At 47.0% G+C, this 144,179-nt stretch overlaps 4 protein-coding genes across 10 annotated transcripts in view; 2 read left to right on the top strand and 2 right to left on the bottom strand.

Moving 5' to 3' along the window:
• The first annotated feature begins 47,783 nt into the window (after window positions 1-47,783).
• Window positions 47,784-108,009, top strand: LOC126528033 (serine/threonine-protein kinase ICK). Of its 2 annotated transcripts, XM_050175882.2 has the most exons (7): window positions 47,784-48,075; window positions 74,738-74,792; window positions 87,038-87,372; window positions 88,765-89,104; window positions 92,456-92,563; window positions 98,677-98,817; window positions 107,921-108,009. In XM_050175882.2, exons 1-6 carry the CDS (start codon window positions 47,933-47,935, stop codon window positions 98,794-98,796), a joined length of 1,101 nt encoding a protein of 366 aa, XP_050031839.2. In that variant the 5' UTR covers window positions 47,784-47,932; the 3' UTR covers window positions 98,797-98,817; window positions 107,921-108,009. The 2 variants fall into 2 exon arrangements, with proteins under 2 accessions (XP_050031839.2, XP_050031840.2); XM_050175883.2 differs by lacking the exon at window positions 98,677-98,817 and having other exon boundaries at window positions 107,921-108,008.
• Window positions 107,839-115,529, bottom strand: eIF2Bbeta (eukaryotic translation initiation factor 2B subunit beta). Its single transcript, XM_050175891.3, has 4 exons — window positions 114,857-115,529; window positions 112,797-113,063; window positions 109,354-109,527; window positions 107,839-108,231 (listed from the first exon to the last, which is right to left on the bottom strand). The coding sequence occupies exons 1-4, from the start codon at window positions 115,061-115,063 to the stop codon at window positions 107,917-107,919; spliced, it is 963 nt and encodes a 320-aa protein (XP_050031848.1). The 5' UTR covers window positions 115,064-115,529; the 3' UTR covers window positions 107,839-107,916.
• Window positions 115,530-115,580: 51 nt separating this feature from the next.
• Window positions 115,581-138,069, top strand: LOC126528034 (protein-L-isoaspartate O-methyltransferase domain-containing protein 1-like). Of its 6 annotated transcripts, none has more exons than XM_050175887.3 (7): window positions 115,581-116,034; window positions 122,262-122,477; window positions 125,818-125,976; window positions 126,887-127,096; window positions 128,192-128,303; window positions 128,579-128,880; window positions 135,641-138,069. In XM_050175887.3, exons 2-7 carry the CDS (start codon window positions 122,265-122,267, stop codon window positions 135,734-135,736), a joined length of 1,092 nt encoding a protein of 363 aa, XP_050031844.1. In that variant the 5' UTR covers window positions 115,581-116,034; window positions 122,262-122,264; the 3' UTR covers window positions 135,737-138,069. The 6 variants fall into 6 exon arrangements, with proteins under 6 accessions (XP_050031844.1, XP_054925068.1, XP_054925067.1 ...); XM_055069093.2 differs by lacking the exon at window positions 115,581-116,034 and adding an exon at window positions 116,173-116,275; XM_055069092.2 differs by lacking the exon at window positions 115,581-116,034 and adding an exon at window positions 116,361-116,564 and having other exon boundaries at window positions 135,647-138,069.
• Window positions 138,070-141,581: 3,512 nt separating this feature from the next.
• LOC126528037 (inositol monophosphatase 3) overlaps window positions 141,582-144,179 on the bottom strand; it is an 11,065-nt gene continuing 8,467 nt past the window's right edge. The window contains exon 5 of the mRNA XM_050175890.3: window positions 141,582-144,179. This exon is cut by the window's right edge and continues 1,787 nt beyond it. The gene's annotated coding sequence lies outside the window, so the exon portion shown is untranslated.

Raw genomic sequence — 144,179 nt, 5'->3', positions numbered from 1 at the left:
TTTTTGACAACTCTGCACTCGTTATACTTTCCTGTCAATTATGCTAGGCCAAGTTGATAACGCGCATGCCGTTCGTGACCGGGAAGTATACCGCGTGAGGCAGCGTTAAAGAATGGAGAAACCAGTAAGGTAGATGAGGATTATTTGTTTGGGAACCACTGATAAGCCCCAAAGGGCGCGTACTTCTTCTTAGAGTGCTTGCGCAACTAGCATGCTACACCATACGACAAGGGCGAAGCCACGACACGTCCCACTCATACATGTACACGTGCGCACAAATTACGCAAGCGCGCACATTAACAGCCACCTAGAGCACCTTGCCAAGACAAGAGTCCTACAGAATACGAAGAGAATGTTTGTGGCGAGAAAAGCGCTACCAGGCGCATCTCCGAGGTCCAAGGGCATTTAAAACGAGGTGCAGACGTAAATTTAAAGCGCCTCTGTGAATAGATCTTGCCACAAAGCGCGTGCAGGCGCATAAGAGATGGCGTAATTCAGCGCGCACGATTGCACACATTACACTATGCCGATCGCCTCGAGCGTCCAAAACATGGCGCTCATGAAGTGTTTTCGGCTCCTGCGATCGCTTACGGCACTTGCAGTACGAAGAGGCATGGCCTCCGAGATTGGCTTTTGTTACTCTGAGAGTGCCTGCGCCGTAGGCCTGATTCGGAAGTCACCTATTATTTGTACAAGTAGCAGCTCATGCAGGCGACGTTTAGCCGAACAGGTTGAAAATATCCACAAGTTCGCCTTTCAAAGCCACTGGGTATGTGAAAATCACATCATCAGCATCATCATCATCAGCAGCAGCAGCAAGCAGCAAGCAGCAAGCAGCAAGCAGCAAATTTTTATCTCCACTGCAGTACGAAGGCCACTCCCAGCGATCTCCACTTACCCCTGCCTTGCGCTGATTAGAACTTGCACCTGGAAATTTCATAATTTAACCTCCCCAAATAATATTCTGCCGTCACCTGCCGCGGTGACTTAGCGGCTATGGTGTTGCCTTGCTATAGCACGAGGTCGCAGGATCAAGTCACGGCTGCGGCGTCCGCATTTCGATGGGGATGAGATGCAAAAGCGCCCGTGTCCGGTGCATTGGGTTTGCCCTTCTTGTCCCGTCTCGCGCAATTCGCCTAACCGTTAAAAATTCCGCCCCCCCACTACGGCGTGCCTCAGAATCAAATCGTGGTTTTGGCACGTAAAACCCCAGAGTTCAATTCAACTCAATTTTCTGCCGTCCTCAACAGCGCTTCCCTTTCCTTCCATGGGACCCATTCTGTAACTCTAATGACCTACCGGTTAACTACTCTACGCATATCATGGCCTGCCCAGCTCTATTTTCTTCTCACACATCAGGTCAACGTTGCGAATGGGCCCGTAAGGGTTACCGGGTGTCCTCATTAAGAGTGAACACTTGTGCGAGAGAAAATGGGGGGAAGCAACAACCCGCCACAATTAACCAGTGGCCACGTTGACGATCGCGAGATTCCCAGTCAAGGAGGCCACTTTTCGATGCGGCACGAAATGCTTAAACCCTCGCCCACTTAGACTGATGTACACGCTAAGGAAGTCACCGCGCGGTCAAAATTACCCCGGAGCGAGCGGTTACGGTGTCTCTCATGGCAACATCCGGGACGTTAAACCTCGTGAACCGATCAATCAACCACTTAAAAGCTCCTGCGCTCTCAAAGTGCTTCGTCATCGACCCTCATGAGGCCGTTGCGAAGGGGGAGCTTCTTGATCCGTCAGCGGAGGGGGCAGTTGCGTGCAGAACGTGCTCTCCATATATATATATATATATAGTTTCGCTTATCAGCGTTCTCGTATACACAGCCAAGCCGTACATGGAACTCCTACCCACAGCATTACCCTTTTGGAAAGCAACCTTGCTGCACCTCTTGCGGATGGGCCACCCTTATCCATTTTCATCGACACGGTGGACAGCATCCATTGCAAGCCCTGTAGTTGCAAGCTCTCTCTCTGAAACGTGCGATGAGTTTATCCCACTGAGAGCGAGAGACTGAAGCAACGTTGATAGAAGGAGGAAAGAAGTTGTGCAACGCCGTGCGCAGAATGAAACGCAATAGACAAGAGGTGGAGAGAGGAGGGGGGAGGGGGTGGCAGCCGGGCGTCTCTTGACGGGCGGCGCGTCGCGCCGATATTCGCGCGAATCGAAGGTTGCGCGTCGCGCCGAGATCGCCGACGCAATGCTTTCGCTGACAGAGCACTTAGCGTTGGGAGCCTGCAGGCGAGCGCTGTCATTGTGCGCGGATGCGCTTAGGAGAGAGGTACTCGCGTCACAAGACAACTCTAATGCATACAGTGTTGTGTATATATGTATAGTTGTGGCGACGAAAAAAGCGCACTGGCTGTGTTGGTATAGCAGAAAAGAATAAACATGACGCACGTGAAAACACGTTATTTTTTACTGTCAAACGTTTCGGCTAGTTAGCCAGCCTTCGGGTGTGTGTATATATATATATATATATATATATATATATATATATATATATATATATATATATATATATATATATATATATATATATATATATATATATATATATATATATATATATATACATACATACAACGAGGAGAAAGGAAACCGAGAGGTAGCCTGATCTTTATTAGTCATATGATAAGAAGCCAACAAAGACACCAAGCACAGCATAGGGGGAGTTACTTGAACTTATTAGTTGAATTAATAAATTAATGGAAATGAAAGTTCATGAAAAAGCAACTGGCTGCTGGTGGGATACGAAACCACGTGGATACGAATCCAACTTCACAGAGTGGAATGGATCACGTATCTTTTTTTTATTATTAATAAGAAAAGTAGCGAGTGGCTGACACTATTACTGGCGCCAGTTACTCATTTTCGCAGGGCAAGAAAACAAAAGGACAGCAAAGTGATATGCACTGGCGACAGTGAAAGAACACAAACATTTGCGATGTTCTACCCACAGAAAAAATCTAGAAGGACGCTAAGCCACGTACACAGTGCCGCAAACGAGTGAAAGTGTACGAAAGAGCCTGAAAACAAGCACGCAAGTTCAGTTCGTATACCTAAATAGCAAAAACACATAACAACATATAACAACTCCGGAGGTGAGCTACATACGTACAACATAGTATACGTCCTGTGTTATTCAAAGAAAATGTGATAGTTGGGTCAACCACGATACATTTAGTAAGAACCTAATATATGTATTTGTAAAAAATATTTTAAAAGCCACGAGTGCTCTTTCTGTAACTCTACTGTTGGCCATGGACCAAGCATTTTTTTTTTCAGACAGAAAGGTTTCCAGTCCGCCAACAATAAATCGGTCTGTAGTCTTCGCATCCCTGTATCGTGTTGCGGGCACTGTAGAAGGTGTTGTACGTCTTCGTCAGGCGTGGCCACAATGCCACTCCAAGCTAGCAACGCGTTGAATCCTGTGCAAACACGTGACGGGCGAATGCTGTGCCAAGCCGCAGATGGTGCATGAAAGTTTCAAAATTTCTGCATGCTGTCACCCTAGCTTCTGGCGTAGTTGACAATTTATTGTTAGGATCTATAAAGAATAACTGTGTATACTTTGATTTCTGAACAAACCGGGTGGTTGTGCTAAGTCGACAGGATATCTGCCTCAGTACCAGGTGGATTTCACTATGGTTAAGAGGGAGATTTACTGTAGTTTCGTTTTCGTGTGCCTGTTTTGCAGTGCTCAGCGTCTGCTGCAGCTGTTACAGGAATATTGAAGAGCCCTGGAACCCACTGATACGCTAAAATGTGATTTGCACTGAATTTCATGTATTCCTCGACGATTTTACATAACAAGTACGTACTCAATGCATTTATGTCTGCGCTCTTTATTGACGTGAGGGCGGCTTAGGAATCGCTAAAAAAAGTAACCCATTTCGGTACGATCTGCACTGACGCTATGAAGCGCAAGGCAGAAAGGATTGCAAATAGTTAAGCGGCTGTAGAAAATGTCATTCGAGATAATCTAAACTTTTGTTCGAGCTTCTGGTCCGGTAGGATGAATTCACATGCAGACGAATTATTTTGGCGCGATCCGTCCGTATACAAACGAATATGCTGCGCATAGAAGGAGTAAATTTGGAATAGTGCGAGTTGTTGCTCAGTTATTATGAAGACACCTCTCTTGCATATGATGCCTTCGACTGATGATTCTATGTAGGGCGTTGTCAGCATCCAAGGGGGATAACTGAAGACCATTCTGCACATTTCAGAACTCGGCAATAACGTTTTATGGTTCTGAATAACCTTATGGATTTCGCTGTTCTTTCTTTCGCGAAGACACTTCTTGGGTGAATGCCCTTCACGTTGCGTTAGTATGTGGTACGCGTGCCTACAAGTTTCAACTTTCGCATAACTGGAAAAAAGCAGATCACGAGCCTCAGCGATAACCAGAGGACCGAGGTTGCTTGAGGGACGCCAAGACACACGCTAAGCACTCTTGTTAAATAGCGTTGAAGTCTCTCCTCCAAAGTTCGCAATAGACCATAATGACTGCCGAAAAAACATTTTTTTGTCTTTTTTTCATATCAGTGCATTGTGGACTCACAGTATAGTGATGAGACTGATCCTCCCCATGTTGATCGGGCTTCTCCGTAAAGCACGTTTATTATAGAACTTACGTGCTTCTCGAATGTAGCGGTGTCTGAAGGCCATGACAATTGGCGATCGAGAAAAGTGCCACAAATTTGTGCTGCTTCACAGTCATGGAGGTTTGTCCTTCGAGACGAAGCTCAAAATTATTTAGCTCCCGTTTAGTTAAAGACATACAGCAGTGTTATACGTGCAGCTATATGTTATCATAAATTAGGCTTGTGAATGTGTAGTCCATCAACACGGGTTTTCGAGGTTGTGGGCCGTACACCTGAAGTTAAGTACTGTTTGTTAATTTTAAACGCCTGTACGCTTAACTACACGGGGCGTGCAAAGTTAAACTAATAAAAACACTATGTTCGCTATGCAAAATCTGCTTGCACAGACGATTTTTGCGCTTTGACGGAAGCAATTTTCGTGAACAATTGTTGTTTCGAAAAAGTTTATTTCAACTAAAGACCATACGAACACCTTCAGTCACAATGACAGCACAATCACACCAGGACGATAACGTCTTCAAAGTACGGAATACTGTATGCACGGCACGTTTTCAAAATTATCCATAAAAGACTTTGCCGAAGCTTTCTTTCGCGTCAATCTTACCCGCATCCCATTGTAGGGCTTTTTAATTTCAACGTCAACAGTGGAACAAAGTACAGTTGAAAGTCCAGCGTCCGTCCGTGTCTAACGCCTTTTCCTTGTGTGCGCGTCCTTTGTGTTTCGCTGGTACTCCCTTTTTCAAGTTCATCATGCACCAACCGGCCCAAGAGCTTGCGCTAACACAACCAACAAGATGAAAGACACCATGCCGCCGCCGCCCGACAACGACGTTCCAGGGAAGGCCGCAACGCAGAACAAGCGCGGGAAATGCGAGCGCGCAATACCCAGCGTCACCGAGAACACCGCGCCGAGGCTCGATGCTTCGCTAAATTACCCCTATTTCACCCTAACACCAAATGTCGAGGGTTCGAGTGCCATAATTAACTCTACACGAATTAGCTGTTGCCAGTTAGCTCCCCCTTAATTAACACCAGTGGTCGTGGGTTCGAGTGCCGTAATGAACTCTATCTTAATTAAACCTGCCTTATCATGTTCGCTATCGAACATGGCAAGTGAACGATCGATGAGCGTTGATAAGGGTTAATACTGATCGGATCAAGTTCCATAAGATTGATAATGACACCGGGCTGCGCGGAGATGACCAAGTGACCCAATGCTTACGCATGCTGGACAGCTCTCAGAGAAGTTTCTGCGTAAATATTCTATGTTTCTTTTTTTTTTTTTCATTTAAGTCCTTCAAGGGGACTCCCGCCTGAACAAGTGGCTTCGTAGGAAACGTTTAACTTTAGACCGATAACAATAGGCAGTTTTAGTTGGCCGTCCGTTACCCACGGGTGCAGGGCGCGAGGCTGTACGTGTGTAACCTAGCGCGCGCGCACGATACGGCAATAGTTGGCCGCACGCAAAAGCTGACAAGGGCTGACGTGCACGCGTATACGAACCAGTAGTGTGCTACTCAGCGCCGCCATATGCCATCTTCTGAAACACTGTAGCCAATAGCAGCCGCCACGAAGGCAAACCACAAGCCGGAGTCATATCTTCGGCAAGAGCGATATCGAAAAAATGCGCTCTCGTGGACACGCGAGAACACGCGAGAACACGCGGGAACGTCCCGCAAGGGCCGCTGAGCCCGCTGCGGGCGCACGCGAGATACCGTGCTTGCTGCTGCGTACCGCGCATGCGCACTGACGCCTCCGCGGGTTTGCTGCGTACGCAGAGCTGCTGCGGACGCCCAACTAAACCTGTCTAATCATGCGGGCACGTGACGCGCGTTCGCGTAGCCGTAGCCCTCGTGCTGGCTCGCTATCAACGGTGCGTGTACAGTCTGTGTCTCTGTATGCTATAGCATACAGACATTTGCATACAGGCATACATCCAGAGACGCGCAATGCGTTCGCCGGCGAAAGATACACAAAGCCAAGCGAACCCACCGTGTCACGCTCAGCTCGACTGACCCTACTGGCGCCAGGGTGGCGTGCTCAGGCTTCCCGCTGCAGCCTAAACACATCAGTGTGTCTGCCTTGCAGCTGTTTGCATAGCGTATCGCGGTGCACACACTGGTCTGAGCAGAACGCAAAGTAGACGTCGAGCCAACAACACGCGGCATCCATTCTCTGCGTCGCTGACAAACGCCGAGAATAATCCATTCGGTCGCACCTCGTGCACCATTGAGGTGCGACGCCCGCAACACCCTTGGTGGCACTCCTTATCGCGCCGGCGTTTCTCGAACGCCTCCCGCGCTGCGCTCGAACTTTGATTATGCCTTACGGTGCTTCGCCTTCGAGGGAAACGGGGAATTATGCAATGCGTAAAGCATTTCTATGCCTACCCAACGAGGAAGCCCGTCCGTCTGTTATGCAAGACGAATCACTATAAGGCTATAATACATGAAACGATATAAATTCGAACGGGGAAAAAAAAAAGCGGTAGTGGTGAATTTCGCACCTACACGCTCAGAAGCCGATTGTCTTGTCCACTGGACTAAACACCCACGCGTGCAGAAAGGGAATACATATGAACCATATGAACGTGTTGTGCCGGCGGCAAAAAACAAATGTCAAACGATAACAGTTTCTATGAAGGCTTTGTTTTAAAGATTTTACAGCGAAGCTGGGTCAGTTCCCCCAGGATCGTGTCCATGTGTAGACACACAGCTATCACCATCAGGATTGGCTCCAGCGTCGTCGCCAAGAATTAATTAATTCATGACATTAGGGCGTAACCAATTTTGCACCGAAGCTTTTCAGGGCTAGTTCCCCCAGCATCGTGTCCGTGTGTAGACACGAAACTCCCCATAAGTGGGCCGATTCCGAAGATAGTGCAATGCCGGGCCGACCCGGCATAATGTTCGGCATAATGGAGCCCGCTGGTCATCCTTCTTCACAGAGTGGAAGGGCAAGGAGTTTTTTTAATGGTGGAGTGAAAACCATCTCTCAGAAGTCATGTGGGGCTGACCTGTTGTAGCTTTGTAGAGGTAAGGAAAATTTTGCGAAAATGTAATCTTTAATGCAAACACACCACATCCCCGATGCGTGTCGGTGGTCGCAGTATGCGTTCCTTCACCGCCCTCACGGTTTAACCGAACTAAATGTCACCGATCCGTGAGGGCTCGTGCGCTTCACATCGAGCAATACACACAGATAAGCAGTCAATGAGTTGATAAGGAGTGGTGAGAGGTTATATAGGTTTCATCACGGTTGATACTGGTTCGACGCGGACGGATAACGTGCTAAAGAGCGATAAAGACTTACAATGGTCGAAGCAATTCTGACAAGGTTAATACGTTCCGATAAGGGTTGATCATGGTCTGATCAAGTCCGATAAGGTTGATAAGGGCCGATAAGAGTTGATAAGGGACGGATCATGTCTGAAAAGGTAGATAAGTATAGGACTGATTGCGATAAGGTTGATACCTAACGATAAGGGTTGATAAAGCTCGGATCTACGTCAACACATCGCTTCTTAACGCTGCTTGAGTCCGACTGTAAGTGGCGCGAGTCATTGAACAACAACAACACATGTTTTATTTACAGCGCATTTCTGATATACAAGGTGTATTTAGAATTAGGTGCACGTCGAAGAACCCGAGGTGTTTCAAATTTTCGGTGTCCCTGACTAAGCGTGCCTCATAATCAGATCGTAATTTCGGCACGTAAAACTCTATAATTTAAGTCTAATAGCTTGAATACATCTACGCATGCAGGGAATAGCCTTGGAGAGGTTGTGTCGCCTTGCCTGGCTCCTCTCTTGATAGGTAGTATATATATATATATATATATATATATATATATATATATATATATATATATATATATATATATTGGTTCCAACAGGGTAGCCTTGTTCAAAAGATTGTGAACAAGGCCCCCGTTTGGGAGCCGAAATGTCTTTTTTCTTCATGTTATTGGTCGGCGTCCGTTTTACCTTTGACTATGGCCAATCCCGACCAGATGAGTTTTCGTCGTACTATTGATTTGATTAACCCTCGTACTTTGATGTCGCGATGTATCACGTATATTTACCTGAAAGGCGTTCGAGACCCAAACCTATTTACCGCCCAACGAGCGGAGTAACACGTTTCGGCGACCAGTGGCGCCACAGCGCATTCACTCGCGCTCGCGACCAATACAGAGTGCGTCGCCTACTCGAAGCGCAAATATGCACAAGTGATGCCTCATCTGACCCAAACTCGCGTCCACAAGTTGTAATTGCAATGTGTCAAGCAGTTATGTCCTAGAACACGTTGCGGAGGGATTGATACTCCTAAGGCCGAACTACTTGCGCAGATTCCGCAGCGTTGCCTGCCGTACGTACGAAACGGAGACGTGCCGGATGCGTCCTCCACGCATGTGCGCACGCTAAGCACGATGAGCGTGCTCAGTCCAAGGAGGTTTCTTTTTTTTTTTGCTCAGTCTCGCTCACACCTGTCGCGAACGTGGCACTGAGCTTCCTGCGGCGAGGGCGCGGGCTGATGACGTAGACGTTATGCTCCCTCCTCTCTCTCTCACGTCTCGCGCCAACGCTAACCGCGTAATCTTTTACCACACGCGGCCTTTTAAACGAACGCGTTACGAGCAGGTGTCTGGTCGAAGGCCGATTCGCGGGCTCATCGCAAAGGCATAAACGCGACGCGTCGCGCAGTCGTTAAGGGCGATGAGACGGTCATAATAACGGCGGCAGTGTTATGGCACGAGGCTGGCGAGAAAATCCTTCGCTTTTTTTTTTTAACACGTGACGCGTGCTTGCAGTGGTGAGGGACGACGGGAGTGAGCTTTGGTTTTGCATAACGATCGTGACCTTGCCCATATACGACCTCGTAAGCCGCGCGTCGTGCGATGTATCGACACCTCATTGTTCTTGATCGCACGGGATGAATGAATAGAATTTATTGACAGGAAAGACAGAGAGGTCGACCTGAGCCAGTGCGCTCTAGTCTGCTACTCTGCACTGGGGAAGAGGGAAGGGGAGTGAAAGTATTGGCATGGATGATGATGATAAGAGAAGTGGTGAGTGCTTATGTACATGAGACAGTTGTCTCGCTAGAGCCGCTCGTCGAGCTTGGTGTCCTGCAGAAACTTCAACAATACTTTTGTTGCACGCATTGAAATTGCAGTGTCAGGCCATGGGCCGAGGATAGCTTCCTCCGACAGTGGTTGTCTGCCAACGCTGGCTAGGAAACTGTCTAACGTCCTTCGCTCCAGCTTATATGCTGGGCAGTCGCACAGTACGTGTTGCAGTGTTTCGGGCATCTGGCAGTGTTCACAATCAGGGCTGTTCGATTGGCCGATGAGGTGTGCGTAGCGATCGACAGAAGCAAAATGCCAAGCTTTCGTCAACGCGTGCTTTCACAGAGTAATATACGGAACGGCGCACTGCTCCCGACACACTCAATGGGAGCCTGTAGAACAACGCCTCCACGACGGCAGTGATAACTTCCGCATGGCATTAAAATATACCGATGCTATCCGGACCCATGTTAGCCAAGAGTACAGGCTACGCAAGGCCTTGCTTCCTAAACGCGAACACGCACGCTGTGAATAAAATTATGTGCATCCAACGCGCAGCTTAGAATGTGCGTCAAAGGAAGTTTTCGTGACGCGGTTAATGAAATGCTATAAATTTGTCCATTTAATTCCTGGTCTTTGGCGCAAAGGAAAACTGCGCGCGGGTGAATGCCCTCTCTCGTGCCTGTGCTGTGCAATGTTACACATCTCAAAGAGCTGTAGGTGGTATTGGCACGAGAGCAGTATACGTGCGATTGTTTCATATGTGCTTCAAACATGAGTTCCATGAAAGAAAAAGAAAAGATTGACATCTAGGTGTCAGCGCATCGGGTTGCTTTGCCGAGGGACCGAGGTTCGATCGCACCATCGGGATATCTTTTTTTTATTATTATTCAAATATATATGAGCTATTCGATAAGGCAGCAGTAGCAACCAACAGAACCCAGCAGCGGCGGTCAGGAAAGTCTGGGGAGGTTACGCGAATAAAGCTTCGCTTTAAAAGAGTGGCGCCTATCGGTCGGATCGGAACCGGTATTGGTTTCTTAAACTCAATAAGTCTGACAGGAGCCTTTTAGTGGACATGTAATGGGAATAGTGAAATATCCTCAGTGTTGCCATTCTTCCGAAAGTTCTCGATTCTGCGTTCATCGTCTTAGTTAGGGACCAGCCGTCCTTGTGCTTGGTTATCGTCATACTTGGCCAGATGAAGCTTTGTGAACACATTGCTTAGCTCTGCTTGAGTCCGACGATAAGTGGCGCGAGTCATTGAACGACAACAACAACACATATTTTATTTACAGCGCATTCCAGATTTACAAGGATTGTTGTGTTAACTGTGGACACAACCACGAGCGTTTGCAAGACTGGCAAAAATTTCCGCGCGCTGTCTTGCGATCTGTGCTCCCGTCTCGTCGGTCGGTTTTCGTGTCAAAACCGTCAGCGTCATGCAGCTTATTAGGTACACATAATCGATATGATCAAATTACTACGTAGGGTCAGTTTGTTCTATTTTCTTTACCTGTGTCCGTATCCACATAGGCATTTCTGAAAGCGATCAAGGACCACTATCGCATGCATGCTTTCCTCACAATGCGCACTTATCAGTGGAAATATTGACTCAGGAAGCATGACGTCATGGAACTGAATGCTCAGGCACTGTGTCATATACAAGGCAAAGCTGTAGTACTCTGTTTGGTGGGGTCAGTGCTGCTTGGACATGTACGTTTACATCGTCAAGCGCTGAGTTACGAAATCGCAAGAATGGTAGTCATAAAAGGAATCTTTGATGGAAGCCGGCGAAATCTGCCTGGCCGCTCCGGAGGAATGCAATGACATGCAGAAACGATGCTTGCACTAAGCGCTTACCATACGTGCAGAAAACGCCCAAGCGCGTACTGCCAAAACTAATCGCATATCTGGTTGAGGCCATGTGTCCCGGAGAAAAAGCTAACAGCGCCTTTATAGTGCCCGTTATTTGCGTTCGGACGCGATAATCGTCGCCCGTCACTCGCGGGTGTTCTTCGCTGGTCGTATCGGCGTCGATACGCGACCAGCGCTGCGTCGTGGCACCAAGTGCGGAAGCCTTGCGATAGCTGTAGGAGGCGTTGGCTGAGGCCGACCTTTGCCTTTACTGTAAATAAACTCTCTCTCTTTCTCTAACTTTCGGCCTCCGCACGCACGCGCGCGTGTAAGAGTGAGGTCCGGCGGTCCAGACCGGTCCGAACCAGCCACGGCCGCCTTGCGGCGAGATTTGCCGTGACATTGCGGAGACGCCGCCTCGGCACGGTACGACGGCTTCAATGCTAGGGAGCGCAGAGCGACAGCCAGTGCGCGCGACCGCATCGCATGCAGCGAGTGCTAGAGAGTGTGGTACAGGAAGAACGGAAAGCGCGAAAGCGGCGGCGGCGGGACTACCTCGTCGTGGAACCGCCGAGATGCCGCCGGTCATCGAGATGGAAGTGCTTTCGCCCAGCGAGCAATTGCCGTGGGACGCGGCAGCGGTGACCCTTTATACTGCGTCACGAACGTCCTCTGCGTAAGATAAAAAATTCACGTAGCTGCTGGTTACAAAAAAAAAAAAAAGAAAGCTTTCGCGGGGCGTCTTTACAAACAACGTGGCCGCGGATTCGCGGAGGTGTTCCTACTCTAGAAACTGCTCGTAAGACACCGGACCGGCCAATTGTGATCGTGAACTGAGTGGTACGAAAAGGACGTACAGGTTGAAGGAACGGAAAGCTTCCCGGAAGCCGGTACAGCAGGGCTCCTACGTACGACAGCTCCCTACGTCTTCGATATTTATAGCACTATTCCGTGACGACCACGTCATGGTTATCAGTGGTTATCACGGCAACTGGTGGCCTAGTTGACGCGCGAACGTGTTATTATAGTGTTGGCCGCCGGAAGCGAACTTTTGTAACTAGAACGATGGAGGGAGCCGGTTGTAAAACGCCAGCGCCTTTGTCGTCCTGTAGTCGAGAAGGGCGACCACAGTGAGGACATCCTCATAAATGTTATCACAATCATTGCTTAACGCAAGGTGACGTTGTCCTTAACGATTAAGACCAGTATTCGATTATCACTCGGTAATGTTCCATTCGTCTTAAGCTTATGACACGCTTCTTGCAACATTAATCTGCTTGTGTGGTTGTTTGGAACAAATGTTCATTTTGTTTTTGGCTTACTTGTGTACGAGACGTGCCATTTACGCGTACTTGAGCCAGCTGTGGAATTGTTGGTCCCGCTTCTTCCGGACGCTTTGTGTGCCGATTAGGCTTGTCGTATGTAAACAAACCGAGACATCAATCCCGATAAGTTTGCGAACCTCTGATTTTTTTTTTTTTTTTTACACGCATTCGAGTTCTTACGATATCGCGACCTTCAAGTGCAAGCGAAAAAGCTCACGCCTGTAAGGCAACCTTCGCAATTTTAACCCCATAAAGGCCAACGTATAGGTTATGTTCAATTTTGGAGTTTGACGTGCCACAACCACAATACTGACACGAGTAGTTTATATCCTTTTCTCCGGGGACCTCATTTCACCCGCCGGGAACTTAAAGGTTACCGAAGCCGCACCTGCATGCATCGGAACTTTCTAGAACGTTACCGCTGATTCCATCTGTTTATCCATCTGCTTATATCAGATCTTTTGCGTGACGCAATTAGCGTCGTACTTTCTCGAACGTGTGCGAACACCAGCTATAACGCCGGAACCTTCGATGAATCACGTACAAACAGCCGTCGGTTGTGACCCGTATGTAATATTTCGTCATTCAACGAGTATGCCCGCCGCCTTAGTTGTGCCGAGTGTTGCTTGTTTTGCTGGGCACCGGTTCGCCTAATAAACAGTTAGTTTCGTGACTTGCGTTATGTCACTGGGGTCATGTTCAACGTGGCAATATGATTATGTGAAACCACGCCGTAGTGTGATTAATTTTGACGTCCCCGGGGTACAGCGGGCAGTAGTGGGTTAACGGGCACCTATATCTAAGCAACGTATAATTTTTACAACGCAGAGTTTCATACTTTTCTATTCAAGTGCGGGAGACCTAACGTAAAGCCTATAGTGACGTTTTCGATACGCTGGAGCGGAGTTTCAGTTGTGTATATGCTTCAGAAAAGCAATTACTAATTGATCAATACAGCACTAATTACTTCATAACTGAAATTTTAACTTTTTTGCGCAAGTGTACGATGGGCAGAAATAAAGGGGAATAATTTGTGCTGATTTTCCTTGATGTGAAATGTTGTTTGGGCATTGTGGGGTTAACGCATCGAGCATCCGCACCATCATGTTTATAAAATATCCAGCTTTATTTCGTGTCCCGCCTGTAACTGCTCGTTTATGCTTCTCGATGCGTGTCGTAGTGAGAAGGACCGGTCGGCGCCACTTTCAGGGCTTCCACCATGCAAGAGAGAGCGATAAGTAAACAATATTGCTAAACTACACGAAGGTTACTCCACAGCGTAAGATTCCTACTTACCAACTACTGGTCGCGTACCAAAAAAAAAAAAAAGAGAAAATAGGTTTAAGCATTGCCGACAACACGCACAGAGGAGGAAGAGGAGGAGACAAAAAGTAGGAAAGACAGGGAGGTTAGCCAGTGTAAGTACCGGCTGGCTACCCTGTGCTGGGGAAAGGGGTAAATGGAATAAAAGGAGAAAGAAGAAGAAGAGGAAACAAAAATGTAAACCAGAAAATTCACACAGTAACGCGATACTACGCGCTACAACATTCAAAGGCGGTCGCACAATTCACATGTCCTCGAAAACTCCTGCAAAGCCCTTAAGGCCTTGAGTGCCGAAGTCCGTCTGGACCAGTGTCCTAGAGCTTTTTCCTCTGTAAAGGGGCGATCGTCCAGCTTTTCGAGCGCGGTCACGAGCACTTTTTCTTGGCACTTTGTAGCTGCGACAGTCACAAAGGAGGTGCTCAATCGTCTCCTCGCAGCCGCAGGTGTCACAAGTAGGGCTGTGACGCACAGAAGAGTTTTACATGTGCGCAGTTTGTGACGAGCATGCCCACAGTTCCTTAGACGAAAGTATCCGCACGTCACTCAAGATCGAATCGTTTACCTGGAAAAACTGACGGGTCGGTCGCAATTAGCATCACTTGCCTTCTCTGCAACACTGACCTTATTGGAAACCGATTTGTATCGATACTGCTAAATTCGTGCCCGCCGCACCGTGCCTTTTCAGAGGATCGATCGTAGCCTGCAAGGAAGCTTCAAACCTTGTTCGTACACTGAGACACTTGTTTGCTGAACGCGGTGCTCACATGTGGACAAGCGACACTGCAAGAGATGTGCTCAGGGCGCATCGGCAATTGCTGGCCTAGATTTTTCCATCCATTTCGATGTACTTTATTTACCAGATACTTCTGACTGGCTACCTCAGCTGCAGAAAGCTGTAAGGACAGCTTGACGGAGGGCCCGGGTGTCCTCTGCAAGGTGGAAACGGCAGAAAGGCATGCCAGATATTGAAATTACCGGGGCAAAACAAAGACAATTCCTGTACAAAAGAAACTCACAGTATTTACACTATAGAAAGGAAGTCAGATGAACAGGAGTAACCCTTTTAAAAACCCGCACAGCAGTTATAGCCGAGGTAAACCCATCTGTATAGAGCTCCAATTAGCACCACCACCACCGTCCTTTGCAATGCTCAGTACATATTATTTCGCGTAAATAAAACCAAACCTTAAAAATATGCGAATGCTACGTAGCTGGACAGAAGCAAGCTAATGTTGTTTGCTGCCGCCTGGAGATACTGAGGTTATTTTTTTTTTTTGCATTCCGCCAAAGTGGACGTGGGGGGATCGCATGACTACTTTCAGAGCCATCACGCCACACTACAGATTGAACCGATGTAAATACCCACCACCGCATGCCAAACTAAACGAGAAACAGGCCGTTGCGCGGAGGCAATTGCAGACACACACATATCCGAACCCGACGATCCTTCACCTCTGCTACCCCGACATTTATTCATCCGACCAGTGTAAAGCGTGCGGAGCCAGAGCCATGCTGCATGCAACACATGCTGTGGGAATGCACCGGTAGCGTGCACCAGGAGTCCACAATGAACGGGGTAGACATGGCAGTCTCGAACAGAGGGGCACGTCGGGAGGCGGCCCTGCTCAGTCATGACCTCGCCGATTAACTGTGGGCCGTCCGGCACGCCGAGGAAGCCGCCCGTGTCCAAGGACTCGAGGACGTCACCTATAGGCTGGCGTGCTTGCGGCCCCACCCCGCCCAAATCACCGGAGATTTCGAATAACGTTTTCACTGACTCTGCCAAATTGGATAATTAGTCGTAATTAATTAATGAACTTCTCGGCTACTATAGTTGGATGAATAGTGCCAATGAGAAAATTGTAGAGCAACATGAAAAACTCCCGCTACAGCTTTCTGTTGATCAATGCGTGCTACATAAAAGTGTTTTTCCATGCGAGGAAAGATGGACACGAATACATGCAAAATTGCCGCGTGACTGGCCGTTCGAGACGCTTTGCGTGTATTGGCGGGCTTCTTTCACGCTCGTGAGAAACACTTTTTGCGCAGCATGTATTGAGCAACAAAAAACTGTATCGGGAGTTTCTCTTCTTGCTCTACAATTTCCTCATTGGCACTTTTCATTCAATTGTAGTAACTGAGAAGTTCATTAATTAATTAAGACTAATTATCTGATTCGGTGGAATGCAAAAAAAAAATAATCTTAGTATCTCCAAGCGATGGCAAACGACATTACCTTGCTTCTGTCCAGCTACGTGCATTTGAATATTTTTAATGCTTGGCTCAAATTAAGGGAACCACCCTATATAGCGCTTAATATTAATCGCGCACGTTTGTGTGACATCACATATACGCGGATATACGTATACGTATAATAAACGTATATACGTATACGTAGAATGTACGTATAGCGAACACAAGTTGTCGTGGCCAGTGTCTCGGCTATTTTCTTCTTTTCGAAGGAACCTGCATGAATGCATGCTCGCATACGCAGTCGGGCAAAGGGACAAGTGGTCCGCGGGAAGCCAAGTTGCTGATAAATTCACTGTCGCAATGCTGCCCCCCTCTTGCGGAGCCACGTATTATAACTAGCATACGAGGAGCAGAATGGTCGCACGCCGTTAACTAGCCGTAACGCGGCGATGGTCGGTCGTGTGAATCAGATTAGGATAGTTTTCGCGCCCAACGGTGGTTAGGCGAAGCCGGCGGAGAGAAAGTCATACGAGTAGCGAGACCGTATTAGAGATGCAAGAATAAAAACAGCTTTTAAAAAAGGAAATGAAAATTCGAACACCCCGTTCCGATGCAGTGGTCAGCTCGCTCACAATGCGGGTGGCTCGCTGGGAGGGCAAAGGCCTTGTATCGAGCCATCCATATCACACGGACCGGATGGTGGTGTATTGCCGTTGAGTAATGAGGACGCGACGAGCTGGCGGTCACGAACTTGCCCCGCGAGGTTGTGCAGTGTAGGAGCATACGTTGCGCGGTTGCATGTACGCGAACCAAGAGCTACGGCTGTCAGTAGTCCCAAGAGACTCGTTCGTTTCAATTAGGCAGACGATGACGATCGGCCGACGAGAGAAGAAGCCCTGCGCGTTGCCTAACCGCGGGGTGTGGCAGCGGTGCAAAGACCGGATGTCGAAGTGCCTGGGCTCAGCGGCACTCATGGTGTTTCGCAATCATTGCCCTGTGAGACTCCTTCTGGACAATGGTGCCTGCGTAGCTGATGTATGGCGTGAACATTCGCCAAGGAGAAGAGAAAAAGAATGGCACTGGACGCTTAAAGAGCCCGTTGTGCTTAGTTTTGTGTGTGTGTGTTTGAGACAGAGAGAGAGAGAGAGAGGAGCAAGAGGGAAGGCAAAAATGTTAACCAGGAAAGTGTCTAGTTGGCTGCTCTACAATAAGGGAAGGACAAAGGGGAAGGAAAAGATTGGTGAGAGATCTACTATCCCGTTGGAGAATAGTTGGAGACTGAGCTGGTCAGCAGAAGCGAAAATAATAAAGGCGGAAGCGAGGGCTTAATTTGTTTTTATGGCGATAGCAGTGTATGGACGCGCCAGGTGAATTTTCGCTGTCGCTATGATGTTCCGTAGAGGGCGAAGGGGACATCCAGCACAATGATAGCATTACAAGGGAAGTGGCAGAAGCATTTCACATAAAGAGAAAAGGTAGTGGGTGTGTTAGTCAGCCTTCCGTAACCTTATTTTTGAAGGAAATGGGCTTGCTGAACCAGAGTGAACAACGGCGTTAACCTCACCCGCGACCACGAGGCGATGTGTTGGGAGTGACAAGTGTTTTTATTCACATCGAGTATGCGTGCACGCTTGATGTAAGGCTTTAAAAAGCCATCGTGTTGTTTTTTTTTTTTTCCAATAAACGCAGTTGTAAGTGAGCGCCGCATTTGTCGCATCCTCTATTCTGTTGTCCGGTGTACGTTTTTAGCGCTGTTCTTTTAAACATTATGGAAAATCCAGGTGTGATAAGGTGATCCAATCACGCCCAGAATGTTGACTGCCATTTGTAAGGCCGTCAAAATTACGAATCTTATGCTTCGCGTAGTTGTTCTATACTTTGTTATATTGCTACCAATGCTTCGCCAATTTCGGGCGAAACTGCGAGTTTTGTTCGAGACAGCTGCATGAAGCTAGCTCGTTCGTACAAATAGAGGCAGGGAAAGCATAAAGAATATTAACTGTTCTTATTACTTGAAATGTAGAGATAGTAAGGAAAAGGCGAATGAAAATGGACTAGAACTTAGACGACATGCTGCAGGCGGAAGATGAACCCACCTGCATCTTCCGCGTCACACGTGCGATGCCCTACCATTGAGCTACTGCGGCGACGTCCTTTCAATAAAATGTTCTGTATTTGAGTCTACTGCTCGTAGATCTAACCCTTCTCGGTACGTGTGTTGGCACGCTCTAGTTGGCGCTCATGTTGCTTTTTATCGTTCCGCATTTCCCCCCCCCCCCCCGCCCCCCCACTCTTTCTAACTATTCGCTATCTTGGCCTATTTCAGGTCTATATATCAGGCCCTGGTTACGAAGGCAGCTTTCTGCTGTGGTCTTGCCATCTACTCCAGTAGAATGGTATGTATACTCGGTTGAACAATGACCATGTAGACTGGTACAAATTGCCTCACGCGTTGAGTAGCCAATTCTTGTTATCAACACCATGTGTTGCAGCAGAACGCCGAATCGGGGCCATACCTCTAGCCTTTTCTTAAATTGCTTGCACAGTTGATTACTTTGAACCGTGAATGACACCGAAGCTGTAACGAAAAACGATGTCCGCGTGTCGAGAGCAGTCTATTCGACTAAGTGGCGTCGCTTCTCCGTGTAACGTTAGCACGGACTACGCGGTCAGCTTAGCTTGGCTCAAAAGAATGAAGTCACTTATTTTGAGTCGCAGAACCAGATGACACACTTTCTTTCCCGATGTGACGACAGAGAGAGGCTTTTCAATTAATAGAGAGCTGTACAGGCTTAGAACTCCAGATGACAACGATTAGAAGTAAAATTATACGCGCAGTGCAGGTCACATACACAACGTGCACAAAATACATCACAACGCGCAAGATACAACTCTTATTGAAATATTTTCCTTGAGACCAGTGCCTCTCGCAAAGGTGAAAAGTAACTCCTCGCGCATGACGCCCAGGGGGCGCTAGCGCATGCAACAAGTGCGTGTCGTACATCTCAAGGCTTGTCTTCGTCGTCGTCGTCGTCGTCGTGGTTGTTGTTGCCGAAAAGTGGCAGATATAAGCTGTCAACATTCCTCGTTGTAACAAGTTGTAATACCATCAGGCAAAAATCGTTCAAGTCAAAGGCGCAAAGACAAAGTCCTGTACACTCCACCGCACGGTGTGCGTTCGACCCGCTTACACCGCGCAGGGTGGAGGGGCCCGCCGGTATACATGCGTTGACGTACAGTGACGCAATGGAAGCCGCCAGTTCAAAGAGCACTGCACACCTACGCGGACTTCGATCAGCTCGCGAGTCTCACTGGCGGCCGACTGCGCAAGCCACCCCACGAGGTCGCCCGAATGCGCCGACCAGAGTGCGATACCCATCTGGGCACACGATTGTCTAACGTTGCCGCGGCGTATAGTCGAGGCGCACGTCTTCTCCAAATGATTCGGGCGCAGAAACAACAACAGAGGCGGGAGCGGCGGCTCGATTCCCCGAACGTCGCAGCCGCGACGAAGCTCGTTTGGTAGTCTGTGTGCTCAACGGCGCCCGCCACGTTGTATATAACGAAACACTGTACACGCGATGCACGTAAGACCTGCGTGCACCGCGGTGGAAAGAGGCAGTGTGTTTGCACTCGCGCCGCCTGTATCTCGATCGGTACGTATACGGGCGATAACTCCGCTCCTGTACAGACCGTTCGGGAAAATGCCGTCCAATCGGTTTTCCCGGGGCGGGGGAGCGAAATTTCTCGTATAACGTACGGCAACCTTGACTTGTAGAATCGTCGTTATGTACAGAGGAAAAGTGTTGAAAATCTGCGGGCTAAAATTTTAACGTGCTCCTACTACTCGATGTAGCCGTCAGTGCTGTTCTTGCTCGCTAGATTTAGCGGACTACGTCAGCGAGCAAAACCGGAAGCCGTCCAGGGCATATGTTTCTAAACAGCGAAAGGGTCTATACGCAACGAGCGTCACTGAGCCATCTTGATCGAAACTGCGGCAGTGCTCGAATGGCGAGAGAGAGAGAGAGAGAGAGAGAGAGAGGGAGAGAGAGAGAGGAATATAGGAAGGCAGGGTTGTTAACCAGTCAAGGGTCCTGCTGGCTACCCTACGCTGGGGGAAGGGAGAAGAAAAGAGAGAGAAAGTGTAGAGACGTGTACGGACAGCACACAATTGAGTTAAAGCCGCTCGCACAAACCAGACGTTTTGAGAAAGCACAAAAGTGCTTTCACTGCCTTCTGAGCCGATGATCGATGGGGACGGTGCTCTAGTACTGTCTGTTCATTCAGAGGACGATCATCGAATTTCCTCAATGTGTTGGACAAAGATTGTCTTTGTCCTTAAAATTGAGGACAATGGCACAGTAAGTGGTCAATGTTCTCCTCGCATCCGCAAACATCACATGCAGGACTATCAGCCATTCCAATTAGTGCTGAGTAGGCATTCGTTAAGGCAACTCCAAGCCACAACCGACCAGCCGCTCTAAATGTTAAACCAGTGACATAGAAACGTTTCATTTGTATATTCTCTCTCTATTTTCTTTTTCTATCTCGCGGGTTTAACATCTGCATGGAGCTTAATCAGAAAAAAAGTTTGATTCCCTATGCGTGTGCGAGGGAAAAGAGGGGAAAATTAAAATTAAATGAAGGGAGAAAAATTGGAGGACGCTTAAGCTTCGCCTTCAAGAGTGGAACGCGACAGCGTTCCCTTCGACCCGCCAAGGGGTGTAAGACAATGGGGCTACCGTGCAGCGACTACGTGCCCCGCATCGGACGCGGTGAGCGTCGAGCAACGCAGCGTTCGGCGCGACAACGAAATGTGCGCTTGAGCAAGCGACGCACGCCTGAGCCTTAGAAACAGCTCGTTTCTAAGGCAACACCGCATTCACTAGAGGCGCTTTTGTACCGCTTTGAAGCATCGAACTCGTGGCTCAGTTCAATAAAGAAAAATGGCTGTGGCTTAGCTAAGGTTAAGCCCAGGATGCGAAGCATACTAGCCTTTATTTTAGTTGTTGAACCACTGTTTAGCCTGGTGAACTGCTGTTGCTTGGCTATATTTGGTTCGGCTAGACGAAGAAACAACTCATGCGTTACTCTGCTTCGCCTTCAAGAGTGGAACGCGACAGCGTTCCCATCGACCCGCCAAGGGGTGTAAGACAATGGGCTACGGCGCAGCGACTACGCGCCGCGCATTGGACGCGGTGAGCGTCGAGCAACGCAGCGTTCGGCGCGGCAACGAAATGTGCGCCTGAGCAAGCGACGCACGCCTTAGCCTTAGAAACAGCTCGTTTCTAAGGCAACACCGCATTCACTAGAGGCGCTTTTGTACCGCTTTGAAGCATCGTACTCGTGGCTCAGTGGAAATAAAGAAAAAAAAAAATACTCGTGGCTCAGTGGTAGCATCTCCGTCTCACACTCCGGAGACCCTGGTTCGATTCCTGGTCCGGAGACCCTGGTTCGCAAGAGTTGAGCCAAAGCCACCTAGAAACAAGCGCAGCTGCTTATATACCGCCGCGAAGCCGCGAGCGACGGCGCGAGTTGGAGCCCCGTTTCTCCTCTGTCGTGACGTCACGGTGTCACGTGGTCAGCCTTGAAGGCGACGCCGCGAGCGACGGCGCGAGTTGGAGCCCCGTTTCTCCTCTGTCGTGACGTCACGGTGTCACGTGGTATGGCATGGGGTCAAAGGTCATTGAAGGCGACACCGCCGCGCCTGAGGAGGTGGGTTGAGCTCTAGTAATATGCTTCGCATAAAAAAAACTCGTGGCTCAGTGGTAATGTCTCCGTCTCACACTCCGGAGGCCCTGGTTCGATTCCCACCCAGCCCATCTTGCAAGTTGTTTTTTATTCATGAAGTGCCTGCTGGAATTTATCGCTCACGGCCAACGCCGCCGATGCCGACGACACCGGCTTTTCTGCGACACGAGCTCCTTAACGCTGTCGCGTTAAAAGTGAGCGACGAAACAGAGGGCGACGCACGAACTTCCGAGACGACGCGCATCACCGTCGCATGCAGCTATATATGTGCATTGCAAACGCGAAGACCGAAGGAAACGTTGCAGAGCGTTCGCGGGCTGCCATTGGCGCCACTGTCCAGACACGTCTCTTTTGCTCTGACAGTGGCCGGATGTGCAGTGCCCTTAACGCGGCGCGCATTTGCCTACTTTGCGCTATCAAGTGGAAAGACGCACGTAACACATACGCTTGTTTCCTCACAACCGAACGCGTCGCAGGTAAAGCTGTTTGACCTGATTATTATAAACGAGTATTTTATTTATTTGTTTATTTATTTTATACATACTGCTACCCTCCATTTGGAGGCTGTTGCAGCACATGGGAAAATACGTTGCATCAAAATATGAATGACAAACTTATACACTTGTTAATGTTGCAGTTCACAAGAAGACGTCGTTGAGCAATACAATAAGAGGGGGTGACCTTCCTGAGTCGGCCCTTAAAGGTTAATGAACAGAATTACACATGCATAAGATAAACAACAAAAAAATACATCAAAACCAATTAGAGCCAAAATGCGGTGTTTGTAGGCGATACTTATAAATCAAGATGCGTACTCATAGACATATTTTTCCAGCATAGGAAGGAAATCGTCAGGTGAGCAAGTTATAATATCACTCGGCAATGAATTCCAGTCTCTCATTTTCTGAGGAAAGAAAGAATACCTGAATGTGTCTGTGTGGAACCTGTATTCAATTGAATGTTTAAGATCTTTAGTTCTAGTGTTTCGCTGTTCAGAGAGATACATATGCACCACTGTTTCAAATGTAGCCCCCGTTAAGGAGGTGGAATAGAAACTTCAGACGTAAGAATTTAGCACGATTGCAAATAGTCGGGAGGCAAGCTTTATCAAGAAGTTCTGTTGGAGAATCATTACGGTTGTACCTATTATAAATAAATCTGGCGGCTTTTCTCTGAATTGTTTCTGGTCGTTTTATGCACTGTTTGGTGTGGGGGAACCGGCAGGTAATACCATATTCTAGTATAGGACGAGCGAATGGGGTGTAGGCTAGCATCTTAGTGTCTGGTGAGACAGATATTAAAGAGCGTTTAAGTGAACAAAGTGTTGTGAATGCCTTAGAAGATATGTATGACACATGTTTGTCCCATTTCATATCAGATGATAGGACAATGCCCAAATCTTTATAATCATCGACTATCTTTAATTTTTGCTGTTCGATAGTGTAGGTGAATTCCAGTGGGTTTTTTTTTTTTCCGGCTTACTCTCATAAAAACAGACTTGTCTAAATTAATCTTCATTTACCATGCCTGACCCCAATTTGCTACTTGCGCAAGCTCGTGATTTAGTGTTACTTGATCATTATGGTTCCTAATCTCCCTATATATAATGCAAACATGCGCATCGTTGATTTCATGCTATCTGCCATGTCATTCATGTATAGTAAAAAGAGAATTGGCGCTAAGACTGTTCCTTGTGGTACTCCGGATGAAACTTCTACGCAATCGGATTGCTGACTTTCGATTTATACGTACTGTTGTCGACCTGCAAGATAGGCTTTTATCCAGTTTATTATGCTGCCAGATCCGAGAATGTGTTGTAGTTTGCCCAAGAGTTTAGGATGGGATACCCGGTCGAAGGCCTTTGATAGATCTAAAAATATTATGTCAGTCTGCCCGCGGTTATCAATTGTTAGAGCGAGACCATGCACTGTTTGTGTCAATTGCGTAACAGTAGACAGTTCTTTTTCTGAAACCATGTTGGTTGTTGCTAATCAAGTTATCTTCCGCAAAGGTTACGATGTGTTTTAGTATGATGTGTTCGAGAATCTCGCAAGATGTGCAAGTTAGCGAGATCGGTCTATAATTTGATGGGCTTGTAATTTGATGACTTGGTAAACGCGACGACGAGCCACGGCCGGCACTAGGGAGTTTCTTCACACTTTGGCATATACTCCAGGCGGTAGGCGAATCTTTAGGTCAGGAGCCAGTGAACGTAGGCGATTTTTCGTTAAACTCAAGATTAATCGATGCTGCAAGTGTCCCTCCATACGGCCCATTACTGACAGGTATACTTATCCTCGACTCCGGGACTGCATTTCGCCCACTAACAAATTAAAGTTATCGTTCAGCGCAAGACGCGCTAGCACGATTGGAACTTATTGGAATGTTATCGATGAATCTATGCGTTGCCTATTGTCACCGATGTGTAATCTGATGGCATGCGCGACACGAATTGTGTAGTACTTTCTGGAAGACACGCTGGCACCAGCGATTATTCTGGAAACTTCGATGACTCATATGTATAAAAACCTACGCGCTCGACCGGCAGATCAGATTCCGACGATCGCCGACCGTGTTCGCCGCTATCGTTGTGCTTTGAGTGTGCCTTGCTTTTGTGGGCACAAGCTCGCCCGATAAAAGTCAGTTTCTTTATTCACGGTTTCATAAATTTCACATTTCGTTATTCGTATAGTTCCTGTAGGTGAAGTGTGACCGAATGCGGTGTCGACGTGGCCGGCCACGCTGCGTTTTAGACGCCGCTTGTCTTGTTGAAGATGACCCAATTTGCAAAGTCACAAAGCCGCTGGAATCCAAAGGAACAAAGTCTAGGCAAATCCATGTAACTAACCGTCATTTCCATTGCGACCGAACAGCCATGCTTGCAGGAGTCCGTTGACGCAAGCGTTGGCAACTTTGATTGGAAACTCTGTGGTGTGCGCTCTTCGCAGTGTAACCACACGGAAATATATTTCGGCCGGCTGGGAAGCGCAGTTGTCGCGCAGCAATAAATTACGCGTCGAGAGTATGTTAGAAGTGCAGTTTCGCCCGAAGGCGAAGCAGTGAAAGCGATTGCGAGGTCTAGCGCTGAGCCGAAGGTGTTTTAGAAAGCTGCCACGATGAGGAGGTCTTGCAGGCGTCGCATCGCTCTACAGCGCAGGAGATGAGATCGAAGGAAACTCATCGGCGTTTGATAGCGCTCGAAGAAAGGATTAGATAGATTTACCTTGACGTTTACTGTCGGTTCCGCTCAGATCACTGTGCGCACTACTGTGTGGTTTTCGCACCAATTCTGATAAGGAACGCTAATGTGGGTTGTGTACAGCACTCGTGCCAGCAGCAGGCAGAAGCCAGAACGTCGCCCAGGCTCCGGCAAACCGACTGAGGTCAGTGGGACGGTGCGTCCGTTTGGGTTCGTCGCTTTTGCAGTCAAACGCACCGTGCCGTCTCTGAAGGCCTTAAAATCCCCCACACATGGCCCGCACATGCATGTACGTACACGTGACAGTAAGACAAGGCTTACGGTGGCACCAACCGCGACGACGCAAACGTACCTCGAGCGTCAGTAGAGTTTCTATCGCAATAAAACTTTTTATATAAGCTTCCAAGGCTGGGCAATAGGGGGTGCTACGTTTATCAGCGCCGCTCGCGGGAGCAAATGAAGAAGTCGCAAGGCAGCGCGTTCGCGTAGGCGTGTTGTGTACGGTAGTACGGACTGTGAGACTATAGAGAGCTTTAGATCACGCAGGGACGACGGTACTGCGCATGCGCAGACCCCTACGTCAGCGTCTGCATGTGGGCAGTACCGTCGCCCCTAGTTCTTGGGCACGCAAGCTGCTTGCGTCCCCTAAACTACACCTCTCTTACATCTCCGTTCCATTTGTCCAAGTACGAAGAGAGGCGATTTTAGCATAGCACCAAGCGCCACGACTGTGACGTTCCTGAGGTGTCTGATCGAACCCACGATGAGTTCGCTTTTGGAGTTCTGTCGAGTTCAATGCGGATCAAATGCTTCTACACGGACACCTTTTTTTTTTCTTGGAAATGTGAGTCAGCAGTTTTTTACAACAGTGTGCACTAGTGCAATCGTATGTTCACAGGCCCTCCTGCGATTTCTTTTTTCTGTGTAGCATAATATTTTTATTCTTAGGATGATAAAGTGATTGGTTTCCGGTAGTCTGAAAGTTCGTTGAACAGAAATATCATTATGCTAACCGAAACAAACAAACATTTTGTATTAAAACGTGGTAGTGAGATTTAGTTGCACGAAAATAGCGTAAAACATGCTTGACGACTGCGACACATTATAGAGCGTGGTGCAGCTAATGTTCAAGATAAACCGCTTGCCAGGAAAATAATTAAAGTTTTCTTTTCAGAAAAAATATTGTTTGTGCAACGCTAAATGACTAGAATTATGATCCAAGTGTAAAATTTGCATGTAGCTACAATGCCCCTTAGTGGACCCCTAATTTTGCGAATGAGCCCTGCGATCACGCTTCATTTTCAAAACTACGTAGAGTCTCATTTACTTGCTCGCAGCGATGTTTTATAACTGAGCCACGAAATAGTGTCCCATGCCCGCGAATGCTGTGGCGGCATATAAAGAATAATTTTTTTTTCTGAAGAAACTAAATGCGGCGATCTTACGTGCCAGAACCATCATAGGATTAGTAGGCATGCCGTAGTGGAGGACTCCGGATTAATTTTGACCACGTGGGGCTATTTAACGTGCAAATAAACCGCCACGACCGCGAATCGAATCAGCGACCTCCAGCTTATCAGTGCTATCAATCGTCATTTACAGCGCATACGTAGACGAGGCACAAAAAGGACGACGAAGACGAGCGCTGACTTCCAACTGATTTTTATTCAGTGCAACGCCATAGCCAATAGGCTACTACGTTGCGTGTCTAAATCAATGATACTTTAAGTGCGTTACGTATGTTGTCCTGTTGCTCGTATTTATAAAGCTGACACTAGAAAAACACATGGATCACAATTGAAGAGCGCCGTGTTTCGCCAGTACTCAGTCAGAGCACGGGCAAGCGCATGAAAATGAAGCTATTTATCCGGAACGTAGCAGACGACAAAAGCGAGCACGTGAGATGACGTCACCCGAGAGGCGTTCGCAGCGCCGCCATCGGTCACCCACGAGGCTAATAGGAGTCGGAACGTACTGCTAAGAACGGGTTAATGCAAGAGTTGACCTATAATATCGCGTTGTCGCTTTCTTTAAATATGTACTGGAGGCGCATTGAACTAAAAGGCTTTTATCGTTGGCGGAGAGATTGAAAAATTTTTAAGGTGTGGTTTTGGCTGACATCATTGTAAGAAATATTTGTAACAAACCTCCATGGTTTCCTAGAGTGATTCTAGCGGCTGAGTTCAAGAAAAGGCACCCTTTCGCATGTATAATTTGGCTCCATCAGAATGACTGCTGTCACCGTGAATTGCGAATCCCTTCCTCATCCAAACGTCTCAGGGATGGTACCATGTGCAACACGAGCGAACATAAAGTTGCGCACAAACTCCGTCTACAAAAACCGCCATGTATCTGGTCTTTTCTCCAACAGAACTAGCCAGTCCCCTTTGCTCATCAGAACATCTCAGCGATGGATACCGTGTGCAACACTACTGACGAAGCAACATAACAATTGCGTACAAGCTCCATCCATGAAAACCGCAATGGACCTGGCCTTTTTTCCAACAGAACTAAGCAGGCCCCTTCTTCACCCATCCGAGCGTCTCAGCGTTGATACCGTGTGCCAATCTATTGACGGTGACAACATAACTATTGCGCACTAGCTCCATCCCCGAAAACCACAATGGACCCGGCCTTTTCTCCAAGAGAACTAGGTAGGCCCCTTCTTTGCTCATCAGAGCGTCTCAGCAATGATACCGTGTGCAACACAATTGACGGTGGCAACATAATTGAGTACAAGCTCCATCCACAAATACTGCAATAGACCTGGTATTTTCTCCAACTAGCCAGGCCACTTTGCTCATCCGAGCGTCTCAGCGATGATACCGTATGCAACTCTATTGACGGTGTCAACATAATAATTGCGCAAAAGCTCCATCCACAGAAACCGCTACTGACCTGGCCTTTTCTCCAAAATAACTAGGCAGGCACCTTCCTTGCTCATCCGAGCGTCTCAGCGATGATACGGTGTGCAACACTATTGATGGTGACAAAACAATTGCGCACAAGCTCCATCCACAGAAACAGCTATGGACCTGGCCTTTTCTCCAAAATAACTAGGCAGGTCCCTTTCTTGCTCATCCGAGCGTCTCAGCGATGATACCGTGTGCAACACTATTGATGGTGAGAACATCACACTTGCGCACAAGCTCCATCCATCCACAGAAAGCACAATGGACTTGGCCTTTTCACCTGCGAGGGAGAGCCGAGCCTTTTGGAGAGTCCAGTCGCTGCTTAAGAGGAAGCTTTAGCTCGGGCCTTCTCCAATGTCTTCTATTCAAGCACCTGTAAAACGCCGGAACACCTTTCTAAAATAACGACTTCACCGATTTTGATGAAATTTGTTGCATTTGAGAAAGTTAACTTCTAGTGACTGTTGCAAGCGGAATTTCGATTTATGGCCCGAATGTCTCAAACGAGCTTTCAGAAATTGGTTAGTTTGAAAAGAATGGCACCATCATGTTTCCAAATACGTAACTCTGCACTAAAAACAGATATCGCAGTTTTATAAACTGCATCTGCAAAAGCATGCAAAGCGGACAAATTTAATGCATTCATTTACATCTTGCGTGAATTTTTTACGTTGTTTACGAGGGTATTGCAATAGTCCTACTCAGATATTAGGTGGCAATTTGAGAGCCACGTGTACTATATCAATTTTGTCCGCTTTATATTTGCTATTGGATTCAACGGTCAATGCGCTCAAATTGGGATAATCACGTCTGCATATATCTATATATATATAAATATATTGGTCATATCATAAGAAGCCAACAAACACTGACACCAAGGACAACACAGGGGAAATTACTTGTGCTTAATAAATCAAACAAAGAAACGACAAATTAATGGAAATTAAAGTGAATGAAAAAACAACTTGCTGCAGTTGGGGAACGAACCGACAACCTTCGCATTTCGCGTGCGATGCTCTACCAATTGAGCTATCGCGGCGCAGTCTCCCCATCCACTTTTTGGGGTATTTATGTGTCCTAGTAGAACCCTGAGATTGTTCGCCAGCGCCACCACTCACAGACCTTGACGGCGGACGTGGAACGTCCTTTTTGCCGCAGGCGTAACGAGAGCGTGATCTTTTTTGGGTGAGGGCAACCGGTCAATAAACTCACACATGCTACCTGAAGGCATCATTGTTGCCGGATTCGGGACCCTCGTATACTTTCTTCTCGTTTATTACAATACGAGGGTCTTGAATCCGGCAACATTGATGCCTTCAGGTAGCACGTGTGGGTTTATTCACCGGTTGCCTTCGTTGCGCGAAAGACGTAGCCGTCTTTCGCGCAATTTCTGATGCTGCTGTAGCGACGTTATCCAAGATTCGCCTGCGTCTCCCAGCAACGACTCCCATCAATCGCAAAAGCGACAAGCAAAAACCGCTAACAGCGCAGCGTATAAAGAGCTTTCATGTTAAGCAGCTAAAGCAACTCTAACAAATTGATTCGGAATGAAAATATTATGCTTTAAGCAAGAAAGAAAAAAAAAATGAGATATTAAGAGACATTTCATTCAAATGAAACAAGATTGGTCGGAGCTAAGAAATTTCCAATCAAGCATTTAGGTCCATACGCGTTTGCTGCTATGTTATGTAGGCTTATAGTAAGAGATATGCGTATGTATCGAAGTGTCTTGAGATGTAAATGGAAAGTATCGCATCGCATACAACATTTGCGGCAGTACCTTTGTATCTGCACCGCGAGTATTTTGTGTAGTACCATGATACAATTGCAAGGTATCTTTGCCCAGCGTGTTGCAGTGGCAGCTTTGAAACTAGATATGTCGATGATGAAGGTGATGTTAGAAGGAAGGGTATTCCATTTTCGGGCTGCGTGCATAAAGAAAAAAAAAGACAGAACGTTGATATGTAGTCTAATCGGAGCGTGGTGGACACACTGCAATAGAGTGCGTTAGGCGAGAAGGAAGATGTGCTGGATGAATATCTTGTATGCCTAGTAGCGGGGAGGCGAGTAGTGAATCAAGAGAACTTGAAAAAATTAAATTGGGCTGCTTTGCGGCGAGAGGCGAGCTTTTGGAGTGCGTTAAGTATGCCTGATGGTGCTTTCCAGAGAGCATCGATAATTTTTTTTTATATCACATGAGTGCCTACGCGGTTGTATGTGGCTGCATATTTGTTTACCTACATGGAAGCTCTGGCAACCTTGCCCGAAAGGTGAAACATATGCGGCAGCGGCAAGGTATAGCGCTGTGCTTGAATTCCTAAGACGGTGTATCTAGCTAACCCTGACTGCGGAAGAAAACCCGCCAGATTTATACAATGAAGCACAATCTTTGCTAGAATAGAGAACGCAGGTCTCTGCGCACAGAAGCCGCGGCGATCTGTGCTGCGAAATGGCCAGCGCGGTCGCCGGCAAACCACCCGCCGAGTCGCTGCAGCCGGCTTGCCGCTAATAATAATTGCCGCGCGGCCACCTCACATGGCGCGAGCGAGCGCGAGCGGCCACAAAGAAGTGGGTCCCTTCAATTTTCCATCCCTGACACGCTGACCTTTTGTTCTGTCAGGAAGAGCGCAGTGCCCCCCCCCCCCCCCTCCCAAGGGAAGGCGCATATAATGGACGCGTTGCATTCCCCGCAGTTCAAGAACGACGCCTACAGCGCATACACACGCGGCATCTGCAGGTTTGCACTGCGGTGGCGGTGGTGGTGGTTGTTTGCCGCTTTTAAACGGCACGTCCAACGGGCGAAAACGAAGTGGCCATGGGCTGTTATCAGCTACAAATACGCCCCCCGTGGTAGGGTTGCACCATTTCATTATGACCAAGCAGCCGACTGGAAAGCCGTGAGGCAGGTGCGGTCGCAGTAAGATGTCCACTTCAGAGGCGCGTGTGCAAACGCGGATGTCACAAGCGCCGCTTGCGAGCTGCCACACGCGTGTCTGAAATTAACGGTTTTGGCGCTCATTTCCCGAGAGCATGCGCAGAGGGGCTTTGCGTCTTCCTGCTTTTTATGGCGATAGCAATCATGTGGACACTGCAGGCGTATTTCTGCCCTCGGCGTCGCCGTGAGGTTCATTGTAAAGTCCAAGAGCGATAAAAACGTGCGAGTGAAAGCGTGAGGGGGTGTGCCGGCAATTGCGGCTCATATCTCGCGCACGCAACGGAGAAAAGCGGGGAGAAAGCGCGCCGCCTTCCGTCGCGAGCAAGGATTCGGGGGGAGGACAGAGAGAGGGAGGGAGGAGTTATACTCCGGGCGGCCCGGGCGTCCGGGCTGATGTATCTTGAAGGCCATCTGCGATGGTTACGGTATTCCCGCTAGGAGGCCAGCGTGTGCGGACGTGTTTTTACATGGGCTTCTCTTTCGTATCTCTATTTTGGACGATCATCGGCTCCGGCGCCCGATTCATCCGCACTATACGACCCACCTAGTGTACCGGAGCTACCCGATACCGCTAGGGTCACAGAGTCCATTTTCCATCAACTCACGAGCCTTAAAGACTTCGACGCGGCAAACGCCGATTAAGCCTAACGGAACCGGCGTCTGCCCAGTCTGGGCACGGCACCATCGATGCATGTCGCTCACGGCGGGCAGCGTTCCACCTCGCGTTCTTAATGAGAACAGGACCCTGCAGCAAGGAAGCACCTAGCGTCATTACCGCTATCGCTAACCAGCAAATGGCGCCGAGGAGGCTTAGCGACATCGAAGAAACGCTCATAACAACCGACAAGCCAGCAACTGTCGGGGCATGAAGTGACCATGACGCTGTCAGCGTTCCCGTCGCAGAACATACGAATGACTCGCAACCTGGGGAGCACATGGACGAGGATTCCACACATTTCGCCATCGACAGGGACGCAACAGAGGGCGAAGCGTACAACGCTGCCTGCTGGAAGGCGGTTCGCAACAAGCCACGCGCACGCAACGCTGCTGCCCACGAAACAGCGTCGCTCCCTCAGAATGCTTCTGAGCACCTTTGCACCGAGCCCAGGCAGATTGGGCCAAAACTCCTGTTTTAACGCGACAGCGTTAAGGAGCTCTCTCTCAGGAGCATCTCTCAGGCACCCTGGGCACTGCGAAAACATGGTCGATACTCAGCGCACTAATAAATTAATCCACTAGAAAGACACAGACAATTCATCGCCCACACAGCTTAATACATGCCGAGACGATCCGACTGCTCTTCTCAAAGAGCTACAGTAATTCTTCATTCCTACCGGCCCACCTCCCACCTCCACAGTACGTCGAATACCCGTATGCAGACGGATCTAACGAGGAACTCGACGCGGACATCATAGTCGATGAGGTTCGCGTGGTACTTCGATATCTTCGTTGAAACACAGCCCCAGGGACAGGTGGTATTAGATTTTCCACCCTTCGAAAACTCAGTGATACAGATCTCTATCATCTAACAAACCTATTCAATGATTATTGACATCAGGGCACTCTCCCAAAGGCACGGCGTCGTGATGCCATTTATCTAGGACCCAAACTAGGCAAGCCCATATCCACAGCAAATTTAGGGCCGATATCCCTTACTTCATGCATCGGAAAGTTAATGGAACACGTCCTTCTTCCACTCACAGTTCGGATTCCGGGCACATCTCTCCACGCAGGACGTGCGTCTACAGCTCAAGGAACAGGTTATCGGCCCCCCGCTCCGTGCCCAGACTAGGGCCATTCTCGTTCTTGATCTAAAAGGAGCATTTGATAACGTGGCACACGATTTGATTCTTTGGAATCTTGCACAATCACATTGCGGTGGCCGCATGTGTAACTACATTCGTTCGTTTCTCGGCGACAGAACAGCCAACATTAGGATAGGGCCTCATCGGTCAGACGCGATTCGCCTGACAGGTCACGGCGCCCCACAGGGATCAGTTCTGTCCTCCGCTTCATTTAATATCGCCCTCGCACGACTACCTCAGCGGCTCAACCAGATCCCCGATGTTGCACATGCAATTTACGCAGACGACATCACGATCTGGACGACGCGATCTTCAGACGTGGCATGCAGGACCGGCTGCAGTAGGCGGTCGACATTCTAACCGCTTACGCACGACAGGGCAGCTTGTCCTGTGCCCCACAAAACTCCAAGCTTGTTCTCATCCGCGCGCGTAGCGTCACCCCTCCACCCGAGATCACGGTGCACGTGGATGGCGTTCCTGTACACCAGATGGACCGTGCTCGCATTCTTGAACTACACAGTTCAAGCGAACGGGAAGGCGAACTGTGCTGTCTCTCTTATGGCCCGACAGACCGAACAGACTCTGACCATGGTTCCGTGGGTCTCTAGCAGGTGCTAAGGTCTACGAGAACGGAACCCACTGCGCCTGGTGGAGGCCTGCATGATCAGTCGTATTACTTACCACCTTCCCTTCCACAGACTTACGCAGTCGGTGCAGGTGCGCGTCGACGCCATGCTGCGAAAGGCCAGCAATCTCGCCTAGGGCCTCCCACACTTCACCGCCGCGAAACGCCTGCTAGCCCCAGGGACGCATAACACTATCGGCCAATTATTGAAAGCTCAGAGGGCCAGTCAGAGACAACGCCTTTTGCTCCCACCTACTGGGTGGCACCTGCTCTCGAGATTGGGATACCAGTTTCTTTCATAATGACGATGAGAACATCGCCATCACTGTTCCAACTTGGGTCCGTACAGCCTTAAAGGCGCACCGACCACCACGAAACATGTATCCTGAGCAAGGCGCGTGACGCCGGCGCGCCCGTGTACACCACCTGGTGCGCATGCTCGGTGATATCCCTGAGACAAATACCCTAGACGTGTACTGGTTTGGGCTAGTTGGTTACCATTCATGATCAATGTTATTTGCGCACCACTTGGAATGGGGACTGGGGAATGACAGACACCAGCTCAAACTTTCAACTGGTTTTAATGGTAGGTAGCCAAGTGGTTTATGTTACGTCACATTCATCTGTGTATATAAACCGCTTGACTTCTATACCGGTTGAACCAGTGAAACCAGTTGAAAGTTTGCGCTTGTGTCTGTCATTCCCTAGTCCTCGTTCCAAGTGGTGCGCAAATAACATTGATCATAAACACCCTATGCACGTTTGCCGCTCGGTGCCGCAATGGATATTGCGGCAGTGTCGCTGGCGCTGAAACATTTCTTACGGCCGCCTCCTCGCGGACCTCTACACCTACACACGGGGAATTCCTTGGAGTAGCGTCTGCTGTGCGACCCGCTCTCCAGATTCCTGGGGAAGTGTATATCCTAACCGATTCCCAGCAAACATGCCGCGTCTTTTTGATGGGACGCGGCTTCTCCAAGGCGGCTCTCCACATCCTACACCAGTCACCAAACACAGACACACCTGCCCCGCAAAGCATCCACTTGCTCTGGACTGTTGCCCACGCCTCACTGTGAGGTAATGACGGCGCACACGCGGTCACTCGAGAAATTACCCTCCGAGCTGCCCAACATGGCCAGGATCGGAGTCATGATCAGATGGGCCCTCCAATCACATGCAGAGACATATTCAAATACTACAAACGAGCTAGGCACACCATGGGCCCGCCGCCGCTGTCGTTCTCGTGAGAGGAAGAGGCGGCACTCCGCCAACTTCAAACACACACATTCCTCAACCTCATCTCCTTACATAAATTTTACCCTGACCGCTACGCAGACTCTTTTCCGGGCTGTGGCACCTCCTCCACGGCGTTCCATGTCACTCTGGAGTGCGCCGCAAAATTATTCCGTCCCTTGCCCGTCATTCTGCACCCCTTCCGCACCAAAGAGCGGTGGGTAGATACTCTCTGCGACGGGCCTTCCGAAGCCCACCAGGCTTTAGTAAAACGAGCCTGTGCTGTTGCTGAGGTCGTTCTATGGACCACGGACTAGGGGTCCCTCCCACACTCTATCATTTTTCTTTTGTATAAAACGTTTTCTCTCTCGCTCTCTGCGACGGGTACAGAGTCCGCGCTGCGCTGTGTTTTCGCGGATTACTTCGCTTTGATGGGAGCGGCAGCACGAAGGTCAATTGGCTCGCTGCTGCTGCCGCGTTTCCTCACTGCGGCGTTTTGACAGCGAGTTTCCGCAGTCATAGAGTGAAATGTGTTCATGTTTGCTTGTGCTCGCGTGACACACATGTTTGTTAATTTATTCAGTATGCCTATGTTTACAAGTTTATACGGCCGATAAGACTACTATTCCTACATCCTATAGCCGTAGACTAATTTTCTATCGGAATCGATGCTTCGCCTTTCGCGCGAGACTGCGACCTTCTTTACTATACACACACATATACGAGAGACGTTCCGTAAGTTCCGTCGTTTTTTTTTTAAAAAAAAAAAAATTAATATAGATGGTACACCAGGTAAAACAAATAATCGCCATAAGAATTCACGCCCCTTGCTGGTTCAACGACGGAAGGAGCGTCAGCAGAGGAGGAATGACGCATGCGCAGAGCGCCGAAGAGAGTAGCAGCAGACCGGCGTGACCGCGCTTATTCGAGTACAAATCACGATGGCAGACAGACGTGTGCTGACAACGTCGTCGCCATCGGAAGAGCGTGCTGGTATCCGGTGTGAGTGGCACTTGTTCGCTGCATTAAAAGCCGCACTCTCGGGTCGTCACTTCCGAAAATATGCTGAGGTGGAGCAGGTGGTGCGACAATTGCTTGCATCGCAGGGCACCGAGTTTTACCAGAGTGGTTTCTTCAAACTGATTGCACGCTGCGACAAATGTCTCAGTGTCGGTGTTGTCTATGTGGAAAAATATTCCAAGGTGTATAGTTCACGATGCCATGTGTTTTCATTTCTTTGACAGTAAAGTTTCCATGTGAAAATGGATGAAGTAAGGTTTCCGTGTGAAAATGGATGAATGAATGATTATTTCATCTTGAGTACAATTTCAAGAAAGGTGCAGGGGCAAAAGGCGCACAGCGCCTGACAGGGGCCCCTGTACCCGCAAAGTACGCATGTATTATACATTATTTAGTGGCAGTTCATTGGCAGTGAGCAAACACACATAACGTTACATACTTTTACGCATTGTACACAAGTTTACACAGAAAACTGAGAACAACGAAAAACGAAATGACGAACCTTACTTTCGGAACGTCCCTCGTACATAAACATAAAGAAGCGCAAGTCTTCGGTTGCATACGACCTTATCACACGCTTCATCTAACTATAGAAAGGTGCACCCCTACTTACAAACGGAACTTTCATTTGTTTTTTTTATCCCAAGACACACTGACCAGGTAACCTTACAGTTTATAGTCTCGCTCTATCAGTGCAGAATATTCGTATATATAGCTTCCGAAAGCACGACAAACGCTACTGCTTACATATTGTGAGATGCTATGTGCGATATACTACAACACGAGTCGCAAGGCGGAGTTGCCTGCGAAGGTCGAAAACAGTCATGTATCGTACCTGTAGCAGTGAAACAGCGCCGCGAACAAGTTCCTGCACCTTTCGGAGGCCGGCTACGCACAAACACTTTCCTTTTTTTTTTTTAACATCCGGCTCGCTTGGAAGGCTCTTTGTCTTTAAAAGAAATCCGATGCGGTCGCTGGGCAGGTCGGACATTTGCACTCACAGTGCAACCATTTCAGTGGTTTCGTCGCTGAAATCCTTGAGACCGATCTAAATAAGGTGGTCGGCAGCAAGGACCCTTTCGTCTTCGACAGTGTTGCCAGCACAAGTAATGTATTGTAGAGCGGCCAATAGTAGTTTTGTAATGGTTGTCTTTGGTAATGCTTATTTGTATCTTGTGCATTAACCAGCATACACTATTTACGACTTGTACTTGTGATGCATATGCCTTTTCGTTTGCATTGCTTTTTAACATATGTTTATATAATAGATCCATTACTAGCCTACACTCTATAAACAGTTGCACCCTTTGGGGTGTATATTTGCCACACAACTATAATCTTCATCTGCCTTGCCCGCATTTCCTTTCTTTAACGCTGCGAGCCCGGTACTTCCAAGTCACGAACGGCATGCACGTTATCAGCGTGACAGAGCATTCTCCACAGGAGAGCAACGATCGCAGTGTTTTCAAGAAAGGAAGCGCAGGCAAGACAGATGACGATTATTGTTGCGTGGCAAATATACACCCCAAAAGGTGCAACTGTTTGTAGGGTGTAATTGGCTAAGTATTCAGGTGCGTGATTCACAATATTAGTGTTCTATTCTTCTTCGTCGAGAAAGGCTTTATTTTAACCTCATAATGTAAATTTTTAAAGATCTTATATTTGAATTATCTTAGTACCAATACCACCAACGCGTGAACAGTGATCCTTCAGTAGGCAGTGCGCGATGGCAGCATCGTGGCACCACTGCTTGCGGCATTCAAAGATTGCTCTATACTCCCTTACTCTAAGCGCATGAGCTCGGTGCTTCCACACGTGGTAGCGGCCACCGGCCACACGACATGTCGACACAGCGCGACAAACCGTCCAGCCACGCTTCGTCTGATATCATACCAAGTTGCCGGAATGCTAGCAACAGACCCAACCAAATTCGCGCGCCTTCTCAGACAACTGTGGCGCAACAAAGTTGAAACAGGCCGCATGCTTTTCGTTGCCTTCGCCTCGTTGCACACTGGCGTGAAATCAAACGACGAGGCATTCGCGAAACGGAGAAATCTGCGAGAGCGCAATAAACGGCTCCTAGATATGTTCAGGGAGACGTCGTAAAAACGTCTCGGATAAGTTCAACATTGGACTGTTGCGAAATCGCTGAAAGCGCGCTCTTTATCCTGGCGCGACAACATAGCGATGCATAGAAGTAGCTTCGAAGGTCTTCGAATGAATAGCGCAGATGCAATGAAATTAAGAAAAAATAATAATCCCTGTCGCCATAACAAAGAAGAAAAGAGCGATTGCCGAGTGCTGTTTCTTTTCTCGTATCAGACCGACGTGATTGTAATTTATATGACCTGTGAAACCATCGGCGTCCCGATCTTGGCTCCGGTTCCTTTATCATTTCGGTCGCCGTCGAACCATGTTCCAAGGCACTGTTTAGGTTACACGCTTAGTGAAGAATTCCAAGTGCTCCATTACATTGACTTTTATCCCTCTTGGGAATTCCCGCGAAACACACAAACGTTTCTTTCAGTTCTTGTTTTTTTTTACATCAATTTCATGTAAAACATAATTTCAGATCGCCTCATACTGATTTACGTCACTCCTTACGACATCTACAAGCGAAAACAAGTTGAATGACTGAGGCCTTTCTGAGGCACCTTATCCCTGTTTTTATAACCCTTATACCATGAATGGACTAATCTACTAGAACACAAAAAAAGAAAAAAAAAAGCTATAAAACCTAAAATAAAGACTCATAATTGCCCACTCAAGGGTGTTACGTGTCTTCATCTTTTCTTTTTTATCCATTATTGACGCCGGAACCTTTCCTTTAACTAGTGTACAAGCAAGGTTGGCACGTCTTACTCGGAAGGAAGTTGTAAGGCACAACTCCGCAACCTTTCTAATGGCCGCTTATAATTTTCCTTCAATTGCGTTCTGCCGCAGGGCACGAGACCGCAGAATCACATTCCATCCGAGGCTGCCGCACTGTCATCGAGGCGTACACTCTTAGATAAATGTACACCCTTTGGAGTGTATATTTGCCACACAACACTTTAAGAATAGTTTACACCCTTTGAGTCGTATCTTGTCACACAACAATAAACGGCACCTGTCTTGTCCGCATTTCCTTTAACGCTGCGAGCCCGGTACTTCCCAGTAATGAACGGCATACGCGTTATCAGCCTGCCATAGCATTGCCGACAGGAAAGTAGCGGGCGCGGCGTTTTCAAGAAAGGAAACGCAAGCAAGGCAGATGACGATTATCGTTATCTGGCAGATATACACCTCGAAGGGTGTTAACTTTTTTTAGAGCGAACAATAATCGTCATCTGCCTTGCTCGCGTTCCCTTTCTTTAAAACGCTGCGCGCGCTACTTTCCTGTCTAGAACGCTCTGTCATGCTGATAACGCGCATGCCGTTCGTGACTTGGAAGTACCGGGCTTGCAGCGCTAAAGAAAGGAAATGCGGGCGAGACAGATGGCGATTATCGTTGTGCGGCAAGATACGGCCCAAAGGGTGTAATTTTGTTTAAGAGTGTACACTGTTCAAAAATTTACACCCTTTGGGGCTTACCTTGTCCCACAGCGATAATCGTCATCTATCGTGCCCGAATTTCCTTTCTTTAACGCTCTGAGCTTGGTACTTCCAAGTCACGAACCGCATGCGCGTTATCAGCATGACAGAGCGTTCTAGACAGGAAAGTAGCCAGCGGGAAGTTTTCAAGAAAGGAAACGCAAGCAAGGCAGACGATGATTATTGTTGTTGCACTAGTACCAGAGTGTGCAAACTTCTTTAAGAGTGTAGGCGCAAACTGTCGTGTATTGTGCATTCAGCGCATAAGGAAAGAAAATCATATTTATTTATTTATTTATTTATTTATTTATTTATTTATTTATTTATTTATTTGGGTTAAACTCAGGGCCTAAAGCGTTGCTGAAGCAGTTGTGGTGAACAGTCGAGGCGATCGCTCGGCCTGGAATGGTGGCTCCAGTCCTGATATCCGGTTAATAGAAGATTGTGAACACGTGTGTGGCTTGCATAACATTATTCCCACGCTCTTACACACAATCAGTGCTGGGTGAGATGTAGAAAGAAGAAGAAATGGCGTCGTTGTGCAGGCTGGGATTTCAATATATTTTGCAAAATAAACGGATGCGAGCGGATTTACGACGACAGGAAAGGGATGGAAGTAGTAATAAGAAATGCTCCATTGCAGCTATACTTGCGGTAAGGCAGGTACGACGGGTACGGTGAAATACAGTTATGCAGACAACAGTGCCCCATTACGTCTGCGGCGCAGCTATAGGAGCAGGCGTACGTACCGATATCTTTATAAATGAGCGTCCGTGCCTCTACGGTTATACTCTTCTTGCAAGCTAAAACACTGCGAGGGCGGAGCGAAACAGGAACTGGAAGTTTGCCTAGGCTTCGCGCAGTGAAATAATGATGGTAGACACTGGGAATGCTGGGGTGGTGACCCACATAATTTTAGATGACTTAACCAAGGCCGCCTAGGTCGTAGGCGAGCATCCCATTCCGGAACCAGACTGGCTGCCTTCGCGTGCCTTACCGGTTTCTTCTTTATTCTTCCGGAGATCAAATTGACAAAAATGATGCCTCGTATTTTCTACATTTTGCAAGGTTTGTTCTGGGTATTTGTACAATCGAGAGCCCGCCAGCGTTGATGCTCCAGAGCTGTCAGCAGTCGTATTGCACGTACTTAAAAAAATTGCCCGTGGCAGAAGAGACAGCACAATTATCGGCAGAAGGGCAGCAGATTGGGCGAGTTGGTGTTGCATGGTAACTATAAAATTCAAACAGCGCTAAACGACAGGACCAGAATGAGGAGGAGACAAACACGGCGCTTGTGGATTGTGATTGTGGAGAAAAAGCCACGCTAGACCACATGCTCTGGCGGTGTTCCCGGTCACGCTCTATCATCGATAACAGCTAGGCCAGATGGGAGGCGGTTCTCCGCAGCCCTCTTCTGGCTGACCAACTCTGGGCTGTCCAGCAGGCCAACGATGCGGCCGAGAGGCTCGGCCTCCCGGTTCCCACGTGGGAGCGGCCCGCTTCGTGAAGACTCACGATATGTAGTAAGACTTCAATAAAGTTTTAGCATACCATACCATACCCATCAGCATGACATCCGACTTGGAGATCCTGTGGCTTCTGTGCCGTACCTCACCACACTCCGTTCTAATCGGCGTACGTTATAGGCCTCCGCATGCTAACCCAAGACCTTCCCATGAGCTTAGCAACGCGCTAAACCAACTTGCGACATCATTTCCGAATGCACAGATTCTTCTCCTCGGTGATTCTAACTACCCAGGAATAGAATGGCATAACCAACCTCACTCACAACTAATCATCGCAGAATCAAGAGATTATCTCGATGTTTGTTTAAACTTTAACCTTAATCAACTAGTAACCAGCCCAACAGGCATCGTGCGCAACTCCAGCCTCATTTTAGACCTAATACTGAGCCCCCATCCTGGCAGTTTATCATTCATTACGTACTTAGAGCTCATTTGCAATCATAAAGTTAGTCAAGCAGATTTTTCTTTCCGCACCGAGTGCCATGAAACACAAAAGAAAACAATCGCATTGCATGACAAAGATAATTACGACGCCATTGATCACGTACTGAGCAACTTTTTCCCACTCTTCGAAGCCAGTTTTAACCAGAGATCGGTTAACGACAACTGGTTAATATTTGAGAATAAACTACAGGGCCTAACACAAACATTTATCCCCAGAATAACGTTTCGTGAAAATCGTTCTAAAGCTTGGTTTTCCAAGACACTAAAAAAACTCGAAAATAAAGAAGAAGCGGTCTTATGTCGCGCTGCTAAGCTAAAAGGAAACCTCGAGGCGTGGGGAAAATAGTACTCAGCCGAAAAAGAATACTTTACTGCGATCACCGACGCAAAACACTTTTTTCTTTAATAGCGATCGACCTGCCGCGCATGCTATGCCACGACACAAAGAAATTTTGGCGCATCATCAACCCTGCACCAATGCTATCAATCGCTTTCGCTAATGCATCGGGTGAACCAGACTCCTACATAGACTGCGCTAACATTTTCAACACCACAGTTTCAACAGTTTTCACACAAGAGTGCAACCCACCTTCATGGAAGCCACCTACTAATAGCACGCTACCGATGGAATGAATAACGTTTTCTTCAAGCGGCATATCGTCTTTAATTGAGAAATTGAAACTTTCCTTGTCAGCCGGCATAGACGAAATCAGCTCAAAACTACTAAAAAATACGAAGTGTAATACTGCAGTGTATTTGAAATGGTTGTTTCAACAGTCACTTTCCACAGGTATCGTTCCTAAAGACTGGCAAACTGGCAAGGTCGTTTCGGTTTACAAATCAGGTGACAGAAATTCTCCTCTTAACTACCGTCCCATATCTCTAACTAGCGTTCCTTGCAAAATCATGGAACACGTCATGTACTCTCAGACTATGGACTACTTAGACGCTAACAATTTCTTCCATCCATCCCAGCATGGGTTCCGCAAGGGGTATTCATGCGAAACACGAGTAGCCATGTGCCTCAATGATATACATGCTGAATTGGACACTAACCTTCAGATTGACGCTATTTTTTGGATTACGCTAAGACATTTGGTAAAGTTCCACATCAACGGTTAATACAGTGACTGTCTCGGTTGAACTACATTCTTACGTACTAAAGTGAATAAAAGAAAATGTACTTAACAAATCCCTCTCAATAAGTCATCGTAAATAACCAGTCCTCCAATCCTCTTCCTGTAGCATCAGTCGTCCCACAAGGCTCTGTTCTCGCCCCTCTTTTGTTTCTTATATATATCAACGTCCTCCCGCTGCATGTATCTTGCCAAATTCGAATGTTTGCTGACGACTGCGTTATATACCACCGAGTAACTAGCACTACGGATCAAGAAGCCCTCCAACAGGATCCTAATTAACCACATCCAACAATGGTGCGAATATTGGCTCATGATCCTTAACCCTAGCAAATTCAAGCTCCTTTCGTCGACACAAGATTCATGCCTTTCAATACCATATCTCTGAGTCCGTAGAATCCGTATCGTCTTTCAAATACTTCGGCATCACATTATCTAATGATCCAACATGGAATGAACATATCACTAACGTGATATCATCAGCTAACGAAACACTGGGGTTTTTTAAACGTCATCTTCTCCTCGCCCCACATCGCGTGAAATTGCTTGCTTGCAAGTCACTGGTTCGACCTAAACTAGAATATGCATCCGCCATATGGAACCCGCATCATGTTAGTCTGATAAATGGTCTAGAAGCAGTCCGAAATCGTGCTACGAAGTTCATCTATTCTTCTTATTCGTATGACGTCAGTGTTTCAGCTCTGAAAATTAAATCGGCCTTATCGCCTTTCTCAGCTCGCTGTTGCTTAGCCACCCCATTACTGCACCACAAGTTCAATTACTCATCACTCAATCGTGCACCTTACATCTTGCCAGCGTCGTACATTTGTCACCGCACCAACCACAACCCTCAAGTTCTTTGTCCACGTGCCCGAACTGCTACTTTTTCAGCTTCCTTCTTCGCACGTGCAGCTAAAGATTGGAACGGCCTTCCCCAATATATCGTTGATATCTGTGCATCATCATTTGCTCAAATTTTAAATTATGAGGTTCTACGTGCCAAAACCACTTTCGTTTTGTTGAAAATTTAAATAACCTTTTTGATATATAAACACATGTGGCATTGTTTTTTATGTGTTCTCTTTAGCTGATTCCACCCCTTATGTAGTACCCCCTCGTGGGGTCTTTAAGGAAATAAAACAAAATGACAAAATGAAAATGAAACTTCATGGCGGTGCACAGCGATGTGGCCACATTATCGCGTTTCAATGGGTGCCTACAGTCACTATGGTGCGATTGGTAATGAGCTCACAGACAGTGAGGCAAGATCGGCATTCTCCACCTCTGATGAAACTCGGGTTGCCTACTCGCGACCTGGCAGTAACTCACTGATCAAGGCACTCATGCAGGACCTCACTATGATATACAGATCCCATGCTGACAACACCCACAGACGTCTGCATGTGATCGACCCAGATGGGAAATTCCGTATGCACCCGAAGGTTACGCGGAGCCAGGCGCCATTAAGGCAGGATTCGACTGGGCGTTTTTCTTGCACCCGCCGCTACGCGCACCTCGTCGGCCTGTCGAGTAGTCCTGACTGCGAACACTATCAGACGCCTGAAACTCGGGGACGCATATCACGTGATTGCCCAGCATAGGTGCTGGAGTGACGGACGCCGTGCAGTTTCTTAACCAGCGTCGGCTGGCAACCCCTTGTCGGGGGGGGGGGGGGGGGGGGCGCTATTATCGGCCCATTGCCCTGACACTTCAACTGCGATGCAGATAACGACAGCGATGTTAAAGTTGCGGCATGACAAGGGACTAGACGAGTCACTTTAGTAGGACCACTGTCTAACGTACATAAGCATTCCTTTTTTCTCTTCTCCTTCTCGTCACTCACCCCTATACATTAACTTCCCTTTCCCTCTTTCCCACTGCAGAGCAGCAAATTAAGAGCGCACCAGCTCATGTTGACCTCTCTGCCTTTGCTGTAAATAAAATCTCTACTCTACTACATCTATAGCACTCTAGCATATTGCCTCTCTCCTTGACCTTTACTTTCATCACTAAAACTTATATCTCTGTATTGTACAGCTACCTGCGTCTGCAACGACTCCAGCTCTGTCAATCTCTCCCTGCTTTTTTTTCAATATTATCATAAACCTCGCTTGCTTATCTGCACTGCTGACTAATTACTGCTTTGATCCACTTTGAACGCCAGCGCTTCTGGAAGCCGGACGTTTCCTGCGGGCCTTGCTGGGTGAACAACTTGGCATTCCACTGCGACGTGCCGAGTCGTTTTCGGGTATTTACTGCAGCAGACGCATGCCTCATCCTGTTGCGAATAATTGCTCCGATATGTTTCGCTCTGGACACGATGCGCCATCTAGCGGCGGCGGCGCGAACTCTGCGCGTTGCTTCAGAGATGCGTGACGCGCCGGTGCGTGCGATGGCTGAGACTTGTTTCTTCGTTGGCCGCGCGCGTACGTGGCACAGCGCGATACAGTGCCGCGATGCTGTGCTTGAGGAACCCACGTGACGCAGTTTCGATTCCACCCAGCATTGGAGAAACATTAAGAACATTATTTCATTTAAGAGTGGCGCACATACATACAGAGCAAACAGACATAACGGGAAGTGAGTAAAGTTCCCAAGGAATGCTAATCGCGTTAAAACTAATTATTTTCAGGCGCCTTAATTGTGTTTGCGTGCATGGATTTCTTTCCATATGTTCTCTTCTTTAATCCTCGTCTATTCTACCCTTTACCTTTTTGTACTGCACAGTAGTTAACCGGATGGTTATTCTGGTTACGCCCTCTGTTGTTCATCTGTTAGGTTTTCTCGCTCTCTTGGAGAAAGAGACCACGCTCAGACGCTTTATTCCGTTTGTTAAACGTATCACAAACTTAGCCTACAAAATTTAGGAAGAAGTTGCAGCTTTACCCATCTATTGCTTTCTTTTCCTTTTTTTTTTTTTTTTTGCTTTCTTTTGCGACTAGCGAAAACTGAATCGACACTCTAAAAAAAATTTACTCCCTTTACGGCATATCCTGTCTCCAAACAATCGTCAGATGCCCCGCTTGCGTTTCCTTTCTTGAAAACTCTTGAGTTCGCTTTCAACCTACCCCCATCTCTCTCTTTCCCTCCCTTCTTTCTATTGCCCTGCTCCCTTCCCCCAGCGCAGAGTAGCCAACCGGACTCTTGAATAGTTAGCATCCCTGCCTTCCTTTTATCTCTATCTCTCTCTCTCTTGAGTTCGCTACTTTGCTGTCGATGATGCTGTCACGCTGAGAACGCGCATGCTGTTTGTGACCTGAAAGTACCGGGCTCACAGCGTTAAAGAAAGCAAAGGCGCGCAAGATAAATGATGAATGTCTTTCTGGGACAAGCCCCGGAGGGTGCAAGCTATTTCTAAAGTGTACCGTCGCAGATGTGATATCGCTTCACGACCCGAACATGAAAGTGAAGAAGGCCAGCACTGATGTCGAGCGCGATGCAGCGGTCATAAGGGCCAATGAAGGACGTTTGCAATGCAGTTCCTCCGATGCCCGAGTATGTATAACCAACAATCGCACCGCTCTTCTAATAGCAGTAAAGTTACTGAACTACTCTATATCTCTTTCCTTTTTCTTTCTTTTTCTTCCTCTTTTTTTTTTTTTTTTTTTTTTAGAGAGAAGCGAAGACAAGGTATGTCATGCCACGGGAGGTATAAAGTAATAAATAAGGTCATGTCACGAATGATTGCAATGTATTGTACGTATGTTACTCTCCGTTGCCGTTTGGCGTCAGGCGGTAGCTCATTGAAGTTTAACGTTAATAATAATAATAATAATTAATAATTAATAATTATTAAGTTTAACGTGCCATAACTAATGTGGAAGCAATATTGTGCGATCATTTCAACGCACTGTACGCAGGGTGTCCCACGTAACTTGAGCCAAACATCAAAAATATGCACATGCCACGCAGCTGGACAGAACCGATGTAACGTTGTTTGCCGTCGTTTGGGGATACTCAGATTATTTCTTGCAATCCGCCTAATTTGATAATTATTCTTAATTAATTGACCAACTTCTCAAATATTATAGTTAGATGAAAAGTGCCACTGAAAAAATTGCAGAGCAACATGAAAACCTTCCAATTTTCTGTTGCTCGATACGTGCTGCATAAAAGCGCTGAGTCGCGTACCTCAGGACCTTCATTCAAGTTTTGCATCCATCCATCCAGCCGAGCGGGAAAGAAACCCGCGAATGCATGCAAAGTGCCTCGAGCAGCCAGTCGCGCGGCACTTATGCTGGTATTCGCGAGCTTCTTTCAAGCTCGGAAAAACGCTTTTATGCAGCATGTATCGAGCAACAGAAAACTGTATCGGGAGTTTCTCGCGTTGCTCTACGATTTTCTCGTTAACACTTTTACTTTAATTATAATAATTTAGAAGTTGATTCATTAATACATACTAGTGATCTAATTCAGCGGAATAATCTAAAAAATAATCTGAGTATCCCCAAGCGACAGCAAACAACATTACCTTGGTTCTGTCCAGCTACGTCGTATTTGTATACTTTTAATGTTTCGCTCAAATTACGTGGAACGCCGGGTATATAAACGCACAAAATGAGTAATAATTCAAACTCCTTGTAACGAAGACAAAGGGAACGCCATCGGTGAAAATGCCGGACGGAAAGGGGAGGTAGTGGTAGGAATGCATGAATGCTTTCGCAGCAAATGACTCTGGAGTCTCAACAAGCTGCATTCTTTTTTCTTTGCATCGTCCAGAAACGGTGAAGATGCGCCCCAGAGGTGATATAAACTTTCTTTATTATGTTTCCATGGAGATCCTGTGGGAAACCTGAGCACACACACACAAAACAATCAAATTTTTCATACAGTCAAACGTGCGAACAATACAAAGCAATACCAAGGCGTAAAAAAAGGTCGAAGGTCACACGAGGCATGCCGGAACGAGGCACTTCCGCAACCAGAAGTCCATTTTGCTTGCAGTTCGTGAAACCCTAAGCCTGGCTGAAAAAAGCATGTCTCTATTTTTTTTTATTTTTTTTTATTACGCGCTAGCCTTCGCGGTCTGCTGCGCGAAACGTCACGAACGGACAACATTTCTTTGTTAGGCAACAATTTCCGCTTCCACTCCGCAAACGCGCCAGGAGGCGCGACAAAACAAACCCGCTCTTACTGCCAGCCGGCCCGTGCAGTGAGCCTTTCCACACGTGCCGAGAATCCCGCAACGACTGGAGATCGCGTATAGCCTGCGCCACCTTCGCGATGCAGCCGAGCATGCATCGACGACGGCACCCTGACCGCGTGACCGCCAGCCGCGCTCGCCGATCGCGTTGCCACGGCAACGCGTGCTCGTCAACACTGCATGCCTGCTGGCCGTCCTCGCTGGCAACCCGCGGCTTCGGCACAGTGGCCGATGTCCGAGTTTGCATGAGGTCCTCCTACAGCAGCCGTAGCCGAGATGTAGCGGCCATGAACCGCTACATGACACTGGGTCCGCTCGGGGACGGCACCTACGGATCCGTGGTGCTCGGACAGCGGCTGGACACCGGGGAGAAAGTGGCCATCAAGCGGTGAGTGAGTCATCGTGGGTGTGCACCGCGCGCGAGAGCGTCGTTGTACACATTGACGTCCTACGGGCTTGTGCTGTCTTACGCTTCCTTAAGCCGTATCATACCGAGTGCATCGCCGATGTCGCGCTAGATTGTCCAGTTGAAAACAATCTGAAATGCTAACTAAACCTTGTTGCATTAGTTGGGCAGTCATACAGATACCGTGGTGATTCACGGTAATGAAAGGAACTCGGCGCTAGGACTCAAGCGAAACACAATACGAAGCAGCCGGAATATTTCGTCGGAAAGAAAAAAAAAAAACTGGTCTGAGTATGCGGCTGGCTTATATAAGTGCGCTATGCTTTCTTGAAAGTTTTAGGAGGCTAAACTTGGTAAAAAGAAAAATAAGACCCAAGGCCCGATCGTCACTACGCGGCCCCTAACTAAACAATGAGAGTGACCCCTTTAAGGTGTCGTTATCGTTTCAACAGCGCAATATGCAGCCTTATTTCACCGGTGTGATCGCTGTGTACTTCAGTGTCCTATAGGCCTGCTCTGTCCTTGCATTTTCTTTAACCGCATTTTACCGCGTCTATCATGTATATCGCACGTGAATACCAAGTTTAAAACAATCTGAAGCACTAACTGCTGCTCGTAGCATTTGTTAGGCAATGAGACAAATACCGGTGGGATCACTGCGTTTTGGCATTCTATGGGGCTGTTCGGTCGCTACCGTTTCTTCAACCGCGTATTATTCCCATGGCGTTGAACATTCTGGACGCGACTATTAAGTTGAAGATTATCTTAAACACTATAATTGAATCTTGGATCACGAAGTAGCAATGAAACAAATAGTGGGGGAAAGGTTTGAACAGATTTTCCTACATGTCGTTCAATTTCACATACCTCCAACAATATCTGTATTTATACTCAGAAAGCCGCATAACATATGTTCAATTCTTGGCATAGCGTGTTTAAGCTTACGCTGCTTACGCTGCTTACGCTGGCCTTTTCCATCCTCTTCAATTCAACGCACTCGAATACAATGATTCCGGAGCATCGAGCAACTTTTCTGTCCTGTCTCACGCGTTGTTTCTAACAACCGTGTTTCTAGGGGTTCTGCGTTAACGCGGCTGTGTGCTTTTATCGTTTATCGGTGCACTGTTTCGTCGCCACGCAGTTTCGGCGGTGGTTCTGCTCCGTCTTGTGCCGCCCGCTGTGTCGCTGCCGCCGCGCCAAGCGTCACTGTCACAGTTACACGAGACATGTGGCCGGCGGAGTGACGCGTTAACCGTGAAAATCGTGACCGAGGGCGCATGACTTTTTATCTTCCACACATTCCGCGCAGAAGCGCTCGAAGATATCTTCCGGTTTGTTGTGCTACCGCAGATGCACTTGCGCGGTGGCGACAGCGTTGTGCACGTGCTAGCTAAATTGATCGTTTCCTTCCTGAAACTGTCAGTGATTGCTCTCTCTCTCTCTCTCTCTCTGTCTCTTTTTTTCTTTTTTTTTCTTTTTTTTCCCTGGAGCATTCGTTGCTGAGGCCGTTAGGAGTGTTCGTATACGGCCTGTTCGTGTCAACGGAGTCACTCTAATGACTCCACGCTACAAGCGAACATTCGTTGCGGTACTCGCCAGGAAACTTCAGAGATGGAGTTTCTTGAGGCGAAGCGCCACAGCTCGCCAGCAAACTCTAGCGATGTGCTTCTGGCGTTTCCGAAGGCGGAGCGACAGCTTCTGACGCGATAGACGAAATCGTTGCGCGCCAGTTTATGCTGGTACGATCGATGCGCGTCCGTTTTAAACCGGAGCAACGGGGACGCCGGTCTTTCGACCCGCCAACGTTGACTGACCCGACGAGCTCACTCGTAAGGCTGCAGTGCTCTGTGCGGTGATCGATTGCTTGAAATACAGATGCAGTTGGTATGATATTTCGGGCTGCATTTCTTTAAGCCGCATAACCTCTGTACTTTTCACAGCGAAGCAAGAGAAGTAGAATGTAATAACGTGCATATTTTACGCCTTGACTTACTGTTGTGGACGCGTGCAAGTCACGAGCCCTCCGTGTCCTACCGGGCGCTTAATATTATTGGCCAGTAGACACAGCACATTTTGGTGGCCTCTCGTGGCCAAGATGGGTATGAGCCATTGAGTCATTCTCTCTTCATTTGAGAGAGAAGGAGAGAGAAAAGTAAACTTGATTACAGGCGTATTAGTTATTGAGACCCTGTCAGAGAAGCTAGCATGGAGGCCATGTGGTCGCAACGCGGTTAGCCCACTCTGCCAGTATGACTTGGCATTTTGGGTCATCAGTCTTGATCGCACGCTCCCAGGCCTCGAGCGTGAGAGCTTGCCGAAGAATCGTTCTTGTTGGGCGGGGGTTTGATGGGCGCCCCCAAAATATGTGATCTGGGCCTGCAGTTAGGTTTAAACTCTTGCTTAGAAATTTCAGCCAACCTTTTGGAGCTTAGCACGGATCGAGTCTGTACCCGCCGTATAGTCGTGGCCTGCTACCGGAAGAGAATAGTGCTCGAGAACGGATACGCTCTGCGCGAATCATTGTAAACTTGAGTTAATTCGCGATATGTGAGGATGGGTTCAAGCCGGCCATCCGGGTGGAGCGATCTCACCTCCCAGTTATCTGCTGCTCGGGTGGCTAGTTTAGATGCTTCAGCATCAGCTGGCACCCACATTAGACGGATAGTGTCCGCGGAGGCTTGAGAAGTCTGCTTGCAATGGGACCGATTGCCCCAATAGAGTAGCTTCTGAGCCTGACACAACGAATTTAACATCAGGTAGGGACGCGACCACGGCAATCGCGGCCTCTTCCGCCTCCACAATAGAGGACGTGTTGACCGTGACGGAGCTAATGGTCCGACCGCAGCCGTCAACAGCAGTGATTGAGCAACGGTCATTGCCCGCGCAAGCGGCGTCCACGTAGATGGACAGTTTGTTTTTAAGACCTCGATAGAGAGAGTCCACCCTGGCTTTATGTCGATCCGTGTTGTCCTTTCCCGTGTTTACGGGGAGAGGAGTGGCAGTAATTTTCGGCGCGGGTGTTATGAGGAATTCAGCAGCGACGTGGGATGGCCAAAACGAGATTGTACCCTAGGGCGCAGAGTATTTCCCGTCCTGCGGCAGTTCCGGATAGTCTGATCATCTGTGACCATTTCTGGGCTTCAGTAATTTCCTCTGCCGTATTGTGAATACCAAGAGCTAGCAGCCAATCGCTGTTGGTCTATTTTGGCAGTCCAAGGGCCTGTTTATAGACTGTGCGGCTGACGCTGTTGATCTTGTCCAGGTCAGCTTTCCTAAGGTGCAGGTATGGGCACACTTAAGCAATCCTGCTGATTTGACAGGCCTGTATTAGTTGTTGTGCTTCTTTCTTTTTTTTCACCATGCCGCTCATTCGACACCCTCCCGAGGAGGTTATTTAGCTGCCTGGTTGTCGTCTGAACTGTACTAATCACTTCGTGATTGTGCGTGTTCTGTTACACTCATAGTCCAATTATCCGAATTTTGGGCACTGGCAGGACCAGGCTCCCGCCTGCTTGTGCGTGCATGTGAGAAAGCATATCGCAGTCTGAGCTCGTTTTCCTCTCTTCATTTGATGTAGTTTTCGCTGTAACGTTTCTTGTAAGTTCTTTTTTTTATCAAGGCTCCAGCGCAGGCTTTTGGTGTCGCATTTATTCTGGTGTAGGCGATGTTTATTTTTATAACGTTTTCCATGTCTCAATATATGACAATCAGTGCTTTCTTTCTTTATTCACAAGTGCTTTTCTCGGTGCCTTTCTCATACAGTGTTTTTATTTTCTACGGCGCAAACCATTTTGTGGTCGAACCATATTGTTCGTACTAGGTTAAATTACAAGTTGCTCCTCACATCTTTAATCACTAATTTAAAATTCTTTTGTTTTGTCTTCTATCGTGTGATATCTAGTGCTACTAAGTGTTTAATTGTGTATCTTTGTGAGATAAGTTGTACTGATTTCTGTCCCACTTCCCCCGCTATGGTTATATATCCTCTCAAAACCCCTTATCCAGTGTAGTGTGCATTGCCTACAATATATACAGCATATATTTTTCTTAAATTGACTCAGAAGAGATTACTCGAAATACTCATCCTGGATATGAACTCCCGAGCGCCTGGAACTGTAGAGATATGATTTACCCATATTCCTGTTATCCGCTGTCGAGAAATTTTACACTTATTTGATATAGAGCTCCGTGTTGTTACAGACGACGGAAAGCAACCTTGAAGTGTTTTTCGATTTCGTTGAGACTGCATCAAACTCCAGTATGCAGCAGCAAGATGGCGATGTACTGCACGTAGTTCCATCTTCATATCTGTGTTTAGGCAGCGAAATGTAGCTTTTCCCTTAGAAAACATGAGGAGACGGTTATTTCTTCCTTGTACATGGATATTCAGCTTGTGGCATCTAACCCTGGTGCTTTAATTAAAAATAAAAAGTAACTTTCACATTCGTAACATACCAGTCGTCAATAAAAAGAAGCTTTAAACGTGACTCGGTCCCATACCTGTATTCGGGTCCCAGGAGGATATAACACCCTCATCTCAGGGCATTATATAAAAGTGGTGGGGGGGGGGGGGGATATTTATTCTATAATAAACGAAATAATTTAATGAAAGTTCGTGGCGTACGTTGCCTAGGGAATCAAGTTGACCACATGCATTCGTTACATCATGCGGAGAACTGCCACGAAGCAAGTCCGCCATAAATGTCACGGCTTGTCCTACAATATCCAACTGGGAGCGCCGAGAAATATTCCATCGAAAGAATGCAGCTTGTTGAAATGAGTGCGTTACGCTTTCATGCATGTTTCGTGCACCTTCTTAAGGACACCAAGGAGCAAAAAACTGGGACACTATCGTCATGAGTAATTACTCCGGTATACCTTGCTCTAATCAACGATACTGATGAGTAGATTATATCACAGTAGCGCTCAACGCTTCTGACAAGCATTGGGCCTCTATATGGATGCTGCACCGTGACTACTTGGAAACTTAACGACGCGAAAGAACTGGTGAAAGGTGAAATATCCATAAATTACTTCTTCTTTTCTTTTTCAGTTACAATAACGAATTCCGATGTGTACGGAAACTTCCGTTAAGCAGCTAAGGAATCTTTCCCTGATTTTTTTCCTCTCACGCTGCTTCTTCATCATTTCTTTTCTGTCTCTCTGTTGTCTAGCTTTTATATATATATATATATATATATATATATATATATATATATATATATATATATATATATATATATATATATATATATATGTATGTATATATATGTATATATATATATATATATATATATATATATATATATATATATATATATATATACACACACGCGGTGTTTCAGCGAAGACTTTCAGAAATTTGTAAAGGTTGTCTGCGGTAGGTAACACAATTCTAATTGATGAGCTGGTGTGCTCGAAGAGGCGGACATTACCTGCACAAAAAATTGGAATGCATAATCGACTAATTAACACCGATTCACCAATTAAGGTTCTTACTAATTACCTTATGGCCGATATTGCAAATTACAAATTCTAGCCCTTGAGTTCGCAAGGCGGATCCGCTTGGAACGAATTATCAGTATGACACCAGTTTCTACATATTAATTCCTGAACTTTGCGCAGAAATGCATTGGCGTCCCAGTTACTTTCTTAACAAAACGTCGTTTCATGCATTGAGGCACAAAAGTGACTGGAACCTTAAACATGAAAGGTCACCCTGTGTAGAGGTAGCTACTCTCATTCCTGACACATTGCGATGTCATCAGTGAAGGCTGTCACCTTAACAACACCGCAACCAGGCAGTTGGAGACCGCACACGTAAGGGTCTTTCAGTACCGAGCGCATAAATGGTTCGATGAAAGGTCGCCCTGTGTATGTAGCTATCCTCATCCCTGATACAACATGATGCCATCGGCGTAGGCTGTAACTTTCACAACACCGCTCTCACTACCGTGCGCAGAAACGGCACAAACCAAGCCAACAAGAGGCAAATGTCAACGGAGCCACGGTTTGAATAATCCCTCGTGTACGCCACATTAAAGAACCTGCAATATTATTCTGGCGATATCTGATATTCTAAAGCAATTATCTTGTGAACGTAGCAAGTTTCAGAAAAACTAGAAAGATTTATGAAAAAATTTTGTCTTTGGAACGGGTCTTTTAATGTAACATTTACAAAAACAAAAACGGAGAAAAATATATGTGCAGTCAGGCGCATTTATCTAGCAGATGTATCGCACCACAATGCCCCCTTCATTACATTGGCTCGAATCGTCGTGAAGTCAACAAGATTTCACGTTTATTGCGATCGCAATTTAACTGACACCGGAGGCGCCTTCGAGCCGTCGGTGCCGCTGCCGTGCTGTACAGATACTGATGGCGCATGCGCAACCTGCGCGCGAATTAGTTAGTAGGTCCCCAGATACGGAGGCGCATGCGCTTGGCTCCAAAAAAAAAAGAAAAAAAGAACGACTGAAGCCAAGTGGGTGCACCGCCCGCCCCGTTCGGCTTAGTCGGCTTTGTCAGAGCGATGGCAGCGTTCTGGCTTCCGCTGTTGGTATTATATTGGTGGGGCGCAAACACATAGCAGCGTTCCTTCCAAGCGGTTATGTGCATCGCCCACGGTGATGCATACACCGATCTGAGCAGAACTAATAGTAAACGTCAAGCTAAATCCATTTAATCTTCTCATTGGGCGCCCACAAACGCCGTTAGTTTCCCGTCGGTCTCATCTCGTGTACCGTCGATGTGCGACGTCTGCAACACTACCAGCTTGCTCCTCATTACGCCAGCGTTTTGAGACGCCTGGTAGCTGCTAGGGTGCTGTTCCTGTCGAGCAGCAGGACTTGCGCGCTGCGCCGCTTCAACGTGTCGTGCTCGCGTGTAGTTAGAACACCGTCTGAGGAGTGCAAGCACAACGTTACACCTCGATATCGCACTGTCAATGCTTCAACCTACGGGCGATAGTGCCAGTTTTCTTTTTATCCTTTCGGTTTATTCATATTTTTCTAGCCTTTGTCATCCTACCGTTACTGTCAGTTACTTTCACTGCCGTTATTCACTGTTACTGCTCATTGTCAGTTACTGTCGTCGTTTCCCTCTTCTGATCGGAGTTCGATGATGTCATCAGTCTTATTATTTACGTAATATCCCTGCGACATCTATGCTTATTTAGACCTCATTTACTTACGTATTACCTGCTCTGCTGCAGCATTATTACTGCTCGAGGAGAGGGGGCGGGAAGTGGCGGTTGCATTAACCAACGAAATCACATATACCGGCAGGCTGTATGATTGTGAAACACGTAACACAATAAATGCCAGAAACAATCCAAAATCAGAGTTTGCAGTCGAGTGACGAGATGCACAGGCAATTGGGGATCTCCGCCAGAGGGCGGTGACTTTGCGGTCGACACAAAAACGTAATGATGATAATGGCGACGATGATGATGATAGTTCATCGTCGGGTATCTGCTTGGTCGCGCTACTTGCCCTCTCCGGCGCACTCTATCACCTTACCTCTCTCCACTAAGGCGGGTACCCTCTGCAAACTTTTCTCAGTGGCCCGGGTGCTGACGTCAGAATATTATTTTAAAATATAGTTTCGGGTTATACGGGCCATGCATAACGACGAGATCTGATTACAAGACGTGCCGTGGTGGGAGGACTCCAGATTAATTTTGGCCACCCTTGAATTAACACAGCAAGATGGACGATTTGGCGACTGAACATATTCCTAGGGGTGGGCAGCACTTGTTTGAAAAAAAGAATAAACCGGTTGTTAGTCTGCGCTCGTATCGTTCACTTCCTTTTGTCCTTCGTCCGGGTTGCGCTGCCCGCCCATAGGAATGGGTTCTTTAACGGCTACCTAGATGCAAATACGCGTTGGCTTTCTTTTTCTTTTTTTTTTAAGTTTCGTCCCGCATAGATATGCGCGGCCGCAGCGGTCGGGTTCGAACCCGCGACCACGAGCTGAGCAGCGCAATATGCCATAGCCGCTAGGCAACCGCGGCGGTTGCGGTGACGTCAGCGCTTGCTCCACCCAGTCACGGCGACTCCCTCTCCTTTGGGGATACCGTTTCAATACTTCCCCGCCTTCGTCAACCTTTCAGCACAAGAATCACGCAAGAACTAAAGGTAGAAGCGCACGACTGAAGCGCCGGCTATCAAGTGAACGTGTATTTTGAAGAGAAAAAAAAAATCACTGTTAAAGAAAACAAAAATAAAAAAATATGCCCACTTGTATTACGCAGAAGCAATTTCAGTGAAAAGGCATAGCTGGCGAAATCTTGTGCCCAATACAAGTGCGCATATTTTTTATTGTTTATTTTTGTTTTCCTTAAGCCTATCCTTCAATATTGCTACGGAACAGTATTTCCAATAGCGAAGAGGCGAGCGGTGAGAAGACGACGACGACGACTGGAGGCTAGCGCGGGCTGTTGCCTCTTGGCCAAGTGCGGCGTATTCCCTTGTAAATATACTTGTATATAGCTTTTCGACTGCGTCTTCCTACGTAACAACATAAACGTTCAGTTGATATGGTCAGCACTCTCGTCATGCTCTTCTCCCTTTAGTCGTTGTGTAATTTTCGCACTGAATAGTTAACGACGAACACTTACCAACTTGCTCAGTTCACCATGTTTCCCTCCTTCCTTCCCCCGCCTTGGCCACTGCGGTAAGTGTACGACATGCCCCACTTGCAAAGCAGAAGCCTCGAGGGGTCGCGGTTACGCGCACGCTGCAGCCTCCCAATATCGATTTCACGAGGTGTGATTGTCAAAATTCGTCGTGCCACAGATCCGCGGGTAATCGAAATCTTTTTTCATGTGCAAACGTTGATATGACCTATATAGAGCGCCGGCTTCGATTTTCCAATTACAAAGAACCCCCTGAAATCGGAAGTCTAAAGGAAAATAATTGAATTTTTTTATTATAGTCGATGGCAACCTAATAATTGCAAACAATTACAAGCTCCGGCTGGCTCGGCTCTCTTCCAGAGGTGAAGGATATGTACACTGCATTTTAATACCCAACCACTTCTCTACCACCAATGTTGCCCACACCTTGTCTTTCATTCTTTACAAAGTTATTCCTCGGAATCTTGAGAACGGCAGCCCGCAAACTCAAGTAATGGAAAAAAACACCGACAGCGCATATTTATTATGTTAACTCTTCTCAGACATAAATATTAAAAGTGCAAAACGATAACAGGAGATCGACCTACGCAAGAGGCCGCGTCTCTACATGAAAGCTGGCCTTCGAGCATAGCGTTCGCCGCCAGCGCTTCCAGGTAAACGTTACGGTTACATAAGCTGCGGTTGCCGGGAAGCATGAAACCAGTCAGGGGTCTTTGAATGCTATCGCGTCCCACCCATAACGGCGAAGCTTAAGCGTCCTCCAAATTTTTTGTGGGTGGAGTTTGTAATTTTGTCACTGGCTGTAGTGACTACGTGCCACGTATCACCCACGACCCCATGGTTGCCACGGCAGATAGCATGTATTCAATGTAACCGGGCCATTTATTTCTAAAACGCTATTTTTATATGTTACTTAAAACTTTTCGTAGAAGCATCCGGTAGTAACAACAACGTTTCGTCGTTTAGTTCACCGACAAGACCGTACGTGAAAATCAACTACGGGGGCCGTATTGCGTCAAAGTAGCGATAAATCTATAGTATTCAGTAATTATTTTCAGAGCACACAAGTTACGTGTACACAGTTCAAATTTCTGTTCACATCACCCTTAACCTGACTGCCGTTCTCGCCGCATATAACGCTGCTGACACCTTTTGTTTTCACATGGTAGCGGGGAAATTTCGTGAGCTTTTCATATAACGTTTCTAAACAGACAGGAAACGAGGATTTAGCCATTTTCGGTTAACCACTAATTAACCCACAAACTTTGTAACTTTTTTGCTGACGTCGTGTTGAAGTTTGATAATTTCGTACGTTAGCTGTTCGTAAGCTCCACGCCGGAGAACTGACTACACACAGTGTAAAGCCAGTTTCGAGTCGGTAAACACGGCTCATATACCAGGACCCTCTGCGTCTATAAATTGAAGTGTTCTGCGCAGAGCCGAGAATTCTACAACCGTAGACGTCGTGACATGTGACGTGTTGAATCGCAGAATCACTCCTCTTGTCGGTACAAATACAGCGCCGCCAGAGCTGGTCGATGTAGTCGATGCGTCAGTATAGATAGATACGTAGCTATATACTGTAGTCCTCGTGTAACAGGAACAACCTCGAAATTATTTTCCACTGGCTTTCCTGGCCATTGCGAGTCCAGTGGAAATGGTCACGCAGACAAAGCTGCCCGACAGTCACACATCGAGAACACAGCGTTCACATTCCTCTTTCCAGGACAGACGCTGCAAGTCAGCTTCACCACCTGGCACTCACGCTCTCTTTAACAGAGTCGAACATGCCAAATATAAGGTGCACCAGGTTACACGAACTTCGCTCTAGCTCCGACCTCCATGCGGGCTTCACCCACGTGAGGCGCATCGCTCCTATGTATGCCAGCTCTGGCTGGGAGTGGCTTTCACGAAGGCGTGCGCTACTTTGATTGGACTGATTAGTGCTGCATGCGACGTCTGCGGCATCGAAGAGAACATCGAAGATCTACTGTGTCACTGTCGTCGATTTCAGTCGCAAGGACGAACACTATCTATTGCGTTGCGACGACTGGACGATCGGCCGTTGTCCGTGCATTCGCTGCTCGAAGACCGTCCCCATCGCTCGTCTGCCCGCAAGGCTGTGAAGGCACTTTTTGTCTTTCTTGAGGGCGACTGGCCTGTGTGAACGTATTTGACTTGGTGGGGCCCTGCGCGGTCGTGCGCGAACTCGCCGCGTCTTTTCTCCCTTTCCCCACCCCCAGTGTATGGTGGCCAACGACACGCATTTCTGGTTAACATCCCTGCCTTCTTCCTTTCTTTACTCCTCGTAATTTGGCTGTACGGCACTGCTAGCGTTCCCTCAAAGAGAAACTCGGTGAACGGTTCTGTTATCCCAGGACACCGGGAAATATGCATATAACGTTTTCGAACGCATCTCATCGCGCTGTCAGCTTCGCCGTAAAACTTAACAGCGGGTGACCCGGAGTTTCCGGCACTAGTGCCGTGTGAAGTCGTGGATTCGGCATCGTCTGCTTGGCGGTACTATTAGAGCGTGTTTATAAAATCAGGATCACACCGCACTGTACACAGAGACCAAAATACTCTAACTCCCTGCATTTTTACTTCATTTTTATTGCAAGAAGTGACAGCAAAACTGCGTCATGGCTGTGACGTCATGGCTGTGACGTTATGACTGTGACGTCATAAGCACTGAAGAACGAGCGCGTAATTTCAAGAGGAAAGTTTAGCCTTCAAATTTCCCCACTTTCAAGAACGTTCTTTTTTTTTTTTTTCAGCCTAACCTACGGGTGTTGAATGGCCGCATTTCCAATCCTAAGTGATTCACTGTTCCTTTTAGACCCCGAACTGATTTCGCGCTTCTTATTGGTGACGCTTTATGACAAAAGGTCACACAAAGCACATATACGCAGTGCATCACGGAGACAGCCAGCGCTCTCATACCATTACCACCGCCACCGACGCTCGGCTGATTCCTGTTGGAACCGGAATCCCGTGGCAGTAAGCCCGCAACGGGGTGTTTGCCGTCTAGCGAAGCATGTGTGCCTGTGTGTTTGTGCGTGTGTTTGTGTGTTTGTTAGTGTGTGTGTGTGTGCTTGCTTGCTTGCTTGCGCTCGTCCGCCAGGCCGCACACAGCTACGCGGAGATCCTGGCATGGCCGGGAGCTGTCCTTGGCACCGACGAATGTCGTCAACGTCTCACGTGCCGCGTGGCTTACTCTCTCTCTCTCTCGCTACGTCGCGCGTTCTGTTTCTTCGTGCTTGCTTCCTCTTCGCCGTTTTTGTTTTTCTTTCTCTCAAAAAGCCGCGCCATGCTTTCTTCGACTGCGCTCGTCGCCGTAGCACGGTGACGTCACGCGAGTGCGCGTGTATCCTGAGCGTCGGGATGTTGCCGGCGCTTGCGTACGCGGGCGCGTGGTCATCGCTTAAGGGCTTTTCAAATGTGGGCCATGTGGGTATACGTCGTTTACCGGATCTCTTACGGCCTTGTTGATTCCGTGTCGAATGAAAGAAAGGACGACTTCGATCTCGAGCCGCGTTTGTTGTTCCGGAAGCGAAGCGCAAATACTCAGAGGGGGGGGGGGACAATTTGTTCTTGCCGGCAGATTTCAAGAAAGCCGTTTGCACGGCACGCCCCAGCCCGCCAACGACCCACAGCGTGGTCCTGGTCTGCCATGTGGCGAACAGCCGTTTCACCTGTTCTGGCATCGCGTTTATAAATATGCATCGATGTGCGTCTATAGGAGTCAAAATAACATTGAGCAATTGGATGTTACCTCGTACCTGTCGGTGCCACTGTGTGTGGCTGTCGACGCGAAGGCAACCTAGATCGCAAGATCAACACAGATTTTGTTGCGTTTGTTCTTTGCCGAACATCATATCAATCCTCGTCGTTTAATCGATTGACTTTGAGATTAAACTTATCGGAACGTTGGTCACTCGTTATTAAAGCGGCATATGTTCGTTTTTGCGCGATACCAAGGCGAAAAGGTGAATTAGTTTTATATTGCCGATTCATTTGGTGACTCGTTCTTCAAGGCTGTGCATGTACGCGGAGGCAGGGCCGACCCGAAACCTGCGAACCTATTCGATATGACAAGCCTTTCCGCTCCTGCGGACATGATCGTACATTAGGCTTTCGTCTCTGAATACGGATATACATTAGGAGTATACATGGCAAAAGACTCGGGCAATGAGGCGCCCGAGACGCATGGCTCCATCTTTCTCTAAGTGGGCCTCCACTCGACGCTGTCCAAGTGAGCTGGGAATCGGAGATAAAAAAAAAAAAAAAAAAAATCTGCCTATCCACAAAACGTCCCATATGAAAACGCTTATGTTCTTTACGTTTACTCTATGTTTCCTGGAGGTCGCACGCGTAAACATCCTTTTATGTTTCCTACACGTTCAAATTCGGCCACTGCTTTTATGTTTCCTTCATGTGTCCGTCCTTTATGTATTCTTTGCGTTACCGTACTTTATGTATCCTAGATGTTGAAATTTCGCGAGTGCTTTTGTGTCCCCTTCATGTGCCCGTCCTTTATGTATCATTTATGTTACCGTACTTTTTGTATCCTAGATGTTGGAAATTTGGCACAGCTTTTATGTTTCCTACGCGTGTCCGTCCTTTATGTATCATTTACGTTACACCAATTGGTGTATCCTAGATGTCGAAATTTGGCCGCTGCTTCTATTTTTCCTTCATGTGTCCGTCGTTTATGTATCCTTTACGATATACCGTACTTTGTGTACCTATATGTTAAAAGTTGGTAACTGATTTCATGTTTCCTTCATCGGTCTCTCATTTATTTATCCATTACGTTACAATACTTTGTGCATCCTAGATGTTGAACAATGGCCACTGCGTTTATGTTTCCTTCATGTGTGTGTCCTTTAGGTATCCTTTACGTTGCCATACTTTTTGTGTCCTGGACTTTGAAATTTGGCCACTGCTTTTATGTTTCCTTCGTGTATCCGACCTTTATGCATCCTTTATGTTACCACACTTTGTATATACCAGATGTTGAAATTTGGCCGCTGCTTTTATGTTTCCTTCATCTGTCTCATTTATTTATCCTTTAAGTTACCGTACTTTGCGCATCCTAGATGTTTCACAATGGCCATTGCGTTTATGTTTCTTTCATGTGTGTGTCATTTACGTATCATTTACGTTGCCATACTTCGTGTGTCCTGGACATTGAAGTTTGGCCACTGCTTTTATGTTTTCTTCATGTGTCCGTCTTTTATATATCATTTATGTGGCTCTATTGATAAAATCCTGTATCCCGTATTTTATGTAGAGATACGTATAGCTATCAATTGCGATTTCATTGATATAAGAAAATCACCTAGTTGGGAATCTCTTCGTCAAATTTCAGCTATGTTGCAATGAAATTCTATTGGTTCCTGCAGTTTGAGTGCATGACCCAATGAGGTAATCGAACTGCCCAGGAACTTGTATGGGGTGTCCCAAATTCACGCAAGGCTTGAATTTTGCGTCATTTTGGCGCTAAAGTGTCGCCAATGAAAAAAAAAGGAAGACAGCGTGACAGCTGACAGGTCAGGGTTCTTAAAATGGAACGCTATACGAAACAACAACTCATTCTTGTTGTTGAGCAATATTTTTAATGTAAGGAAGGTTTTGCAGATTTCCCGTTTTGGTGATCAGAATTGGCAGCCAAGATCATGCTATTTACCGCCATTTGACTTTTTTCCTTGGGGTTGTTTGAAGTCCAAGTTTTATGCGAAGCCCACGACCACCCACGCCTTTATGGAGGAAATTGAGCTCGTTATGAACGAACTTACGCAAAACGGTCATGGAAAATTTCAACAAAAGAGTGCGTATGTACAAACAAAGCCGTGGAGGCCATTTACCCGTTACGCTATTCCATACGTAAGCTTGTACTTTATGAACGATTTAAAAATTACCAGTTTTTAATCATAGGCCTGTGTCTTCTATCAAAATTACTTGCGTGAATTGCGGGACGCCCTATAGCTTTATTGCCGCATAGCTGAAATATGCCACAGATATTCCCAACTGCATCATCTTCATATGTCGATCAAAGCCTGATTGATAAGTACATTTTTGAAGGAGATTATTTTCTTTTCTTTTTTTTTCCGACCTCCGATGCTCATTCATTTGTGCAATACCCGCCGTGGTTGCTCAGTGGCTATGGTGTTGGGCTGCCGAACATGAGGTCGCGGGATCGAATCCCGGCCATGGCGGCCGCATTTCGATGGCGGCGAAATGCGAAAACACCCGTGGTACTTAGATTTAGGTGCACGTTAAAGATCCCCAGGTGGTCGAAATTTCTGGAGTCCTCCACTACGGCGTGCCTCATAATCAGAAAGTGGTTTTGGCACGTAAAACCCCATAATTTAATTTTTTTTTTAAATTTGTGCTTCACCGAGCGGAAGACCACCGACAGAGGGTGCCATGCGTCTCGTTGCCTTGAAAGGAGTAATTTTGCCAGCGCTGACCGTTCGCATATATGTCGTTCTATGCGTCTAATATCGTGTCGGGGTTGGAAGCTAACCAAATATCGGTATAGGCTGCTTTGCCTTAGGAGCCCACGGTAAAGCCACAAATGAGACAGTGCTGGGTGACATGTGTTAGGCCTCTTTTGAAGCCAAAGAAACGTACAGCAAAATTAGTTTTGAAGGAAGACTCAGGAACATGGATAAAAATAAATGGGCGGCTAAAGTGCACAAGTATCTGTACCTGAAAAGCGTGGATACAGAAAGGAGGAAGAGGTCAAGAACGTTGGCAATCAAGTACATCGTGATTGAAAGTGTAAACAGACAGCGGGAGTCATCAGAAGGAAAGTGAGAGAAACAAACAGCAAATTGGATGCGAAGAATGGAAACAAAAATAAAGACCATGGATATTTACAAGAATGGAAAGAAAAGAAAATTGAAAGGAAATATCTGTACGACAACACAAAGGTCAGTGACTTGCTATTTGAGGCTCGAGCTGGTTGCCTAAGGATAGGAACATACCGGAGCAAATATTCGCAACAAGATGAGGCATGTGTATGCTGCAGCAAAAATCCGGATACCACTCAGCACATCCTAATGGAACGCGAAGGGATTCACCCAGTGATAATCGTAGGTAACTTAGACTTTCCAGAAGCGCTTGGTTTTAAAGAGGCGGAAACATCAACTGGTCGGCACTCGAGATACACAAAAGGCGTGTTAAGTATTGGTGAAAAAGAAATGCAGGGAAAAAATTGATACGACCGGATCTGTTAAAGGCACATGTATTGATACAAGGTATAGACAGAGAAGTTTTGATGGAAAAGAAGGTTATGGAGATGTATACATATATGGTAGAACGAAAAACATGTGCAGTATAAGTGATTAAATCAAGCAGGTCAGGTGACTATTTGTGACCGCCCCGCTTCAAAGGGGATGCCAATAAATCATCATCAGCAGCAGCAGCCTGATGTCCCGCATTTGTGGCCACGCACTGTGTGCTGGAATGCTTGTTGCCTGTGTGGTCAGGCGCACATTTGATTAGTACACTGAGCGTGAGGTGGCGTTGATATCCTCGCGGCACTGTAAAGTAATTTACACCCTTAAAAATTATTAAGAGCGAAATTACGTCTATAACTCTAGACCAGTACACCCTTCTTGGGTGTAACGGTGGGAATCATGCTCAGAACGACAGAAAGCTGAGCTAGTTGGTAATGATTCATAATGCAAAGAAGTGGACAACACGAACGCGTTCGTGTTGTCCACTTCTCTTGTGTCCGTGTCGGCATGACCCCCCCCCTCCCTTCTTTGCATTGGGAATTATGCTCCGACTTACTTCTGGCTTACTTACTTTTAGGGGTGTAAATTATTTTACGGTGGGAGAGAAAGTCTTCGTGAGAAACCTGAAACCTCCGGCGTTATTTCCACGGCGCGTTGGTCGGGGCGGACAGCGTTTGCCGATTGGTGACGCAGCCGAATGGCACTCTACATCCATTCCAATAACACGTGGATTCTCAGCTTTCACAGAATTGATTCCTGTATACGTTATGTGCCATTTACGTCGAGTAACCGTGAGTATACGCGAGTAAATACGATGGCGCTAAAGGGGCAATAAAAACATTCAATTAAGATGTCTGCAATAGTGAAAATGCTCACTCTTGCCGTGAGCCGAGGCTTGATGAACTTGGGAAGGATGGAAATGCAAAAGAGGGATGGCGACGGCCACCTTAACGTCCACGCAACTAGCTTTTCGTGACTTTTGACAGCGCCTGTTCGAGCCTAGTTAATAATTGCCCAGTTCTAAAGGAAGATCACATTGCATGCTCTAAACGAACCAAAGATTCCTCTTAGAAAGCTTTGAAAGCATTTCCTGCTCTAGAATGGTCAAATTACCAGAAATTGTTTTACAATGCGTGACGCCATGCTGACGTAGCTGGGCTGCCGTGTGAACATGCATATGAAAGAAAGAAAAAGAAAGTCTGGCCTTCTTTTCATATCGCACAAATGAACTCTTTCCCGGCAAAAAAAAAATTGTTGAAATAGAGCTAAACTATATAAATTCTGGTGTTTCACCTTCCAGAACCCCGATCTGATTATGAGGCACGCCGTAGTGGGGAAATAATTCTGATCGCCTGAAATTTTTTATACCGTCCACCTAAATATGAGTGCACGAGCGCTTTTCGCAGTTCGCCCCCATCGAAATTCGCCGCAGTAGGGATCGAACCCCCTACCACGAGCTCCGCGCGGCGCAACGCAGCTGCAGCGGCAGGTGGAAAAATAGGCTTCTGAAAGAACATTTTGTCACGTCAAAATCGTTTTGCTTTCTTCGACGGTGAGCACTTTTCGCCGGATAATCACGGATATCGATCTGTCGTTTGGCATGATACGCTCGTATACGGTATCCGAAAATTCTCCGATAGGCAGTTTTAGCGAAGCGCTGCATATTCGCTCCGCTCACACTTCACGAGCACCGGCACCGGGCTCCATCAGCTGCGTTGATTTCGCTCATTTAACAAGCGCAGACGCCAGCGACGCATTCTAAGCTTGGCTAGCTAGAGCTTATCTGTAAAACACGGTTTCTCTCAGCTGTAAAACTTCTCAGCGGAACGTGGGCAGCGTTCTATACGCTCTGCCGCCGGTGTGAGCGTTGTGCGCAGGCGCATTAGTGTTTCCGCTCGCGTTCCGCTCCGCGGCTGTGGGCGAATAGGACACGCCGGTCTGAGTGGAGCGGACCGTAAACGCTCTGCTAAAACCGTCCAGTGTCGTTGATTCTGTGGCGAGAGTCTTGCCTTTGTCATATTGCGCGCGCAATGCGAGTCTTGCTGTACATTCTAGAATTCATGGTTACGAAAAATATATTCTAGAATGTTTAGAAGTTTATGAGCTCGAGCAGTTATTCTGAAAAGTGCTGTGACTCGTGAATAAAATATGTTGGACGCACATAACCCGTGATTCAGATTTTCGACGACCAAACTCTAGCCGGGCACAAGTGCTCCCGGTTAGATTTGTATAGTTTCGATATTGTCTCGCTCTCCGCCTTCACTGCAACGTGACAATATTTTAGCCGTATAAACTAATTTGTTGGCTCTCTTTGGCGCTGCTTTAAACTTGCGTCTAGGTTTAAGGCGTCGCAATGCAAAAAGTGTTCCCGAGCTCAGTCGACAAACTTCCTGCCTATTCCAGGAGCAAGGTGCAACTAACGGTAGTCCGGAGCAGACAACCGTCAGTTGCAATATATATGTATGTAGTGTGTGTGTGTGCGTGTGCGTGCGTGTGCGTGTGTGTGTGCGTGTGCGTGTGCGTGTGCGTGTGCGTGTGCGTGCGTGCGTGCGTGCGCGCGCGGAGAGAGATAGAGAGATGCGCTGCACACATCAGTGACGAATGCGTCCCTCAGCCATGTTAGACCTTGCAAATAAAGCAGCACCTTTAGTCAGCATTAAAACGTGTTCAGTCGCAAAACACCGTGTGCTCGACCTTCTAAGAACGTGTCACAGTGCCGCATGATGAGAGACGTATTAGCGAACTTCGGTGACGAAATTATATGGAGGTTACCGGGCGTAACTCCATTCTTCATCGTCATCTAGAAGACGCGCACCCTCACTTTTTATGAGTGCGGGTGCGGCTAACGCGCCAAGCGCGTCAAAGCACTGGCTTGTACGAGAAAAAATTGTAATGTTGTTTTATTTTGTATCTTTAGGAATTACGTTTGTGGCGATGTGCGATGGTTTATTTGGTTAGTGCTTGTGCCAGTTCGAGCACACAGCGTTGCACTTGATACAATAAATACCATGTAAGGAAACAAAAACTGTGTATGTGGCCTAATGTTTCGGTCATCAGGCTTCTGTGCTTGCGGAATCGGGCTGGAAACCAACATTCGGACATGTATTTTTCTTTTTTTTCCTTTTTTTCCCTTTTTTCCCCTTTTTTCCCTTTTTTTTATTGAGTGACAGCTTCCACTCGACGTCAGTGTGCCCATGTGGAGTGCGCTCGCCGCAAGTCGACAGTGCTTACAGCCTGACACTAAAGTAGAGAGAAGAGGCTAATAAAGCTTCGCCTTTAAAAAAAAACAAAAAAAAACAACAAAAACAATGACAAATATACACTTCACGTTTCGCCTTTGGCGGCTCTTAGGTTACTGCAGACCCCATTTTCATGGGAGGGAATGCAAAACGATGTGAAAGGATGGGACGTTTCTGCTTGGCTCTGCCGTAAAAAGAACGTTGCGTCCAAATTGCGGTTCTCGATCCACGTGTAGCCGAAGGCGAATTCTCCGTGTGTGTGTGTGTGTGTCGGGGGGGGGGGGTATTTTGCGTCCGCTCTGCTTGGATTCTGTTCTCTTATCACTATTCGTACAGTGTGATCGATCCTAGTGATAACGTTGCCGCGGAGTGGTGTGCGAGTCGATGAGCAAGAATGAAGAAACGGGTGAAGTAGAGTAATCTTTACGAAATCTGGACCCTGCCGTTCGGTATCACCTGTTTCGAAACCATCGAGCTCGCACCTTGCACGAAGTTATACGGACGGACCGAGGATAAAGCTATTTACGACCCGCACCACGCTATAATACTGTGTTCGGCACCGAAAGCGCATTCTAATGCATAGCCTTGATCGCTTGCGGAATGGAAGAATACCTGTATACGGTCGCCTCACTCGCGGGATAGTGACAACCCTTTGCGACCACTTGTAGTGCCAGGCGCGGCGTTCATTAAAGAAAATGGTGAAACCTTCCAGGCGCTACAGAACTTGACAATCGTCCAGCCCTTGCCCGTCACGTAATCGGCTTCCTCTGCGACATCTCGTAGCCTTGTCCTTAACGGAGGAATTAATGCGCTGCTACGGTGCGGGGATCGATTCCCTCAGGCATTATTATCGTGTACGCATATATATGTGCTACTGCTCGCACCTTCTTTTGACGGTGGCATCCGCTCCACGCACTCCACTATTCCGAGCGGACGTTCTGAAATAAAAGCGATGACATCTGTCGCGGGATGCTTAGGGGGCTCCTGAGGAAGTTGGTAGTTCTGCGTAAATAGAGCGGATCCAGCGACAGTCTCTCAAACGCGCTTGTTATAGTGTTCAGAAATGAATAGGAGGGCTGCTTGGTTGGCCATTGTTGCTCTAAAGGCAGCGCACTTGCTAACACAGGATGGAACAAAATTTTTTGTGCGACTTGTGCGTCTTTGTCCATGTGCTAACAATTACACCATCTTTAAGACACTACTGGTTGGTGTGCGATATGAGTGCGATATGGGCATATGAGCGTGACATCCGTTTCAGTTCGTTACGAAAGTGAATCAAATGAATTAATAACTATTTAGCGAGCGAATGCATGAATGAGCGATCAAATGCATGACTCGTTTTTTTTTTGTTTCTTTGTTGTTTTTGTTTTGAAACAACTTTGTTGTTTTCGAAGCACTATTCGTTTACCATGAGTACGAGTAAATGATTCTTCTCAAAACCAGGTTTAGCTTATCTTTTTTTTTTTTTTTTGAGAACGTGTTCTGGTGGTTGTACGCAAATTACGACGTTTCTTGCACGCACTCTCCTAATACACAGCTCCAACAGTCACCACGATGCCGTTGTTTTAGAGCTGCAACTACTATGGGAATTTTCACTTCCCGGTGTGTCCCTAACCGAAACTGTCATCACAGAGTCGTAGAGGCAACGACAAAATAAACCTAAAATATTGATTGAATGAAGGTATCGCATTGATTCTTCTTGTTCTTCTTCTTCTGTTTTATCTGATTTTTCCAACAGCAAAAAATTATTTACTCTGGAGAAACGATAGCACTAACAGTTAATGTTCCCGTAGTTATACGGAAATATTTCCTAAGCAGTTGTACTAGGATCTAGCGGGTAATGAACGATGCCACAAGACCGTTTGAAGTGAAAACGTTCGACGGTCACCTTTTCATTCATTCATTCATTCGTTCATTCGTTCGTTCATTCATTCATTCATTCATTCATTCATTCATTCATTCATTCATTCATTCTTATTGAGACAAGGACCACACAACATTATGTATATCTGTAATTCCGGCTCAGCCAAACGCTGAACGTTCTTCACATACTGAGCTTATTCCGAGCCGCTGTGTTACCTCCTGATTGGAAGCATTGAAATATCCCGTCCTCCCTGAAACAAGCCAGTGAACAAAAAATTGCGGCGGTGAATTATTGTCATATTTGGTGTGAAAACATATATACGCTTGAAAGGGAAGAAAGGAAAAGCAAGGAGCAGGCTGGCAACTGGCCACCCGGAAGGGGCACAACACATTCCTACTCTTCAGAAAAGAGGGTAAAGGAACATACGTTTTAGGGGGGGACCCTTCTTCCTATCTTCCATTCCTATAGAAATGGAAGGTAGTAAGAAGGGAAAGAAAGATGCGAATTCGCCAAGTGTCTCAAAAGAAGGACCTCTGGTCGAACTTCCGAATTTGCGTCTCCCACCACAAACACAATCTCATTGCGAAACTCAATCTTTTCTTAAGTTACGCTTCGTTAAAAGCGAAACAGCGGCTTTTACCACCACAGGAGGCTGACTGATCCTACGGAAAAACGAAAGGCAGTTCCCGCACCACCTTGAAGTGATGTCAAAATTTTTTACGCCGTTTACTCGGTTCCATTTCATTGTCTGTCGACCGGGGAAGGATCTGGGTACCACCTTTAAGTTCACCGAAGACGCAACCATGTGAGTTTCAAGAGCTTCTCCTGCGCCTAAACGGGCCACTATGTTATCTTCAAATCCGTGACTAAGTTCCAAATCCGAAACCACGTTGAAATTTGTGACCTCAATCAAACGTAGCGACATTGTGACTTTGACGTAACAATGAACGTTTGGGCTTCACTTTCTCCACTAGTAACTAAGCTGTTTTTCGCCCAAGGAATTAAAACGCTAGTTCCAAAAGAATGCTTTCTCAGGATCCGTTTTAAGTGACTAACTGAAGCAAAGCGGACAGTTGGACGAGCTGGCAGACGTTGATATCTGAAACAGCGCAAGCGGAACGGAAGTTAGATGAGCGTATGCGCGTGCAAGGTTGGCCTTTCTGTATTTACTTCACTGATTTCTTTTTTCGAATTAAAAAAATTCAGCTATCAGTCAGCGTCTGTCCTCATCACGTCAGTTTTCCTCCCGTTCGCACTGTTTCAAATTTATTTATTTATTTATTTATTTATTTATTTATTTATTTATTTAGCATGCTTCCAAGGCCCGAGGGCATTACAGGAAGGAGTGGTGAATAAAAATATTTGCACAGCAAAAGAGAGAAACAAATACAGTTTAGACAAGTAAAGAAAAACAAGTTAACAGAAGGTTTCATGAATGGCAGTCTTGATGCTGTTGATGTCGGTGATGGTGGCGAGAGAAGCTGGAAGTATGATGGAAATATGAAGACGAACCGATCAAGTGAGGCCTATGGTCAGGTCAGGTCAGCTGCCACTCCCGACGTGGGACTAGCCGGGTTACGCGACGAGTTCGCGTCCTCGCTGGACCTGCAATAAAGTTTCTTAAGTCACTCATGGTCAAGTTGCCGCTTGCGCGTCACCTATAGCAAAGCTATAGGAGCCACCGCGTCTGTACTGTAATCGATTGCAAATTACAAGAAAAGTGTGAATCCTTACTGTCACTGTAAGATTTAAAAAAAAAAAAAAAAACGTCGCGACGACTGTTGCGCGACCTCTCGGCTATCGCACACACTACGCGGCTACTGCCTCCCTTATCAGTGTTGACCGCATTCCGCGAGCTCTCTCATCCATTCAGACCAGGTACGGGAGCGCCTCGCGCGACTGTCACGCGCGTTATAAAGAGCGTCGAGGTCTTCCTCCTTGCTCGCTCCCAGTCGCCTCCCCGTATATCTGTGCGCCTTCCATACAAACTAACCCCCCTTCGTTGGCAAGTGGCCACCATACGCCGCGCACCTCTGCGCACTGCCTCATTAGCATCGCTATCGATGATTGATCGCGAGCGCGTATATTGTTTCGAACGGGGCTGCACGCGTGATCGTGTCGTCACTAATGCGCTCGCCATGTTCAGCGCGGAAGCGACAAATGATCCATATATATATAGAGTTCTATTAGCGACGCGTCACCTTATTGAGACAGCTGCTCTTTCTTGACACTTGAATCACCTACGATATGTCTACCATTTCCGCGAGCAAAGCGTTTTGAGTAGCGACTCTTGAAAGTGTGCAAGTTACATTTGGTAGCGCACCGCGATCGGTTTCATTGATTGATTGATTGATTGATTGATTGATTGATTGATTGATTGATTGAAACGTCTCGGAGCAGCACCCTGGAACTGCAGAGGCGTCCTAGTGAGCAGCTGCGCGCTCACTTCGGGAGGTGAAATGAAAAAAAAAAAAAAAAAAAACGTTCACGTACTTATAATTAGGCTCGCGTTAAAGAAGATGGTCACAATTAAACCTGAGTCGTCTACTACGGTGTACCTCGGCAAAACCCGATAATTTAAATTGTGACTACTTAATGGAATGGCACCCTTATTTGGTCGGATGTTCACCTTTGCATCTCGTCTATAGCTTCTGGTGCAATTAATGGTTGATCATTGTCTCACGTAGAGTTTTAGGTAAGGCATAATCAATGGTTTTGTTGTGTACTTTCTTCTTTTGTATAATGCATGCCGGCCGGGAGGACCCTGTGGGTTCGACCGGAGGAGTAGGCGATCTACCTACAGCCTACTCCTCCGGTCGAACCCACTGGTCCCTCCCGCCCGGGCTGCTATAATGCTGCTAGGACGACCCTCTACCTTTCTCCCTCGACTACCCTCTCTCTCTTTTAATCCCATCCCCTCCACCCTGCTGGCGCTGAGCCATGCTCCCGCATGGGTTGCAGAAAATAGTGCTAGCCTTTCCTGCTTCCCCACAAGAACCACTTCTCTCTGTTCTGTCATTCAATATGACTACATGGTGCTAGTAGTCCTCGTATATGGGCTCTTAGTGATATGCCACGAATGTCTAAAAAAAAAATTGGCTGGAGCGCCAATTTTTCGGGTGGAAGCTAGGGCCCACGTTCAATACCTGCGTCATTTCGTATTCGAGCACTTAATGTTTAATTTTATCTTCGCCGCGACGACCCACGATGATGGCAAGTTCTCGTTGCAAACGAATCAGCTTGACCGTGGCGGAATGTGACTTTAACAACTGCTCTTTCCAAAAAAAAAAAAAAAAGAACGAGACATTGAAGACAGAACATTTCTCACAGAATGTCATAAATGTATATGGCGCATCCGGTCAAGCCTGCTCGAATACTGCTCGAATAATAACAAACGACAGTCTAAAAAAAAAGAAAAAGGAGACAAAATAAAAATACAGTATATAGCAGACAGTGCGTCGGTAGAAAGATGAACACTAAGGGCAAAAGGCGTAAAAACAAGGTTATGCCAAACCAACGTCTTCGTCTCGGAATGACGTGGCACACAAAGCCACTCCCGTTCTGCACACATGGAAAGATATGCCAGGCAGCTGATCATAGAGTACTGCAGACGTCCTATCTGTGTCTGACGACAGTACAGCGGTACACCGCCGACAGGGAAGTGATGTGTGCACAGTTCTGGGTAGACTGTACAATCTTCGGCCATCCGAACAAAACATTACTGCGGGAAACTTTCCAGTGGGACACATCAGATAGCGTGTAAGCATTCTTTCCAGTCGCTCATCTTTCACTCGTGCGACGAATGATTTGAGTGGCCGAGTTAATTACGTACAACATGGCTCACTGTGTCGAGCATGACGCACTGTGGAGCGAGTGTCTCAATGACATGTTGTAATTCTCTGATTGGTGAACGTAATTAGGCGGAATTAAATTTTATTGGACGGGATTGTTGTAACCGAAATTAATTTGAATTTGGATTAAGTAATGTAGCATGAACTAATATGCATTAGCCTCATTATTTATCGACTCAAGTAATGTAATAGTAATTAATGTTAATTAGAATGAACCCCTCTTAAATGCCTTTAACTGAACCTGATTAACATTGATTCACATTTATAACATGATTGACATTGATTAACATTAACATTGAATCGAAATTAGCGTTGTGTATTTTAGGCGTCCTTAATGAATCTTAATTACGGCTAATTAATTTCAACTTTACCACTCTTGACTACGCTAAATAACTTAACCTGTATTACTTTTAATTAACCTTACCATTCTTAACCACTTTCAGTTAATCGTCATTACGCTTGAGTCGTTTCATCGTGATTAATCTGGGTTAGGTTTTTCTTCCTCATTAGCCTTAAGGATTCTTATTTCGCCTTAATTAACTTCATCGTATTTAATCTTACTAGTATTTTATTAACCTTAATTACTCTTCATACCTCTCCAGTACTCACTACATATAGACAAAATCAGAACTATCAGTAGTCATATAAGGCATTCTCGTACACCCCCCCGTAGGACCCCATGTATAACCATGGAGCGCATCGTGTCACGGACGGACAGACATATTTCCTAGGGAAGTAGCTAGCCTCAGGAATGCTTACGCATTGAACGTCCCAGGCCTGTGCTACCAAAGGAACGCCACGCAGAAGGCTATATTCGCGCTGCCCAAATTTCTGGGGTCTACGAACCCATGCGTGATAGACTTTAAGAGCCGGCCTGCTACCTCTGTGCGGCGAACACGATTTACTTTATTACTATTCCCTTCTCTTTCTGTTTCCTTACGTTCTCTCTCTTCTTTTTTATCCCCTCATATATATTTCTCCCGTGAGGTACAGCCCAATCAGAACTACCTCATGGCTAACCTTCCTGCATTTCGAAACATCCTTTTTTTTTTCTCTCTCTCTCTCGTCAGTCAGTGCTAAGTCGCGATCGCGACGACTCTTGCTGGTTAATCTCCCATAATCCGCTCGTCCGTGTATTTTTCTCATTACCGTCTCGTACACCCGGCGCACCGAAACGCAAATCGTCCCGAACACGGCACACGACCTGCTGCACGTGTAACTGTCGGCCTCACTTCCCTGTGCCGCGCATCTTACGAAACCGTACGTCGCCGCACCGGGGTGTTACCTAACTTACGAACGCGGTCAGCGCCGAGCCGTCCACCCCGCTCGAGCCTCCTTCCTGATTGATTCCTTCCGCCGGACCCTTGAATCTTCGCCTGTCCACTTAAGCAGTACCCGCGCGCGCGCTATAGCACTCCGCGGGCACTGCTCTGTCGTGTCAGCGGCCGCTCGGAGGTTCCCGTCGACGTAATGAAGCCGCCCGTACGTCGCTCGGGACAAATTGCGCTGCGCCAAAGAAGCGCACAGTGCTTCTTCTTCTTCTTCTTGATGATGATGATATAGTAGGGGGGCGGGAAGCCCGGAAGTTGTGCTCTCATGAATATTCACGTTGCGCGCGTATGTGTATACACACGGCGACGATGGCAGCGTATAGTGGAAGGGGCCTCCGTCGGGTTACCGCGGAGGTGGACCCCGGGCATTCATGATGTTGGAGAGGAGGAGGGGAGGACGAGCAAACAGTAACGAAGTCCGCGTTTCTTTCTTTTTCATCACCTCTCCCCTCTCCCCTTTCTCTGGCGCAGGATGAAGAAGAAGTACTACTCCTGGGAAGAGTGCATGAACTTGCGCGAAGTGAAGGTGAGTGCGTGGCGAGTCGGTGGGTCATCGACGCGCTCTCGGTCGTTGCGCAGTCGAAGCAGAAGCGATCTAGCGCTTCTTTGCAGTGAGTTGTGCATACACTATATGCCTCGAGTCTGAAGGACTTCGTCCCTGGTTTGATGACCGGCGCGAGCCGCGAGATCGGGTGCGCCTGACCGCATTCCGGCCAGGTCGAACCGCGGAGAAAGAAACGTTCTCGCGGTGTGTATTCTCGATGGGATTTTTTTTTCTCGCTCCCACAAGCAAAGAAACGGACGCCCGCGATAGTGGATTGAGTGAGGGTTATTGGCAAACACTTGCAAATAGCCGGTCTCGCGGGCGATTTCGAAGGGCCCCTCTTCCAGCTTGAAGCCGCGTATCTCCTCACGACACCGTCGGTGTTGGAAGACCTTGAGTGAAACACGTGAAGCAGCGACGCAATACAAACAGGATAGGAGAAACGCACGCGGCCCCTACGTTCATGGATTGACTGTCCGGTGGATTTGAGCCCGAAAGCGGCGGCCGCCTAATTGTCAACTATGAAACACGTCCACTTGTGGGACGTAGCTATACTCTAAGCATATCTGAACGGCACGCCTTTTGTGTGTACGACTGCAGATGTAACAAACCCTCCTCCTCCTCGTCTTCGTCCCCGCCTTGTCTGATGACGTAGAACATTCCAGAAAATTTATTTTATTAAAAAAATAGTACACGCAGTGGTACACGCAAGAGGAATCACACCACAATCGCATCAGTTTGGCATCGCCATATACACTGTGCCTATTTTTGCTAAGTGCCCGTTCTTGGTGTCATTAACATTCAGTCACCCCAGATTCGTTAATTTTGTACTGGACCTGTCTTCCAGTCTATAGAAACGTGATATTTATGACGCATGCGATGGGTAACGTCTAGGCACCGGCAGGGGAAGGAAGCCCGCCTGAAATGTCATTTTGTGTCTCACAGCCTCGTAGCAACCAAGTACAGGGTAACTGAAAGTGTCAACAGACAACCGGGAATCATAAAAAAAAAAGAAAGTGAGGGAAACATAGTCGGTAAACTAGATGGGAAGGACGGGAACGAAAGAAAAAGTTCATAGTAATTCACAAAGAGTGCAAGCGGGAAATCGGGAGATAAAACATGTGCGATCACACAAAACGGGGCAGTGCCCTGCTGTGTGAAGTCCAAGCTGGTTGCGTGAGGACAAAATCATAGCGACACAAATATTAGCAACGGGAGTTGACATGTATGTGCCTGCCCCAGCAAAAGTTCGGAGACGACTCAGCGCGTCGCAATGGAATGGCGAGATATTCGCCAAAGCCAGAACCTCGGAAAACGTGCACCTTCCAGATGAGCTGCGGCTCAAAGCAGATGGGAGCATTATCTGGTCAGCGGCTGGGACGCCCGGAGTATTGGTGGTTAAAAAAAAAAAAAACGGTAAGACATCAACGGAGCCGGGGTCGTCGCAGGCATAGGTAACACTACAGCATAGAGATAGCAGTTTTAATGGAGAGCAGTGATCAGGGAAAGATAAGCAGAATGCGATATTGCAACAGGTGTAGCAAAACCTGATTAGTTAAAGCAGGCTAGGTGACTATTTGCTCTCGCCGAGTTTCAAAGGGATTCCAGTAGAAATTATTATTATTATTATTATTATTATTATTATTATTATTATTATTATTATTATTATTATTATTATTATTATCCTCTTCCTCTCGTATGTCCAGGAAGGTCCCCATGGTCCTCAGCCATCGTGTTCCGTGTTCGGCAAACAACGAAAAGGGACTCCAGTTGTTTTTCTCCCTCTGTCGTTTGCCTCTATTTTTCTTGCTGCTTCGCGTCTGGTTCATTTACTGAGTAGTAGTTCGAGAGCTGAGCCGATTCCGTGTGGCGTGAATAGGCTCCTTCTAAAAGCGACCTTTGTCATCCATTTTTTTTTTTGTCGCTTTGTTACCAACAGCAACACATACCTACGCATCTTTGCCCTGGCGCTTGTCGTATAGGCGTAATAATGTGTGCTGTTCGTACAGCGGCCGGTGAGCCTTTCGTACGCCTGAACGTCAGAAAGCGGTGTGGACGAAAAAAGAAAAAGCTGAAATGCAAAAGCATGATAATAAAAGATTGGTATATGAGCGTGCATACGTTGCAATATTGCTCTAGTTTTTGAGGAAGCATCAACGCCGTTTCGCCGAGCATCACAGAAGAGCTCGGGTGAATCATTACGATATAGTTGTTGCGTGGCGTTCTGGCTGAATACAGTAGTGCGCAACAGTCTGAGATATTTTTGCATTTTGGGTCCTCTAACCTGAAGTGCTAAGACAGTTGGTGCTGCGCTATGCCTGGCCACTAACCGATAAGGCAACAGCCGTTTGAACCCTCGCTGGCACTTTAAGTTATTCGTGCCGCATAGCCCCACGTCCATCGTGCGCAAGACTTTCGTATAGCAAGGTGCGTCGCAGGGAAGCCGTATACATCAGACCAGTTCGTTAAAATACGCGTGTGCGCTCGCGAAATAAAATTTTGATGCTAACTGGAGAGGTTGAGCCGAGCGAATGGCTTGGCATGCTATTGCAGGCATCATACGTCGCAACACATGCCCAAGAATGAAAGAAAACAGAAAAAGAAAAGTGCGCAGACATCCACTCGCGCACGAACTCGGAAATGTAGTCGACACTGAACACAAAGAATTGAGCGAATGTTATCCAACTCTGTCCCTTTGACTGCAGCAGCGCCGCTCCCTGTTCGGAATTATCAGAAGAAAAAAAACTACACTTATTATCTTAGAAACGTAGGTAACAAATTTTCCTCAGGAAATATGTTTTTCTTCAATAGCTATAGTGTCATATGAAAAAAAAAGTTACCTTGTTCTTTTTATGCAATGGTCACTTCCTTAACTAACCTTTAGTTTTCACGTAGAAACAGGCTTCCGTATGTAGAAGAGCTAAATACCTTCCTTCTTGTTAGCCAGGTACCTTGTTCCTTCGATTACGACGAGGAAGCTCTTTCTGTAGGGCAATTAAAAAGACGTTACCACGTCGTCGCGCGTGATGTCTCTCGCCCCAGCTTCGCTTCTCATCCCATATATTTCTTTTCTTTTTCTGCACTTTTTATCTGAAAATGCGATCACTTGGTCACACCCCGTTAAATACGTTTTCCACGTCCTGCGCGCGTGACCAGGGTGAGCGAGAACGTCGGATAGCCGAGCAGACGTGTAACAATGAACGGTGCTGCATACATATTGGATCGAGCCTTTAAAAGAACTGCCTTTTTAATTTTAATCGCCCCATTGGTGCCCATGCCCCATTTAGTATAGGATCCCTCGAAACACCGTGCTTGCCCATTCCCTGGTGAGAAAAAGAAACGCCAATGAACGGGCAAGAAGAGAGAAAGGCTATACAGAAGAAAGCTGGAATGTCGGCCCGGGGCGTCTAGCTTTTATCTGTAACCACTAAATTATTGGGATGGTGAGCAAGAGATACAGAGAGAGAGAATGGGAGAAAGAAATGAGGGGGGATGTCTCGACTCTTGAAGGTCGTGTCTGAAGAATAAACCGATAGACGCCGTCGCAATGCCAAAGCTACAAGAAGGCCGGCCCTTTAGCGACTCTACGCTGCCTAAAACACGAGCGATTTCTGTGCGCGTTTGTAAGCACTCGCTGCAGTGGACCGTCGGCGGCAATGAAGGACGAAGGAGTCAGAGCGCGCGCAAAAGCGTTCCCGGAAAGTAGCCCCACATTCTCAATTGCGTTGGGTTCGGGGAACAAACAACACAGACAACTTATCTACAACAGCGCTTATATTAAAATGGGGCACCACTCGGTGTTCAGTTTGATTTATTTCCCCGCTTTTCTCTTTCGTGTTTCCACTGGCAAAATCGAAACCGTCGCACGCGGGAGCTGTACGCTTATTCGGTATCGGTTCCGGAAAACCGAAAGCACTGCCGGACTGCTTGGCGCAGTAACACAAGTTCAAAAGTTCAAAGAAAGAGAGAGAGAGAGCATTTTCACAGAATCGGTCGCTTTTCAACCAAAGCAACCGTTTGCGACCAATTTGGTCGCACAATCTCTTTAAGTCGCTGGCGTGGATGCCGCCTAACCAGCATGCAACGCGGCATTACGCAGCCGTTGGGAAAGCTCATCCAGACACCTGCATCGGTAGAGCAGGAGCAGCGCGCATGCGTCGCATATAACCTATAGCGTGCAGAAGTAATAAGCTAGTATACAGGGTGTGCCAACTATCATGCACCAAGATTTTTAAAAAATATGCAAATGCCACGTTGCTGGAAGGAAGGAAGGAAAAAGTGGAGAAGGAGAGGCAGGGAGGTTAACCAGTAGACAGAACCAAGGTGATTATGTTAGCCGTCGCTTGGAGATACACGGATTATTATTTTTGCATTCCGCCTAATTACGTAATTAGTCATAATCAATTAGTCGACTTCTCAAATATTGTAATTAGGTGTAAAGTGTCAATGATAAAATTGTAGGGCAGCATAAAACACTCCCGATGCATCTTTCTGTTGCTCAATATAGCGCCACATAAAAGTGTTTTTTCGATCGTGGAAGAAGCCCGCGAGGAGGAGGAGGAAGTAAACTTTATTGCCCTAGAAAGAGTAATTCAGCGGTCGGGCCGGATGTCTTCATCTTCTATTGGTTGATGCCGATCTCCGGCCTGCATGGTTGGCGCCCCTATTCCAGGGCACCACTGAGCGTGGCTGCTCGTCGGGCATGATCCACCAGCCTCCATTGGAGGCTAGGGTCGCCGCTGGAGAGCACGCTCTCCCACTGCTCCGCACTCGGATTTTCTATTTTGTGGAATGCCTTATTCGTATTGCACTCCCATGTGATGTGATAAAGTGTGGGTATTGCGCCACACCACGGGCATGTGTCCCTGTATTGACCTGGGAACATTTTGTATAGTTTATGTAAATTTGGGAAAGTTCCTGTCTGCAGCTTTCGCCAGTAAACTGCCTGTTCTTGAGTGAGTGTATTGTGAGGCGGGGGATATCTGATCCTCGTCCCTCTATGGTAATTTAGTATGTCAGAGTACGTTGGGATCACTGTCATGAAGTCCTCAGGATCTCTGTTTAGGTCCGCTCGGTTTGTATGCTCGCGAGCGATCCTATCTACCCTTTGGTTGCCCTCAATCTCAGTGTGCCCCGGTACCCAACAGATGGTTGCGAACACACGCAAAATTGCCGCACGACTGGCCGCTCGAGGCACGTACGGACAAAACGAAACCAGTATCACTGTGACGACAGTGATGATGCCACGTTACGCAGGCCACATAGTCTCCTGCACAATTCACTGCAGGGAACTGTGGCGTTAGGGTCTATGCGGAAGCTTCAAGCCGGGTGACTCAGCCAGCGTGGGAATGACAAGGCAGCGCGTGGCTTTTCCTAAGCTTTGTTCTTCTGGCTTCAAGCAGCTTCTGTGACTTGCAGAATTGATAATTTTCAAACAAACTATTGGTTTACAAATGCAACGATTCTCAGTGATGATGCATTTTCGCGGAGTCTTATTGCCGCCATACGTTTAAGAAAAATGCGACTGTTTATTCTAATAAGTGCAGATGAAGCGTATACTGAATAAAGCCGCAAGAACTTCAGAAGAACGTCACGCACAAGAGCTTGAGATATCCTTGTGCTAACCGTCATTCCTATAGATAGCTGACTGATCGCAGCGTCAGAGTTCTATTTAGTAATTTCAGCAGGATAGTCTACAGCGCGGATGCAAACATTAGGTTGCTCTGCCTTGTGTTAGAAATATTGGTCCGATATTTGCTAGATAAAAAGCTGCCAGTGCTGTGTGTTTAGAAAAGAATATTTCCTGTTTAGACAAGAAGTTTATTTACACTATGCACAAAAAATAACGATAGTAAACAAATGTACAAGGCTATGTACACAGATAATACATATGGACACACCAATAAACAAACACTATGCATGTGCGAATATCAATAGCATTTGGTATAATACAGCATAAAGACATTGAAAAGGAAACCAGAAAAATTACCCAAAATTTGCTGTTATAGCTAATGTATGCGAAAGTCTCGATGATCAAGACAAGTAGGGTGGCTCAGCTGCATGGCGCAGGCACCAAGAAATCCCCAGGAAAACAACCTGAGTTTAAATAGTGTCGTTCAAGAAGAGGAAAATCCAAATTTCGGTCTGCCTGAACGTTGCTGAATGCAGCCCCCGCGACCGGGATTCGAACCCGTGATCCCATGGCCAGCGACAGAGCGCCGTAGAAAGAGAGCCACAGTGGTGGCGGGTTTTTGAAACTCGCGAACACGGATCTCCAATTAACGGTCGTGTAGTCCGGCGTATAAAGAGCAGGTCAGCGCAAAGCGTTAGTGCTCGTTCCCGGACCTACTTATGCTGTGCACAGCGAGGGGAAGCGGAAGTCGAGTAGAGCATATCGAGCACAGCTGAAGCTCGTTGGTCGCGCAGTGGTTATGCCTACGCCGCGCCGTGAAATCGACTCGAAGGCGGCAGCGCGATGCGCTCTATACCAAGGAGCGAGTCACCGCGTCTGCTCAAGCAGACATGGCGACCACCCCGGCAATGCCCGAGCAAACAGGGCACGGGGCGTGTCGACGGCACCCTTAGAGAGAGAGAGAGAGAGAGAGAGAGGGTCTGCTGTGACCTCACAGCAGAGGAAAGGGCGCCGTGTAAACAGTGGCCTCCGAGATACAGCAGCTACAAGTTGGTCACGTAAGGTTAAGTTTTGCCATTGTGTGGCGAAGTCTCCATTAGCGCTCATCGCCATCAAACCACTTTTCGTTTGTTGAATGGGCTAGACGCGAAATACGAACTTGCGCTTACGCCAACTAGGCCCTTATTCAAAAAAGATATGTTACGCTTGAATATTTCGTAAGGAAAATATACCGACCAATCTTGATGCTGCATATATCATTAGCGAAGGTGGCCGTCCAATGGCAAAAATCACTTACGAACGAAAGCCTTGGTGAATTCGGCTCCTGAATTCATCTTAGCAACCCCACATGTGACGCTGAAAAAGGGTGGCAAACTGGTCTGGCTGGTGCAGATTGGGCTAGGTGTTGCGGGCTCTCGGAACTCCACATGATCCGAGGTAACCGGCCACGCAATTACCGATGGCTTTGCGGCTAAGGTGTTGCGCTGCTAAACACGAGGTCGCGGGATCAAATCCCGGCCGCGGCGGCCGCATTTCGACGGGGGCGAAATGCAAAAACGCACGTGTCCCGTGCATTGGGGGCACGTTAAAGCACTTCTGCATGGCGGTCAAAATCATTCCGGAGTTCCCCTACGGCGTACCTCATAATGAAATCGTGGTTTAACACGTAAAACCCCAGAGTTCAATTCAACGTAATTAGCTATACGGACAAATTCATTGCTAAATTGCCTGCGTTTTGGTTGCATCGCAACGTCACGTGACAGCGTGAGGCCAATGAAAGTGCGTGCATGAGCGACGCGCAGGAATGGATAGCGCACTAATTTCACTCATTTACATTCCGGTCTAAGGTGCTAGAGCGCGTAACACAATATAACTTTTTTAGGAGTTCAGTTTCACGAAAATCTGCAATGGGCACAGCATGTAGAGTTCGTGATACAGTGTCTCGAAAACGATAGGTATGTTAAACAGACAGCGTGCCTTATTACCCAGCCTTATCACCGTGCCTTATTACTCAAACGCCAACTTTATTTTTCTTTAATTCATTCCCCTTTTCATTACTGTAACCTCATTTGGGGAGTTACGCCTCAAAACAATTTAAATAATCTCTACTTCATGCAAAGATGAGTGGTTCGTTTTATTCACAACTTACCATATCACGAACACGTTTCGTCCTATTTCATCGTGGACCATATTCTTAGTGTTCCTGCTCTTCACAATCACTGTCTTTCTGAACTTATTTTTACCCATTACACAGCTGATTATCAATTGTTCCTATTCACGTACACTAACGCTTCCCCGAAATACGGTTTCAGGCGTTTGATGGAAGAGGCCGTCTGAAGCCGCGAAGATCTCTTTTCTAGAGCCCAATAAATGTTTTCCGATCCGATCAGGCGTTTGATGTTTACCAAGCCAAAAAACAAGAAATAATTGTGGATTGCAGTTATTAAATTCGCAAATTCTGTATCTCTTAAATACCCACCCGGAATTACTGCCTTTAATTGCGCGTTTTTCTTCGTTAAGATCATTCAGCAAGCTATCGAAGGTATATTTTTTTGGCTCTGTTTGACGTTGTATTTGATACTATATTGTTGGATTACTGGTTGCCCATATAGATGTATATTGATTGTAGTTGTGTACTCGTTGTATATTGTGTCTTTGTACTTGAAATCTGGTTGTATATTCTCTTACTGTTGTTTGTAAATGTCCACTGCAGTAGGTAAAATCAACCTGTAATTTTCTGCAGTTGCGCATATATGACCTGTATGTTAATTTCAATCTTGTGCGAGAATATCTTTTGTGGAATGAATGATAACATGGTGCTAGAGGCCTAGTCGGGTGACTATATAATGTCACCCTATGCGCCAAGCATCGTGACAGTCATGTATCGTTAACTAACTGAATAAATAAATAATGACGATTTCTAATGGCATCCCCTTTTAATCGGCGCTGTGAAAAATGGTCACCTAGCCTGTGCGAGCTACTTGCGTAGTATCATATCGTAATCAAGCACTTTGCCTATATCTGCACTACTCGCAAGTTATCTATGCCTATCACCATACAGAGTCACTTTCACAGGGGCACTACCTGTGACGATTCCGCCTCGATCTCTTCCTTTCTGCGTCTGTGTCCTTCCATCTTTCTTTTTTATTTTCTTAAATACTTTAAACGTATTTTGCCTATCTCGACCGCTGTCGAGTTAACGCTCAGACCAGCTACGGACGTTCACCCTATACTCCTGGAATACGCACGTTGCCTACTCTCCTGACTATGTGGGTGCGGAGTCGTCTGTGGACTTTTTTTCCCATGCAGATGGTGATGATGACGACGATAGTTATCTCTGTTCGAATCCCCTTTGTATCGGGCCAGTGATAAACAGTACCCTAGCCTGCTTGACCTAATGCGATTTTACTACATCTGTCACGTTATAGCGTCTTGCTTATTTCCTCTTGATTTTTACGTTCTTCATTAAGACTACCGTCTTTATATAGTACAGTTACCGTGCCCGTAATGACTCCGGTTACGCGGATCTCTTGTCTTCTTTCTTTCCGCCAGCACTCTAAACGTCTCTTACCTATCTCGACTCCTGACCAGTTAGTCTTTCCCTCCGCTTTGAATGTCAGTGCTTCTGGAATGTGCACGTTTCCTACGGGTCTCCCTGGGTGAATAGCCTCGCATGACACTACGATGTGCTGCTTCACACACATGCTTCAATCAAAGAAAACAAACTAAGGAATCCGTTAAATATAATTTGCAGTTCCATTTACATATTGGTGTGCTTTGGAGATGCCTGCGAGCCAGCATTGTATGTTTTGGTCTTGTACAGGAAGTTAGGGTTTTGTTATGCAAAAGAGAGATGGGCATGCTTGGTTAGCATACGAAGGTTATATGCCACTTCCCGGATTATTTCATATAAACTTTGCTTATATATATCCAAGCTCATCCTTCTGCGAATGTTTGCTCCGGTATGCTTTTGTCCTTGCTTCAGGCATCCAGCTCGGGCCTCAAGTAGCAGCGCACTGGTACAGATTCTCCCTCTCGATTTCTTTCTTGTCGCAATTGTAAATCTCATTCAACTTTTTTGTTTCAATCTTTTGCATCCAATTTACCGTCTCTTTCTGTCCCTCTTTCTTTTTGGTGACTGCTGGTTGTCTATTTACACTTTCAAGTACCCTGTACTTAGTTTGAACGACTTTCTAGACCACCTCACCTCACTCTCCATTCCGTGTCAACGCTTTCGAGGTACAGATATTTGTGCACTTTAGCTGCCCGTTTCTTTTCATCCAACGTTCCTTAGTGTTTCTATGACTTCAACAAGAAGCCCAACCTGCGTCACCCTGCAGTGCCTCAATTGTGGTTTTACTGTGGGCCCTCGATGCAGATCTGCCCACCGACCTTTGGTTAACTTCCAGCCGCGACGGGATGTCTGAATTAAAGCACGGAATTGTATTTGCGAATGCTGGCACCATTACTCCTTTCCAGAATTTCTAGCCCACTTTAATGTAAGTTATTATTATTATTTTTTTGTAACTCCAAAGTGTTTTGCGCTGCTCTATGTGAGAAAGGGTTCTTTCTATGCAGCACAGCTAGAGTACACTCTAGCGCAGCCGTCGGTGACGCCCTCCCGCGGACGATGAACTTACTAGGGCAATCTGATTGGACGCGGCGCGAGATCCGAAACGTCTCGACTGGAGACGCGCCGTCGCTCGCGATGACACGCCTCGTTCCCGCTCCGCCGACCCTCCGTTCCATCCAAAAAGTAGCGAATTAGTTCGACTCCTAAGCCTCGCCGTGAGCGACCGACCTCCGGTTGAAGTCATGGTGCCGCACTTTCTTGTTGACCGTGCATTCTTTCGACCGGTCCGACACGGTTCTTTCTTTCTTTCTTTCTTTCTTTCTTTCTTTTAGAGGGCGGGTTTACTCGCCGTACTGTTTCCGGGGTTCGGTTTTCTGGGAATGCGCTGGCGTGCGGGAGTTACGCTTGCTGTAGTGATTATCACACCGAATTAGTGTTGCTGCGTGGATAGCTGGAAAAAGAGACCAATCAAAGCAAAGGCACACAAGGCGCTAAGATCCGAAGGAACACTTTATCTACGTTCGAATGAATGACTACTGCAGAGAGGAGAGCGGCCATTTTTTGTGTAACCTGCTGCATGACCATACGCCAATCGTGAATCACGAAGCCTTATGGGCTCATCATCAGACACGCGAAGTGCTCATCTCGTTGCCAACCAGAATGCCAAATGATACCGTGCTACTGTGTATTGGTTTCTGCCACAGTACATCGCATACGCAATTCCGAAGTTGTCTATGCAGGCACATTCCCGGTGGTCCGTGTTGACTGCTCAGGAAAACAGCAGTAAGTACATACCTAGTAGCCAAAGTTTACTCTCCTTAGGAGAGTCAACTCCTTAGGTCGGAGTAGCATTCACTAACTCCTACAGCTATCGTATTGGAATGGCGGACTCACCAATGTGCGCTAAGTGTGAAGAGACCATCAGTCATCTTTTGTGCCACTGTCCTCACTTTTATAACCAACGTCAGACTCTCCAGTGTGCCTTGAATAGACTGGACGACAGGCCATTTACAGAAGCAAAGATCTTGGGAGCCTGGCCTCACAGTTCGTTAGCCCAGAAAGCAGTTCGAGCGCTTCGTCACTACCTGAAGGCAACAGACTTGAGTGCCCGACTATAGACATTCCGCACCTAACTTAGTGCATGGGAAAGTGCTGTATAGACTCATGTTTTCTCTCTCTCTCTTTCACTCCCTATTCCCCTCCCCACGTGTAGGGTAGCAAACTGGACTCAGTCCGGTTAACGTCCCTGCCTTTCCTTCTTCCCTTCTCTCTCTCTGATGGTCCTTCTGGTTTTTATCGTGCGAGATCAGCCAACGTACATCTAAAGTGGGCGAAGAGGTAAAAAAAGCTATCGCTTAAAAAAAATACCAAAGATGTTCCGTCTGTGCCTTTTTCATAAGTTATTTCATCACCCACTATCACGCAACAAACTTATTTCCCCGCTTCCGTATGTATCGCTAGACAAGATCACATTGGTAAGGTCGGCATTCCATTATGCAGATCCAACGCTTTCTTGCAGTCGTTTGTACCACGCACTTCCAATGAGTGGAATCGCCTTCTCGCCTCGACGGCCACCATCGCAGATCGCCAATTATTCAAGAACGTCATAGCTAGCACTCTATAGCTAGCAACCTTTTTCTTCACATTGTTCAACCTGTACTCACAAACGCCATAGCTAACTTTATATATCTAGGTGACATTTGTTATTTGTCATTGTATATATATATATATATATATATATATATATATATATAGAGAGAGAGAGAGAGAGAGAGAGAGAGAGAGAGATTTCTGCTTTATTAACTCCTGTTTGTTGAACTTACCCGTTTTGCTTGTATCCACTCCCCTCTACAACGCCGTAATGGCCCTGAGGGTATGCTAAATAAACAAATAAATAAAATGACAAGTTGGAAATGTCCCGTCCGTGTATACTCATTTAAAACTCCTTGCGTCTGCGTCAACGTACTCTTTTTTTTTTTTTTTTTCAAGTCAATTAGTCCTAAGCGCCTCCATTTCTCGCAGTCTCTGCAAAAGCTGAGCCACGCCAACCTGGTCAAACTGAAGGAGGTGGTGCGCGAGGACAACACGCTCTACTTCGTGTTCGAGTACATGCGTGAGAACTTGTACCAGCTGATACGCGAGCGGGACGTGCCGTTCCCGGAAGCGGCCATCCGGGCCATCGTGCAGCAGGTGCTGCGCGGCCTGGCCTTCATGCACAAGCACGGCTTCTTCCACCGCGACATCAAGCCCGAGAACCTTCTCTGCATGGGGCCGCAGCTCGTCAAGATCGCCGACTTCGGGCTGGCGCGCGAGATCCGCTCGCAGCCGCCGTACACCGACTATGTGTCCACCAGATGGTGAGCCGCTCTTTTGTGCGTGCGTGCGTGCGTGCGTGCGTGCGTGCGTGCGTGCGTGCGTGCGTGCGTGCGTGTGCGCATGATTGTGTGCGTGTGTGTGCGCGCGTCGGCTGCCTGAGCCTGAAAGTTCACGTACTAGGTGACGTCATCGGTCAAAAGTATGTTCCCCATCCGTCGCCATTGCTATGAGTGGTACTGGCCAATACTGCCAGGACTATATGTCTCGTGCACCAGAGCACCCAAGAGGGTGGACGTTGGAACAGCCTTCGCCGTTGCAATTGACAGTGCAACGTAGGCGTAATGCGGAGGTTGTGGGTTCGCCTCCCACCGGCGGCAAGTTGTTTTTTTCTTTTCGTCCACTTTCATTCTACTTTGGCTTATCAGTTCTACACATCAATTAACAACTGCAGATGATTTCCCCAGTGCTTTTCTTGGCTTTATTACCTGTTGGCTCCATATGCGTGTGGCTAACAAAAATCGGGAAACTCGGTTCCCCTTCTCGTTATTAGCCTGGAGGAGGAGTTTTAAGCGGCAGTGTCATTTGTGCTAATCTCCGCTTCCTTCCAGTTATATAATGCTTTCGCATTAAAATATGTTCTCTGCCAATGTTTTCGCGCGAGGCCTCGCAGAAAAGCTTACGAAAAAAAATCTGTGGCTAAATTAGCGGTAAATGCGAGAGAAATGCGTAAGCATTACGTCGCACCTCTTTGAGGTCCCGGATCGACGATTTAAACCGCGTTCACCCCATTGCAACGTATGGTTCAAGAGCTCACTCGACACACGCCCTGCTTCTCCGAGGAGGTAAGCGCAACTGGCATTGGTGCGTAGCAAGCCGCTGTCATTTGCACTATACATACATGAAAGGGGAAAATTGGCATCCACCCGAATTGTAGCACGAGGCCACGAAGGAAGACCCGTAGAGGTTTGTCAGGAGGAAAGCCTCGCAGTTGAAGAAAAATTCGCCCTGATCTGGGTCAACCGCGACGCTTTCTGTCTGATTAACCCGTGTGGGTTTCCTTTGTCGCTTCGTGCTATAATTCGGGTGGATGCCAATTTTTCCCTTTCATGTACTTTCCTCCGCGCCTTGCAGGCTTCTGCAGAACTGATTTGACATATATATATATATATATATATATATATATATATATATATATATATATATATATATATATATATATATATATATATATATATATATATAATGTCCCACACTTCACACACGCACTTTTTTTTTCCCACTTTGACATTTATATAATGCGCATGCATTGAAGGTGTGTTATGGCCACTCTTGTGAGGATCTGTCACTCTTCGGCCAAGTTCCTTGCTCGGCGAGTCGCATCTTGACGCACCCCGCGGTGCAGCACCACAAGCGAAACTCGCGCACTGGCGCAGGTACCGCGCCCCGGAGGTGCTCCTGCGCTCGACGACCTACAGCTCGCCCATCGACCTGTGGGCCGTGGGCTGCATCATCGCCGAGCTGTACACGCTGCAGCCGCTGTTCCCCGGCCGCAACGAGGTGGACCAGCTGTTCCGCATCTGCGCCGTGCTGGGCACGCCGGACCAGCGCGAGTGGCCCGAGGGACACCAGCTGGCCGCGGCGCTGCAGCTGCGCTGGCCGCACTTCCCGCAGGGCTCGCTGGCTGCCGTGGTGCCCAGCGCCAGCCGCGAGGCGCTCGTCCTCTTGCGGGACCTGCTTCGCTGGAACCCGGCGAGGAGGCCCACCGCGCTACTGGTGCGTGTACGCGCACGTCAAGGAGTTAGGCCTCCCGCGTGTATTGAGCGCCTACGCATGTTGCTCTTCTTTTCCTCTTTCCTCCCCTCCTTCCTATCTTCCATTTCTGTGTTACTGTCACCTCCATTCTGAAGAGTAGGCAGGCGTTGCGCCCCTTCCGGTGGCAGTTGCCAGCCTGCTCCTCGCTTTCCCTTTTCCTGTTAATTGTGTATATGTGTTAAAAGCAAATAATAATAGTAATAATGCGGCAGTGACACTACATACCTTTCGCCGAACGAAGGACTTGGGAGAATGGGCGGTCAACATTTGTCACGTGGCTGTGGCGGCAAAGCCACGGCAGGCCAGATGGTATTACGAGTATGGCAAGAAAGAAATCTGGAGGGTATACGGGGATTGACACCCCGCGCCTCTTCCGCAAGAAATGCCACGGGGTGGAATCAGTGAAGCGTTTACGTAAAGAGGTGCGTACAGGTTATTTACAAGCCTCGGCAGTGCTTCGTGCACAATATGGCTGCCCGAACCAGCGGCGCGTTCTTGTTGTTGTGTTGTTGTTGTTGTTGCCTCAAAACAACAACATCGTTTTTCCCGCAAAATCATCTTGTTTGTTGACAGTCAGCGCGTGTTCAGCACCGTTCTCCACTGCTACGCGTAACATCATGTACTGTGAAACAAAGGGCAGTGAGTGCGTTGCTATTCGACGCCTCCGAGCTAGCTGCCCGAAAACAAGAATACATACCGGAGCAAATATTCGCAACAAGATGAGGCATGCGTTTGTTGCGGCAAAATTCCAGAAACGACTCGACATATCGACCGTAACGGAATGCGAAGGTAATTCACCCAGCGAGACCCGTAGGAGACGCCCTCTTTCCTGAAGCGTTGTGATTCAAAGAAGATGGAAGGAATTAACTCGTCAGCAGACGAGATAAGCAAAAGACGTTTAAAGTATTGGTGGGTAAAAAAAGAAAACATGGAAGAGATCGATAGAACTGAAGTCGTAACAGGCGTTGGTGGTAATAGTATTAAACTTTATTGAACAACAATGAGCAGGCGAAAGCCGTCTTTCTAGGCGAGCAGCGTCCTCAGTCCACGTAGGTGTTCAATATACCAGAGATGAAGATTTTGATGAAGAAAGAAAAGACGAAGGAGAGATAGCCAAAACGCCAGACTGGGATAAATGTATTGAAACCTGATTAGATCAAACAGGCTAGGTGATGACTGTTTGTCGCCGCCAGGTTTCAAAGAGAGTCCCAATAAAAAATGCAATTACCATGCAGGCAAGTGCGGAATAAACTGTAAACAGCTTTGTGGTGGGCATGTTAAGCGTACTTGGAAAACGTTACAACGCTGGCAGACATGGGACTAGAGGAATACACAGACACCGCAGTAGCACGACCGCGCAGCACATCCTTGGCCGTGTCTGTCAGCGGCATCAATTGGAAACAATTTTATTTGGCGAACTTGTGCCCTCTGTAAGGTACCGCTCATCGACGGCGACAGCAACAAGTGTGGTCGGCGATCGTCGAATCAGATGACGGTCGCTTGCGTCTGGACGCTCTTATACACGCGCCATCGAGTCTTCCGAATGCGCTCAGGGAGACGAGGTCAATTCTAGAACGTGTCACAATAATCTATTAGTGCACCTAAAAACTGATACACGATACAAACTGACACACGTAGTCTCTCCGGAAAGTATGCTACTCTACGCTCAAGAATCAGTTGTCTGTGATATGGCGAGCGCGTTCCAGCGCGACTTCAGAAACGTGATTAAAGCCGCGCAGACAGCCAGAGTAAAACTCGCGTAAGCCTGCGTTCCGTTTTTTAAGACAAAGTCATTTTCTCCTGGTTAAGCCTTCTTCTTGTCGAGAGGTATGCGGCCAGTCGATTGCTCGTCGCTTAAGCAACAAAGACAGTCTTCTTTCTTCGTGCCTATCTCGTGCCATGCGTGGTAAGCAACAATACTCAAGTCAGTACTCGGAGCTCATGTCAGTCAGTCAGTCAGTAACGAGAGCCGACTGCGTTTTCCCGAAAAGGAAGCAGGGCTCGCCCAATGTGCGCTTGTAATCCTTCCGTAAAGCTTCCGTTCAGTCGGCGTCGTGCGGAAGGCGATCAGCGGCTGGCGATGGAGAAGCCCTTCTTGTGGTTGGTTCTCTTTTGTGATTGGATGACGCGACCCATATCTCTCGCAGCACTGCGTGGAGTCGGTGGGACGGAGTAATTTATCCTTTCCTCATGCGCCTAGTTCATCCGTCTGCGAGGGTCGTCTTCCACCCACGACATATCATTCATGCAGAGAAGCATCCTTAGAAAAAAAAAAAGAAGGATATTCATGTCAGCGAAAGAAAAAAATCATGGGTCATTCCACTCTGTGAAGGTGGATGACCATCGAAGCTGTTAACACACGGCTCAGAGGTGACACAGAATTTCGAACAAAGGTACGAACACATTTATTGTCTTGATCGGGTGTCAGCGGGCGAAAGGTACGCACACACATTTATTTATACACATTTGCGTGGACGGCTATATATATACATATATTTATCCTCTACATTACGAGAAGGATGAGCCATTGCATTTTTGCTTGCTTAGAGGGGTACGAGTCCTTGCTGATGATGATATTTTTTATTTTTTTGTTGACGCAGAACAAAAATGCACGGAAGCCTAGCCATAAACACCTTCGCTCCTTCGCTGTAAAAAAAAAAGAAAGAAAAAATGTGACGCCGCGGTGTGTGTGCGTGTGCGTTTATATGCTGCCGGAGGGCTAAGGAAAGAAAGAGAATGTTGTGTTTCCTTTTATTAAGACAGGCGTGGCAATGTGTGGAACGGGAACGCGAGAAAAGAATTACAACACTCGTAATCACTGTAATTGTACCTAAGCTAGAAACGTTAAAAAATCACCTTTATTTGGACGCTAACGATGCTCGCGCTACACGTTGTATATCATACAGCGCAATGTATCGACGGAGGGCCTCACGCACTTGCAATGATCGCACTCTGCGCTAGCATAAAACATGCAGACAAGCCACTGTTTGCAGACCGCCGTTATGCGCCGTCCATTTAGACGACATTGATTACTTGTCCCAGCAGTCAGCTGCCACAAATCGCTACTATGACAACACAATAAACGTATCAACAGCAAGTTAAACGAGTAGCGTTCGTTGTTTTGTCACTCACTACGTGACCAGAAAAAGTAGGGCAGCGAGACGACCTATAGTTTGAAACGTGGCCCGGCCGCTCACCTTTCGCGGTTCGCGTGCGTTTGGCACAGTCGTTTCGTGTTGAACGTTCCAGCGGTTAAATTGCGCTGATCGTGGTTTGGGTGGTTGTTTCTGTTTCTTTATTTCCCGACAACAGGCACTGCGTTACCCGTACCTGACGGGCACGCCGTCGACCCATTCGCAGTACCCGTCGCCTCACAGTCGCCAGCAGAGCGTCGCTTCGCGCCGGTCACACGTCGGACACGTAAGTAGACCACATGCATATTTGCGTGACTGCGGCCACGTGCCGGATCGACCGCAGTATCGACCGTCCTCGTCGTCGCCGATCAGCACCGCAGCCGAAAGAGTGGCTACGAGACAACGTGCTTTTTGATCGGTGCCGCGTAGTCGTGTGAACGTTTTGCTTACTGCTTTGTTTCCCTTCTTAGACCTGGCAATGTTTATTACTTCTGTGTTCTCTGCATGATAAATGGGACGCTGTCATTCAGCGCTGCATCGTCGGCATTCGGAGGCCCCGCACTATGACTGTCATGTTTACAACCTGATGTTCTCAGTTGCCGTCTTCTATAATTCAACTTTCTTGTGCGTTTTCTAACGGATGACATCCTCGAAACCAGTTCTGGAACACCACCCTCTGTGTACTCAGGAGGTGGCACCGGGCACGTGCCCTCCCCCCCCCCCTCCACCCTGAAATTTCTGTGTCAGTCTGCTGCTTTCCCAGCCCCCTCCCCCTTCCTCTCCCTCTCCGTCCCAAACCCCCAAAAAATGTCTGGCTGCGCCACATCCTTCGTCAGTATTAAGACACTTTGTAAGCATACCAAGCATATTTATCATCATACTTGGGGAACTGGCGTTCTTGGTGTCTGAGCGTATGTTTCGACTGCAAGTAAGTTTCGGGCAAAGCAGGCGCGGATATAGGATAGCAAGAGAACAGAGCGGGGCTCACCAAACATATAAAAATAAAACGAGGACTGGTCTCACTGGGCGCTCAGTTTTGCTAGCGCACGAGTGTTCTGACTGAACGATCGATATTTTGCTCGCACATATGCTTTGTTTCTTGCTGCGCAGCACACCAAGGCCAAGTCATGCCCGTGTATTAGAACTGCCTGTGTTATTCCGAGGCATTCGTGCAGTTGAGCAGCGAGGCTGTAGCAAAGACCTTGCGGAAATACATAGACTCTTCTGCGCGGCTCAAAAAAACTTGCTAAGAAAATGTACATTTTCAATCCGCCACCCCCTTAAAAAAATTAAGGGCAAATACCAGAAGCACGCGTTATTCAAAAACTGATTTCTTTAGTGAGGGAAATTGCTATATGGGATTAAAAGTTCACTGGATAAAACCAAGGCTACCGGTGTTGAATTTGGGAGGGTTAACTCCACGTATATCTGAAAACACACTCTTCCGGAGCGTACTGGAAAATTTGTATCATGAGTAAAGTGTTCCCGATGTCTTGTGCAGGTCGGGACAGTCAGTGTTCACATTCCGTTCGTAGAACCCTCGTTGTAGACAGATACGATGACGGTACACAGGCGGGGAAATGGGGTAGCACTAATGTAATGAGGGGGGGGGGGGGGTGAGGGGTCTGTGGCCAGACTGCTCGGAACCAACCCAGCTCGCGTGAAGCATTACAGGCGCTCGACGTTACGAAACGGGAATAAATTTCCGGCGAGAATACCGGATTGCCAAGGATGCATATTTAAAGAAAGGCAATATGGTGTTCTCAGCCCCCTCCTCTCGTAAAAAAGGCACGTATATCGAACGGGTTTGGTCGCGGTTGATGTATTTTAACGTAGTTAGTTAGTTAGTTAGTTAGTTAGTTAGTTAGTTAGTTAGTTAGTTAGTTAGTTAGTTAGTTAGTTAGTTAGTTAGTTAGTTAGTTAGTTAGTCTAGTGTATCATAAATATGTTAATGTACGCAGTTACTTACATGCATAATAACTTCGCGTAAATCCTGTCGTCTGTAAAACGAGTGCACTCGCAGGAGCGGGCTTCTCCTCTTAAAGCATCTTATTGTGGGAAAGCCAGCTTTCACAAATGCTTTTCTTTGGGGGAGGGGGCCTCGCCAAAGCCCTTCTGTACGAAAACTGTCGCCCGTAATCAACCTTCAATGGAGCACCAAGCTCTGCTAAGCCTTTTCGTATTTCTTCCGTCGGCTCTACACATCCTCCAAATGCAAGTGTGGCTTCCCAGTTTCACGTTCAATAGGGAGACGACATGCGGCGAAGCCAGCTTGTCGTACTGAACGCCACGGCGAATATTTCTGTGATTCGTTTGTGGCTTATTAACTGCGAACCGCCGAGGTAGTTTGGTGTCTATGGCGCTTGCGCTGCTGAGCTCGAGGCCACGGGCTCGACACCAGCCGCGGCGGGTTCATTTCGACGGGGACAAAATGCAAAGACGGCCGTGTCCTTACAAGGACACGAGTATTAATGAGGACACGAGAGCGTTATAAGGACACGAGATTTAGGTGCACGTTAAGTAACCCTACGGGGTAGAAATTATTCCGTCGTCCCTCATTACGGTGTGCCCCGTAATCATGCCGTGCTTTTTGGTACGTAAAACTCCGTAATTTAATTATTTTTAATAAAAAATAATCGTAGTTCCGCCCGAAAGGCGAAGCACTGATTGCAATAGCTAATTAATAGATAGCTGTACGAAGTAAGGACAGTAGTTTTATCGGCCGTATAAACTTGTAAACATTCGCTTACTAACCAAAGTAACAATGTTAGAATGTGTATGCGTGACTTAACGAAGACGTAGAAAGAAACAGACACACAAGAGACAGCGCTGTCTTTGTGCGTCGGCTCCTTTCTACGCCCTTGTTCAGTCGCGCTTACACATTCTTTCATGGGTTCGAACCAACGAGCTCGTCAACGTATTTTAACTAAATTAACCAGCCCGGTGTCACGCGCGCACAGGTAAACGTGAACGCATCTCGCTCGATGAGCGCGGAAACTCGCTGTGAAAATTCTGGAGTGAGGAATCGCGGCAGCAGCAAGCGAATCGACCTTTATGCATGTCTCGTTTCCCGGGAGGGGGGGGGGGGGAGGGGGGAGGGCGCTCTGCCCCTGCTCCGGAAACCTTCGGAGGGGGCTCGGGCCCAGGATGGCTGTCGCTACCGCTTGTACTCGTCGTATCAGGGCCAGCCAGACCTGAGGCTGGGAGCGACGGAGGATCGCCTCCCACTGCGCATATGTTGGTTGGGGGGATTGTAGAGCAGGGATATTGATAGTTTTTGGCACTTAATCGTGACGTGGAACGTAGTCGGTGGTGCACCGCAGCCTGGGCAGGTGGTGGGGTATAAGGTTGGGGAGAACTTGTTGAGAAGGAGGAGGTTCGGATATGAGCCGTCTCAGGTATGCGGCTTCATTCCGGCAGAAGGATTTGCGTGGAGGGTGCTATCGCAAGCGCCCCAGTCTCCAAAAGTAAAAGTCTAGAGTGTTACGGTATGTGTTGGGCAAATTCTGGTGGGCTTGATATGGGTTGCTCGCCTCACTGCCAGGTGCCCGGCAGGTTAGCTCTCGGGCAGCCGCATGAGCGCGGTCATGCATTGCCCGACAGTGAGGCATGAGCAGCTGTCCAAATCAGCCTGGTACATGGTATTGAGGGATCTGGAATGGCGGGAAGCTTACGTGTGCTGGTGAGAGCGCGATCGGCTTCATGAGGCATATGACCCCAGAGATAGGCTCGACATGCGCCATCATCTGTAATGATGATGTCATCATTATCTCTTTCATCTGAAGAACATCGTGAAGGGACAGATGGGGGCAAAATCCAAACTGTGTGTGGGAGAAGAAATTTTGCATCTCCAAGAAAAGTTGAAGCCGTTTTAGGATTACATACTCAAGCAGCGTTCCAATGCACGACGTGAGGGAAATTGGCCGTAAATTTTGGATAGACAGGGGTTTTCCGGGCTTGAGCACGAAAGTGATCTCGGCACGTCGCCATTCCAGAGGGAGAGTGCCGGCGTGCCAGTGCTGACTGTACATAGCACAGAGCGTTTCCAGGTGCTCATCCGGGAGATTTCGCAGTATGGCCGATGAAGTATGTTGCAAAGCCAACACAACGCAGTTCAGTGTGCATGCTCAAGTTGAGATTCAAGGCTATATACAAATCTGTTTTCACGTTTTTGATGTACATGAGGTAGGAGTGTAGACGCAGTCCGGGTTCTGTAGCCGCAACATAGATGAATCAATGCAGTAGGGTACGCGGCACGTTTCCGGTTTCCGTAAGGTACGAGCACGAAATCGTGAATGAGAAATTAGTTTACGTTCCTCTGCCATGTGCAAGGTGCTGTGATGGACAAACAGAAACAACAGCATTCACGTTCCTTTTGAAGGGATAGCTATACAGCAACGTCGCGACATGTCTGCGAGAACACCGGGTGTGTCGTTCTCCTGCAGGGTTAGGCCGACCTTAAACTCAAAGCACCATTGAGGATAGCCACCACACCGAGGACATACCTATCCTTACGGCGTCAAAGGAAAACTTTCTACTTGCGCAAAAAATAGAAAAGAACGAAAGAGAAGAGAGAGAGAAAGAAAGAGAGGCGCGGCACGTGCAAGGCGTGTCATCAGCTCTAGGCTTCAAAGTCTGGGGAGGAACGTCAGTTGCGGGCACTGTTCGAACTTCGAGGCCTTTGCTGAGGGGCATGGTGTAAGAATAGGCTGAGGGGCGAGTTGCTCGCCTGCTCGCAACATTGCTTTATGACAATGTTACCAACGCTCTTAAAGGGCCCCTCACCAGGACTGGCCATTTTGAGCTGACAAGCGCATAGCATACAATGTGCGCTAACGGTCGTGTTAGCAAAGAATTACATCGCTACGCGGCGCGGAAAGGTCTGAAATTTCAATCCGAACGTCGTTTTCCCTTTCCCTCGCGGCGACCGCGCTCCAAGCCGGACGGTGACGTAGTTGTGTCCCTGCGCCTACGTAGTCGTGTCCGCAGTGTGACGGCGCTCGTGGTGACACGTGACTTCGAGAATTACTCAAGGCAACATTTAGTTATTTGTGTGATCTGCTGTTTGAATTGATGAATTGAAGTTCAGAGAAATAATAAAACACACAAACGCAACGTCTGCGTGTTTTGTTTTTGTTTTACTTCGCACAGAAGCAAGAGAGATCTACTTCCGCTTCGTCTGCTCGTTCCCACGATCGTGCATCATGTGCGCAGGTGCCGAAACTATGACATTTTCTACCGTGTTCCAGAGCGAGATCATGCTCTGCGATCGGCTTGTTCTGCCTCAGTATTCGTGTAGCACTGAATACTGAGTCATGTGTCCGCAAGTCATGTGTCCTTGTGCACAGCGCGCAAAATTGTGCGCTGCGCGAAACGAGACATCGCAACAGCTCACGCGCAACGCCGTCAGCGGAAGTGCGCAGTGCCGCAAAAAAGAAGCGAGTAGAAAAATAATAAACGCGGGACCCGTGACGCATTCGTCACGCGATCCTTGAGGTCTGGTAAGGTAGAACGCAGGCAAGGAATTTCGCTTGCGGAGCCTGGACGGGGCGAGTGGAGAGAGTCTCGCTATGCAGTGGAGCTCGCCTTCTGAAATCATGGGTTCGCGGCACTGAAATATTTCTATCTCGGCTATTAATGAGCTGATTTGAAAAAATTTTGCGGCAGAATGCTCCCTAGAGGACACGTAAAAACTTCCAGTGTATAATCAAAATTTGCTATGGGGCCTGGTGAGGGGCCCTTTAAAAAAATTATGCGTGGCTCTGCTATCGCAAACACCGGAGACCAGCGGAGCTGGGGAAAGGCCAGTAAAGTAGTGCCAAACTGCGCACTTGGTCTAACTTTTGCTGGGCTTCCCCCAGCTCCGCTGGTCTCTGGTGTTTACGATAGGAGAGCCACGCATAATTTTTTTTCACTGCGAGAAAGAGGACCGCCGAAGCGAGCGCGCGGGCTTTTATCGAAGAGCAATGACGCCACACCACCTGTGTCTCCGCCGCGTCGCTCCTTCTCCCCCGCTAGGCACCACCCACCCTCGCCTCGCTATGCTGCGCGATGCTATTTTTATACTCTGCTTTCACTCTCTCTCAGCTCTCTCCCCCAGCTCGGCGAAGCTGCGGACGTCAAGAGAAACCCAGCGAGGTTCTGACAGCTCCACTGTAAAAAAGATGTTGCACTAGGACGCTGCCTCGACAGCGCTCCACATCTTTCAGTGCATAGCGACGATTCCCGGACGCAGCCTAGTGAGCGGCTGGACGTACGTGCAGCATTCACAGACGGAGAAAACACAGCACTCAACGGATACGATCGTTTCTGTCGCCCACGCGTTGTGTAGTCGCACGTGCTCTTGAGCGTGTACGTGGTGGGCCACCAACAAGCCGGCGCGTTGCAACCTTCGTGCAGGACCAAGGGTCCGGGGCGGCCCCGCAGCGCGGCGGAGGCCGGCCTCTGTGGGCGCTGTCCGATAAGCCGCTGGCTGTGCGGCCCTCGGCCAGGATGCACGACTTCGGCGCGCGATGGTAGCTGCTGCTCAGTCGGGGACAGGTACGTTTTCATTGTATAGGGGTGTTTGAACAGCGAAGCTTGATTTCTGTAGTATAGTGTCGCCCCCTGTCAGATCTCTGTGTCATCGCACATGTATGTTTTGTAGTTGTTTAACTAGATGGCGCACCCCCCTTCTGTCATGTGACAAGCTTGGACCAATCGGGAGGTGTCATCTAGCATGTGAAGCCTTTATAAGTAATAAACGGCCGTGGGTCGGTCGAGTCTTCGTTCCGGTTTTCAGCGGGAGCAGTTAGCTCCGTGTCTCCTTCACTGCGCCGGCGCTAGCCGCGCGTTCGCCCGTCGGGGCCCCCCGCTTGCCTGCCGCTGCCGACACAACATCTTTTGGCGACGAGGATGGGATTCCCGCAGCGGTTCCGACCGAAGCCCCGGGACACCAACGAGCTTCGTAAGTGAAGCGACCCTTCCCGTGTTCGCACGGCAGGCAAACGCCGCCGACGCACTTGGCGTCGCGAGGCTTCCGAGCCTAGGCCTTCTCGCCCCCTTTGTTCTTGCCCCATTCCTGCGGCGAGCTCCGGCTTGCCTCCTGCACGCTACCCGGCATGGCTTTTACTGCGAACCTTCCCGTTTTTCTTGAAGTGCCCGGCCCACCGTTAATCCCTTGGTATCGCTGGAAAAAAATTTTTCAGGCCCACCTCGAAGCGGCCGGCGGTGGCGACTGGACGGACGCGCGACGAGCGTCCGCGCTCGTCAGCGCTCTCGGGCGTGAGGGACAACGGAAGTACTTCGCAGACGAGGAGCAGGAAGCAGCAAGGCAGTTAACCGGCGCAGCGTCACCGTCAAGTGAAGCAGCAAGGCAGTCGACCGGCGCAGCGTCAACGTCAAGTGATGCGGTCCCGCCAGCGTCAGAGTTTCCGAGACTCTTGGAGCGGCTTGACCGGCTGTTCGCCGCGTCAACAAATGTCCTGGCGGAACGGCACGAATTCACCAGTCGGAAGCAGTTCGACGGAGAAGGATTCCTGGAATTCGTGACCGCATTGAAGGAGAAGGCGGTACAATGTAACTTCGGCACAACCTATGGCGAGCGCGTCCGAGACCAAATCATACATGGGGTAGCGAACGTCAGCGTTCGCGAAAAGTTGCTGGCTCACGGCGAAACCCTGACCTTGGACAAGGCAGAGGAAATTGGACGCTCGTTAGAAGCCCTACATCGAGCGAACCGCGCGTTCGGCTCGGAGAAAATACAAAGAATTGAGGCAGCTCAACTTGGCGCTCCATCGACGAGCCAAGATGGCCGACGTAGTCCGGGAGGCCATGACGATGGCCGACTTCTTCTGGGAAGCCGCCAAGATGGCCGACGTAGTGCAGGAGGCCATGAAGATGGCAGACTTCTTCCGAGGAGCCGCCAAGATGGCCGCCGTCTTCCAAGAGGCCGCCCAGATGATCGACATTTTCCGCGAGGCTCCTCCGGGACCCGCAATGAAGCACGGGATGCGAAGGACCCTAATTTCGAGCATAGTTCATGCGACCGGTGTGGCAGTACGAAGCATGTTGCAACGGACAGGAATTGCCCCGCAAGGAACCGGCGGTGCAACGCCTGCCACACGTTGGGTCATTTTGCATCAGTATGCCGAAAAACCCGTACTGTCCAGCACGTCTCTTCCGCAGAGACGCGGTCTTCGTCAACTTCCGCAGGACAGCCGTCCGCGTCTGTCTTGACGGTGAGCACCTTGGAAGCTAAAAGGGATTTACAAGTCCCGGTCGTGGTTAACGACGTCGCCATGCGGCTGCTCGTGGACACAGGCGCGTCTGTCTCATTGATGACGGCCGAGGATTTTGAAAAGCACTTTGGTCGACAGCACAGACTGTCAAAAGCAGCAGTGGACTTGAGGAATTTCTCCAAGCAACGCATCGACATTCAAGGCCTTTTCCAAGCCACTGTCCAGTTTCTTCAAAGGTCGTGCTCAGTCACGTTCCATGTAACGTCCACAGGAACATCACTGCTGGGTCTTGACGCCATCCAGCGCTTGGGGATTCAAATCGACGGTACTTCGCTGACATGCTGCCTAGCTACGCTTCCTCCAGTACAGAGCCCCACAGGTGTGCCTCCGGGTTTTGATCACCTCTTCAGTGGCGAGTTGGGACTCGTCAAAAACTTCGTGCACCGAATACATCGGCGGCAAGGTATGAAACCTGTATCTTCCAAATTGCGCAGGCTACCCCTGGCTCTCCGTGACCAGGTGACAAATGAACTGCGGCGTCTCGAGGACTGCGACGTCATCGAGCGCGTCGAGGCTTCTGAATGGGTGTCTCCACTCGTCGTGGTGCGCAAAAAGGATGGAGCCATCCGGCTCTGTGTTGACCTCCGGGAACCGAATAAGGCAATTGTCATTGATGGGTATCCTTTGCCGCACGTGGAAGAGTTATTGCAAATGTTTCATGGTGCCACATATTTTTCTAAGCTGGATCTAGCATCTGCTTACCACCAGCTGCTACTGGAAGAAGGTAGTAGAGATCTCACCACATTCATAACTCATGAAGGCTTATTCAGGTTCAAGCGTGTCTGCTTTGGCTTGGCATCCGCGCCAGCAGTGTTTCAGAAAATGATGTCACAAATCTTGCAGAATTGTAAGAATGTTGTCTGTTACCTTGATGACATTTTGGTATGGGGTCAGACGAAACCTGAGCATGATGCTAATTTAAGAGAAGTCTTGCTTTGCATTTCAAACAGTGGTATGAAACTGAATGAAAAATGTGTCTTCTCTGTGAGAGAACTGACTTTTCTGGGCCATAAAATTTCAGCTGAAGGCATTTCGCCTACAGAGAGCAAGGTAAAGGCAATCCTGAATGCGCCTGTTCCTACAGATATTAAGTCATTGCAATCCTTCTTAGGATTAGCTGGTTACTATGCCAAGTTCATTGATCATTATGCAGAACTTGTAGAACCGCTTCGCCTCATGCTCAGGCAAGGGCAAAATTTTGCTTGGTCTGATGATGCACAACGTAGCTTCAATCAGTTGAAAGCTCATCTTACATGTTCCCCTGTCATTAAGATTTTCAACCCTGAATTGCCTGTGGTAGTCACGACTGATGCATCTGATGTTGGTGTTGGTGCTGTGTTACAGCAACCGTATGGTTCCAAGCTAGAAACTGTAGCTTTTGCATCTAGAACTTTGTCTGTAGCTGAACGAAAGTATTCTGTAGGAGAGCGTGAAGCGCTAGCATGTCTGTTCGCATGTGAAAAATGGCATGTTTACCTCTGGGGTAGACGGTTCACTCTTCGAACTGACCATCAAGCAGTAGTTGCATTACTGTCCGCTGGCGACTCAGGTCGTCGACCTCTTCGCATTTCAAGATGGTCAGCCAGGCTCCTGTATTACAACTTTCAGATTGAATATTGCAAAGGATCAGAAAACCTAGTAGCTGATGCCTTGTCTAGACTTCCAGTAAAGGATTCCCAGAATGTAGTTCAGGAGGAAGAAATAGTATCCTTAGTCACAACAGTCGTTGACAAGGAAACGGTGCAACTTGCAACGAGTACAGATGAGACGCTTCAGAAGGTCAGTAAATGCCTAGCAGAAGGTTGGCCTTCTAAGAAAGCCATAGACAATGCTTTAATAGCTTACTTTCATGTAAATGAAGAATTGTCCTTTGTAGACGGATTACTCATGCGTGGTGATCGTGTGGTAATACCCAGTGTCCTAATACCTACATTTCTACAGCTGGCACATGAAAATCATCAGGGCATAGTACGTACTAAGCAGCTTCTTCGTGAACGCTATTGGTGGCCCCAGATGGATAGCACTGTTGAACAGTATGTAAAGCATTGTCATGTATGTAAGCTGGCAGACAAGTCTGCAAAGCCTCATGTAGCTCCACTGCAGCCAGTCGAATGGCCGAACGGGCCTTGGCAGAAATTGGGAATGGACATTATTGGCCCATTAAACATGTCCTACCCTAGGTATCTAGTCACCCTTGTTGATTACTACTCAGTGGCCAGAAGTACTTGGTACTAATTCCATCTCCACAGATGATGTCATTAAGCTTCTTGATTGGGCTTTCAGCCGTGAAGGATTGCCAGACTCTATAGTTACAGACAATGGTCCACAGTTTGTCTCAAAACAATTCAAAGATTACCTAAAGGAAAAAGGAATCGCTCATTTTTTCTCCTCCAACTATTATCCTCAGGGAAATGGTCAAATAGAAAGGTTCAACAGAGTCATTAAGGAACACCTGCAGGTAGCAAGGCTTGAAGGTCGAGATGCTTCGAAAAGCATTTCAGAATTCTTGGGTTCTTATAGGATTACGCCACATGCTACAACGGGTCTCTCCCCAGCTTTCCTACTTCATGGTCGTCAACCCCGTTCAAAGGTAGATATTAGCAACTTCAGGTTGCCTAAGCACACAGCGGTTCAGAACAGTAAAGTTCGCGAGAGAGTCTCGCAGAAACAGCAGCAAACTAAACAGTATGTAGACAAACTGAGAGGTGCTCGGGCAACTCGTATCAAGGTGGGAGACACCGTCAAAGTAAAACTTGCCAAGAAAAGATTTTTTAAGTACAGTACGCCTCGTACAGTTAAAGCCCAGGTAGGACCATCCTCTTTTGTACTCAGTGATGGGAAGACGTGGAATGCCTCTAAGTTAACCACAGTAGTAGATAATTCAAAACATAGTACATTGTCCACAACGGATAAAGATTTTTTGTACTCGTATTCAAACCTGGATAGTCATTCCGATGACTCGTCTGGCATGACATCGTCCTTTCATAGGCATCACTTAAGTAGTGCATCTGACTGTATTGCTTCAGAGGCTACACAGTCAGCAATCATTTCTGATTCCGTGGGGGAATCGGTAGCATCCCAGGACTTGTTGGGACTTCGAGAGGAGCTTCCTGGGCAACCCTCTCCAGCTTTGCGCGACAACCACATTCAATTTTCCAACCAGGGGGAGGGAAATAGTAGTGGGACGACTGGGTCTTTAAAGTCGACCGAAACGCGTCGCAACCCCCAAAGTTCTTCTGAGGTACGCACGCGTCCTCATCGTGTCAAAAAACGGCCTCCGTGGCTTGACGATTATGTTTCTTGAATGTAGAGCGTTTTGCCGTCTTCGAAATGCCACGGCTAGGGGCCTCGCTGTGACATTTGGGAGGCACTTCACATTTTTTCGTTCACACAGGTAAAATGTGTTCCTTGTTGCGGTGCAGTGAGTTTTGTGCCGTGTTCCGTGTTGGACTTTGTTTGAGTGACTGCCCATATTTTGGTGCCCAAGACTGGTGCGCGTGTATGTGAACTTGGGCGGGGATGGATTCAATTTGTGGACTTAAGTGCGTGCTTTGTGTGCAACTGGTGCGCGTGTGTGAACATGGGGGGGGAATGAACTGAAATTGTTTTGGACTTAAGTGCGCGTCTTGTGTGCGCGTTTCAATGTATGCTCGCTTTGTTTCCAGGGGGGGATGATGTAGTATAGTGTCGCCCCCTGTCAGATCTCTGTGTCATCGCACATGTATGTTTTGTAGTTGTTTAACTAGATGGCGCACCCCCCTTCTGTCATGTGACAAGCTTGGACCAATCGGGAGGTGTCATCTAGCATGTGAAGCCTTTATAAGTAATAAACGGCCGTGGGTCGGTCGAGTCTTCGTTCCGGTTTTCAGCGGGAGCAGTTAGCTCCGTGTCTCCTTCACTGCGCCGGCGCTAGCCGCGCGTTCGCCCGTCGGGGCCCCCCGCTTGCCTGCCGCTGCCGACACAACAATTTCCAAAATCGAATAGAAGATTCGAATACGAATATTCTAAGGGTGCGTGAAATATATATGTATGTTTACACATAATTATGACGTTATACGTGCCGAAACAACGATATGATTACGAGGCATGCAATAGTGTGGTGGGCTCCGGATTAATTTGGCCCTCTGGGCTTCTTTACTGCATGTGCACAAGCATTTGTGCTTCAAATTATATAATGTGTGTGTGTGAAGAGAGAATAACGTAGGTATAGTGTCGCAGTGAAAGACGAAGCAGGCGATAGTAAGGGTTAGCGTTGCGCTGAAGCTCCTCGTAGAGACGCTGCTTAGAATTCACGGGAGCGTCATGTAAGCCCGACACAGCGCGCACGTCACACCTTAAGGGTGCGCTACATGAAAACAGGCAGCGTTTGTAGCTTAGTGCGCACCGCTCAGACCACTGTATAAGCCAACGCTAGTTGGTATGCACCGTGGTGTGTCATGTGCACAGCTGCACAGCGGAAACGCTAGCGCTCATGCAAGAAGCGGACGGAAGCGTCTCGCTTTCCGAACGTTCGCTTGCGCGCTCGTGATTCGCCAGTGCCGCGCTTTCGTCAGCGGTCGTCGGCACGGCGAGGCAGGAACACTGCCTATTCGGTGACGTAAGAGGCAAACCGAACTTTCGGACAGCGAGGCGCTTGGCGATCTCGCTCCAGGCTCCGCCGCAAAGCCGACTTAGCGGAGCGTGCACGTGCGTCCACCATGGCTTCGTCGTCCTTGCAGCCAAACGCGCTGCGTCCGTCATTGGAGACATTTACCCTCCCCCCCCCCCCCCCTCATGCACGGGCCGTCGATAGCTTGACAGCACGGCAACGCCGACAGCGCGAACTCGTCTCGAGGGTACACGTAAATGTTATCGCAATAAAATGACAAATGACAGAATGCATGCGCGTTCTGGCGAACGGCATTGGTGACCTGCAGCCGGCAAGCTAACTCGCCGATCCCATGTGATCACACTGATTGCACAATTATATGTTATAGCACAGCATATTATCAACGGTGCTTGCAGAGTGCATTCGCACTTCATTGTTCATGTGCCACCTATCGGCACGGCGGCTTCAATGGGAGACCCTTTCCTGGCCCGTCGGAGGCATATCACGCTTTTGTTTCTTGCGCCTATGCCCAATCGCGTTATTCCGCGTATGTCTTCATCCACGCTCTCAGTGAATATCGGATATGTAAATACCTTCCGATATTGGAAGATATTTTCGTGCCGGATGCGACCTCGTTACAATGAGGTTCAATATTTCAAGTATAACTCCCATTGCAAGCGATCTTGCGAGCGACAAGCGATGCGATGGATGGCTGTCGCGTTCGCTCATCGCCTGCAAGTCGTACGCCATGCGAGCGACGATTTCCAGCAGTCTCCCCAGTGCTGCCGATATGAGGGCAGCAAATATCGACACTAGCGTGACGCATGCTTTATTAAGTTAAGTTGATGTATTTTACTGTAAAAAGCAGCCTAAAATATTTCTGAGTATTGCAGTCGGTTCTTATTCTTGCACGTATAAAAATTCAATCGTTTGCTCGTTTCGTGCGACAACCAACAGTACTTGAGTGACTTACATCCAGTTCCGGCTTCGCGCTATTGGCTAGTCTCTCATAGCACTTCCGGATGACGAGCGACGAATTCTATATTTCTAGAACTGAGCGATCTGTTCAAGCGACGGCCCGTTTTGTCGCTTGAAGCCGTCACTCGTTGCTGTCGCACACAAAATCGCTCTCATGGAGTTTAGCCTTCAAGCTACCTCGTTATAATTAACTAATCGACATAACGTTAGGAACCCATACATAAACACTCTCATTTCAATGAAGCAAGATCGTTCCTTATGTAGATATCACAAATATTTTTATTTCTTTAGTTCAGTCTGAAATTTACAGATATTTTTACGCCGACGAGATTAATGCGGCGGCGCACGATACTGCTGGTCGGTATGACAAATTCAAAACTCCCGCGAGCTGTCGGTTACCTGGCAACCCACCAAACCAGCAGCGCCACCATCATTTACACACACAATTTACCACAATTTATCGCAGCCGCCTTCGCACCGCACTCTGTTGACCACTGCCTATCCCCTGCACTCTGGATCACGCATAGCCTTAATCGAAGGAATGCGTGACTGCGGCTTGCAGTACGAAGGCATATTTCTGGATATATGTGGCACATTCTGCGCCGTCTGATCGCAGCTGTGATAATCTGCTGCTCATTCGCAGTCAAGGGGCCGTATTTTATAACGATCAGTTTAGTTTGCCATTATATTTGCATGTCGTCATTGGCTCCGACAAAGCAGCGCTGACTGTATCACCATGATCAGACACTCGGCACAACGAACTAATGAAATGGATCATTACAATATTACGACCACAGCTCATGCTCTCGGTTTATTAGCGTCTCTTACATGCTTTTCCATTGTTTATAAGCATCCACTCGCGCACAGCGATGTATGATGCAGCGCTCAGCCAGCACACTCCCTTTAGTCAGAGATCCGCGTCGCGCCTTAAACCACGGGATCTTCTCAATGTAGCGATAACTGCCTCATAGTGCGCACCAACAGAAAAACTTTTAAAAAACCCTGCACCCAATGCGCTGCATCACATTAAGCGGCTGTGTGACGCTAAGCAGCTAACTTGTTAGTTTGGCATATTTTTCAAAGCCGTGACCTCCTTACCTGCATGAACAAGCAGCTAACAGCCAGGCAACTGTGAAAGGCTGAATCCTCACGCGTGGATCTACGTACGTTTACAATTGTGTAAGCTATGCTCCTACGTTTGTTGATCAGTTCATTACGGGCACGCGACGTGTGCGTGGCCTGCTAGTTACTCCTGGTTCAAACAAGGGGGTGCACAAGTATCGTCTAATCAAGTAGCTTGGCGGCGAGACCACACCATTCCGCCACCTTTGGAAGATCCATGGGCTTTAGTCACGTGGCCACTTGAGTGCGCACGACAACGGCGAAGATAGATTAGCATCGACAGCTCCATATGACAGAGCAGTCACCTTGTTGACGAAGACACGGCAGAGCGCAGTATTTTGCAGACCCTGACGAAAGTCTGCAGCAGGCTTTGGCATCGGCTTACGTAGCGCGTTTACGAACTACTTACCCTCCCCTTCCCTGGCACTCAACGTCAACCACGAGGGTGGAAATTGTTGTAACTATGTAATGGGTGTAACAATGTGCGGCTCTCCTTCAGCTTCATTATAGAGACATATTACGGGACAAGCAAAAGAAGCAAAACGGTGTGACATTTTGATTTGATAATCCTGTTGTGGACAGTCCCCAAGTGAGCATATTGTGAGCATGGCCTTTAATAAAGGTGCCCGTTTATTCCAACGCGCACTCTCGCTGTATTGTTTATTCCTCCTTTCAGGAAGCAGTCAATGCGTGGTCGTCAGGATGGTAGACCTCGCTGAGCAGCCTGTAGACGTAAGAGGGGGCGTGCCCACCGGCGCTCGTCACCAGCAGCGGAACGAGGTCCGGTGGCACGCAGTCGGAGGCCGGGTTGAGCAGGAGCGCTCCTGAGCGCGGCTCCGGCCCGAGGGGCTCCGGAGATCCCAGCTGCTGGTAGGCGCTCTCCGAGCAGGGCAGCTGCGGACTCAGCGTGGCCCCCGGCGCGCACACCAGTAGCGGCACCGCACAGTGTCGCGCAGCCAGGGCCAAGGCGTGGCTGCCACAAGGAGCCTGTTGTGCATAACGCCAACCACGTCGCACCTTAGCACACTTCAAGGTGTTGTGAACGATCGCCAGGAGCACAGTACACATAGAGAGAATGGAGGTCGTAATAATGTGCAACCACAGTTGCAGCTTCGGCAATTCTGCAACAGTCCTCGTTGACAGTGACCTTTGTTTCAATGCGAGAAAGAGAAAAAATAAAAATAGTGCTCCGACAGGGGGTGAGAGGAAGGCTAATGGAAGAGACACTGAATTTGCTTTAAATAAGGGTGCCACACAGTCAAGTAAAAGAAGTATGGCAGAGTTGTACATTTCCCACTAGATATAATATAGCTAACATAAGTCTTTCTATTCTTAACGTACTACAATATGTTCATTGAAAAATTGCAACACACACAGATTGAGGACACAAAAATACAATGTAACCATTGCATTTTAACGAGAATTTGAATTGCAGACTGCGGAGCCATGATTTACTCGTGGCTTTCATTTTCAGTTTGATCTATCTATACAACCGCTGTTTGCACAAGTTTTTCCTTTCCCATGCTGTTTTCACAACAGTTTTTTTCTCATTCCTAAAGGCAACACTTGAAAACTGGCAAATAAATGTCAATCAGGAGGTTGGATTCTTAATTTTTGTTGGCCCTACCGAAAATTACCATACAGTTTGCAGAAGACACTGCTCAGAGAAAGTTGCAAGGAACTGGGCACACATCGATATTAGTTCACATAGTACATTCTGCGACGGTACATTTGTCACCAAGAGGTAGCCCTGTAGCAGCCCAAATAAAGTTGTAACACAACAGGAGCACCACCTATTGGTGGCAAATATCTGTTATTAAAATCTAATGTTGTTAAAAAAAGAAGAATACTATGTTTTTCTGTGTGTTTCTATGAAAACAGCATCTTGCTAATTTTTATACTCTCTGAATTACTAAATTGTTTGTTACCTTTGCATCACCCTGTATTTGAATGGCAAAATCGTATTGGCCCCAAGCTGATGCTCTCTTTTAAGAATTCAGTATAGCGCACATTCTTCAAGGTGCAAGTTCAGGACATAGTTGATAGTTCAGAACACAGAAGGATGACACAAGCAGGCCCCCAAGATGACCGTTCCTCCAGCAACCTCACCTGAAGGCCTCCGTCCGCCAGGACACAGTCCGTTCCCAGGATCACCTTGCTCACCCGAGGCATTAGAGCCAGGATCGCAGAGTCCGGGACCAGAGTGGTTGCGATGCCCACACGTGCCAAGGACTCCGCGAGCTGCACGCCCTCGCAGCGCGGTCCCCCTTCTGCCACCAGAACCTGTTGCAGAAGAGCACAATACGATCAACGTGTTGAACACAATTCGCCGTTGGAAGTGAGAGCAATATGTTGAGCACGTTTCACTGTGCTTTGTGGCCAGCAAAAGAAGCCTGGGTGAACATCCGCAACGATCTGCAACAGTGCGAGGTGAATGCGTATCTTCGAACTTGTCGCAGCGCCTGCAGGCAAGAGAAACCTACGACACAACAGGACTGTCACGTCAACAGCAAAGCTTCCACATCAATGACAACTCTTGATGAAAAGTGAGTGAGTGCACCCACACCCCTGGCAGTGACATTTTGTTTCAATGACAAAAGGTGAGCGACAGAAACCAAGAAATGACTGAGTGCAATGTTAAACATCTGAATGCTTTCTGTATAGATAGAGTGCTGTTATGGCATTCACATGTATGCATACTACATGACCTTCTGATCATGAAAGTTATAATAAAAGAAAGAAGAGATAGAGCACTTTAAACACCATGTCTATAAATTGTGTCTGTGTCATGATTATGGCGGTATTAATAAAAACGTCATCATTATGGCAGTGCCCACAGCATTGTATAGACTATGATGCAGCACTTTTCTGGATGCCGATGCGAGACATGTTCAAACATTGTCACCAACACTTGCAGACATGTCTATGACTAGGCATAACTTCCTGAGGAAGTTCAAAGGAGACAATATGGACTCGTGTATGTCTTGCGTACAGCCTGTTCCAGGTAGAGTTGCGCCGCTTTTTTAACAGAACTTTTTTTATTTTTTGGCAAGTCAGTTCACCATGTTCTTGTAGCAAAAAGAGAAGCTAGCCATTGAGAAAGTGAAGTCGTGACTTCTGAGGAATGTTCAGGAAGAAGTGATACTGCATATCTTTTGTCACGATTATTTCTGTAGAACGATTGTGTGCTATGCGAGGTTTATAATTTTGCAACACTTCAAGAGGACTACAAATGACCTCAGAAACCTGACAAACGTTCAAAATGTGCCTAGGAAACCCCCTGAGCATGCTTGGCTATGTATGCATGTGTCGCCCCTGATTAAACATAAAAACTTAATTGAGGAAACAGTAGCACAAGGCCTTATTAAGCACGCATGAAAAGAATTGCATAATTCCGAGTGACGACTATGCATCTACATTTAAAAAGTATTGGCAGCATTTACTACTTCAATGAATACATTTTTGACTGGTCCAAGCATACGACACCGCCCTGATCCATACATATGTTGATGCAACTACTACTACTTCATTAAGCTGTTTATTATTCTGCTTTTGTATCAGAGATAGAACATGCAGTGATGGCAACAAGTTTTTTGCATCACTTGTGCGACCCTACAACCTTGTAGAAATGTGTGTGGCATTTGGGTGCACTTATTTAAGAACGCGATAAGAGTTCTTAACAGGCCACTCCCACAGGCAATGCCTTAGGTATACTCCGTAGGCAGTCGGGGTGTTTCGTTACATTTGGTCACCGTGAGGAGGCCAAATAGTACCACTGACCAGCTAACGGCAGGAAAAATGTGAAGACGACCAATGCTAGTGCGAAGGGAGTATCTGGTTTCCTTTAAGCAGGGATTCAGTGCATGTCTTCCTGCTAGTTTCAAACTAGTTTCAAGCCTGCTCCTATGCCTCACACTGTTCGTTGCTTTTGCATAGGTTAGGTCTTAAAGCTTCTCATCACTGTAGCACAATTTATTTTGACAAAACAAGCTGTGAATACACAATGTAGAAATGCAGGGCAATCTCTCGTACAATAACCTGGAGGCTTGGACGCAATGCCCCAAAAACGCTTGCTGGGAAATCCCTTGCTTTTGTAACTGACAATCGGAGCCCTCGCATGTCAGGGACTTAAAGCGAGCACGATGAGGTGTGCCTGCAAACTTCTGCATGCTCTCATGCAGAAATCAGATGGGACAATGTGATTGTTTCGGACACTACTGATGAGATGGCACTCCATATCCAGTCAAATGTGTAAAATGAGGGTGTACACCCCAAAACATTTCGGATACCAAAGTGAGAAAATTTGACAGCATTAACTGCTGGTGCCATGCATGTAGAAGTGCTCACACGCTTCACATCTATTGCTATAAACAAGGCTCCTAAGTGAACCCCCAAAAAATTTATTTTGTGTTTTTCCCTACGGCAGGCAACCACTTACTCTGTACACTGAAAGTGACTTACATTGAAAAGACCCAAACAAGATGCACCCCTAATTAATTAATTAAACTTAAATTCTGGGATCTTACATGCAAGGGCAGCAATCTGATTATAATGGGGGACTTCAGATTAATTTTGACCACTTGGAATTCTTTAATGTGCATCTAAATTTAAGAGCACAAGTTTTTAAGTTTTTCGCATTCTACCCAAATTGAAACTCAGCGCTGTGGCCGAGATCGAACCCACAACCTTAAGCTCAGTAGGGGCAACGCCATAGCCACTAAGCTACTGCAGTGAATCAAGACGCGGCCCTGTTCTACAGGAAAATAAAAATTCAGGCCGAAACTCCCTCACGGGAATTATTGTAAATGCGCAACACTTTCGCTCGTCGGTAAGACCAGTGTACTGCCGTGTGTTGCGGGCCACTTTACCAAGTGCTTTGGGTGTGACACTCACTCTCCTTGGCCATGCCACTTTCTCTCCACACCAACTACCTCTACATATAGCATGGCGCCGAGCATATCACACGACACCGCTTGTGCATGCGTTGTGCCCCCCCTTGCTGCCTTTGAGACTTGTTGTACCATCATGACCAGGACGATAAGAGGGTGCAGGCTTATCCTAGGTGACCCTGCAACACCGAATTACCACTAAATGTACTTTGGCCCACTAATATCTGCCTCCTGGGCCACACAATCCTAAACTAAAGCCTGTTTTCCTCTCTAAAGAATTTTAATTCATTCCAGAATATTAACAAGAGCACTTTGGAATGTAAAGCTTGCCTATGGCATTCCTCATGCCGTATATTTTACATATTAGGCACTCTTTAGCGACTATAAGCATGCTGATGTGGTCTTTTTGAGGCTGACTGAAAAACCACCTCGAGTTCCCGGTGTGAGTAGCCGTACACTGCTTCACCTTAATAATTGAAATGATTGACAGTGTTAGAACAAGGGGTTTCCTTGGAGCCAACATTGCAAACGCGGGACATTTCGGCGATAACAAGTCCCCTTGTTGGAATGTTGGCACCACAGACATCGCATTTGACGGCTGCTGATCATTACCCTGAAGGGACAAGATGTCAACAAACATTCTACTTGACACCGCATATCTACCTGAAATGTGCGCTGGCTCTGGGCAGCCCTTTTGAGGAAAGCCTCCACGGTGCGCGATCTCCCCTGAGTAAGAAGCAGGTCTCCGGACTGAATGTGCTCAGGGCCCTGGGCGGCCACATTCTCGGCGCTGTGCCGCAGCTCGCGCTCGAGCTCATCAAGACTGTCCAGCAGCTGTTCACGCAGCCCTGGAAGTGGTCGCGTGTAGTCGCTGACCGAGTCGTCACGTGCCGACAGGAGCTTCTGAAGCGAGTCCCTGTCGGCCTCCACCTGTGGATGGGAATGTGAAGATTATTTTTTTTTCAGCACCATCACTCTAAATAAATTGACTGCACAATAGGGACCTGCCACAGAGATAATTTATTACACCGGTTTTTCTTCAACACAATCCACCTGATATTTGCAACTTCCTGATCTCTTTCCTACACCTAATTCTCTACTGATCTCAACTGTACCTTTTCTTAATACCCTACCTCTTACTCTAATACGGGCATCATACAGCACACTTTTGGTAGCGATCAAGCCCTATCAGGGTCGAATTTCTTGGTCATGATTGGCTCCTTTGAGGAAGCTGTGGAAGGGAGCCGATCAGGCTCGATCACGATCGAAAGAGATTACGTGACACCAGTAAAATAGGCCACGGTTTGTCTAATCTACGCATTATATGCCTGCCCCAACTCTAATTCATTATTTTGATCTGAACTACTATACAGCCCACTTGATCCACTTCTCCCTTTTCAAAGTAAAATGAGGATTTCTTTCAGTCTAATATGGGCTTGCTTCTAACAAGGGTAATGAAAACAGTTCTGTTTAGCTCAGCAGATTATAGATACACAGCTAAAACTGTCTATGCTCCTTTGCATACTTAGAAGGCAATGCTGCAAGAGTTACGTAAACAGTGCAATCGTAGAAGTGTACTCTGCATTTTTTGCAGTTCAGCTCATTATTTGTGACACTTTTTACAGACTAACTACTTCAAAGAGTACAACTTGCGAATGTCAGGTCACATCAAATCACATATTACTTGTGCACCTTCGTGTTTCCAGTACACAATACATTATGCTTTGGTAGCGAGTGCAGGCAGTATGCTGTGTCCGCTGTTGCAGAACCATGATATTCCGCTCATTCAGTAGCAAATAGGTTAAAATCTGCCACACCTTCCATGTAATAATTGCATCATATTTTGGTGCATAAACATATGATGCATACTTAGGTCTTTCTTTTATATGTGACGTGCTATATTTTGGTCCGAGCAGTGAGAGAAGTCTCGCTAGCCTTCGTAGTGCGGCCCGCTATGTGTGAAACTGAGTACCATGCGTATTGAAGCACGACATGTTCACACAATTATACACTATCTGAAAAATGTCTTGACATTATAATGAAGTTCCAGGAGACTCCGTTAGGGTGTAGACGAAAACATGTCTAAACAAGGATAACAGTGAAAACGAAACAATGAATGCAAACAGCATAGCCAGCAGGAAGGCAAGGCTCTTGTCCCTTTTTTGGGAGGGAAAGTACGAGACAGCGGTGAAGAATAATGGCCACCGTCTGGCTAGAAAGAAAGGCCGTAGCGCCACTATTTTTGTTAACACGGCAATGCTAGTTGCTCACGAGACTCGCCGAGAACTTGCCAACACTACTACCCGTTCTCGTTTCTTTGCTACCATTTAGTGTGTTATGAATTGCAATTTCTGTCATTTTTCCCGTCTGCTTTTAAATACAGATGTACCGATTTGCTGCTTCACTCTTTACACAGCTGTGCACGGAAACGTCCGGTTGAGACATATCACGCGAGCGAAGCACGGACGCAAAGTAGATTTGAAGTTTCACCCGTCAGTGATCCGGTTGTTAGAGTAAACCGACTTCCCACCAAACCTGCGTCTGAAAGATCAAGAGTCACGGCTGCAAGCTTGCTGCATAATTACTACCGCTAATTTATAGCTCCGCGGTCCCCTGCTCGGACCTGAACGCAAAGACACCACGAAATCGAAACAGTTAATTGGCACCGGCATTTCAACTTAAGACAGAACAATGGCAGTCGTTTCGTCACCGATCATTTGTACCTGACGACCCCAGTAGGCGCTGGCATACTCGTCGCGAATGAGACGTAACACACGGCGCACTACGTTGGCACTGGGTGACAGGGGCGCGAGGTTCTTGCCGCGGGCCCTCACGAGGTCCAACAGCTCTTGGGCTTGCTGCCACGGTTCTTCGCGGACTAGCCGCAACAGCTCCGTAAGCGTGAGCCGAGCCTCTGCTTCAGCGTCCATGCTGGGTAGCTACGAGCAGAGAACGCTGTTTTAGAAGTCCCCCCAGGCACTCCGTAAAAGCGCCGGCTGATCGGTCTTGTCCTGCCGATCAGGCAATCGGCGGTAAACCAGGTAAACCTCAGCAACTATCGGCTTTGCGGGCGCACTGTACGGGATGCCAATCGAATGCCGAAAGCAAGTAGAGAGCAATTCACTTCGCGATCACGCCTCGCGACATTTCAATTACATATGGGAACAGATCGCGTAGCAAGCAACAGAAATACTTTTAACTGCCGTACCGGTCTTGGCTAGACTATTATTGGCTTGTGCAGAACAACATAGCCAGCATGGCCAACCATTGCACTGAGCGGCTGCTAGAGATGATTGAAGTGTGGTTTACATAATGCTAATATTTATTGTCAGGCGCGCTAAAACGTTTCATTTATGGTAGTATTTAACCGTGAGCTACTTGTTAGTTGTTGTTTTACGCAGTGTAAAAGGTAGGTATGCTTGATAGAACGCTTTCGCTTTTCCTTTGGAAACGCCATCTGCAGGTGTTGTTTTGGGAACGAGCATCTAGTTGAGAGTTGTTTATGGTTGTTTAAAGTTGGACGCGCTGTGTTCTACGCCTACACCTAATAGCGTTATCGGAATGCCTTTCTAAAACGGAACTTGCGGACGCAGAGACGAGGTGTGCGGCGTGGTGAAAAGCTGCTGGATCGGTGCCAAACGATCTCGCGGCGAACTGTTATTCGTCCCACGCTTGATCGCTGCTGTGTATCTCCAGCTGACTGCACCCCGTCTGTGCCTTCAGCTCAGTGAGCCTTGGAGGGGAAAAGGAGAGGAGAGAGCGCGACAAAAGCCGATATGCTTTCTTGACTTCTTCGGCACGATGGAGGCTTCCGAGGACCAACGGCTGAGCAGCGCGCTGCCTCGACTAGTCGTCAGCTGAGCACCTTAGCAACAGCGGCTGATCTCGACACAACTTTCGGGCAAGTGCTGGTATAAACCTGCGCGCACGCACTGGCCATCCGTCGTCTTGCTTTCGAGGCTTAACTTGCGGAACCGATTGTGTTTATCAGTTTCCGCTGCGTCGACGTTTCTTTTCTGCATGACGCGTTGCGGAACAAGCGTTAAGAGGCGCAGTTTAGACACGCGTTTTGCCTTGTAAACTGAATCAAGGGCGCGTTTGTATTCCTGAACCGTAAATCTGCCAGCTTTCCTACCGTATCCGTAGGTTTATGGTTCTCTTGTTTTTCTTGGGTTCGTTGTCTGTTCGCGCACACAGCTGTTGCGAAGTTATAGTGTGTCGACGCGTTACTGAAATGCGCAGTGCGTCTTTCGTTCGGTTTCCACTTTGCGTTTGGGTGGCGTCCCTTATCTGTGCATTTTCTAAACGTCTTCGCATGCTATCTCGGCGCATGTAAAACGTCTCGAGCTGCTATCCTATGGTGCTATCATCTAATGCTTTATATATATTTTGATGGATCACTTCTTTCTACGATTTGTTAATGACTGGCCGGTACGTATATCGTGCGATGTTCTGTGTCTGTAAAGGTGAAATTGTGCGCTCTTGACAACCTTGACTTCCGTGATCTGCTCTGTCGTACTTGCGAAAGCGCGTGCAAGATAACAGGGTAAAGATATGCGCATATTCGCTGCCAATCGTTGCGGTGCTGAAAATAATTCCAGTGGCGATTGTGATGATAATTCCAGTGATGATAACTGACTAGTAATTTTGTTTCTGCCCATTTAGGTATGCGTGCTTTTCTGTTAAATGTGTTGTCTGCATCATAAACAAAAATGAGATGGGGGAGATTTTGGTCTCATAAGGGAATCCCATTTAGCCTGCTTAGGAGCTGTGCTAATTAAGGTTTATCAAGAGACTTTATAGTGTACAGCTGTTACTTCCGTGCGTCTCATAAGCGTCATCAGTGGTCGTCTTTGCGTTTGTTGAGTATGGGGCATTGTGCTGTCTACCAACTATACGCTTGAGCTAGCGTTAGTGCATGCAGCCATGAAAAGCACGGTATAAGATTTTTGTGGAGGAGGTTTTCCATATTTAGAAAATTAAAGCATTTTAAGTGTAGTTGTTTGTGCTAAGGAGAGCTCTAAAAAAGAAACCACCTTTAGTATTTTTTTCGTACCAAAAGAGAAATCCGTACATTATTATCGTTTATTTGCACCAGTTTGCATTATAGTGACTGGTGCATGGGCTGCAGGTTATTTAATATAAGCTGCGGACAAAATACACATTGCAGGACAGACTAGCGCATTAGAGTGTAGAAGTGTGATAAGCAACTATTGAATAAATATTATAGTGTTTAGTTTTTCATTTCTCATTCATTTTCTGTGAAATGTCCCAGAGTGGATAGCATGCAAATAAGAAAGCCAATGTAATTAGTTTAGCTCCCCTGGTGAAAAGCCCTATGCATACCCATGAGTGTTACAATGTTCGCTTGCGAATTAAAAAAAAAGAAACACCAGGAAGTCAAGGAACTGATAAAGTTCGAACATGTAGCTCATTTCCTTTGTAGGTATGGGCTAGATAAAGTTGAAATAAGTATTGCTGTTTCTCCTTGGATTTCTTCCGATTTCTTAGAGAAGAAACTCACCGAGGTGGCACACATTACGTCTTTGCATTTTGTACGACCTAAACAAATGTAACTGGAGCGCAGTTCAGAAAACGGTAGTATGCACGTTGATTGGCAGGCTTGGCTTGCAAGGACTCACAATGCATTCAAGTATGAGAACATTTGCCGTGAGCTTGTGCACTGTCGTACTAATTCACCTGGTTTCCACTTGGTATGAGAAGCGCATTCTGTTGGGTGAGTACCACATGATGCCTGCTATGCCATGATAACACAGGAACAAAAAAATTTAAAAAGCAAAAAGCATTTGTGATGCTCTTGGTGCGAGTACCAAAGCACACTATACTTCAAATGCCTTAGACAACTTTGACGCAATGTCAACACGTATAGTTTTAGCGCAGATTGTAGATGTTTTTATGCAAAACAGGGTGCCAGTAGGGGGTGATGCCTTGTTGGTACTCACAGCTGTTTGCTCATGCAATAAATAACTTACTTATGCTTGAGCTTACAAACTTCATCTGATTTCAGTTATGCAAGTGTGGCATTGTTATTGAATTCAGTTAGAAAGCCAAAGAGGGATACAGCGATACAGGATACAGCAAAGAGGATACAGATAATATAGAAGATAAGTAGGATTGTTCGAATATTCCAGAACTTCGAATAACGAATCAGGTATGGGCCTTTTTGAGGTGCTATTTGAATCCAATAGTCAGTACTGATAAATTAAAAAAATTTTGAGGTAGTTTTTATTTAAATATTTCAAGTCACCAATTGTGTGCATTTAAATATAAAACTTGAGCAGAGTGCAATCAGTTTCATCATGGCGACCGTGGTAGATATAAACTGCGAGAGTTTACACATGTAACATACTAGGTGGCTCAGGTAGCCAGACTTATCTGCTCGTAATGCTCCATTTGTGGTTTTAATTAACAACGCTTCATAATGCACAACACACTAACAGAAACATGCTAACATTGTGAACATACTAGAATGTGAAGATTGTTTTATGGTAATTGCAAAAACAGTTGTTCATTATTCAAAAACTATTTGAAAAGTATTCATTATTCTTTAGTCAAACAAATGCCACAGTGCCAACAGGCATTATTGCGGGGGGCATAGAGCAATGTGAAACAAGTCTGCAGAATTTCGCTTCACGACATCCGCCAGTGACGTATTCCATCCCGATATGGTCCTAGCAAAGAAAGAAAATTTTAAAAGATCTCAACTCTATTCACTTCTGGCGCCGTTCGATTTGTACATGTTTGCTTACCCCTGAAGACAAGGCAAAAAAGCTTTAGCCATTGTACCATGGAATGGAAACTGTAGCGAGCGGTTAAAGATGTACGGAGATGAAAATTGTACTGGTTTGCTTCGTCTGAACAGAGAGGACACATAGATGTAGAAGGAAGAAGGCGAGCGTAACCGTTCGACGGTCGCACATATTTTGAGGGCAGATTTTAGCCTACTCCTTCTCAGTTACTCAAGGATCTTTCACAGCTTTAAATGTAAAGCATTTCTTGGCACAAGTCTACAAGTGAGTGGGGTCCTGGTGAAACGAGCATGCCAGCATTAATAACATTGTGTGCAAAACATTAATAACATTGTGTGCAAAACTCGCTCTGCAGCTCCTTATGCCCTGTACTAGCGAAGATAGCTTAAAAGACATCTGCTAATGGAACAATCCTTTATCACTGCTATAGATGCTCCATTTTAGATTGATCAAAGAAACATTTGGCAAAAGCTGAAGAGGAAGGATGACAAACAATAAAGGCTTTGCAAGACAGTGTCATGAAAGTGAGATAACTGCACGCTGACTGTTCAACCACCGGCAGCATATCAGTAGACCCTTTCTATGTTTACAAAGAGGAGGCCTGCAAGACGGGCAATTTAGTTTTGCCCACGGAAATATCCCACCAAGTTTAGTTCGCAAGAATGGCACAGATTTGCATTATTGCTCATTTGCAGCTAATCCTAATGTGATGAGTCCGTGTGTTTGAGGTATGATGCATTTTGTTTACTTTGGAATGTGACAGAGAAGTCTCGTATATTGAATGCTCTAAAAAAATGCACACTTTTTGCCAACAGTGTGGTCTGGCCCAGTTGGTGCTTGCTGAGGCTCATGTTGTTTTGTGCTAAAACAAACAATGAACCGAGACACAGAAAGAACACTCACAGTACAGTACATGCTGCACTTTGTGTTCATGATTTTTTATGTCCTAGTGACTTGTCATTTTAGCACTAAATAACATGAGTGTCAACTAACTTCTTTCTTGGAGAAGTGGGCTACAAAGCCATGGGACTGGAATTCTCGTGAGGCTGTAGGTGTGCTTGTCACCACAGTGAATGTGAAACCAGTTATAGATGCTGGCAGGTATCCCATGTTCTCCAGAAGTGTGGTGGGTGTTCATTTCGGCACGTTGCTTGTGTGAAGAGGTTTCCACTGTGTCGCTTTGCTTTTAACAGGGCAAAGGGCTTCCATACAGGACAAATTCAAGATGGGCACCTTTGTATGAGATTTCCAATAAAAATTTTATGCTTCAGATTACTGCAGTACATTGCAACTAGTACAGTGTGGATGATGAAATATTTGTTGTTCTATTGAAGGCCAATTTGGTTTTGACACTTATGCTGGAACAATATACATAAAGTTCTCATTTTGCCATGGCCGTCTGCGTTTCGTGAACTTGTGCACACTGATGTGCTCAGGTATTTTTCTTTATGATTTTTTGTAGCTCCTTTATGTGAAAAGTGGTTATGCCTGCGAAAACATGGTACATGTTGCATTTTAAATGTCAAACCTGCAATTAGATACAGCAGAAAAGTACCGTCGGCAAAGGCCACTCTGCATGGGATGCGCCTTTTTTCTAGAGCAAAGTGTGGTTGAGCTGGTATTTTGCCATGCAGCAACATGTTCCATCCTCAGAAACTCAGAAGTATGTAACGTGACATTTCTATAATTCTGACACATAATATTCTTTTATTTTTGTTAGAATAACGCAAGTTTAAAGCAGTACTGACAAGACATTCTTTTTTCCTGTATTTTTTTCTTCTTTAACTGAAGGTCCTCGGCCCCAAAACCCTGAAAGAAATATTGACAAGCCTTGGAGTGTCCTGAGTAATTTACTCTAGTAACTTTTCTACTAACCAGTTTCTGTTTCATTTCCCATAAGGTCTATGTGTCACAATGTCATGGCGTGGCAGGTGGCCACATGGTAGCAGGACATTGTGACGTTTTGGCAGTCACTCTGCCTCCTTCGCTCATCTCTTATGCCACCACTCATTATGAAGCCCAATGTACTTAGTGAACCAGAGTGAGTGCCGAAAAGACACAAGTATGTTATCTCGGTATTTAGCCATCCTGGTGCTGGAAAAAGTCTCGGAACATGCTAGGTTGAATGTTGTTTCAGTAAGGAACCTAGTCTTGCTTGACTCGTCGACATTTGACTAGGTTCAAGCGGGTGCAGTCAAAATCTATAATTACAGTGAGCTGGCGTGGCAACTGCAGGGCTGCATCACCACCTGTCTTTCATTCTTGCCAATCTTCTGGCCTACCAAGCCTCCCCTCTCAACAGGGGTGGCTGTGTTTTCTGTTGCACAAGCAAAATTTACTCGTGCAGCTTGAATTTCGTTAAATATAATATTATTCTATTTACTTAATGTAATTCTCACAGTTGCCCTGCCATAGATTATGCACGTCTTTCTTTATTTGCATAGTTTTGCTATCACTTCCGTTAGAGTATGTCATGGTTTGCTTGTTTGTTTGTTTGTTCATTTGTTTCAGTCTCCTTTTGTATTTGGTATGTTACTAACATTCATTGTTCACTGTAGGCAAGCAGGGCTTGATTAACCTATGGGCTAAGGGGCCTGCAGCCCTGGACCCACTGAAAAGTGTTTCCTTGATGAAGCCCCTCAACTATTTTAGAAAGCCTCCCTCACTGGGGCCTCATTGCAAATTTTGGCTACACAAAACAAGTTGTAAAATGTCATCCAGGGAGCATTCTCCTACAAAACATTTTTTTAAAGGGTTTATTACTAGCCAGAATAGAAGCAAACAGTATGTGGTGTGACTAGGTCACCTGCTTTTTGTACACAGAGCTTTCTTCCGCTTCTCAACCAGTGCCCTCACGATCTTCCACTCTTTCCTTCCTCCATATAAGAGCCCAAGGGTTTGCATACTGGTGCAGGTGCTTTCTGGAATTCGCGTAGATTGTATTCCACGTATGCAGAAGCACCCGTAATAACTAAAAATGTTTGTAGCTTTACAAAATGTGGTTCTCTTTTTGCCGAATGAGTGAGATAGAGCAGTTCGTGTTCTTGTGACCATCTTCACGGTTAAGTGATAGCAATGTGCCAGTTAGACAGTAAGCATCAGATAACCTAACAGAAGAAGCACGCTTTCTCAAAGCAGTCATGTTGCAAACATTGTATCGAGATGCAAGATGGTCTCGTATGTCTGTTTGTAGGCATGCAACCTTTCATCTGAGGATAAACTTGAAATCAGAAGTCAGTACCCAGGAACATATGCATACTTGGCATCCTAACTGATCACTATGATCGTCGTCATCATCACTGGAATCCTGAGGCAAATTTGGCCCCGGGCCCCATAATTTCTTAATCCATCACTGCAGGCTATGGGTGGTGCTGTGAGCGCGGGTGAAGACAATGACGAGCTTGTGGACCACTTGGTCGAGGCCGACTACATCCGTAGTCCAGATGTCGAGAGTGCATTACGCGCTGTCGACCGTGCGCACTACTACGCGGACGGATGCAAGGAAAATGCCTATAGAGACCTGGCGTGGAAGCAAGGAAATTTACACTTATCAGCACCATGCATCTATTCAGAGGTGTGTCTAGCTTGCAGTGCATTCCGTGCGTCACAAAGTTTGTACGCTGATCGAAATAAAGCAAGCACTCGCATAAAGTCGAAAGAAACAAACATGTTGTTCACGTTACAGAGCTGCTGTGGGTTCCTTATTCACATTGAAGAGCAACTTGACAAAGTCCGGTTATTTCTGCGAAAGGTGGTGCAGAGTGGAGGTGTGTATCTCGAGATTATCTTGTGTCAGGTTCACTGCCATGCGTCCAATTAACAAGAGCGTGCGTGTATTTCTCAGGAGGATTACTCTCGGTTTGGTCTGTTGTGCATGTTGTCGATTGGATGCATAGTGACTCTGTAAACTGAATGTGAGGTAATCTTCTCGAGATCCTTACTCAGCATGTTTTGTCGATGAAGCCCAATATGGACAGTCGTCTAACTTCGCCATTGCCCTCATTGATCACAATGGACAGATGATAGTGAACGTGGCTTCCCTGAAGTGCTCAACACCATCCAGAGTGGAGCAGGTAGCAGTTGCTATAGCATTCCTGGATAACAGCAGATCACAAATCTTCACTGATTCGAGATCGGCGGTCGGGGCTCTCACTTCAGGTTCCATCGCCGAGGAGGCTCACAAGATTCTCAAGCACAAGGTAATCTCTCCGTACACCATCACATGGTTTCCAGCACACCTCGACCCCCAGTTTCACTCCTTGCCCAATCTCAATGACATCGCCCACTCCCAAGCACGCGCACTAACCCACCGCACAGGAGCAGGGGCGAGCTCAGATTCCGGGGTTCTCGAGTTTCAGGACACTCACACTACTTTTAATGAAATCACTAAGCACCATCACCTGGGTAGAAAGACTTATCCTTCCCCTCATAGCAAACTGGCTAGACCTCTGGCACCCACTTTACGCATGCTTCACACTAAGTCCTATCCCAACGTGGCCCTTTTCCATACGATCAATCCAGGGGCTTTTAGCTCTACTTGCCCCGACTGTGGGGCTATTAGCAATCTCAAACACATGCTCTGGCGATTCCCCTCGTTACAGGGACCCCATCGCATCACAGAAAAAGAATGGAGCTCTGCCATCCAGAGCTCAGAACTTTCACGGCAAACTTGGGCTGTCCAGAGAGCCCACGATGCGGTGGTTAGGCTCGGCCTGCCAGTCCCCACGTGGGAGTGGCCCGCAGCTCGGCCCTAGGGCAAAGCTTCTCAGAACATTGTAAATAAAGTTCTTTGCCTGTCTTTCTGCCTCAAATACACAGCCGTACTCTACGTCACCCACCACATAAATATTTGGGCCCTCCTGCGTTGCTCTTTAATATAAACAAAGCACCCGTAGGAACTTCGTAATGTGAATTAGATGTTCATTTCTTTCAACCTTAGGCGAGTGGAAGCTTTATTTTGGTCATGCACCGCCCTCGCCTGCTATGTTTTCATCGAACATCAGACTAGCACTTTGTGCTGTCTGCTGCAAAAGTTTCCTGGATCATGGGATCAGAGGAAATGTTGACTTTCCGAGCAGTTTATGACCGAAACCAGCAAACCTATACAATGCTTTGCTGTTTGCATACTAGTACAGGTTGGAAATCTGACAACCAGGCTGCGTTTTGAGGCTGTGGAGATATTCAACATTTTCTCAGATCCATGGTCTGTAAAATATTGTGGTCGACTGTATGTGTCTGTGACAGATGTTTCAGTAAAGACTAATTGTGGGAAACAGGGGATACGAGACAAAACGGGGGGGGGGGGGGGGGTACTTTTTGCTGACCATTTCATAGCAGTGGCAAAAGGTGAAGTTTGTGCTATAATTGGCATTACATGATATAATTAACGAACTTTTGCTAATTAGCATAATGTGGCTTGTGGTAATTACAGAATTTGTCTGTCTTTGTGCAAATCGTAACTGCTAGCACCAATCTTGAGAGTTACAGACTCTGAATGTGTGGTAAAATGCGTTCTTGTTCCAGTGAAAATTTTTCTGCATTGCAGGAGCACATTAGCTGGAGAAACAATCCATTTTGCCATGCATATGGGTTCGCATTTTTTAAAACTGGCACACGGCAATTGCATTTCTGGATGTCGTATACACGCACTACAGCCCACAGGTGGCAACCATTGGACAATTTTTTGACTATGAGTTAAGTAGCCTCGAGCGAAAGCTCGCGCATGAGTGCACACCAATCCCATCTTGTAGCAAACATTGAAGCATTGGCTGTTAGTACGTCCTGCCCATCCTATTACTTTTCCTTTGTTGCGGTTGGGCAGTTTTATATGAGAAGGGGAGCAGAGGCCCCAATTATTGGTCACAGCCATATAAAGCCACACAGCCAGCCTTGAAGGTTACGATAAGTGCACAGCAGAATGGAAGAAAAACTAAGAAAGGAGCAATCAACAAGGCACTGCTGTCTGAGCCGTACCAACTGAGAGGAAACATTGTGTTGAGGCGTAATGGAGAAAGTCTGCTGTCCAAAATCATCTACTTCGAACATCCCTTCTCATCGCCACTTATTAGACCACATTGCAATTCCCACCGTTTGTACAATAATCTCAGTTATCAGCATCTCTACGGTCACACCAATGCTTTTAACACGTCTGCATTGCCCTGTGCCATTGTATCATGAAATAATCTACCTTATAATTTAGCAAAAATCCAACATGCTATAATCTTTAAGAAAATGCTGGATATACAATGGTTCTCTAGCATTAAAAAAATATATTCTTGGCTAGGTGTTGCTGCTTATGTAGACTCAACCGCTGAATCATTCTTAAAATTGCATAATGTGTTCAGTTTCTGTGTAAATTCTATGTATTTTCCTACAAGGCAAACATTTCTCACTTTTTTTCTCTTTGTACGTAGTTTTGACTGCTTGTAAGAACAGAAGTGCAACTCTCCCCTCACACAATGTTCCAGTGTCGAAACCACTTGGGGTACCTGCATAAATAAATGATAATGATAATAAATAAACATTTATTGAGCAGACGGTTGTGTCATCCTATGGTGGGAGGCCTCCCTTAATCCAGGAAGCCTTGGCGCCGATGTGAAGTAAATAAATAAATAAATATATAAGCAGTGCACTCAATTTCTACTCGTCATTGTTAGGTCCTCTTCAAAAACTTCTTTCGAAGTATGTTCACTGAAAGGCATTTCACTCACTCTAATTATGTTCTCAGTTTAAAAGAAAGAAACGAAGAAACTTGTTGTAGGGCCACCTTAAGAAAATCTATTTATGCAAACATGGCGTAAAGTAGTCCTCTTACTTGCTGGCTGTAACAAACTGTCGCAGCTCATGACCCCCACTTGTGGGACATTGCGTAGTGCGTTGCACCCTGTGCCGCAGAAAGTCTTTGTGTGCCACAGGTCCTGGAGGCACTACAGTTGCGTCCAGGCATGACCTTTCTCAACCTGGGTAGCGGCACAGGATACCTAAGCACCGTGGCTGGTCTACTGATCGGTTCCCACGGCGTCAACCACGGCGTGGAGCTGCACGAGGATGTCGTGCACTATGCACAACTCAAGGTACAGAAGTGCACTCAATGAAACATTCTGCATGGAAGGTCCGCCATGACACCAGAGTTGCTTTATCGCCAACGAATGGCATCATACACAGGATCCCCGGAACGATGGGTTCGCAGTGCGATGATTCGGTCAAGTACCAGAAGTGAGAAGCTCTTCGACAACATGAAGGCCTGGTGGGAAGCAGCAATGCCTCCAAATTTTATGCACGTGCTCGTCCCATCTTTATTTGTGTGTGGAATATTTAGCGCTGGTCCCCCCTTAGCAGTTGTGGTTAAGACGATCTGGAATGAGGTAGAGATGCGCCATGAGTGGGGCCATAATGTTTTGTGCATGGGAGAGGGGATCGTCCTCTCCCCTTCTTCGGGCCGCCACTAGTCCTCACCTTGCTTTCATATTCAAGCTTTCCCTTTCATCCATGTTGCTCCTTTGGAGCCCATCTCCTGAAACCTTCTATTCCGTGGGAAGGGGGTGTGGGTAGGTTCTGCTCCCTCCCCCCCTGCTATGCCAGTGACGTCACACAGGGTTTTGTGCATACTGCCCCCATCAGAATACGACCACCACAGTTGGGAATCTTAAGTTTCAACCTTATGCTCAGCACTCGGCAATATGAAGAATAGATAACAGATATAGCGTTCATACGCACAATGATAGACAGGTGACAAACAACAATGAAATTGGCAAATAAACTGTAATATAGCTAAGAATTGATGTGACCATATTCAACAAAAGTAAGCAGTATAAAGAAACACACGCACACACACACACACACACCCTATAAATGCTATTAATAGGCATTGGTATGGTGCAAACAACTTTTTAAAAATCATGCACCTTTGTACTTTGTCTAAAGCCTTCGGGCCTACAGTGCAAACAACCCCATAATTTTTTTTCTCTCTCTCTTTTTTAACAGGTGTCGCAGTTCTTGCGCTCTAGCCAGGCGCTGGAAGAGTACGACTTCTGCGAGCCGTGCTTTGTCGTGGGCAACTGCCTATCACTAGAGACGACTGGCCGCCGCTATGACCGAGTCTACTGCGGGGCCTCTTGTCCCGTTGAGAAAGTGGCCATTCTCACAGCCCTCCTCAAGGTTGGAGGCGTGCTCGTCATGCCCTGCAATGATCAGGTATATCATATTTATGAAAAATAATTTTTAGCGAGAAAAATACGCCGTACTAGACGCAACACAAGAGTGCTGACAGTTACAAGTTAGAGCATTTATCACATACAGACGATGCATGAAATGTCAGATGCGCGCGCAGAGCCTTCTAATGCGTCTTTGAATGCAATAGCATTAAAGGGCCAGTTGTGGTAATGCTAGTAGTGAGAAAAATTATGTGCGCAAGACACACGGAACATATACAAAACGCAAAGCGCTGGAAGTGCTTGCTTACAGCATTTGTCAGATCCAAACGATACGTGACTTGTAAATATGTGTACAAAATCCTTTTATGTGCCTTTGAATGAAGTACAGTGAAAGCCTTGTTGAAGCAAAGTTGAAGGAGGCGAATTACTTTGTTACTTTGGTATATCCGTTATTGCACGCGCTGCAACATCAATCTCTATGGGGATTTCTAGGGCAATTTTACTTCATTTGTTATATCTATTATTAAATTATATCCTGTTTCATTATAGTGAGGTTTGACTATACAGTACCACCTCGCTTATGGATTTCACAGGACCGTACAAAAAAAATGGCCGAATTAACCAAATGTTGCACTTTCCAAGGATATCATAACAACATTAAACGCTTGCTACATCAACACGCCTTTATTAACTGAAAGCATGGGCAAATCCTGTTTCTGTATTGTGCAAAAGCATTGCGGAAGCTGCAATTTTTTGTCATATTGTAACTGATCCACTCTCGCTGCGACAAGTCCTCGCCACTTGCCTTGTAGTGCAGCTGCACCGCAAGGCCCGCGTCTTCATCCGAGACACGCTTTTTGCTGCCGTGAACACGCCCCAATCATTTTTTCACCAGTGAGTTGGTTGGCAGTGGATCCTCTGTCCAACGCAGTGTAGCCAACGGGTGGGATGCCACAGGGCGGGCCACGGCGCATTGCACTTGTTTGTTTGAAATGCCTAAATCTGGTGAGAGACATTCCTCTAAGGAGGGGGGCAGTCTCTTACCTGTTGGCACCACAAAAAAATAAAAATCGAAGTCCAGAAGAGTGGTGGTGGTGCGAGAAATTGAGGTCTCTGTTGTTCTCGTCACTCTCAGCTGGTGCAGGTCAAGCGCACAGCCGAGGACATCTGGGTGGAAAAGAACATCCTTCCCGTGTCGTTTGCCAGCCTCGTGCCTCCACAGAAGGGCTGCCCCGAAGTGGTGCTGCGTGAGTGGCCTTCTGCTCTCTCTCTTACACCGCAGTACGGCCGACTTACATTAATTCGACCTTCGACCTTGACGGGACCAACGAAATTGGTAAAATTATTCGGCGGGTCGAATTAATCGAGAGGCAGGACAAAAAGAATGCCGAAACAAGGTGGCGAGGCTTCATATGGCAGTAGGTAACTATTCCTCTGTAGTGTTCCTTCAAAAGGTCCTCACAGGAAAACTCTGCAAAACTAAAATACCATCACCCTTTCTTTTTTTGGGGGGTGGGGACAGCCGACTACCAGCCGGGCAGCCTCCAGGAGTTGAGCCGTGGCGTGATCCGGCGTCTGCTCCGTGCCCGGCTGGATCGGGAGAAGCTCCCAAAGCCCCGCCGCCATCTGGCGCCCCCACGCCTGCGCAGCAGCAGCAGTAGCAACACGGTGGTGCCATTCAGAGGCACCGGCAGCAGCACCTCCACCGGTGGTGACTCCGGCAGCAGCAGCGGCGATGAACCGCACCGCAAGCGCTCGGCTGGCGGAGAGACTTCGCTCTTGTGGAAGCGCGCGGCTCTCGACGATGTTTGCCCACAAGCCATGGTGAGAGGCTCTTTCTTCTCCTTCTCCTCTGAAGTGGCTGGTGCCAATAGCAGGCACGAACAGACGTTTATTGAGTTGGCTGCTTAACTCTTTCTGTACCGCGCCCGTTGGGCATCGTTAGTCCGCTAACTATGGTTTGAAATGCCAGTTTCTAGACTTTCTGTGCCGCTCATACACTGCACTTTCGGACGTGAAGGAGGAGAACTATTTTTTTCTTTCCTAAGCAGTTCGCCTTTTTCCCTCAGGCGGTGATTTTTGAACGTGCTACGAAGTTTTCGCGCTCATTAAAGTAGAAAGCAATAATGGCCACCTGCTATCGATTTGAAACACTGCTTTCGAGAGCTTCCGTACTGCTCACGGACACTGTGCGCCATAGGGTGTGAAGGAGAACTATATTTTTGTTTTCTAAACAGTTCATTTTTTCCCCACCAGGCGTTAATTTTTGAACGCACTCTGAAGTTCGGTGATCATCAAAGCAGAAAGCAAAAATGGCCACCTCCGGGAGCAGCGTGCGCGCTACGAAAAATCGCAGATCTCGCAATTCCACTGCGTTTGCGGCTGGTTGTATCCACGGTTCGAGCAGCAGCGAGTCTGAGGATGCTACCTTTTCGTCGGACTTGGAATCTGAGACCGACGATGACACAAGCCACCCAGAGCATCAACAGCCACAGCCTGGCATGCCAAACTGTAGTGCTTGCACTTAAATATTTGTAGTGGGATACCTGTTCAATGAAAAATTTTGATTTTTTTTTGGATATAGTGCCAATTAGACGGCAACACATATTGTATATCTCATAATTTTTATTTTTGTCTTAATAGATACAAGCATGTCTTTACAAACATTGAACAAACTTTGTTCAATTTTATTCTACGATCGTAATTTTGGCAATTTATCCCTTTTTTTTAATGACATAAATCTAGTTAATAAGACATATGCGTGAAAAGTGCATTTATTCTCCCTTTTGTTTGTGTATTACATAAAATATTGAGTGCAGTAATTCCTTCAGAAAAAAGGAATCTGGCGTAACCTACAAAAAACACCTATTTTCCCCATGGTAGGGAAAGAGTTAAGTAGCCGCCTGCAGCTACTCAAGTAGCTACACACGTGCTGGTGCCGTTGACTGATGTTGCGTCATCGTCGTTTGTCAGCAGCAAGGCTGTGTATATATCGGGAATTACAATTGCGGATTGAATGCCTCCATTTAAAATCCGAAATTAAGTTTGATACAGTAAAAGCTAGTTAATTCATAACTTATTAATTCGAAATTTCATATAATTTGAAGTAGCCGCCGCAGTCCGTCCAACAATTTATTGAAAGCAATATGCAACACATCCCGCTGATTCACACTGAAATCCGCACCATCACCAATAATTTGAACTCCACATCATCGTGGTTGGGGAGAGTGCTGACACGTAATGTGACACGTTGGTGACACGCACAAAGCCGCGCAGCCCACGCGGCTTTGCTTTTTCCATCTGCGGCCCTCTGTTTAGGTCTGACTCTCCTGGAGAGAGAGGTGTTTGCGCCTGGCCAGGCATGGCCAACGCCTCTGTTGCAGGTCTCTTCTCTCCCGTGAGGTTCCGTACAAAGCTCAAGGGCGATAAAATTGTCGCTGTGTGCCGTATGTGCCAGCGAAAGCGTGTGAGGGTGAGGCAGGGTGCTTGAGCGAGGAAGGTGGGGCGGATGGTGTGCCCTCACCTGTCGTGCGCGATGGGCGGTGGGGGGGGGGGGGGGCTACGTTCTTCTCCGGCGGCTGCTGCTTACGGCGCGGCCATGCAGGCACCGTATCTTCAAAGCAATGTGTGACGTGGCCAAGGTGTGCACCCACGTGGGCCTCATCTTCAAAGCGTTCTGCAATGTTTGCAGAGTGTGAGTAGTGCCGCTAGCTTCGTATGCACTGTGCTTTCTTCATTTCGTTTGCATTGAAGCGAGAGCTGTACGAAGGTCAATTCTCTTGCTGCTACTGTCGCGATCCCCCACTCCAACAGGCGAGTTTCCGCGGTCATCGAGCGAGAAGTGTTCATGTTTACCTGTGCGTGCGTGACACCGTACTTGTTAATTTAGTTAGTAAGCGAATGCTTTCAAGATTATACGGCCGATAAAGCTACTATCCTTACTTCGTATAGCTATCTACTAATTTGCTATCGCAATTAATGCTTTGCTTTTCGAGTGAAACTGCAACACTTTTTTTTCTCCGCGCCAATCGGCGCAACGAATGCGCCTATGGAGCAAGAGCCACCTTGACATCGGGTACGTCGGACCGCATTGGCCGTGTCCAGTTACGTTGGCTGCGTCATTGCTTTGAAGTATAGACATTGTTGTTCACACCAATGTGACAAAGCACGTGCTTGCATGCTCACGGCACGTCAGACTATATATGCACCTTAACCATGCGATTTCTTTCCCTGACTTTCATTAGTTTGAATTTTGTATAATTCAAATTTTTGTAGCATCCCCACAGAATTCGAATTGACGAGTTTTTACTGTATCTCCTAATATTCTAATGTGGTCAGACGCATGGAGAAACACCAATAGGCTGGCCAGCCACTCTCAGACCAAGATGAAACTGTGTGGTTACCTAATCCAGCCACAATGGTTCTGTGGCTGTAGCATTAAGCTGCTTTGATTCACAGCCATGATGGCCACGATGCTCATGCAGAGTCATGGACAGTTTAAATCCAGCAACTTCCGTTAATTTGATCTTGACAAGACCGACAAAGTTGATTGAACTACCTGGCAGGCCGAATAACGGAAGAGGTGTAAGAAAAAGTCTGAATACATCAATGCTTCATTCAGCAGTATATTTACCCGATTCTAACGCACCGCCGAATCTTATATAAAGCAGTATGTACCCGAATCTAACGCGCACCAAATTTTATAACATGAAAATAAAAGTAGCATGCCTCTGATTCTGGCAATCACAAATAAGATATACTTCAGGAGGACAGTCTATTCGGCTTGTTGATCTTCGGCCATCCAACTAGTTGATGGGTGCCCGTCAGCGCCGTCAACTAGCCCAACAGCACCTGTTCATGTCTGTTTTATTGTTCTTGTGTCGTTTTATCCTTTGCGCTAAGCTACCGTAGGTATTTCAAATTAGATGAAACCTGTAGAATTTACCTTCACAGAATGTAAATTTATTTGCACTTAATCTCAAAAGTCATCAATCTCAAACAGCTTTTTATCCCCATGTATGGACTATGTGTCCTCCGTGCGATTGAACGTGTTTGACATTCCGCATTTCTTGAACAACTCTGTAAACATCGTGAGCAGGATGATGGTGTACACCTAGACAAACCACTTCGCCAGTTCATCCTGTGATGCGTGTAGGTCTCCTAAGTGCCGAAAAAATGTGGTGCGACTCTGTTGCCACTGCCTCAGCATGCCACGTGATCCGTAGGTGAGCACGGTGGGGGCTCCCTCCTGCCTTTTTAAGCCGGATGGAAAAGGATGGTGCATGTCGCTCTGCTTGCTCTGGTTCACAGCCTTGGATTCCTGCACGTCATTCCTTGTCATTCCTGCGGTACAGAACATTACAGTAGCCAGCAACGCATCGAAACTTCACCTTTGGCTCGGGTTTGTCTGAAAAATGGTCCATGAGAGTGAGAAATCTTGTTCGAAATAAGCGTTGGTCGCTTTTTGGAGTTTGAATTTGCTGAAGTGTTTCTCTGATCTTTGCCGGGACCAGCAGAGCAGTTCCAAGTTAGCCATCAGTTCCAGTTATTAGGATTGCAGTGTATTTTTCTTGGGTGTAGAAGCCTGTGATCCAGCTTCTAATAAACCATTGTTGAAAGTATAGCGCTTGTGTGTGTGTCTCGACTTCTGTCTGTGTTGTCTCAGGCTTGTGCACTAAGAACTAGAAGGTGTGCCACCTTGAAGTGCTTGCGTCAGCTAGCCGTGAAGTCATTACCGTATTTACCCGAATGTAGCGCGACCCCAATTGGAACGCGAGGGTCGACTTTGCGAGGGCGAAACCGGGGAGAAAAAAAGATCACGATTGTAACACGAGGGTCGATTTTGTGAAAACGCAAGATCAAAGACGCAAAAACACGAATGTAACGCATGAACCTGAAACTATAGAACACAAATGTAACGCAGGAAACAAACTGTAGGAAAAGTCAAGAGCAGCTTTATTGAAGTACCTGCAAACTATGCCTAATCATCCTCGCCACTCATGTCACCATCACTGTCGTCATCACAGCTGGACTCCTCTTTGTCTCTAGCTGCTTCCCACAGCAGATTGTCCTCACTACCGTCGAGGGCACTTGAAATAGAACATTTCTTAAATGCGCGGTAGACTGTTTCATGAGACAGCCCGTACCAAGCAGCTGAAACCCACTGGGCAACAGTAGATGCATTCGGGCGTTTCAGTCTCCCTGCAGGTGTTGAGGTAGATCCACCTTCAAACCAGTCTCAATACAGCTGCCGCAAGCGATCCTTGAACAGGCTTGTTCAAGCAAACATCCAAGGGCTGAAGAATGGACGTCATTCCGCCCAGTATAACAACCAAATGCGTTCGGTCACGCTGCAGTTTTTCTTTCACGCCTGGTGTGAGGCGACCTCGAAAAGGATCCAGCACCAATATTGATTCTAGATGCAGCAGTGCACCTGGCCTTTGGTGCCAAACACTGGAAATTCAATCTATGACAAGTTACGAGTCCATCCAGCCTTTTTCGTGTCACCGTACGACAACATTGTTCGGAAATGTTTCTTTCGGGATAGTCTTCCGGGGAAAATTATGAAGGGAGGAAGCTTGCGACCATCAGCCAAATATACGAGCGTAACTGTTGTCCGATTCTTTTCGTTTCCAGTGCTTCTAATCCGAACTTTGTGTTCACCAGACTTTGCACTGTCCTAACCACTGGCATATCAAGGTACACTGGAGTTTGGTCCGCATTCCCGATGTGTCCAAGTGGCATGTTGGTAGAGCGGCGGCGATCAATGACAGACCGCTGAAACACGAGAAGTTTCGACTCAAAGTCCTCGGGTAGTTTCTGACAAATTGAGGTAGTGCGTTGAAGCGAAAAATGGGCCCTTCGCATGAACTTCTGTACCCAGCTGCACGATGCCTTGAATTGGTTTGGCGCAAAACCCGCATCTCGTGCAAGTTCGCGTGCTTTGCACTGAAGCGTTTCAATGCTCACACCAAGAAGCCGGGAGCATTGTTCACCAACGAAGTCCGCAAGACGACGCTCCAAATCCGGGAAGCGGCCTTTCTTGGGCCCACGGAAACCTCTTCTATGACTGTTGCAATTGAACAACTCCTGGCGATGCTTCCTCCACCCCCTTATCGTCGATTCGTTGATGTCCAGGCTTCTTGCGGCCACTGAGTTACCGACTTTTTCGGCGAGTAGAATAGCGTTGCGTTTGAAGCCAACGGTATGCTGAGTGCAAAAGCATGCCATTTCGGATGTAGGTACATTAAGCAGGCAGGAACAGAGCAACGTGTCGAAGCGCTGATCAGACAGTGCGGCTATGCACTGCCTCAGGAGTTGGTGGCCTAGGTCACGTGGTACTATCGTGGAAACAAGTACCCAGGACACACCGCCAGGGGCCCAAACGGATCGCTACGTCACTAGAATCACCTAGTGGTCAGAAAAAGGCGCGTCCATTTCGCGCACCAATCGTTCGACACTAACGCGCGCGTTTGGTCCTTCCAAGGTGACTCGTCGCTGGCGCGCTCTCGTTAGTGTCGTTTGCTCTGCCTTTTTCACGTTTGCACCGCATTCGCGACTCGCCCTGGCCGTGGTTCGCGTATTGGTTGACAGCTGAATTCGGAGCGCGCGACTTTGAAGGAGCAGGTCAGTTGACACGCACGTAAATGCGGCACATTAAGCGAGCTTAATAATGAGCGTTTGGTGCCTTTCTTAGCATTTTTATACCTAGTATTCGAACGTAACGTGGGGGGGTGACTTTTCACCTCTATTATTGGTAAAAAACTCGCGTTACATTCGGGTAGATACGGTGATTTCTATGGCTAGTGCTTGGGCTTAGTTAATCATTTATCATTGAAGGTGGACTACACTGCATTCTCAAGGAACTGAACACTGAAATTGGCAACTTTCAATAGCTTTTACTCAGCCACAGCGGTCCAAATACTGTGGCAAAATATACCTTGGAATCAATGGCATCACACTGGTTTACCAGCACTGAGGCTTCCCGTCACACAATTTTTAAAGAAAATTGACATTTAGCTTCATTTTCTCTTGTAATCAATCTTACACAAAAATTTCAGTCTAGACTGATTGTAATCAATCTTTCACAAAAAAAATAATCAGTCTAGACTGATTAAATGTTTATCTTTAGTGTCCTTTCAGATGATCTGTGTATGACGGCTAGTTTGATTACAGTAGAACCTCCAGATAACAGACATGGATATAATGAATGATCCTTTATAACGAAGCAGATAAAATGTTTCTTGACGATATTTAGTGGGCAGCAAATATATGCTTATAACGAATATCCAGAATAACTGAGGTTCTTGTTTAAAAAAAAAAATGCCAACCAGGAAAAAGCTGTGAAAAATTTTAATTCCGAAGGTTCTAGCACGGGAGCTGAAGCATCTTTTAATTCTTTACTAAATATATATATATATTTTTTTTGGGGGGGGGGGGGGGGTCAGCGTTCTCTTTCTTTTCTCACACCTCTTTCCGACCAGACGGGATTTTGTCAAACCCTCGATTTCAATGAAGATATTTTCGTGTCAGATCCGACTTCATTACAACTAGGTTCAACTATACCTTGCCCTTCTTGCCGCAGCAACAGGACCGACCCCCCTTGCTGTGCCAGAGGATCCTCGAGCTGCCCTTGCCACCTCGGCTCAAGACGTACCTGAACTTTGGCCGGCAGCTCTGATTGGCTGCAGGGCTCCGCCGCAGTCGTCCGCAGAGCGCGCAGCGGCGCTGTACACGCACAATCGCATGGCGACAGCAGCACGAGTACTTCAAGTCAACATGACCCATCTCCCGTTTCTATTCGCATGCCGGGGGGAGCTCACTTGTAAAGAGTGGCAAGCACCCCGGTCGTCAGTGCTCGACAAACTTATCCTCGGTGCAACAATGGCCTTTCCTCCAGGGCTGTTGTTCACGCCGATCGGTGCGCTCCGAATAGAGGCCTAGCTGTGCAATGGTTTCAAGTCTGCGATGAGAAGTCTGCTTTTCTGTGATGTGTTGAAGACAGAACACACTGTTGTGTTGTGGTCAGTCAGATTGCCTGCTCGTGTACGAAGCACATGGACAGTGCTTGGCGAGCATTTTACTGAGAAGTTTTAGCCACCGGCAGTTTTTTTTAGATGATATGTACGTTGAAGTCCTTTTACTTTACCATTACGAAGGTCTGTGAAAGAACACGCAGTTTCGTGATGAAAATGTTTGTCGTGGCTTGTTCTGTTTCATGCTTGGCATGCCGCTGTCTTGCAGTCGTGCGGCCTTGTCCACAATGCAGAATCCACTATGACGAAGAGTGCCGTATCATGTGCAACGTGCACAATGAGTTTAATTCTCGAGTACAAAAGTGGGGTTGCGAGGAGTTCTGCTTTTGTGTGTACATGATCCAGGAACTTGACAGCAGTGCACTCTACACTGCTGTGAAGCCTGCCTTCAGCACATCAACAGAGAGCAGTGGCAGAAGCAGTAATTCAAAACGACTGTTTCTGGATCCCTGCGTCGTGCTGAAGATGTGCTGGGTCACTTTTATAATGATTTCAGCATTGTTATACGTGGTTGTCTGCACAGGCTGCATACACATTTGTTTTGTTTCTTCTCTCTCTCTCTCTTATAGTTATATGTATGAGCAAATTATACGTGCAAAAATAGAGCACACACTTGTGAGAAAATAAAAACTTCATCCTGTTGGACAAATTTAACAATGTACAAATTTGTGATACCGATTCATGCATTTTGTAATTTGAGCATGTACTTCGGAAAGAAAAAAGAAATATTCTTTGTTTCTGTGTGTGTGTGGGTGTTTTTTTGCTGTGATGACAAGCTTGCAGGTGAAGGATTGCTTTGCAGAGAGAGAGCCACATCCATGGTTGCCCATTTGCATAGCCACTGTTTGTATTTTCTCTAGTTATCACTTGTGGCATGTGTTATGTGTTTGTGTCTGAAGCCAGGTTTCTTTTTCGCCCCTTTTTCTTTATGTAAAAAAAAAAAATACAAGTGTACAGCATGTTGAGTTATAGTGGCTTTTCTGGCTAAGCCACCAACTTCCTGCGCTCAGTTCTGCACAGAACTTGAAACTTCAAGATGGGCTTTGTGTAATGCCATGCTTCAATGCAGTACTTTACTTTTTTTGTACAGGATAGATCAAAAGGGCGTGTTGTCTGTGGCAATGCCAGAGCCCAAAAGTAATTTTCTCTGACCCGAACAGTGGCATCACCTGTCAAAGGAAAAATGCCCATTGCAAAGATAGGGAAAGGGCAGCTTGTTTCCAAAAATATAAGGCTGCATTAGTGAAAGAATTTGTTTTCTTGTCCATCATGACCGCAGTCAACACGCACCTCGGGGCTTGTGTTCATAAGACTTCATTTTCACAAGTACTCTCCATGATCAGCCATTTCCGTGACGATTGTCTCATTACGTCTGTAGGTATCGTTAGTGGCAGGCACCTGAATGCTGCCGGTCACCGACTAAACACAATTGTGCTAGGAGGATCCCTGTGAATGTGGACGGCGGTTTACTTTAAATGAAACTGTCAAGTACTGCACCCAAACATGGCATTAAATAAAGTCCACCATGAATTGCTCTGCGTGTGCGAAATTGAAGCCCAAATGAGCAAACAGTCTGTCCACAAGAGCCATCAAAACCAAGTTCAGCTATAAGCACGACGTTTGGCACGCTTCCCAGCGAAGCTGGTCCCCACTGTGTTGCCATGTTGCTGCCACAGTTGCCGTGCAGCTGCCAAGAAAGGAGTCGCCAGCCCGATGACAATGTGGCACGCCAAGTACAAAACAGAGCACGGGAAACGTGTACTTTGGCCACAAGCTTCACAAGCAGCGTTAGCACAAGACTGTGACGTAGCCAAAGCAAGCAACTGTGTGTGATCTGTGGCCTGGCCTCCCCCCTACGGCCACAAGAGTTCACCACTTTCTTGCTTGTTCCGAGGCATTAACGTGACTACTCGGTGGTCGCTGAGGTGCCTGGTGGCTAACACCCTGTGCAAGTCATAATAAATGGTGGGATACGAAACTATACGTCCCTGTTTTCTTTACTTAAATCCCACATGGAGATACTGGTGGAGTACACCTACTTTCGAGGTGTTAACTGTACCACATGTTTCTTGCATGTAAAAGGATGACACTTGTGTACTTTCACATATAGCAGACCACACTGCAAAATCTAAGCAAGTGGTGCGGCCATAACAGTTTCGATTTGAGAGTTTCGCGGTGCGATTGTATTGAGCTTCAACAGTTTCTGCCCAATAAGTACTTCATATATGTCACTACCACAATTTGTGGACGTAAGGGTACATCAAATTGCGTATTATTTGTGCGCCTTTGTGCTCCGAGTATGCGACATACTGTATTTTGGTTGCAAGCAGAGCACTGAGCCGGCTGGTTGAAGATGCATGCTGCTCCGCTCATTTTGTGGTAAACAGGTTCAGATATATGATGCTTTGCATGTAATAAATACATCATATTTTGCAACACAAAAGTATAACACCTTTATGTTACATAAGTGGGCCAAAAATAGTTCGATGCCTGCCACTGTGGTGTCCCTCGTGGCCCATTGTGCAATTTTGGCAAGTAAGAACTTAGCAGTTTAATTGTTAAAAAATTTATAACAATACTGGAAATACATTGCAAGTATGCACTGTAGTTTTTTCTCGTCTGTGGCACGTACGCTTGATATTAGTGTCTTCTGCAATGCGGAACAAAAAGGAACTGGCATTTTCGGAAACCTTTACTTCAACTGTGTGCATCTGTAGCATAATTTTAGCTGCAGCTTGAGGCGCACTTTTTAGCAGGAAATTGACTGTCTTTATATTTATGAAAACGCACAGCTCCAGTGTCTGTTGTCAGTCAAAGCTGCTTGTAATGAATTGGAAAAAAGAAAATTCCACACAGTTCAGAATCTCTACGTATTTTAACCTTGGAATTGCAAATTGTTCAATACTAATAATGAATTACGTGCGTCCCTTGCTAACTATCAGCTGGCACTGAACTCCATAGCTGCAGTGGTGCTGGATTATTTTCGCTTTGATCATTGCTTGCTTGGATCAAAGAACATTGATATCTGTGAATCTGTGAGGAGACATTGCTTCGAGAAGTGGTGTGCCATTAGAGGAATACAGAAGTGAATCCTTCATCCATGCTTAAGGGGACAGTGAATGCAAACGTTCAACTGTATTAGTGAAGCACGTTTTGGCAATAGCAAAACAGCCACTTGTAAGAGGTTTGGTAAGCCTGAATAGACGTAAGAACGAAATATGGGTGGTAATGCCACAGCAAAGTCCCTGTGCCAGCTTACCATGAGCATGCATGGAGAAAGCAAAACTATAATAGGATGCAGCATTTAACGAGACACAATTAAGGCCAAACGAGTCAGCCCAATACGTGATCGTCGTGTCGGAGCATGCAGTAGGTTTTAGTGTTCCCGGTCCATCTGTGCTCTGCAGGCACATCAGCCGAACAGCTGTGCATATAGAATAAAAAAGCTACTGGGAACCAAACATTCTCTGCCCATAAGCCGAGACTCGGAGGCCACGTAGCGGGCCGAATTTTCGAGAAAAAAAAATTAAAAAGGAATGGCTTCACAGGGAGCTGGCTTGCCAAGGCTAGTGGTGTTATGTGATGTTCCATCCTAGTTTAATTTCATTTCCTTCCTCCATGTATTTCAACAGCACTTGCTTGGGTCTAGGTAATGGTGTACTGTTAATGAAATACTAAATTGCATTCTAGAGGAACAAAAGACTTAACCTTGCAAGTTTCATTGATTTTATCGAGGCCAAAATGGTCTAAAAATACCATATTGCTTTAAGTGAAATTCATGATGTTGCATTCATCTACCAATCTTTTGGCATAAAATTCAAGAAAGGGAAGTTGACATTCAATTTTTTCAGAATAGTCAACCTTTTGGAAAATGAGTGAAGATATATTTTTTAAATACACGTATAAACTGAATTAGCACTGCTCTTTAGCATTCCGACTTCTTTTCAACTTGTTATATTTTGCTTTAAATGCAGCTCCTTGAGAAACCCTAGAAAAAGGATGCACTGGGGCACACCCCAGCGAGCACTGAATGATTTACAGTTCGGCTTCCGTTACTTCAATTTACAGGACTGACGAAATTGATCGTATTATCCGGCGGGCCACGAGGTGCAGAAAAAAAAAAACATCGGAACACTGCCGATTCATTTGTCAGTATTTGCCCGATTCCAACACACCCCGAAACAAACGTGCCCACTGTCTATAAAGTAGAAAACTTATGTAGAAATAACATTAAAGCTCCTAAACAATGTAGAACTCTAACACACACAACTTCTTAGCAAGAAAAACGGGCAAGGACCTATATGTATTGCACAATGGCGGCCGGTTTCCTACAAGCCTGCTTCGCCGCACAGTTTTACAATTTTATGGACACACCAGGCGAATTTCTGCCGTCGCCGTAATGTTCCGCATAAAGTCCAAGGCCGAAAACACCGTCGCCGCGCGTCGTATGCTGTGTGTGCGCTTGAAAGCATGCGAGGCAAGCTGACGATCGCGGCTCAATCTGGCGCGTGTACATAAAGGAAGAAAGCGCAGAGCAAGCGCGCCGTGTTCCGTCGCGCGAAAGGCCTTGAGGGGGATGGGAGGGGCGGCGTTGCGCTCCGGTAGCAACTGCGCATTTCGCGACCGGGCGCAAGTGGAACCGGCGATCGCGGCTCAATCTCGTGCGACATACATGGAGGAAAGCGGGGAGGCAGCGCGAGAGGGCGGCTTCGACTCCGCCAACGAGTGCGTACTTTGCACGGCCGCGCGCGCGCTGCATCTTGAAAGGGATATTTTGCTAGGGTAGGCCAAGAATAAGCATTTTCGACATTTTTTAAAAATTATTGACGTATGTAAGCTTCGCCGCGACACACACTGCCCCTGAAGAGGTTGCTATTAAGGTTACCATAGGTCAGGCATGCTCACTGGTCAAGTTCGGATTATCAAGTCGAGGCCAATTGTGGGATCGAAATTACGAAAGTTTGGGGAAATGCATGGGCGCCGGCCGGAACCTGCGGTTGGGATCGACTTAAACGAAATTCGAATTAACCGGTGTTCAATGAACGGGCGTATATTGTACTACAGTAGGTTTTCCACGAACCAGTTGTGGCTTCATTTCTCAAGAGGTGTATACATATGTGCTGCGACCCAGTAGGTGGTCACGTGGGAGCAGTACTATATAAGTTATGGCACTTGTTCACTCAGCTGTCTTCAATGTCGTTACTCGTTGTGCAGTCCTATGTAGCAGCATTGAACGTTTGTTCAACAAGTCCTTTGAGAAAGGAAGCAGGCTTTCTTCCACAAAGTGGCACTTTCATTTCCTTTTTTTGCGATAATCTAGTACAATCTATCTGTTTGTATTTAGTACAATACAAACAGATAGTTGCTAAGGTCAGATACCAAGAGCAATGCCAAATTTTCATTCCCATCAGTGAGCTCGCAGCTGTGCTAAGGAAAGCAGACTAATGAACAGCAGTGACGTTGACTCGCTTAAAAGAAAGGCTGATCCAGTATAATGCAAACAAAATTTTAATCGAAAGTGACAGCTGTACACGCACAGCACAAAGGGGAAAATCACTATAGACACATGATTTATGTACAATATGCCTACAAAGCTACATTTCCGAGATTGGAACTTTCCAAACTGCAGCTTTCGTATGGTGCCCCTAGACTCAAACAAGCATGACAGTTTTCAAGAGCATTTAAGAAGTGATGCAAACTAAACCTCATGCGCATCTTGAACTGCCCATGTTGGGCAGTCTTGAATATCAACAACTGAGTGTCATACAGTGCTACATCTAACAACGCACCCAGACACCCAGAAACACATAATTAAAGCTGGAAATATGCAACTACACATATATACAAGAAGCTTTAAGTTGTCCAATATGCCTTGACACAGCCTCTCTTATGCATGGATCATTGATAAAGCACTAAACTTTAAACAAACAAAGGGTACAGTAATACAGATGTAGTTACCTACTGAAACCAAGAAAACTGAGCTGTTAGGCGAGTTCCGGTATAGTGTAATTACGTAGCACCGTTGCAGTACACTTTGAACACTTGGCACTATACGTGTTTCGCCAGGCAATATACAACACTGCACACATAACACTGCACGCAATTACATTTATGCTGAAGTATTCCTGTTATCACAAGAACAACCTCTTGTCAAAAAACAATCGTGTTGTACAGAGTGGCACAAACGTTTTAAAAAGGAAGTGAACATAGAGTAACAGTGAAAAATTCACATTCGTGCAAGTCGTTTCTGAGCATCCAAAAGTTAGATTGAACACTATATAACAGTTGCTGCAAGATTATGTCCTTAGATTCAACTTCCACATGTTGTGTGCATCAAAAGTAACTGGAATACATTGCTACGATCCAAGTGCATTGTACATTAACTTGTATGGGTGTTTTTTTAGCATTAACAGAATTTTCTAAAATTTTCTGTGGCAAGTGGCACAATTAGGCTCCTGGAGCTGAATCACCCAAACAGGCAGACATTATTTGCAGGAGGAGCCAAATGCATAATCGACTAATTTGCAAAATTTGCAAACTGATTACTTTAGGGTAAATACTGCAACTGACTTGTCGCTGGTGAACTTACAATGCACATGCACTTGGAATTAATTATGAGGATGGCACCAGCTTCGAGACGAGCATGCCCAAAGTCTACAAAGAAATGCAAAGGTGCTCCAGTTTTGTCTCACTGTGTATACAAAAGGTGCTTTGTTAAAAAAAAGTAACAAAAGTTCATTTTACCTTCAGCTTCGACTGCACTTATCTCTGATGCTAGTGCACCTTGAGAGTTCACCGGCTTCAGTTTGTAAATTGCAGTGTGTGCCCTAAATGAATTGGTTAGAAAGCTTATTAGTGAACATTTGGTAATCAGTCGATTATGCATTTCAGCTTCTTGAACAAGTAATTGCAAGAAATTATTAACCCTTGAGCAGTACAGGTCAAGGGTTAGGATAGTGCTAGTATCTGCCAAAGGTGATGTTTAAAAAAATTTTAGCTCTAAAAAAAAAAAAGAAAAACAGAACACCACATGGTATATTGGAAACTGGCAGTTCCTATCACTATGAGCAACAACAGCGCTGGTATCGCCATGAATGCACAGAATATGTCTAGTGTTACACACGATTGAGCGACAACAAATTCTTATGTATAAGCACCATGCTCCATCACTTTCAATTCACAGAGCAACTTAGTATGTAATTGCAAATATACGACCTTTTCAAAGCAAAGTGACATTACTAGAAGCACTTGTACCTCAGTACACAATGAATACAGATCTAGCATAACCCTATCAATTCCCTGTGCAGTGAAAGAGTAGAACAAGGCAAGTGGTGTAACAAGTTGCATATTCGTTGGATCTAGATGCATCAGCTGTTGCTCGTAATGCTTTCTGCCATCCACTGCACCTCAGTGGCATTTCTATTACTTGACAATAGAAAACAAATTTAGCACACTGCACACACAAGAACAGAAGACTTGTGTACACTACGAGATAGCGCACAGTCACGAGCAAACGTTTGAGGACCACAGATGTCACGAAAAAAATTTTTTTGCAGCCTATGCATGCAGGTTTTACTTAAGTCAGCTAAGTGCTATAGTCTGCTAAGTGCTACAGCCTACATGCACCTGTCCGATCAGTGCAATCTATTGAGAAAATTCTAAGTTGCACGGCTCAGCTAGAAGAAATTTAAATTTTTTGTTGATGCCATGGCCTTTTGCTTGCAATTGTACTTTTAACGTGCATGTGTAGAATACTGTGCACATAGGCTCTATAGACCTGTTGTGATGCCTGCTGCGTATGTAACACTTTAGCATAAACACTACTAAAATGGTCTAAAATGGTGGAACCCCTTCTTGCCTACGAACCAAAAGGAACTAGTAAATACACTGTATTTTATAGATATATGCTATATATATCACATTCACGATCGAACTTAGTACACTTAAGTCTTCTTCTCTCAAACAGGTAATTTAGCACACATTTCCAGACACAAACCAACCATGGTTAGCAAACAAGGCTACCACAGACTAGACACGAGTTATCTGCTGGAGTCAGCTATCAAAGAGGATATACAAGCTGCGCCAGGC

The sequence above is a fragment of the Dermacentor andersoni genome, chromosome 9, assembly GCF_023375885.2.
Source record: "Dermacentor andersoni chromosome 9, qqDerAnde1_hic_scaffold, whole genome shotgun sequence".
NCBI lineage: Eukaryota > Metazoa > Arthropoda > Arachnida > Ixodida > Ixodidae > Dermacentor > Dermacentor andersoni.
This window is presented reverse-complemented; position numbering and strand designations above follow the sequence as displayed.

Excerpts from the sequence above, each read along its gene's own strand:
- eIF2Bbeta (XM_050175891.3), bottom strand. The coding sequence starts at position 115,063 with ATGGACGCTGAAGCAGAGGCTCGGCTCACGCTTACGGAGCTGTTGCGG. Across the intron at positions 109,528-112,796 it reads AGAGCCAGCGCACATTTCAG|GTTCTGGTGGCAGAAGGGGG; the intron begins GTAGATATGCGG and ends CTTCTGCAACAG. Across the intron at positions 108,232-109,353 it reads TGGCGGACGGAGGCCTTCAG|GCTCCTTGTGGCAGCCACGC; the intron begins GTGAGGTTGCTG and ends TATGCACAACAG.
- LOC126528033 (XM_050175882.2), top strand. The coding sequence starts at position 47,933 with ATGAGGTCCTCCTACAGCAGCCGTAGCCGAGATGTAGCGGCCATGAAC. Across the intron at positions 48,076-74,737 it reads GAGAAAGTGGCCATCAAGCG|GATGAAGAAGAAGTACTACT; the intron begins GTGAGTGAGTCA and ends TCTCTGGCGCAG. Across the intron at positions 87,373-88,764 it reads GACTATGTGTCCACCAGATG|GTACCGCGCCCCGGAGGTGC; the intron begins GTGAGCCGCTCT and ends GCACTGGCGCAG.
- LOC126528034 (XM_050175886.3), top strand. The coding sequence starts at position 116,526 with ATGGATCACTTCTTTCTACGATTTGTTAATGACTGGCCG. Across the intron at positions 128,304-128,578 it reads CTGCCCCGAAGTGGTGCTGC|CCGACTACCAGCCGGGCAGC; the intron begins GTGAGTGGCCTT and ends GGGTGGGGACAG. Across the intron at positions 128,881-135,640 it reads ATGTTTGCCCACAAGCCATG|CAACAGGACCGACCCCCCTT; the intron begins GTGAGAGGCTCT and ends TTCTTGCCGCAG.